At 49.8% G+C, this 121,615-nt stretch overlaps 4 protein-coding genes and 1 long non-coding RNA gene across 10 annotated transcripts; 2 read left to right on the top strand and 3 right to left on the bottom strand.

The window, feature by feature from the left end:
* Window positions 1–5,949: 5,949 nt before the first annotated feature.
* On the bottom strand, window positions 5,950–14,285 carry DYRK1B (dual specificity tyrosine phosphorylation regulated kinase 1B). 5 transcript variants are annotated; one of them, XM_047834955.1, is made up of 12 exons: window positions 13,344–13,606; window positions 11,922–12,085; window positions 10,764–10,883; window positions 10,488–10,676; window positions 10,176–10,323; window positions 9,026–9,312; window positions 8,137–8,283; window positions 7,910–8,050; window positions 7,567–7,602; window positions 7,287–7,482; window positions 6,787–6,893; window positions 5,950–6,692 (listed from the first exon to the last, which is right to left on the bottom strand). In XM_047834955.1, the coding sequence occupies exons 1-12, from the start codon at window positions 13,420–13,422 to the stop codon at window positions 6,321–6,323; spliced, it is 1,986 nt and encodes a 661-aa protein (XP_047690911.1). In that variant the 5' UTR covers window positions 13,423–13,606; the 3' UTR covers window positions 5,950–6,320. The 5 variants fall into 5 exon arrangements, with proteins under 5 accessions (XP_047690911.1, XP_047690914.1, XP_047690910.1 ...); XM_047834958.1 differs by lacking the exon at window positions 13,344–13,606 and adding an exon at window positions 14,128–14,285 and having other exon boundaries at window positions 7,287–7,602; XM_047834954.1 differs by having other exon boundaries at window positions 7,287–7,602.
* A 283-nt stretch (window positions 14,286–14,568) lies between these two features.
* FBL (fibrillarin) lies at window positions 14,569–25,450 on the bottom strand. The gene is made up of 9 exons (XM_047834959.1): window positions 25,320–25,450; window positions 19,686–19,832; window positions 19,478–19,579; window positions 19,295–19,389; window positions 17,979–18,149; window positions 17,128–17,260; window positions 15,691–15,803; window positions 14,784–14,929; window positions 14,569–14,672 (listed from the first exon to the last, which is right to left on the bottom strand). The coding sequence occupies exons 1-9, from the start codon at window positions 25,327–25,329 to the stop codon at window positions 14,648–14,650; spliced, it is 942 nt and encodes a 313-aa protein (XP_047690915.1). The 5' UTR covers window positions 25,330–25,450; the 3' UTR covers window positions 14,569–14,647.
* Window positions 25,451–29,669: 4,219 nt separating this feature from the next.
* Window positions 29,670–70,085, bottom strand: FCGBP (Fc gamma binding protein). Its single transcript, XM_047836724.1, has 20 exons — window positions 70,027–70,085; window positions 69,246–69,258; window positions 65,093–65,425; window positions 60,706–61,276; window positions 58,012–58,616; window positions 55,275–55,842; window positions 50,389–50,981; window positions 47,522–48,113; window positions 47,182–47,381; window positions 45,673–45,814; window positions 44,071–44,408; window positions 42,495–43,068; window positions 41,523–42,139; window positions 40,550–41,093; window positions 38,958–39,529; window positions 38,060–38,633; window positions 36,909–37,108; window positions 33,553–33,936; window positions 29,960–30,228; window positions 29,670–29,835 (listed from the first exon to the last, which is right to left on the bottom strand). Exons 1-20 carry the CDS (start codon window positions 70,083–70,085, stop codon window positions 29,826–29,828), a joined length of 7,758 nt encoding a protein of 2,585 aa, XP_047692680.1. The 3' UTR covers window positions 29,670–29,825.
* Window positions 40,969–46,119, top strand: LOC125153510 (uncharacterized). 2 transcript variants are annotated; one of them, XR_007147496.1, is made up of 3 exons: window positions 40,969–41,036; window positions 41,580–41,933; window positions 43,978–46,119. It is a non-coding gene; the product is annotated as an uncharacterized LOC125153510 (long non-coding RNA). The 2 variants fall into 2 exon arrangements; XR_007147495.1 differs by having other exon boundaries at window positions 41,580–41,690.
* A 30,837-nt stretch (window positions 70,086–100,922) lies between the features above and the next one.
* On the top strand, window positions 100,923–109,761 carry PSMC4 (proteasome 26S subunit, ATPase 4). The gene is made up of 11 exons (XM_047836584.1): window positions 100,923–101,041; window positions 101,823–101,921; window positions 102,058–102,244; window positions 104,098–104,244; window positions 104,333–104,442; window positions 104,539–104,632; window positions 108,448–108,615; window positions 108,699–108,775; window positions 108,919–109,087; window positions 109,284–109,339; window positions 109,517–109,761. Exons 1-11 carry the CDS (start codon window positions 101,006–101,008, stop codon window positions 109,628–109,630), a joined length of 1,257 nt encoding a protein of 418 aa, XP_047692540.1. The 5' UTR covers window positions 100,923–101,005; the 3' UTR covers window positions 109,631–109,761.
* Window positions 109,762–121,615: the final 11,854 nt, after the last annotated feature.

Genomic DNA, 121,615 nt, shown 5'->3' on the forward strand with positions numbered 1-121,615 from the left:
CAGCTGGGTTGGACACTGGACCCCAATTCAATTCTCATCTGGGGAATCTGGAATGGGGCCCAAGGGGCTGTAGGGCACTGCCCTGGAAGGTCACACAGAGTCGGGGCAAGAGTCTACTCTGGGCCAGCCTAGCTGCCTGCAGAATGCAAAGGGAGGCGGGGACCACAGGGCCCAGGGGAAAGAGGAAAGCAGAGTCACTGCCCCGTGTTCATACTTGATCCTGCCCTCACCAGGCCCCAGTCCATTTCTCTCCATCATCACCCATGACCAATCTACTGTGGGCTCTGTCTTCCAGATGTTTCCAGAGCACTGCTCACTCCTGCCCCTGCCCTGGTGCAGGCCACTGTGATCTCTCACCTAGATTACTGCATTAACTCCTCATGGGCCCCTGCTCTCCACCTCCACTCACCCTTAGCAATCTCATCCTGGGCCTTAAAACCACGAAAATGCCAGTGACTCCCACGTTTGTATCTCTAGCTCAGATCTAGCCCTGAATGCCAGACTCATACGTCCCACGTGCTCGGCCAGGGACATTTCACAGACCCGCAGTCTTTCCAGGTCTCCCCCAGGTAGTTCCTGGTACTACTTCCTCCCAAACTTAGAGCTGTTGGCTCCTCTTTCTCACACCACACCTGTACCCCAAGTCCTGTCCACTCTTCCTTCAAATTATGTCCTAAATTCGGCCACACCTCTGGCCAAACCACCACCATCTCTCAGCTGGAGAGATGCAGCCTCTGCGCTGCTTCCACCCTGGTGCCCACGCAGTGGCCAAAGGAATCCTACCAAGATGGTAGATCGCATCGCTCTTGAGCCCCAAACGCACTGCATGTCTGCCCCCCTCACTGCGAATCAAATTCAAGTCTGCCAACCAAGCTCGTATGGCCCGGACCCTCATCCCCTTCCCGTCCACTGGTTCACCCTGGTCCAGTTCACTCTTTCCTGCTCCTCCAACACATCCCCGCATACCTGGGGCCTCTGAATTTGCTCTCTAGTTGTACTTGGAACGTCCTTCCCAAAACACACGCACAGCTGGCTTCCTCCCTTTTGGCCAGGTCTCTCCTCCATTAACATTTCCACAAAACTTATTTGGGCCCCCTCCCCTCCCCCTGTTTGTCCCTCTCTACCCCTCCTCTCCTCAGCCCCACTCCCCCCAGCAATCTCCCAGGCTCTTATCCCCAACACTGATTTCCCGACCATCCACCTTCCCCAGGAGAATGGATGTTCCAACAAGGTCAGAGCTTGGGAGGACCTTGTTTACTATTATAACACCAGCACCTGAAACAGTGCTTGGAATGCAGTAGGTATTCAGTAGCTGATGAATCAAAAAATAAATGAATAAAACACTAGAATCAGTTAGGATGCTGGTTCCAAGTAACGGAAAGCCAGCTCAACTTGGCGTAAATGATAGCGAGGTTTACTGGTCTCCCTAATGACAAAGTCCAGAAGGAACCCACTTCAGGTGAAGCCTGATGCAGCACTTCAACAATATCACCAATGACCTGTCTGTCTCTCCACTAGAACTTCCAAGAAATTGGCTTCCTCCTGTGGTCCTAAGGTCACTGTCTACAATAATCTTGGCTGTATGCTTCATAGTAATTATCCCTGCCATATGGTAGGCGCTTGCTAAGTCAGACCCTGAGACGAATATTGTTATAATCTCCATTTTACAATGACAAAATTGAGCCTTGGAGAGATGAAGTCACTTACCTAAAATCATACCACTAGTAAATAGGCTAATAATGCTTGTATCGTCTTACTATCCTTTCTTTAACGATTATGAACATTTTCATGCTAACGACTAATAGCTACCACAAACTCAGCACTTACTACATGCTAGATATCTTGCCAGTACTCCATTAACTTCTCTGTGCCCTCAGTTCCTCATCTGTGTAATGGGAATAACAATTATTACCACACAGGGTGACTGTGAGGCTTACGTGAGCTAATACACAAAATGATAAGATATCAGGAAGCTTGTTTCAGTGAGCTATCGCTGAGTAACAAATCATCCCATAACACAGTGGCTTAAAATAGCAGCCATTTATTTGCTCATGATTCTGGAATTTGAGCAAAGCAGGGAGGGCAAGGTGAGTCTCCATTCTACCTGGTGTCAGCTGGGAACTTGGCTAGAACATCCAAGATGGCATCACTCTTGTCTTGCACATCAGCTAAAACAGCGGAACAGCTGGGGGCTGGCTGGGCCTCTCTCTGTACACATCTCTCTCCAGTGGAGTAGCTGGACTTCTTTGTAAAGCAGCCCAGGGCCCAAGAAAGTGAAAGCAGTACTGCGGGCCTCTTAAGGTCCCCGACCAGCACAGCAACACTTCCACTGCACTCTACTGGTTAAGACAAATCATGGGCCAGCCTAGATTAGAGGGCAGAGAGACTCCACTTCTTGATGGGAGAAACAAAGATGTGTGGCCTTCGGTAGAGGAGGCTATTTTAATCTCAGGAGAGCAGCCTTTTCACAGGTCTCACTACTTCAATCTTTAACCCCATCGTCAGTTCCCCCACATGACAGCCAGAGGGATCTTGTAACATACAGAACTGATGGCACCTCCTCTCACTGCTTAAAGTTCTTTGAGAGTCTCCATTACGCATGGGGTTAAGGACCCAACTCCTTACAGGGTCCACATTACCAGGCTTCTTGCTCCCCATCAGCCTCTGGGCTCCGACCACCACACACCCACGCCCACACACACCACACACACACACCCCTTTTAATGGAGTGCCTAATGCCTACACTTTCATCACTTCAATTCCACTTCCTAGGATCTAGATTAGGGTTCTGGCCAAGTGCTCTTATGGCACTTTCTACATTTCTTTGTAATTTCATATCTGTGTGATTAGCTGACGATTTGAACCTCTACCCCTGACATTGTGAATTCTCGGGGAACAGGGAAACTGTTTTGTTCTCTGCTGTGTTCCTGATGCTGAGCACAAAGCAGAAGCAAGATGAAATCCTTGCTGAATGTCTGAGACCTCAGAAAATTTTAAGGCAGTCCTCTGAAGTTCTGTGGAAGAGGGATGGGCAGAGTCCCTGCGATGCCGGGGTAAGGATCTACATTCTGAAATCACCCACTGACTCGTCCCTTCAATAAACTGTTACTGAGCCCCTACTATGTGCCAAGAGCTCTTCTAGATGTTAAAGATAAAATATGAAGTAGACAAAAGCCCCTGCCCTCATGAAGTTTATGGTCTGCTGTGGGTGCAGAGGAGAGACAGACAATTAACAAGATAACCTATACAGTGAGTCAAATAGTGATATGATTAATGCTACGGAACAGTTAAAGGGAAATTAATATATGAATGTTAGTAGTATAGTTCCAGAAGGGTGACCAAAGAAGTTCTCAAGGAGGAGATGATATCTGAGTAAAAACTAAAGGAGATGAAGGTGAGCCTTGACATCTGGAGAAGAGTGTTCCAGGTAAAGAGAGGAAGTGCAAAGGCCCTGAGGCTAGTGTAGCTGGAGCAGAGTGAGCAGGGTAAAAGGACCAGGTGGAGAAGTAACAGGGACAGATCATGCAGGGATCAAGGGCCTTGCAAAGGCCATGGAAAGAACACTGGCATTTGCTGTGTGAGATAGAGCCACAGGAGGGTACTGAGCAAGAGAGAAATGTGACCTGATACAGGTATTCAGTGTCACCCTGCTGCATATGAGAAAGACTGTGGGGAGCACAGAGACCACTGAGGAGGCTGCCGTGATGGTCTAGGCAGGGTATAGAGTGGACAGGACCAGGGTGACAAGAGTGGAGGTGGGAAGAAAGGATCAGGTTCTGAATACACTTTGAAGGAATTTGCTGATGGACCAGACATGAATATAAGACAATGAAGGAGGAGGCATTTACTGAGAATGTGGGAAGAACAGGTTTTGGGGAAAAGACCAGAGTTCAATTTGGTCAAGATACCTTGGTCTCCAGAGGACTACAGCTATCTTGAGAGAGGAGGTATCATGTGGGCAGTCAGCAGGTCAGGGAGAGGTTCTGGGCTGGATATTGAAATGTGGGATATACATTTCCACACTTATCCCAAATTCCTACACGACTGGATCCCGATGATGTCTCGAAGCTCATCTTGCACGTTGCTAAGTCAATGGCGCACACATGCGCGAGCACACACACAATCTTGGGCCTTCCACTTGCTAATTATGTGATCTTGGTTAAATTACTTAACCTTCTCTGTGCTCAGCATCCTTGTTTGCAAAATGGAGATCATAATAGTCTCTGCCTCCTAGAACTATCCATTAAATTTTTTTTTCTTATTAAACATCTATAATATGCCAGATACTGTTCTACCTGCTGGAGATACCCCTTTCCCGCCCCTCTCCGCCTCCCCCTTCCACGCAGCCCGTAAAGCCATACATTCTGTCAACTCAGCCTTCTGGACGTCTCTCCCACCAACATCCTTTCTCCCCTCCCAGCCAAGACTCCTGCCCTGGTTCATCCCCAACATCTCTTGCCTCGGAACGTGCCACAGCCACCACCCTGGGCTCCCAGACCCTAGTCTCGTTCCCATCAATCTATTCCTAGATGGCAGCAAACTGGGCCATGCCCCTTCCCTTCTAGAAATCCTCTCGTGGCTCCTCAATGTCTTTAGGACAAAATCCAAACTACCTAATCAGGCCAACAAAATCTTCCACGATCAAATTCATACAGAACTTTCAATTAGCTCTCCAACACCACATCACCCGCAGTTCATATTCACACAACAGGCTGTTTCTCGTCGCTGCCTGTGCGCAAACCACCGCACCACCGCCACCCCAAACATCCGGTCTTCGGGTCTCAGCTCAAACAGCTCCTCCTCCTCCTCCGGGAATGTTCCCTACCCGTGCCTCGTCTGGGGTCCCCTCAGCGTTCCACACTGCGCCCCCTCCCGAACACCCGCAGGTCCGTAACGGCGTCCACGCTTCTCTCCTACCGACCGGGGCTTCCTGTGAGCTGGGCCAGACACCGCGGCTGGTGATGCTCTGTGCGATGGGGCCGCTTCAGGCCTCAGCGCCTCCCTCCTGCTCTGTGACCGCGGACGCCTAACCTGCTCAGTCTCGGGGAGCAGCACAGTGGCCCACCTCCCGCACGCCTGACAGAACTCAACACCGGCGAACAGCCTGACCAACGCCACCCAATCACGGCTTTTTCCTTTTCTACAGCCCGCCTCAAGCATCCGGGCCCCGTCCACCTCTGACTACCGATTGGCTGCGTGAGACCGGCCCTAACTCGTGAGCGAAAAGAATTCTGGTCTTTGTAGTCCCCTGACGAAAAGCGGCAACAGGGATTGCAACGTGTAACTCCATTTCCCAGGAAGCGCCGCGCCCCAATGGCGGGAGACGGTAGGTACCTTTGAATCAGGAGGCTCCTGACTGGCCGGTTGGGAGACTTAAGTTTCCAAATTGCTATGGAAACAGACCCACTTACCTGAAACCCCGGGCATATCTTTCTGCCAGAGAATCTCAAAATGCTTTGCTCCGTCACGGTTCCAAAGGGTAAGACCAGACATGGGGGTGGGGGTGGGGTAAAGTCTGTACTTTACACTGCCTGCCTGCCATTCCCCAGATGGCATTAATAAGGCCTGCTGCAAGCATTCGGCACCTACTAGATGCCTGCCTGGCATAAGGAGCCACTCCTGTGCAGACTCTGTGGAAGCCCTGGCTTATTAGGGCAGATCCTGATGTTTCCCAGAGACAGGCCACAGCTGGGCGTGTACTCGTTCAGGGTCTGTGTTTACCACGGAAAAGACAAACATGGGCTAGGATCCTATCCAGGATCTCTTGTCTAGGATTCCGTAGCCCCAGACTTCCTGCAGCCCCGTGTCTGCGCCAATAGCCATAACTTCCCCAGGGATGCATCCCTCATGACAGAGCTTTTCTGGCACCCCCTCCCAAACACCGTTCCCCACCATGCCTCTGAGGGCCAGGTGAGGGGAGCCGAGGCCTTGCAAACTCTCAGGCAGGCATGTGAGAAAGCTCTTTACTGGGGGGTACAGCAAGGAGGAGCAAGGCCATCTCCCCCTACCTGCCCCCACCCCCTCCTAGGGCCCTAGGGTGAAGGGGGTCTCCCCCCGACACCGGACCACCACTGTCTTTGGTACAATAAATAGAAAACAAGGGGGGGGGGGGGAGAGGGGGCCAAGGGTCCAGTCCTTAGTGAGGAGGGTGCGCCTAAACCCCTCTCCTTGACCCCCTGCCCCAGGCCCCAATCAGTGCAGGCCTCACCCACCCCAGCTGGGTAGCAGCAATTCCAGTCAAGGGGAGAGATGAGGATGGGAGCCCAGGGCCCCCAGATGGGGGGTATGGCTTCAGGAGGGGCCCCAGGGAGGGGGCTGGGTCATGAGCTGGCTGCCGTGCTCTGGGGTACACCACGGAGGCCCAAGCGAGGCCCCAGAGTGGCAGGGTCATCAGGGGGTGGGAGGGGTGGACGACCTCCTGTCATCCGAGTCCGGAGGGCTGAGGCAGCCGGGTGCTGGGGGGCAGGCGCCGGGTGAGGTGGGGAGCAGTCCGGAGGGCCGCCCACCAGGCTCACATCCATCAGCTCCGGGGGTGGTGGTGAGGTTGGTGATGGGGGACGGCCAAGGCATCGGGGTTGAGGGGGTAACTGGGCCCCGGCCCCTGGCAGTGACGAGGCGGAGGCAGGGGCCTGATGTGTCTTGTGGGGCACATCACCCCCTGCCCAGGGGCGCAGCGGCTGGGAGGGTGGGACCTAAAGGAGCAGAGGAATAGTGGGTGATGGAGACCCAGGTCCTGAAGCCCAGATAACCCACTATCCACCTCCCAGGTCCCCAAGGCCCCAGTACCTGGGGGCTGTTCATCTCACAGTCAGTGATGGGGGGCCCGGGGCCCCCACAATATCGGTTGCTGTATCGGTAGGTCCGGTTGTCACTGGAGGAGCCGCTGGAGCCTCCTGGAAGTGCCAGGGGAGGAAATGAGGAGAAGCCTTAGGGTGAGGAGAGGTGGTGGCTGGGTTTTCGGGTGGCTGAGTCTGGCTGGCGACTCAGGCCCACGCCTGGGCTTTGGGATCAGAGCCTATCTGAAGGATGGGCCCAATTCTGAGATTAAGGATCAGAGCTCAGTTTTGGCTTTCAGAGTCAGAAGCAGTTTCAGAGGTGTGAGCCCAAGCGCAATTTCAGAGATCAGGTCACAGCCAGGCAGAGCTCTCTTGCCCCACCCGTTCCGGAGTCGAGGATCCCACAATTTCAAAGCTCTAGATGAAGGCCCAGTGGCAAGGTCCCCCAGGTCAGGCCAAACCCATGTTGCCCACCCTCCTGTTCTAGCCCACCTGGCACTGGGCACCCACCAGAGCTGGAGATGGAGCTGGCGGTGCTGGAGGAGGGGCAGGTATCAAGGGGTGCGGGCGAGGTGGAGGCACTGCTGCCTGCCGGGCCCGTGTTGGTGGCCTCATCAGCCGTGCGGCGGAAGAAGCCGTGCTGCAGAGCCCCCAGTGGGCTGATGCGGGCGGCGGGCTCATACTCCAGCATGCGCAGCACCAGGTCCTGGAAGCGGAGGTAGTCGGCGGGGCTGTGGCCCGGCTCCCCCGCCCGCCGGCCCCCGGGCCCGCCCGTCTGCACGCCCAGCACCTCCTGCAGCCGCCGTGTCCCGGGGCCCTGGTAATCCTGGCAGGGAGGGGGTGGGAGGGGGGGCAAGAGAGTGGCCGTCAGTGGGCAGGAGGGGCAGGGAGACACACACGGGGAAACAGAGGCACAAGAGAGAAAGTGGAAGGAGAGAAGCTAAGAAGAGTTGTGGGGTGGGTAGGAGAGACGGGGGAGGGGGGGTGGGCTGGGACGAAGGAGAGGACAGACAAGGGGGAGAGGAAGGAAGGGAAAGACACAAGGGAGAGGAAGCAGGGAGAGAGGAAGCCCCAAGTGTGAGAGAGTGAGGGGCCACCAGGGTGGGAGGAGCGGCGTGGGGCAGGGGCCGCACCTTCCTGAGTTCCTTTGTCCTTCGTAGGGTCCAGCCACCCCCAGGCAGCCGTTCAAAGTACTTGCGAGCCTTGGGTGCCTGGTCCAGCATGGGGGCTGGTGGGATGCCCAGCACCTCCACAATCCGGTTCATCTGGTCCACCTGTGGAGCAGTCAGGTGGGCAGTCAGGGTCATCAGGCCAACCAGGCCTCTGTCCCCTCCAGCACACCCCCTCCTCGGGAGCACACCTCATTGGAGCCACTGAAGAGGGGCTCTCCAGTGTGCATCTCCACCAGGATGCAGCCCAGGGACCACATATCAATGGCCAGGTCGTAGGGTGTGCCCAGAAGCACCTCAGGCGACCGATAGAAGCGGCTCTGGATGTACTGGTAGATCTGGGGGGCGGAGCAGGGAAGAAGGCAGCGGTCAGAGGTCCCAGCCTCCCCTAGTGGTGCCATGGCCATACCCAAAGCTGAGACAAGCTTCCTTTCACCAAAACCGGGACGGAGGTTCCAAACTTGGATGTTACCAGCACCCCTGCTTTCCAGGAGCCACTACCATCATCTTATTCACCAGCCTCAGAAGTCTCTGCTGACCTAGTCTCACCCTGATCTCCATCCCAAAGCCTGACCCTGGTCATCAGAGGCTGGCAGTCTGCAAGCCCAGGCCCTTCCCACCCCCGCAGTCCAGACCCTTTCCAAGCCATCTCAAATGTCTGCTCACACGAAGCTGTAAAACTAAAGCACCGGTCCCCTCTTAAGGGCACAGGGCAAACAACTTAGCAAAGCATCACTCCAAGCTCAAAGCCAACCCAACTTCACTCTGCCCACATCTGGCAGCCTCAACACTGGCCCTGCCTCCTCAGGCCTCACGCTTCGTTTCCTACTGGGAACTACATCCTGTGGCACTTTTTTACCCCCCCATCCAACCCCCCCCCCCCCCCCCCCCTTACACTGCATACCGCCAACACCTCATCCCGATACTACCCTTCAGGCACCCGCCAGGCCACTTCAGGCTGGGCCCTGCAACCCCATCCCAGCCTAGCTCCGCCCCTCGGGCTCCAGCCACTGGTGCCCCCGCCCCTGCCACACCCACGCCGCGAGCCCCGCCCCCGGGGCGGGCCGTGCCGCGCCGCACCCGCTGGCCAAGCTGGCAGGAGCTGCCGAAGTCCACGATCTTGATGGCGCTACGCTTGGGATTGCAGAGCAGGATGTTCTCGGGCTTGAGGTCGCAGTGAATGATGCTGAGCTCAGGCGTGGCCAGGAAGAGCAGCGCTGTGCAGAGCTGCTGCGCCAGCTTCCGCGTCAGGTTCAACGAGACTCCGCGGAAGTGCGTGTTGCGCAGGAGGTCGTACAGGTTGTAGGAAAGCAGCTCGAACACCAGGCACAGGTGGTTCCGAAACATGAAGTGCCGCTTCAGGTGCACTGCGGGGAAGGAGGCAGAAATGGGCCGCTGGTGAAGCGGAGCCTCAGAGAGGGCCAGTGGCAGCCGGGGACACACGGTAATAGGGAGAGAGGCCACAAGCAGATCTGTGACTCTGCCGTGTGAGCACCGGACAGATAGTGGTGTGCCCACGGGAGGCAGCTGCTGGTCAGGGTGTTTTCATTCGGTCTGTAACATGATTCACGTCAAGAAAAAGATTTTCTTGATTAAGAGAAGTTCATTTTTTTCAAGTCTCTCTCCAACTTCCTGATAAATGAAAGAGAACGTTTCTCTTTGGTGCTGATGGGTCTTTAATACCCTTCGCCATTTCCTTAATTTTGTAACGTTGTTTTAGTCTCAGTTCTGTTTATTTTTGTGGCAGAGGACACTCGCTTTCCATTTACTGTAACCATATGTATTTCAAGAAACACACTCTCTAATCTACTCTTGCTTTTTCTAAGAGGAATCAGTGTGGGAAAGAGGAAAAAGACTGACACAGACGTCAGGAGTAAAGGCCCTGGAGTCCACTGCCTGGTGACATTATAGCCCCACTGAGTACAAACTCGGTGGCCTTTGGCAAGTGATAGCGCCCGAATACTTCCTTTTCTACTCCAAGCTGTGGGCCATGATGCCCCTTCCCCCCAGGGCTGTAGTCATACTGAAACCAGTTGATTCAACGTGTGCTTGCAACAAGCCTGACCCTTGGTGAGCGCCCAATAAATTCTGGTCAGCACTATGCTGGGAATAGGTCAGAAATCATGAAGGTGGCAAGAGAATCACTGATGTCAGGGAATTACAGACCAGAGCCTGCCCTGAAGACACTAGCCCCATCCTGTACTGGGTGTATGGCTGCCCCAGGCCTCACCTATGTAGTACTTCATCTCTGTGTCGTGCTGGTTCATCAGCTCTAGCAGCCGCAGCTCAATCTGGGCCTGGTTCAGGAAGGCCTTTTTGTTCTTGATGATCTTGATGGCCACCAGCTCCTGGGTCTGATGATCATAGGCTTTCACCACCTGCCAGGGCAGGACATGTCACAAAGTGAGGAATGGGGGTGGGGGATGGGGAGGAGGGGATGGGAAGGGGGATGGGGGACAGAACAAAGCACCACTTTTCTGTGTGTCAATACCAGTGGGTGCCCACGCCCCCCAATCCCTGGGTCAGGGTGTGCGTCCCACACCTGGCCAAAGGAGCCTTTGCCAATGAGTGAGTCAATCTCGTAGCGCTCCAGCCAGCGCTCGCCACTGCGCACAATGTAGTCGTGGTTGTCATCGTCATAACCATGGTTCAGGACCTTTTTCTCCTTCTTGGTGCTCGAGTCCTGAGGTGGCGCCTGCTGGGCCCGCCGCTTCTTCTTCGCATAGTATACCTGCCCAGCCGGCCAGCAGATAAGGACTGCTGAGTGACCTGTGCTGGCAGCCAGGACCCCTCAGCACCCAGCCGGGCCCCCGCCCACCTCATTGATGTGCTTGTAGGTCTTAATGAGGTCCACGGAGAGCTTGCGCAGCGGGGCTGAGGTCGCATCCCGAAAGGCCAAGGGCAGCCTCCGTGGCAACAGCCGCACATCAGGCAATACCTGCAGGGCAGGGCGAGGGGTGGGCACTGAGGACAGGCGCGCACTTCTGACCTCCAGAGGGAGAGCTGTATGGGTGGCCGGGTCATCGTGGTTACACACGCACATAGTTACTCGGTCATCATGTGACAACCCCACTAGGATAGAAATTCCCCAAGGGCAGAGACTCTCTGGTTCTTGCTGCATTTCCGGTGCCAGGAGCAGGACCTGGCACATAGCGGACAGTCATTAGAGATTTGCCGAGTGAATGAATGGGGAACTGTTTACCCCTCACTTTCCATCCCACACCTTTACTCCTTTCCGAACCTCAGTGGGAGAGACCAGACAGAAAACATGGGCTCTGCCCTTTGCAGACCCTCCGTCCAAGAGACCCTCCATTCTGGGTGTCCCATCTTGAGGGCTCACTTCTTGGTTACCCTTGTCCCATTGAGTCTTCTCATCCCTCACCCCCAACTCTGCACCATTTTTGCCCAGTGTTTCAGGATCCAGCACCCTTGATCTTCTACTCCGTCCCACTTCAAGCTCCACATTTCAGAGCCTTAAACAGTCTCTACCCCTGAATGTCTCTACTCTGCACCCTAAGGTGCTGCTGGGTCCAGGATCCTTTGGGTTCAACCTTCACCCACTTTCACCCCACCTCCCTCCCCCATCTTTCACTCTGGAACTTTTTTCCTTAGTGAACATTTATTGAGTGTTTTCAACGTGCCAGGCACTGTTCTCAGCATTTTATGTGCATTTCATTAACTTGTTTAATTCTCACAACAACCCTGTGAGGTAGGTATCATTACTGGCTCCATTTTACAGAATTCTAGAAAACTGAAGCAGGGAGAACCTAAGTAATTTAACCACCATGTCAGGATTTGAACCCAGGCTCTCTAAACAGATTCTGCCAGCAACTCCTCTATTATTTTCCACTCCAGATGGACCCTTCATGCCCCAAGGAAACTGTTTTGGGCAACCAAACTATCTTTCACCCCCCAGACCCTTCTGTCCCCAGCCTCCCCCTACCCCAGGCAGGTAAGGAGCCAGCTGAAAGCATACCTGCGTGTGCTCCTGGGGCCCTGGGAAGCCAGAGAAGGGACCATGGCCTGGTGGGACGGCCATGGTGGGCTCAGAGGGCCGCAGGGGAGCGAGGCCTGGAGCGGGAGCCCGGCCGGGGGGCGCCTTCTCGCATCCTGCACCTCGGCTGCCACCGCCGCTGAGACCTGAGAGCAGGCAGGAGGCAGGGGAACAACATGGAACAAGGGGATGTATGGGACAGTACGAAGCAGGAAAGAGGTAGACATCAGAAAGAAGGCAGGGCACAGGGAGAGGAGAAAAAGAGCAACAGGTGGTAATGAGAAGGGACAGAGAGAAGTGGTGGGGGTGGGAGCACAGCGGAGTCCCTCAGCAGATGATTACCAAATAAATGAAGTAGGTGGCACAAAGAGGGGAACACGTGAAAGGGAATGATTGCAATCAAGGCAGGGATATAGACCGTGACAAGAAAGAACAGAAAGACACCAATAATTGGGGGGAGGAAAAGAAAAAGATAGAAACCACAGACAGTATAGAGAGTAGGATTCACTGTTCGCTTCCCATTTCTACTTATGGCCCTCCCCGACGCCCCCTCACACAAGATCTTGCCCTCCTGCAGCCTTCCCTGATCATCAGGATCTCCTCGTATCACAGCAAGGTCCCTCCACTTCAAGATCTACCCTTCCCAGTAGATCCCTCAATCCAGAGAGCTCTAGGATCCCCCCAGACCACATGAGACAACTCTGGGCCCCCTCCAAACCCACGACAGAGTCCTCTGCAGGCCCCTAAAACCACATCAGGGTCCTGGGGACCACACCAAGATTAACCTGTTCTATAGGGTTATCTCCATACAACAGAGTCCCACCCCATGGCATTCCCATCCACCAGCCCCCACCCCCCAGGGGACCCACCCCGTATCATGCCAAGACCTCTTCCCTATAACATTTCCTCCCACACCAGGGACCACTGCTCCAGGTAGTTGCTCCCGTGGCACATCGGGGCTCTTCTCTGTATTACTTCATGGTCCCCCTCAGAAGCAAGGCTCACTTTCCCTGATGGGAGCAAGGAGGCTTCTCTTCCCTCGCCCTTCTTTCCCCTACACTGGATCTTCCCCTCCTCCTCCCATCCAAGATTTCTACCAGGGCCCTTTCTCCAGTTACTCTTCTCTACACCAGGGTCAATACACAACTGTGCCAATTCCTAGAAGGCCCCCAGAACCAAATTCCCCAAATATCACATAGAGTTCTCCCCTCACAGAGTACCTGTCACACCAAAATCCTCTCCCCACAGGCCTTCTCCCATGGCACTCCCTTTCTTCTATGCCAAGCCTTGCCACTCCACGATCCCTCCTCTCTCTTGGAGCTCCCCCGCCCCTCGCCCGAGAAACCACCTCTTCCCCGGGGCCCTCCCACGGCAGGACCTTCTCTCCAAGCACCCACCCCCTACCCGGGTCAGGGCTGGCGCGGGGCCCACGGGGGGCTGGGGCGCGGTGGGGCCCCCAGTGGGGTGGGCGAGCAGCCAGCATGGCGGCGGCGGTGGCAGAGAGGAGACGGCCGCCTGTCCCGGCCCGGCCGGCCCGGCAAGCCCCGCGGCGGGGAGGGCAAGCGGGACAGGCGGCCCGGTGGGTGACAACAGCAGCAGCCGCCGCCGCCGGGGGTGGGGAGAAGAGGGAACGAGGGTCAGCCCGGGGCACGCGGGGGAAGGGGAAAGCAGGTGGACGGGGGAGGGGTGGGTTAACCCTCGCCCCGCCGGCCCCGCCCCGCGCAGCCACCCGCCCCTGGGGACCCAGGCGTCCCGCCCCCCACCCTGGAGGCCCGCCCCGGTCGGCGGAGCCCCGGCGGGCGGGGCCGGCTGAGCTGAGCTTGGCAGTCCGCACCTGCCATGGCAACAACCGTGCCATTGGCCGCTGCTGCCAAGAGCTCAACCAATCGCAGTCCAGAACAGCTGTTGCTAGGCGACGACGATGCAGCCGGAGGAGTCGAGCCCAAACAAAGGGCGGGAGCGGGGCCCCGCTACCCCCTCCCAGCCTCACTCCCAAGACTGCTCCCTCGGGCTCGGCCTCTTCCAAGAATCCGACTATGAATAGCCAGGCACGGCCTGCACCTGCCCGCCGCCCCCCTGCCCTCCTCCCTCGGCCTCGTGCTAAGTCTCGCGGCGACGCGGGCAGGGCGGGTCCGTACTGCCCCCTCCCCGCGAGCTCGTGCTACCCCACCTGTAGCCGCGTTGTTACCTGAGGGCGCGGGCAAGGGGACTCAAGCTGCTCGGGAAGCCCGAGCTCAGACCTGCCCACTGGCTGAAAGTATCCGGCGGACGCGGCGAGCCAGGGCCCCGATTACCCAGTAATGCAACCAGCAAAATGGCGACCACAACAAACCGGCCCCCACCTCCCGCCTCGGGCTCCGCCCCCACTCCCCCCGTTCGCTTCACCCACGTGACCCAAGGTAACACTCCGCGCCTGCGCGCAGCGGAGCTTACCGGTAGACGCGCGCAGTAAGCCACCAACCCCGCCCAAACGCCGAAATCCGGGTTGCGACTGCGCAAAAGGCAGCCAAGAAAGGAACATGCGCACGTGTGACCGGATGAGCTCGTCCACCCCCACCACCGCGCCAGTTGACCAAGGGAGCATGCGCTCTGTTGAATGGAGGTCGCTGAGCAATCAGCAGACGGGAGCAATGGATGAGTCTTTTAATAGAAAAACACACGTGTAACAGTAGCAACACAATCTCTCGCAATCCAGATGGCGCTGGGCTTCAGTTCTTCACCTTGGGAGGTGGCCTGTAAGAGGAAGGAGAGAGGGGGATTCAGAGCCTGTCACCATTTTCCGGCACTCCTACCAAGGGCTAACGCGCAGGGCTGTCTTGGTGGCTTCCAGGGCCCCCTGCTCACCTGTACACGCCCACCACCACAGCGTGGTCTCTTTCGTAAGGCTCTAAGGTCAACTGTTCCTGGGGCTTCATGTTCTCCTGCTGCATCTTTTTCACTTCAGAGGCAAACACCGCCTCAGCAGAGGCTGTGGAGTCAATGCAGTTGGCCTGCAGAAGAGAGAACTTGGAAGTCTGCAGCAAGGCTTTGGGCTTTTTTTTTTTTTTTCTTTTGCTCTTTAAACCACAGGTATTTGTTTTTTATTGGAAACTCAGTGAAACTCAGGTTTTGGGAGTGGAGGGAAAAGACTTCATCACAGAAATTTTCTTCAAGTTGGTTTGGATTTACAACAGAAGATTTTAACAGAGACCTATTTACCTAAAAGCTAGTGTTTAAATTTTATACCCAGGGTTGTTTTTTTGTTTTATTTTCTCTTTCTTTAACAATAGTAATGCTGAGAATACAAAAACAAATGTAACAAAAGGCCAACAAATGGTGAATCTGGCTGAGGATCTTTATTTTAAAATAAAACGTACCGAACATTTACCTAAAACTTATTTTCTACCATGCTGTACTAAACACTTCATATATATTGATAAATTTAATCCTTACAGACAACACTGAAAGAGAGATGACTAATGAAGAAACAGGTACCCAGGTTAGGTAACTTGCTCAAAGTCACAGAGCAAGCTGGAATTCAAACTCAAATGGTCAGACTCCACAATTATTCACTTGACCAGTACCTTCTATTGCCAAACCCAAAGCCTTTTCGTTTTGCAGACCTTTTTCATCATGTGCTATACGACTGGGGCAGGGATAGAGCTGGCTGGATGAGGCATCCCAGAACGGAGGCCTCCTCGTTTTGACTGACTGCTTGGCAGTTACAGAGAAGACACGACCACCCCACCTTAGATTCCACCAAGCCCCGTACCTTAATGGAAATCACAAAGTGTCCTCCATTACGAAGGAAGGTGTGGGCATTCAGGGCTACAATCCGGGTCTGGTCTGGCTGGGCCACATCGGCAAAGATCACATCCACCATTGCTAGGGAGAAAGAAGTGGCAGTTACAAATTGGATCTGTTGGATCTTCTCGGCTCCTCCCATGAGGCCTGTGCCCTGTTACCAGCAGGTTCCTGGCAGTCTCCCCTGCTTCCAGTCTCACATCCCCCCCACTGATCTCCCTCCCTCTGCAGTACCCCCAGGATGGGTCCAAGAAACCCATTCACACCATCTATTCATTCCTCTTGTAAGTCACGATTGCCACCTACTCTGTGGCCAGCCCTGGGCCGGGTGTGGGGGACACAGAGATGAGTCAGACCCAGACCTGGTCCTCGAGATGCTCCCAGGTCTTGGGATGGGGGGGTAAACAGACACTCATCAAAAAGGCAAGTAAAGGGGCGCCTGGGTGGCTCAGTCAGTTAAGTGTCCGACTTTAGCCTAGGTCATGATCTCGCAAATTCTGAGTTTGAGCCCCATGTCGGGCTCTGTGCTGACAGCCTGGAGCCTGGAGCCTGCTGCAGATTCTGTGTCTCCCTCTCTCTCTCTCTGCCCCTCCCCTGCTCATGCTGTCTTTTGAAAATAAATAAATGCTAAAAAAATTCATTTTAAAAAAAGGCAAGTAAAGGTAAGCACTTACAGGCCAGAGTCCCTGCAGGATTGTCTAAATAAATAAAATAAATAAATAAATAAATAAATAAATAAATAAATAAATAAATAAGTTGCAGGACAAAGGGTATTGTATGAATGCATGGGGGAAAAAAAACTCCAGAGAAAACCAGCGAAATGGAAAGTTTTGTGTGTGTGTGGTTTTTTTTTTTTTTTGCAAAGTATTATTTTTAAGCTGGTATGATTAGAAAAAAAAAAAAAAGAGGGTATAATGAAAACTGACTTTTTGAAATTGGAAAAAGCAGCTTTTAAATTGCTCCTATCAGTTACCTCTGAGGGTTGTTTTTTCCATCATGATTCCCAATTTTTTTTTAAAACAAAGTAATATTCACAACGGGCCCCTCTCAGCCAAGGCCACACTCAGGTTGTGCTTTCTGGGTTATGATCTCACCAGACAACGAGGAGGATGGGGGCTTTTATACATAAGCCGGGGGCAGCATGAAAAGTACCATGTTCTGGAGGGAGGCAGGAAGTATGGGGGTGCCTAGGGAGAGGCGCAGGAGATCGAAGGAGGCTGGCCCTTCAGGCCTGCCAAACACCCAAGTTCCACAACTTCAGCTGCCTCCCCCTCTCCTTCGCCCCCTTCATTCCTGCAGACTCAGGAAGCCTGCTCATTCACTCTGCTTCCACTCAGATCGGGATTCTGGCCACCTTTCCCAGGAAACCTGGAGTGGCCTGGACTCCACAATCCTGGACCCCTACCTATGAGCATGCGGTATTTGTGTGGGTGCCGAGCATCTTCAATAACAGGAATGATGTTGGTCCTCTTCTTGGCCAAGTTAATGAGGTCACGGCCAGAGCGGTGGGAGAACTCAACTGCATAGACTAGACCGTCCTACAATAAATAAAAAAATAGAAACACTGATACTGGTTCTTAGATGGAACACCCACTATGGGCCCAAACACTGCATGTGGCCACGCAAATCCCCGTATCAAAACCCTACCATTTAACAACTATTGTTATGTCCATCTTACAGACAAATAAAGTGAGAGCCAGAGACATGAAGTCACCGGCCAACAGTGATTCAATCCTGCTTTGCTCGATTCAATCCCGCTTTGCTCATCTGAGAGCCGAGTCCCTCAATATGGTCTTAAAACGAGGAAGCTAGGGCACTGAGATGAAGTCTTAACAGCTAAGAACATTTACAATGGGCCAGGCACCGTTCTGTTATTTTACAGGAATTCACTCGTTTATCTTCACAGTAACCCCATTTTCCAGAGGGATAAACGGAGGCTCAGACAGGTTAAGTTATTAACTGCTGAAAGCCACCTCACTGTTAAATGCCACACCAGAGCCCGGGGTTTTTAACCACTAAATTATACAGCTCCTTTCCCTCCAGGCTCAGAACTCAGGAGTGAGGCTGAACGAGGCTTTGGAAACCAGGCGTTCAAGCTGCTCCTTCCACCCACAGGCACTTTGAAGACGGAGGGCCTAGCCCCAAGCTACACGGTACAGGGAGGCAGCCAAGGCCACTGCCTCCAGGCTGGCAGGGGCAGCCTCTCCCTTCCTTCCACCTCACCACCAGCCTTTACTCACCCCTCCATCCACTCACCGGGCCTACGATGTCAGACACGTGGGAGACAGTGGTGCCGGACGCAGCCCCGAGGTAGAGCACCTTGGCCCCTGGCTTGATGTGGATCTGGTCCACGCCGCCCAGGATTGCTGCTGCCAGCTTGGAGCGGAAGGGGTTCCAGGCACGGTACTCGATTTTGTCATCTCCCTCCTGGGCCGGGAGAGATGGGGATGGAAGTCAGTGCTGGGCTCTTGTGCTAGACCCCACTGCCCTCAGCCCCAGGGCCCCAGGCGCTCATTCATTGTTCAAGAAATGAACACAGGTGGAAACCTGGGTGGCTCAGTCGCTTAAACATCTGACTTGGGCTCAGGTCATGCTCTTACGGTTCCTGAGTTCAAGCCCCGCATTGGGCAAGCACAAGCCCTGCTTCTCTCTCTCTCAAGAGAGAAGAGAGAGAGAAATGAACACAGGTACACATCAATGACCACAACACATGCAGGACCTGCCCACTCATGGAGGTTACTGATTCAGGTAGAAGGGGCAGGGATAGACGATCAACACAGAGATAAGATCATACGAGACAACAGCAGGACCTGTGCGATCAATCAACAACCATTCGCTGTGCCGGCACGCCCAGTGTGCCAGACTCTACGCCAGGCATCGGGGATGCACAGAGAATGAGACAAAGACCCTTGTCCTCAAGGACTAAGTATGCACAGAACTAACACATATGGTACAGGAACCAGTGACAGGTGCTAAGGTGAAAAGATCAAGCCAGGAAAGAGGACATGAAGTATGGGGTGTGGGCTAAGGAGCAGGTGAAAACGAGAAAGGGTGGCCAGGGAAGAGCCCAGGAGACATCTGCAGTAGACCCTGAGGGAGGCAGGGACCGTGCAACTCATCTGGAGAAGTGCAATCTAGGCAGCAGGAGAGGACACAGAAAGGCCCTGAGCAGGAGTGGGCCTGGCCATTAAGAAAATGGGATAACAGGGCAGAGGGTGGGCAGTGAGGACTGCTTCTGATAGACTGGGTGGTGCAAGGTGGCATTGTGAGAAAGACAAGGTGACATCCGACCAGAGACACTAGGGGTGAAAGGAACCAGCCACACACACAACCGGGGGATGAGCAAGGAGGTCCGTGTGGCTGGAAGATGCGAGGTGAGGGAGTAGGGAGGGGGAGCTGGAATGCACACAGTCCTCTGGGCCACACTGAGGACCTGGGACTTTGACCTGAAGGCCACAGGGATCGGACTCGGGTATTAAGATGACCCTCTGGCTGGCCTGCACAGGGCGCACAGTGGGGCGGGAGGGAGACCAGACGGCTGGCTACCCCATCGGCTAGGGCCCTGGTCTCACCGAAATGGAGACTCTCTTCTCTCCATAAACTGACTCTCCAGGGACCAGATTCTTGGTGACAAGCGCATCTTCCTTTCCTCGACAAATGAAGACACCTAAGTGAGGGGACCAGTGCAGGGTGAAGACTCTGGGCTGCACCCCACCACACCCCACCCTCAGCAGCTCCCCGCCTTCCTCACTCACCTTCATGCCGATGGGGTTCTACCATCACATTCTTCCCCGACTGGTTTCCTCTTTTTCCTCCCCGGCCACGACCCCGGTTGCCACCAGACTGGAACCCTCCACCTACAAGGCAGAGATGCAGTGACACAGGGACATCCCATCTCTTCCTTCCTGAGCCCCAAGCCCAGGCACTGCCTCCAGACTGCATCCCCCCTACAAGGTCACTCACCACCTCGTCCTCCTCCTCCTCGGCCACGGCCCCTGAAGCCTCCACCACGACCTCTGCCCCCACCAAAGCCTCCTCGACCTCCACCACGTCCACCACGGTCACCAAAGCCTCCTCGGCCACCGAAGCCGCCCCCACGGGGGCTGAAACCTGTAGTGGCAACAGAAACAGGAATCAGGGCAACGAAGTTTGAGATGTTATTATTCCTATATCTGGTAATTCCACTGGACGGTGTCCACAAATATCCACAGTAGCCAAAAAATCGGGCCCAACCCAGATGTCCATCGGCAGAATGGGCAAATAAAACAGGGGCACATTCATAATCAACAATGACGGGATCTACAGTTACACACAACAGATAGATTATGAAAATCTTAGGGTCATAATGTTAAGTGAAAAAGCAAGTTGAAGAAAACCACACCCAACATAGTATCTTTTATAAAGTTCAGCAACAATTAAAATTAAACAATGCCATGCCGTGTTGATATATGTGGTAATGCACGCCCCATGCCCCCTCCCCCCACCAAAATAGAGGCCAAGGGGATAAATGCAAAACTCATACAATACTGAGTATCGAAAGGGAGAAAAATTACAGGGTGCGGGTAGGGGAGATGTAGGTTACTGTTAACATCCTGCTTTTCTCCGCTGGATAGCAGATTGGCAGGATCCGTTGTATTTTCCCGTCCTTCCTTCCTTGCTCCCTCCCTCCCTTCCTTCCTTAAAGCGGGCTCTGCGCTGCCAGCAGTGAGCCCGATGCAGGGCTCGAACTCACGAACCATGGGATCACGACCTGAGCCCAAGTCAGACACTTCACCGACTAAGTCACTAGGTGCTCCTCCATTCTATTTTCAGTATTAGTCTGGAGAAGCGCAAATACCCGCCTGTGCGCATGCACCGTGGCAGCAAGGTCCCTCAGACCTTGGAAACATTTCCATGCCCTCCCTCATCTGGAAGAAAAGTGCCAACCCCCAAACAGAGGGGGACAGAGGGGAGGTCGGCATGATGTATCCTTTCTGCTATCTGACCCCCCTGCTTGCAAACTTGCATAAGTCCCTCCCAGCTCAGGGGAAAAAAAACAAAGAGAAAAACTCTTGAATTGTCCTTTATGGATGGGCGACAGTGCCTAAGCAGTGTAGAGCTTGTGGACGTCATGCAAAGTCGGGAGGAAAAAAAAAGAGATTGAGAGGCTTTATTTTCATGAGCTCAGGTCAGGGCAAACTCGTTCCCTTCACTGAGCACAAAACAACGGCAGAGGCAGACGGAATTCGGGTACTAACAGATTCAGTATTTTCCCGTGGCGGTTCCCTAAGCTCTGCCGTACTTTCAGCCAATCACACAAGTCATAAAATAATAGTGCGAAAATTAGTGATGCTTTAAAAAATAATCTCACTTGATGTAAAACTGTTCGGTAGTAAGCTTGCTAGGGTTTTGGGAAAGGCACACCACATTCACCTCTATGAAAGCTTCATGCCTCGTAATGGCGTTAAAGATGAAAATGCAGAACTTTTCAGCGCCTTTCCTGATTGAAGTGTTAAAAATGGACGGTTTCAGAACTCCCCAGACATGACTCAGAGGTGCCTACCTTTCCTCCCTCTACTCCTGCAGTCTCCTGTCCACATGGCAGCTAGCGACTGACCTTCTTCAAACTGCAAATTGGATCTCTTCATGCCCCTGCCCAAATCCCTTCAACGGTTTTCCATCCCGTTGAAAATGAAACCCAGGGGCACCTGGGTGGCTCAGTCAGTTAAGTGTCCGACTTCGGTTCAGGTCATGATCTTGCAGTTTGTGAGTTTGAGCCCAGCATCGGGCTCACTGCTGGCAGCGCAGAGCCCACTTTGGACCCCGTCTCCCTCTCTCTACCCCTCCCCCACTCTCTCAAAAATAAATAAACGAAGGAAGGAAGGAAGGAAGGAAGGAAGGAAGGAAGGAAGGGAAAAAATACAATGGACCCTGCCAATCTGCTACTCAACCGAGAAAAGCAGGATGTTAACAGTAACCTACATCAACCCCATGTCAGGCTGTGCTGACAGCTCAGAGCCTTGAGCCTGCTTCGGATTCCGTGTCTGTCTCTCTCTGCCCCTCCCCTGCTTGTGCTCTCTTTTTCTCTCAAAAGCAAAAATAAACATTGAAAAAAAAGAAAAGAAAAAAAAAAAAAAAAAAAAAGGAAAAGGAAACCCAAATTCCTTTCTCTGGTTTCCAAAGCTCCAGATCAGTGGGCCTCACCTTTGGCTAATCCCTGGGACTTAGAGTGATTCTGATTAGTTGTCCAGTGTAGGGGCCTGACCATAGGGCTTTTTAAGGTTCCTCAGGAGATTCTAAACGTGCAGCCCAAACTAAGAACCGCCGTCGCAAGGCTCCGGCCTCTGCTGACTTTTCTGACCTCACTCTTTCTATGCTGGGCCTCACGCTCTTCCTCCTCATGCTCGTCCTCCAGCTTCCGAACCTTTAACATTTGCTGTTCCCACTGCCTGGCTCCTGCAGACATTTGCTGGGCTCACCCACTTCTTCACTGCACTCGGGTCTCTGGTGAAACATTCCTTCCTCAGAAGGGTCTTTGGGCTCCCTACCTTGACCTGGCTTTCTTGTTCTTCCTGGCAATTATCATACGTGGCAGTTTTTACGTTATTACTGCCTGACTCCTGCACCAGAATCAAGGCCAAAAGGAACGGGGATGTTTTAACTGTTTCGGTCACACTGCACCCCCCAGCACCGTGCACACACTTGGCACAAAGTGTGGCGGGCTTGGTAAGCATTTAATCAACCGTCTGGTCGGCTGAAGACTCTTAAACCCCCAGGTTCTGCCTCCAGGAAAAAGCACCCCCTCTGTTCATTCAGGAAGCGGGTGATGACATGGTGACCAGAGTGCCCTGGTCCCCTCCCCTCAAGCAGTTCGTGTATCCCCTACAGGGCGATGGCCATGCCATTCATGGCCCTAGAGAGTAGGGAAGGTTCATGGGGATCTTGAAAACCTCATCTTTAAGACAGAGATACAGCTGTAACACAGTGCCCGCCTCGCAGAGCTGTAAAGAATAAGCAAATGGCTTAATATACACAAATCGCTTCTCTCAATACACAGCCTGGCACACAGGTTGAGTATTCAGTAAGGGGACAGTGAGTCCCCCTTCCTCCTACTTAGGGGAGAAACCACCAGGCCTAAGAGACTCAACCCAGGCCTGATGGAACTGAGACCTGAGAAGTGTGGGCATGGCATGGGGTGCAGGGGGCAGGAGTCTCAAAACCTAGCCTAATCCATTTCAGCTCCAGGAGCCTAGAGAAATGTACTAGGAGTACCGGTTCCTCGGGAAAACACACGTTCACACACACTTTCCCAGAAGTTTGGGGGGGGGGGGGGGAGGGTCCAACGGACCCCCAGTTTTTTTTTTTTTTTTTTTTTTTTTTCAACGTTTTTATTTATTTTTGGGACAGAGAGAGACAGAGCATGAACGGGGGAGGGGCAGAGAGAGAGGGAGACACAGAATCGGAAACAGGCTCCAGGCTCTGAGCCATCAGCCCAGAGCCCGACGCGGGGCTCGAACTCACGGACCGCGAGATCGTGACCTGGCTGAAGTCGGACGCTTAACCGACTGCGCCACCCAGGCGCCCCTTTTTTTTTTTTTTTTTTTTTTTTTTTTTTTTTTTTCAACGTTTTTATTTATTTTTGGGACAGAGAGAGACAGAGCATGAACGGGGGAGGGGCAGAGAGAGAGGGAGACACAGAATCGGAAACTAGACCCCCAGTTTAAAACCTCTCCTCTCCTCCCACAACCTTCCCCCATCTCAAAACCGGACACTCCATTCTTCCAGTTACACATGCCCAAACCCTTAGTTATCCTTGACCCCTCTCTTAGACCCACATACAAGCTGCTGGCTCCATCTTCAAAACAGATTTCCAAACTGTGACAATTTGTCAGGCTACCACCCTGGGCCACACCCCATCATCTCCTACTAGATCACGGCAACAGACTTCCCACTGATGTGCCTGCTTCCACTTCTGCTATCCTGACGTCCTTCACACACAGAAGCCAGAAGCCGATCCTTTTAAAGCTATCAGACTGCATCCCGTCCCTGCTCAAAATCCCCCAAAGGATTCTTCTCTCAATCAGACTCAAATCCTTAGTGAAGGGCCGACTCTAGACAACTTCGGCAACTTCAAATCCTAACACAATGAGGGAAGGGTTGGGAGGAAGGTGTACCGGATCACAGGGTCAGAGGTACACAGCCCAGCAGCCTCCACACCATTTCATCAGGAGATCCCCAAATGCTGAAGAGAACGGGAGCTTGGGAGGGGGCATGGATCCACAAACCCTCCCCCCTCCCACCAGATGACCCCATCTCTCCACACATGGAGTAAAGAAAAAAAAGAAAAAAAAAAAAAAAACCACGAGGAAAACCTGCACTAGGAAATACCTTCTGGGTCACAGTGGAAGATTTCCCTAAACTCTAGTGGAGCAAATTGGGGGAGGGGCACAGCCTGATTTAAGAAGATCTGAGACACCAGGGAGAGGAACCTTTGTTCCTCTTGAGAAGAAACATAAAGATAACAGTGAGAGGCAATACTATTATGTCAAGCACTGCTATTTTTCCTCAGCTTTACCGGGATGTAATTGACATACATCGTGTGAGGTTACCATGTACAACCTGTTGATCTGTACACTTAGACACTGCAAATGATTACTGCAGTATGCTAGTTTTCTCTTAACACGATCTTGCTAAATTATAACTGGGCGCCATTTTACTGATGAGATAACCGACTCAGAGAGGTAAAGCCACTTGCCCAAGGCCACACAGTAGCTTCAGAAGCAAAGAACTGAATTCAATGGACACCTTTCTGCTGTCAAAGCCAGGACTCCTCAATCTGCCACGAGGGAAGGAGGGGTGGGTTCATCAGAGTCTCGGGGAAAATCAAATGAATAAAATCACTCCTCTCCTGTGACTATCTCTCCCCCGCCACCCCACACGAATCGTATCTTGGGCTTGTGAAAGTTCTCACCGCGAATTATTCTGATCACTCAAACCCCAGGGATCCGCCCCCTCGGGAGAGTAGAGAGCGGGAAAGTGGGACAGAGAAGGCCACAAACTATCAAGCCGGGAGTCCTCATTCACCACGGCCCTCTCGGAGAAGCCAGGCTGGGGGCTAAGGGGACGATCGTTGCGGCGGTGATACGGAAGGCTAAGGGGGTTCTCCCCGGGCCCAAATCGGGACTCTCCACTTCTGAACCAAGACATTATCCCCAAATCTCAAGGCCAGAGATCCAAGACACCAGATGCCTGGATCCAGACTCTGGATCAGCACCCCCGACTGCCACCCCCTGTCCAATTCCCAAGACCCCTAATAATGGCCTCAGTAAGATGAATCTTAGTTCAGGAACCCCCATTTCAGGCCCAGGACCCTCGACTCGCGACCGTGACCTCCGAAGCCAGTCACACATCTCCAGACCAGGAACCCGACCCCCCGGCTCAGCGTCGGTCACAAGGCTGAACCAAGACCCCTCGCCACAGAAGACCGGAACTAGGATTCCCCCTCCCCACAAGAGACCGGATCCCCTGCCCCTAGGCCCCGCCCCTCCGATTCCGGTCTGGCCCCTCGATTCGTGCCGGCTCCAGTCCCAGACCCCGGACCCCACACCCGGCCTGCACCTGGCTTCATGGAGAGAACTCAGCTCGGCGGGTCAGGACTCTGCAGCGTCCCAGACTACACGAGTCTGCTTTCGCACGTGGAAAGGAACGCACGCGCGGCGACGTACGGCGTGTGACGCAGTTTCGCAGCCCCGCCCCTCGGAACCCCAGCCGGGGCCGGGGCCGGCGCGCGCGCTGTGGGCGGGGCTTCGCCAGCCTCTCAGGGCCCCGCCTTGTCGGTGGCTTAACGCGCTGCTTGTTGAGAGATCCCTTTTTTGAATGCGCTTCTTGCTTCTTCTTAACTCACCCCACCGCCAATCCCGTAATCAGAGCTCACCCCAGGCTTTGTCCTCTGTCCCTCTTCTCTATTTCCAATTAACTCCCTAAGGATCCTTCTACACCCAAAAGCCTTCCCTGATCTATATCCACCCCTAAGAACAGGGACCATACTGGGCTCCCGTTCATGCACTGGTAAAAGCATTTATGCACCAGACACTGTTCTAGGCACTGAATACAGCAATGAACAAGACATACAAATCCCCACCCTCCTGGAGTTCATCTTCTAGTGGGAGTTATTAGAAGGTAGTAAGTGCTTTGGAGAAAATAACAGAAGGGAAGGAAAATAGAACTGTGGGGGGGGGGGGGGGGTCGGTGACATTTCTTAATCAGTGGTCAAGGAATGCATCAGGTGATTTGAGCAAAGAGCTTAAAGGTGAGGAGTGAGGCATGCACCTACGTGGGGGAAAAGAATTCTAGGTAGAGAGGATTATAGGTGCAAAGGCCCTGAGGCAGGAAGGGCATGGAGGGTTGGAGACTCAGAGAGGGGTGTGATTGGGGCAGAGTTAGCAGGGAGAGTGGAAGAGGAGGAGAGCAGGGAGGTAACATGGGAAGTTGCGCTGGGCCTTCTGTGCCATGAGGAGGACTTTGCCCTTTACTTGGAGTGAGATGGAGCTATGGAAGTTTCCTGAACGGAGAAGGATGTGATCTGACAGGGGCCACCGTGCATGTGGGAAACAGTGTGGAAGTAGCCATGAGAGCAGGAAGACCAAGGAGGGGCCTAAGGCAGTGGATCAGGCAGCAGATGAGGATAGACAAGGTCAGGGTGTAGGCAGAGGAAGGAGTGAGGAGTGAGCAGAGTCTACGTAAGCGTGGGGGAATTTTGTGCTTTGTAATTTAATGATGTTAATATTCATCCCGCAAAGCCAAACAAGTGCTACTATGAGAAATTACTAAAAACCTGCAGGAGAATGCACCGGTCTGTTCCATTCATTGCTGTATCGCTCTGTGCCTAGAACTGGGCCTGGCACAGAGAAGGTCCTCAGTAAATGTTACCGAGTGAATGAAAAAACCCATGCTGTTTTGCGTTCTATGTGCTGGGTGTTCCAGCCACACAGAAGCATTTCTGAAAATCTGTTTAAATATTAAGATGGAGAATCTGCTGAGTTCATTCGGGATTTCTGGAGGCTGTGTAATAATCAGATGGCTCCAGCTGGGGATCATGTCACCTACTTCTTATGGATTTTTACTATTTCCCTTCCAATTAACAGGATCTTTTTTTTTTTTTTTAATTTTTTTTTCAACGTTTTATTTTTATTTTTGGGACAGAGAGAGACAGAGCATGAACGGGGGAGGGGCAGAGAGAGAGGGAGACACAGAATCGGAAACAGGCTCCAGGCTCCGAGCCATCAGCCCAGAGCCTGACGCGGGGCTCGAACCCACGGACCGTGAGATCGTGACCTGGCTGAAGTCGGACGCTTAACCAACTGCGCCACCCAGGCGCCCCTAACAGGATCTTTTTTTAAAGGACGAAAATACTGAGAGGACAGGGCAGATTTAGGGTTGCCAGCCCTATTTTCTGGAATCCTGGCACCATCTCCTGGCTCTGAGGCGTTTCACCTGCCAGCTTGCTCCGCAGATCTGAAATTGGCAATACCGGTGAGTAGTCAGTGGGCGCCTTCTGGTCTGGTGCCGGGGGCACAATGGTGGCTGAAAGAGTCCCAGGCCCCGCCCTCTTGGAGCAGACAGGTGCCCTGACAGTGTCAGCCCAGAGTGGTCGGGGCCAGGATGGGGACAGTACAGAACACCCGGGGATGAGAAGGGGAGAGCGCCGAGGGCTTTCCCCAGTTTTCTCCTATGCCCAACTCCCTCTGAACCTACCTTTTAGCTTCCTGCTCTGACCGCAACACAGTTCTGCCCGGAAGGCATGCCTTCCGTCCAGCCCTTCCAGGAAGGGGCTGTTTTCTTCAACTCAGCCCTCAAGCCACCAGGCCTGCAGATGGGGTGAGACCCTCCTAGTTCCTCATTGCCTAGCTCCCAGAACTCCAGAATAAACTCTCCTCTGCATCTTCCTACCGTGTCCTCTCTGCCTCCTCCCTAAGCCTCTGACTCTGAAGTCTGTGCACTCACACTGTAGCCCCGGCTCCCATTCCTGTTGCCTGTTCTCCAAAGTCACCGCGGCTCACCTCATAATTTTTGCTCCGGGCCTGCTGTCAATCAGGCTCCTCTTACCGTGATTCTTGGTGATTTCAACTGTTCTGGCCCCTCAGTGCCTTGACCTTCTCTCCTCTAGTGATCTTGTCCTCCACCCAACCCTTCCTTCCCATGCTCACACCCCAGGTGGGGTGGGGACACAGTGGTGACTGTGGCAGCCCAGAGGTCCTAGCCCAGTGGGGGAGAAAGACCCCTCCCCAGAGAGCAATGCCCCCGCCCAAACCGCAGCCCCTTCAGAATCTAGTTCCGAGCGTCTCAGTGTCTGCCCATTGCGTCAGGTCTCTCCAACTCACGCCCTCTAAAACTACTGTGCCAATGACCCTTCAGCCATCAATCCGTTAAACTAACTTCTTCCCTGTCCCTCACCCCCTTCATGATCACACCATTCCCATCGCCCAGGATGATTCCTCATCCATCCTTACTACTGCTCCGTGGCTCATATCCTCACGCTTTGTACTTGTTTCTTTTTTTTTTTTTTTTACCCAACTGAGTCTACCCTCTCTCTCCTCTGCACTTGCATCCTGGCAGCTGAATGTGGATAGAGAAAAACCCGCACTCACTCTGGCTGGTCTCACTTTGGATTCATGATGACAAACCCAAGTGGGCCCTAATACTGCCCAGCCAATCCTACCGTGTGCCCTGAATCCATTCATTCTCCCATTTTTTCTTTTTCTTTCTTTCCTTCCTTCCTTTCTTTCTTTCTTTCTTTCTTTCTTTCTTTCTTTCTTTCTTTCTTTTTCTTTTTTTAAAATATTTATTTGTTTTTGAGGGAGAGAGAGCGTGCGAGCATGACTGGGGGAGGGCAGAGAGAGAGGAAGACAGAATCCCAAGCAGGCTCCGCACTGTCAGGGCACAGCCTGACGTGGGGCTGGAATCCACAAATCGTGAGATCACGACCTGAGCCGAGATCATAGAGACCGATGCTTAACTAACTGAGCCACCCAGACGCCCCTCCCATTTTCTTATTTTCCCTATTAGTAGTATCGGCAACATGTTAATTTTTAAATGATATGTCAAAGCATAATTTATATATCATAAAATCCATAAGTATATGTATGGTTCAGTGAATTTTAGGAAATTTATGTAATTGTACAACCATCACCTGACCTAATTTCAGAATACTTCCGTCTTCCCATTTCCTACAGATGGAATCACACAATGATGGGCATTTGAGTTGTTTCCAGTTTTTGGTTATTATGAATAATGCTGCTAGGTACATTCATGTACAGATATTTGTGTGGAAATATGCTTTCTTTTTTTTTTTTTTTTTTTTTTTTGGTAAAGAGTTCTAGGAGTCAAGTGACTGAGTCCTATTGTAAGAGTATGCTTACCTTTGAAAGAAACAGACACACTTTTCCAAGGTGGACGTATTTTATTAAAAAAATGTTTTAAATGTTTTATTTTTTTGAGAGACAGAGAGAGATAGAGAGCAAATAGGGGAGGCGCAGAAAAAGAGGGAAACACAAAATCCAAAGCAGGCTCCAGGCTCCAAGCTGTCAGCACAGAGCCTGATGCGGGGCTCGAACTCACAGACCACGAGATCATGACCTGAGCTGAAGTCGGACGCTTAACTGATTGAGCCCCTCTCTTTCCCTTTTTGACCCTTCCCTCCATCCAATTGTTCATCTTCTCTTCATCCACTCTTTTAATCATCCATTTCCTCCTCTTCCCATTTCTCCACCCCTCATTCACCCATTCATGTCCCCTTCCTCCCTCCCTCCCTTCCCCCTCCTTTTCACCCATCCACCCATCCATCCATCCACCCATCCTTTCACCCCCCAATAAATATTCATTGTGTGCCAGATGCCCCAGGCATCTGACAGCTGCTGTGCAAGTCATGGAGGAGAAGGCATAAGACACACACATCAGCATGCAGTTTAGCCCAAGATATTTATTCAGTGCTTTCACAGTTGGCCTCAGTGGCTCATCAAAGGGGTAGAATAGGGTAGGGGCACACAGGGACACTGTGCACTCTCCAATTATTTCAGTCTCCAGGAGGGTCAGGTCCTGAAGTCCTCATTCCTGGTGGATGGCTGATCAGCTGTGACTGTAAAAGACAGACTCTTAGCACTTCCTCTTGCAGACTGAGCACCTACCCCGACCTTCTGCTTCCCATGAGGGCCCCAGCGCCCCTACCCCAAGCGGCCTGGCTTCCATGCTACATCCCTCACCATGCGGAGAAGTCCTGCGCTCTCCAGCTCTCCAATGTCGCCTTCTGGGAGTCATGCCCATCATTGGTCTGGTCCCCGTCAAAGTTTCCGCAGGCCCCACACAGCTTCCCAGCATGGTCACTGCTGACCATCACGGCCAGCTGCCCGTTGGTGCCAAGCCACACCTGGACCCCTGCCTTCTGCTGGACTAGCACAGAGCCATCAGGGTTCTGACGCACGGACACAGATGTTAATACCTCAGCTGGGAGAGCCACTTGGAGACCGTTGACCTGGTGGTGGTTGAGGAAAACACAGAGTGTTACCAGGATGGAGACTCCAAGCAAGACAAGAAGTTCAAGGAGCAAAAAAAGAGACACAGGTGCTGAAAGCGATGAAGATGTGGATGGATGCACTGAATGGAGAGATGTATACACAGCTAGCTGGGGATTTGGGCAGAGGTTCAAAGGACAGAGGACAGATGGACAAAGAGACGCATCAGTGGATAAATGGTCATGCACAAAGCATTCTAAGGGCAGCCAGGATGGTGGGGAGCACTTTATGCCAGACAGATAAATACATGATCAAACCCCAACATCACCCTGTTCTACTTTTCAAAATAAAAGAAGCTTTAAGCATGTCCTGTAAGTTATTGGTTCTCTAACAAAAGCAATTGCATGACTTAATTTTTCAATGCTGATGTCTAAAGACAAGTAACGACCTGTAAAGTATCACAGTTATGTGAGAAAATTCCTGTTTCTCTATCATAAGCTGTGGACTCAGTAACCTTGGTAACCCTATCTGAGTTTTTCCTTTAAATAACTGTTGTCTCTTTTCACTGAGTTAATCCTTATAAAGTTAGACTCTCTGGAAAACCTTCTTTGAAAGAAAAGTTCTTTTTTTCTAAATGTTTTGGGTCTGGGTCTTCCTCTGGCAGATGATTGGAAAGATAGGTAGATATACCTGGATGGATGGATAGGTGGATGGATGGATGGATGGATGGATGGATGGATGTGTGGATGGATGGATGTGTGGATAGATGGATGTGTGGATGGATGGATGGATGGATGGATGGATGGATGGATGTGTGGATGGATGGATGGATGGATGTGTGGATGGATAGATGGATGTGTGGATGGATGGATGGATGGATGTGTGGATGGATGGATGTGTGGATGGATAGATGGATGTGTGGATGGATGGATGGATGTGTGGATGGGTGGATGGATGCGTGGATGGGTGGATGGATGGATGGATGGGTGGGTGGATGGATGGATGGATGGGTGGATGGCTGGATGGATGTGTGGATGGATGGATGGATGTGTGTATGGATGTGTGGATGGATGGATGGATGGATGGATGGATGGATGGATGGGTGGATGGATGGATGGATGGATGGATGTGTGGATGGATGGATGGATGGATGGATGGATGGATGGGTGGATGGATGGATGGATGGATGGATGGATGTGTGGATGGATGGATGGATGGATGGATGGATGGATGTGTGGATGGATGGATGGATGTGTGGATGGATGGATGGATGGATGGATGGGTGGATGGATGGATGGATGTGTGGATGGATGGATGGATGGATGGATGGATGGATGTGTGGATGGATGGATGGATGGATGGATGGCTAGAAGATAGGAAAGAACATCTGTGTCACTTGGCACCTAGCCTGTTGTAGAGGGAACAGGGCCGAATGTATTCACAAAACCAAATTTTTCCTGGGAATCATCTGCTGGGGACAAAGTGGTGATCAAGACAGATGGGACCATTGTCCACCTGTGGATTATATTCTAGTGATGGAGAAAGGCAATAAACACAAATAATGGATAACTTCAGATATCGAGAAGTATGTTGAAGGAAGTAAGAGAGGGTAATAGCATTGAGACTGGGATGGAGAGGGAGAGCTTCTGTAGCTGGTCAGAAAAGGCCTTACTGTAGAAGGAGTACTGGAACTGAGACCTGGAGGGTGAGAGGAGTCAATGCATGCAATCTGGGCAAAGAGCCCTGTAGCAGCGGGAATAGCCAATGTGAAGTCCCAAGGCGGGAACAAGCTTGGTCTGCTGTACAAAGAGCAGAAAGGCCAGTGTGGCCAATCATTAGCATGGCTAATGAGGGAAGGAATTACAGGAAGTGGGGCTGGAGGCCACCAGGAGTCAGATCACACAAAGCCTTGTAGGCCAAGGAAGGCAGGTGGCTTGAGTTTGGAATGCTGCTCTGGGAAGCCACCGTAGAGTTCTACCCCTGATCTGATTCACATTTCTAGAGCATCTGTCTGCCATATAGAGAACTGTTTCTTGACAGAGGGGCAAGGGAAGGTCAAGGGTAGGTGTCTGTTAACCTGAATTATGGATCAGGCAGATGGCCAGAGAAAAGGAATAATTGGTCCTGATTACCCTAAAGAGAGAACTCAAGCCTCCCTGCTTCCAGCAGGGCTGAGTCTTGGACCATCTCCGTGTGTTGGTGGGAGGGCACAGACCATCCACTGAGGGAGGCGTGCATGGATCACGGCTGTATCTCTCTCCTGAATCCAGAGAACCCCAGTGGATGTCTCTGCAATCAACAAACAGGTCATGGAAATAGGGACGTGCTCCTCTAGGGACTTTAGTGTGGCCTGACATCCATGCTTGGGTCGGGGTCTCTGTCACGTGGGCCATGAATGATTAGACCATAAGTCGGCATCAGCTCTGTTTGGCCAAACAGATCCTCTCTCAGAAATTTGAAATTGGTGTCGTGAGAGCTATGGAGTTTGGTAAATGCAAGGCAGCTCTAAGTGAGAGGAAGTCAAGGGGCAGAAGGGAGGGGGCAACGGGGCTGGAGCAGACTCCTGGAGGCAAACAATGACAGGCCTGAGGGGGTCCCGAAGAGCAAGATGAAGGGCAGGTGAGGGAAGGATCAGTGGCCCAGTTTTGTCAGAGTCCAGAGCAAGTTCCCACTGAGCACCTGGAAACCATCTTGGTCCCTTGTAGCCACGGTTACCACCAGCATCTTGTTCTCATCAAAGTCGTTGGAAACAGAGCCTGGTGCTGATGGGTTCAAAGCTGGTGGGATCCCAGGCACTGTCTGAATTACTTAAATAAATGATTTCACCTTCTTAGGCCCTTGTTTATCCTCTGTGTTAAATGTCGATAATAGCAGTCCCTGTCTTGTGGGTATGTTGTGGGGAACCACAGAGAATGAAATGGATTTGGTGAATAGCAAGTCTAAAAGACAGAGGCATAAATCCAGATAATACTGCCAGGGCACCTGGATCCAGCCACTCCTGAGGCTCTCTCCCTGGATTTTCTAGTTATGTGGGCTAGTAAATTCCTTTTTGCGCAAGGCAATCTGAATTCATTTTCTGTTACTTGCGACCAATAGAGTTTCAATGAACACTATTATCAAAACTACTAATTCGCTTGAGTGTGTTTTTGCTCCTCGAGAACTCAGCCAGAACAGAGGGACTAGGTTTGAAATACCGAGACCAACACAAATTCAGAGACTAAACTGCGGAGATCTGGACAAAGAAAATGCAAGACAGATGGGCAGCCAGGACTGTGGGGACACTGCAACAGGAAGAACAAAAACCCAGGGGAGACAGTCCCCCGCCCCCTCATGCCCCGGCTTACCCACACGCCCTTCTTTGGGCTCACAGTCACGAGCCCATCCTGGAAGAAGATGTGAGCCTGGCCCACAGCTTCAACTCCGCCACGGCAAGTCTGGACATCAGCGACCACACGGTACCAGGGGATGGTTTTCTGTAGTCCCGGGCAGCGGTAAGACATGTCATAGATGCCAGGGGAGGTGGCTGCTCTGCGGAGCCCATCAAAGGTGGTGAGGTCGGAACCCACCAAGAGGGAACAGAGACCTTGGGGGACCCAGCAGTCCCGGGCCTCAGCCTGGACTTCACATATGCGGCCTGGCGGGCAGCTGGCTGCCTGGCACGTCAGGCCGGTGCTTGAGGAGCAGGAACAGCGCTTGCTGCAGTCTGAGCTCAGCAGTGAGGAGTTCACCTGTGCACAGAGAGAGGGGCCAGGTTACCGCGGTGTGATGGATCGGAACCTCCAACACAATCCTCCAGCCCTCTGGACCTACACAGAATGATTTTGCAGCAACTTACTTTAAGAGATGAAATTTACGGGGTGCCTGGGTGGCTCAGTCAGTTAAATGTCTGACTTCAGCCCAGGTCATGATCTCACAGTTCGTGAGTTCAAGCCCCACATCGGGCTCTGTGCTGACAGCTCAGAGCCTGGACCCTGCTTCAGATTCTGGGTCTCCCTCTCTCTCTGCCCCTCTCCCACTCATGCTCTCTTTCTCTCTCTCACTCAAAAAAAAACAACATTAAAAAAAAAGACAAGAGATGAAATTTACTTCCCCTTCCCCCACGAATCTGGGCTCACCTTACAACTATACTTTGGTTATTATAATGCAGCAGAAGCAATGCTTGTACCAAATTCAAGCTTGCACCTCAGGGACCTTACAGCTTTCTCTCTCTCTTTCTTGGAACCCTGCCCAGCCACCATAGGAATAAGCATGGGCTAGTCTGCTGGAGGATGAGACCCCATGGGAGAGAGACAATGATCCCAGCTGATGCCACTGTACTCCAGCTGGCTCTCAGCTGACCCACCTTCTCTATGTTCACTATCTGATGACCTCATCAGATTTCATAAAAACCAAAAGCAACGTCTGTTCCTCATTTGGACTCTGGCGCAGGGGAGCAGGTAGTCGTTGTAGAGGACATTATGAGGACAACCAGTAAAGTTCAAATACAACCTTTTAGAGTATTGAATCAGTGTTCATTTCCTGATTTGGAAGTTAATCTCATCATAACCCTGTAAATGAACTTCCGTCTTGGGGAGTGCATGCTAAAGTACTTAGGGGCGAAGGGACACTGGGTCAGCATCATACTCTCAAATGCTTCAGAAGAAATGTGCGTATAAACTTACACAGAGAGGTTGCGAAAGCAAACGTGTCAAAAGGTCAACAAGAAACTTAAACGACAGGTATCTGGGAGTGCTTTGTACGATTCTTGCAAGTTTTCTTAAGTTTGGATTCTTTAAAAATAAAAGTCTGGGTGGCTCAGTCGTTAAGCATCTGACTTTGGCTCAGGTCATGATCTCACAGTTCATGAGTTCGAGTCTCACATCGGGTGAGCTTGTGCCCCACTTCAGGTGAGCTTGAGCCCTGCTTTGGGTAAAACATGAGCCCTGGGTGAGCCAGGCTTCTCTCTCTCTCTCTCTCTCTCTCTCTCTCTCTCTCCAACTCTCTGCCCCTCCTGGGATTCTTCCTTCTCTCTCTCTCCATCCCTTGCTCACTTGCACACTCTCTCAAATAAATTAAATAAATAAATAAATAAATAAATGTCTGAAAACATTAAAAGAACAGATGTAACAAAAGAGATAAATACCATCTCTCTACGGATGGCTCCCCAGCCCAGACTTCTCTGGTGAATGCCAGACTCACGAATCCAGGAAACCTGGCACAGGCAGAGCTGTCAGGGCTGGGATGGGGGAAGCACAGGGGTAACCCAGCCTAGGGGATCAGGGAGGGCTTCCTGGAAGCAGTGAGACCTGGAGGAAGGAGAAGTTTGGCATGTCCTTCCCCAGAAGGCTTGAACTTCCAGGCCTTCTAGCGTATCTTACCGCCATTAATAAAATGGGGATGAGGGAGTATGGAATGTGGTCATTCATCTTTCCTTTATTTGGTAAATAGGCTTGTGAGGGGGCAGGGTGCCTGGTAGTTCAGAAGGTGGGTCCAGGCTGCTGGGGTGTCAATCCCAGCACCCCCTGTTGCTAACGGACAGCCTTGGGCTGACTTCTCTTTGTTGCGATAGTGCCTGGTGCATAAGATCATTAAATGAATTCGGGGCGCCTGGGGGGCTCAGTTGGTTAAGTGTCTGATTTCGGCTCACGTCATGATCTCACGGTTTGTGGGTTTGAGCCCCGCATCGGGCTCTGTGCGTGAGCGCAGAGCCTGCTTCGGATCCTCTGCCCAACCCCCCCACTGCCTCTGCCCTTCCCCTGCTTGTGCTTGCTCTCTCTGTTCTCAAAAATAAATATTAAAAAAAAAAGGATCATTCAATGAATTAATATCTGTTACAAACTTGGCGCACAGCAAGAGCTCAGAAAACATCAAGCACAAAAATTAATCAAATTTTCAACTTCTATCATGAAACGATTGCCAGCCTCACTACCTGCTGCACCATGTGTATGTTGCTGGCATTTGTACCCTATGATGAAGGTGGAGGCTGAGGCCCAGTGCCCGGCAGGGACCTTTCAGGCACAATGACACTGGATCCTCAGATACCCATGGTACATGGATGATGATTAACCCCGTATTCTAGATGAAGAAAGGCTCAGATGAGGGGACTGTAGGAGGTGGGGTAACAGCCCCCCAAATATAACAGGTCTCAATTCCTGGGACCAGTCAATGTTACCTTACGTGAAAAAAGGGGTGTTTGCAGATGTGAGAAATTAAGGATCTTGAGATGGATAGACTTCCCTGGGTTACCTGGGTGGGCCTTAAATGCAATCACATGTATCCTTATAAGAGGGAGGTTTTGTGACACACACAAGGAGGAGGGGAAATGGGACACAGAGGCAGAAATTGGGGTCAGGTGGCCACAAGACAAGAAATGCCTGCAGCCACCAAAAATGGGGGGAGGAAAGGAGTGGATTCTCTCCTGGGGCCTCTGGAGGGAGTGCTGTCCTGCCCACACCTCGATTTTGCCCCAGTGACCCTGATTTCTGACGCTGGCCTCCAGAACTGTGAGAGAGAAAATTTCCCTGGTTTGAAGCCACCAAGGTTGCTTGCGGTCCTTTGTCTCAGCAGCCTCAGGAAACTAAGACACTTTACCAGCATTGAGTCACCCCACTGGGAAATGGAGGTGGCTCCTCTGTCCCCATCCTTGAGGGTGTCGGCAGAGAAGCTCTGAGTCTCCCTCGGGCTCCTCTACCCTCCCTGCCCACCTCCAGCCCAGGCTCACCGGCAAGTAGTGGCCGTCATGGGTGCAGCCGCAGTCCTTCACGGGGACGCAGGTGCCCTGCGAGAGCAGGAAGCGGTCGTCACACTCGCAGCCCTCAAAGCAGCGGCTGGTGCAGCCCGTGAGGCCGGAGAGAGCGGCACAGGAGCCCTGGCAGGAGTGCGTGCAGGTGGAGTAGTGGCTGTGGGCAGGGCACTGGAGCGCTGCAGAGGGAGGAGAGAGGGCGGGGTCAGGCCTGTGGGTGTCGGGCCCTGCCCTTGGCATCCCACATATGGGATCTGGGCTGGCATGCTGGGGACACCAGCTATGAAGACAGTCTCATGCCCTGCCCCATGGAGCTCATATCAGTGGAAAAGACAGTCCCAGTGCAGTGTGTGATCAGGGCTGCAGGGGGAGGCGTGGACAGAAAGGTCAGGGCCGGGATGAGGCCAAAACAGGGAGTTGTGAGGACCCCCCTGGGCTCTGCCTGAGCAATCGATGGATGGTGCCGCTGTCCGGAGATGCAGACTTGGGGTCAGAGAATCAGAGGGTCAGGTTTGGGGTGAGATGCGATGTCATATGGGAACACAGCAGGTGTGAGGGACCCGAAGGACACCCAGGGGTAAGTGTCCAGGAAACCACTGGACCCCCGAGGCTGGCAGCCAGGAGAGAGGTCAGGGCCGAAGACAGTGTCCCCTGTCAGCACTGAGGACAAATCTAAGGCCACAGGGGTGGATGACGGCCCCCGATATGGGTGCTGTCCTGCGGAGAATGAAGGAGACACAGCCCTGCCCTGGGAGTTTGAAGGAAATGTACCCCCATCCTGGGGGGCCCAGGTGAGTCACAGACTCAGGCTGTATTATGTGAGCTACTGGTCTGTCTGACCACCCCTCCCAGGGCCCCACAGAAAGGGTTCAGGATGAGTCCTGAGAAAGAGCTCTGTCTGTGGTTTCAGGAGCGTGGGCCCCTGCAGGGAGCCTGAGAAAGAGTCAGCGGGGCAGGGGGGGAGCAGGGAGGCAGGGAGTGCTATGGGAGAAGCTGGGGGCGGGGGGTGTGGGAGGGACATGCTTCAAGAGTGAGGCACTGCTCCTGAGAGGCAGACAGGACAGGAGCAGGTCAGGAGGAGTCCCTGAGCCTGGTCTGGAGTCTTCCGAGGGGCCCCCCTGGACACTTACGGCAGAAGCTGTCTGTCCTCCAGGGTTTCACGGCCCCACCGGACGCCTGGCAGTCCGCCATGTAAGCGGCCAGGCTGCGGCAGAGGAAGGTGGTGTTGCCTTTGTGGACACACAGGTCGTACACGCACTGGCGGAAGTACTCAGAGGGGTTCAGCACCGCGTGGCAGCCCGCGAAAGGGCCCTGGGGGTCCCGGACCCGACCGCAGGCCTGGATGTTCTCATAGGGCGCTGTCTCCTCCGCTGAGCACACGGGGCAGCCGCCCGGCCCACAGCCCTCGCCACAGCCCTGGGAGGAGCTGGGCGCCCGCCACCCGGCTCCAAAGGCGTCCACGCTGGGGGCCACGGCGCCATTGGGCAGGACAAAGTCATCGCTCCAGTTGCCGTTGAAGTTCCCACAGAGGCCACAGAGCCGGCCATGGAAGGGGCTGGGGACAGATATGAGGACATGGGCATCGCCGTCAAAGAGAAGCCGCAGTCCCTTGGTTGTCTGCAGAACCATGTTCCGGCCCTCGGCGGTCACCCGCACACGACCTACAGCCACAGGCAGGGCCACAGCCTCGCCATCCACGGTGACCTGGGTGGAAAGGCCACGGAGGGGTCAGGGACTCACAGTACCACAAGTGAGACAGACCCCTCAGACTCCTGGCGTGGAGCTATGTCCCTCTCAGGCCCTTTGGGGTTGTACTATGTCCTTGGACTGCCCAAGGGTGGGATTGTGTCACCTTCAGACCTCCAGATCTGTGTCACCCTTAGTCCCCTTGGACTGGGGTCATATCTCCCTCAAGCCCTCAGGGTGGGCCCTGTCCCACTCAGAACCTGCCTCCCCGCCCCCCCCCTCCCCAGAGTGGGGCCACGTCCCCTTCAGACCCCCAGGGTAAGGCCACATCCGCTTACTTACCCTCGGCCCCCGTGCCAGTACCACCACCTGGCCAGCCACAGTAACCACCAGCTGTTGGGGATCTCCAGCCGCGTTCTTCTCAAGCACAATGACAAAGTCCTCGTCCCCAGGCTGTGGGCGGCAGACTTGGGCCAAGATGTAGGAGCAGGAGCTGTGCAGGTCATAGACACGCCCATCAAGGGTGACATAGTGGATGCCCCCGTTGGCCAGGCAGCGGCCACAGCCTGTAGGGTGACAGGCCTGGACACCGTCCTCCACTCGGCACTCCTCGTAGGGTCCGCAGGCCGCGCCCTGCTGGCAAGTGACTTGGCCACCCGGCCCGCACTCGCAGCGCCGCTCACACTCAGGGCCTGGGTAGAAAGACTCGCCCAGAGGGTAGTAGCGGCCCTCGTGGAGGCATCCGCACTGGCCCACAGGCACACAGGTGTCACCGCTGAGCACGAAGCCGGCATCACAGACGCAGCCCTCCCGGCAGGTGTGCACGCAGCCATCGGGCACAGAGAGGCTTGGGCAGCTCACGGGGCAGGAGTCACCGCAGAGCTTGTAGTGGCTGTGGGGAGGGCACTGGAGGGCTGTGGGGACAAAAGGGGAATGAGCCGGGAGGGCAGAGGGAGGGGCGGGGGGGGGGGGAGGGTGACAGAGTGGGAGAACCGGCCCAGGGGAATCTGCATGTTCTGCCTGAGAATATTTCATGAGCGAATCCATCCAGGGATCTGAGCAGAGTGTCTGATCCAGTACATCTAACTGGGGGATTCGGTGTGGGGACGTGGAGACCAAGTCTCTCTGACCACGTCGTGGGTCGGCCTAATCAAAAATTTCTATAGATGAAGTGAATTTGACCACCTACATCTGACCAAGATATGCGGGATTGGAACCAAACGTGTGGGTATCTTGGGGGGTGGCTCTGACCGGGCTACGGGACCAAATGTATCCCGTATCTCTGGTGTGAATACACCTGACTGTGGATGGCTGGCCTGGAGCCTCTGATGGAGTGTCTCAGAGGACAAGGTTGGTGTCAGTGCGACTCTGACCACGTATATCTGATTGGGTGAAGCTGACAGGATAAATCTGACCAAATGTGCCTGAGGGGGGAATTGCCCTGGACTCTCTGACCGTGAGCCTGTGGATATCTACCTGGGGCTCTGTCAGGGTCACGATTCTACCTGGGAGTATCTGCCCGAGTGTCTCTAACCGGAAGGGTCCCTGGCTGAGGTTATCAGACCAATTCTATCTGACCTTGTGGATTTCAGTGTTTGAAACAGTGTAGGTGCATCTGACCAGGTGTAACTCTCTAGGTCTCTCTGACGAAGGGCACCTCGCTGAATAGCTGTGACAGGGTCAACCACCCCAGTCTATCTGACTGGGATATCTGAGCACATGAATCCCAGAGAGGATCCAGCACCTAGGGTTTCTGACCAGGTGTGCCTGAGTGTCTGCCATTGCAGTATGTGACCTGGTGCATTTCCGTGGGTAAATGCCACGGTGTACTTTTGACAGGACCCACGGAGGAGAAGACTCTTGTCTAAGAGCCGTGTGAAGAGGGCAGGCGGGAAGACGCCCACTGTGTGGACCACGCATGGATCAGTACTCACGACAGAAATCCGGCCGCCTCCACTCGCCGAGCGTGGCCCCCGCGGCCTGGCAGGCTGCCACGTAGGCCTCCACGGCAGGGCAGAGGCCTCCCGGATGGCCCTGGGCTTGGCAGGCATCCAGCAAGCAGGCCTTGAAGTAGTGCTCCGGTGGCAAGAGGCGGTGGCAGGGCGCCAACGGGCCGTCGGGGGCCGAGATCACGCCGCAAGCGTCCGGGCCGCCGAAGGGCTCCTGCTGCTCGGGAGTGCACTGGGGCGGGCACGGCCCGGGCACGCACTCCCCGCAGCCCTCGGCGCCGCCCACCTGCCAGCCTGCGGGGTTCCCGCCCACAGCCTGCAGGTCGTCGGCTGGGTCCCGGTTGTAGTTCCCGCACAGGCCACAAAGGGCGCCCGCGTACGCCGCCGGCACGCGCAGGCGCACGAAGCTGTTCCCGTCGAAAGCCAGAGAGAGCCCGGGGGCGGCGGTCACCATCACGTCGGCGCCACTCAGGTAAGCGCGCAGGCGCGAGTCCAGCTGGTAGGGCAGTGCTACGAGCTCGCCGTCCACCTGTGGGTACCGGGTAGGGGTGGGGGTCGTGAACGGCGCGGGCACAGGTTCGAATTTTGACTCCACTACCTACGGGGGGTGGGGAATGGGGTGGAACCCTGAGCATGTGATCTACACTGTGTGATAATAAGGATGGGAGGAGGAGGAGGAGGAGCCTCTATAGACACGATGCCACTGCCTCCTCACAGGACCCTCTGAGGCAGGTACTATTATTAGACCCATTTTATAGTGGAATAAACTAAGGTTAAACTAAAAGAATAAACTAATTTTATTAGTTTAAATGGGGAAGACCTGCTGCTCCAAGGCCTATACTCTGAACCCCCTCCCCCCATCACGTCCCACTAACCTGTGAAAGGTAATCAGGGGAATGGCAGACCCCTAACTGTCCCAGACAACCCCAGGGCTCCTCTCTGGCCCCAGACCCCTCACCTGCAGCTGTCGGGGCCAGCGGGCACTGAGGGTCAGTCTGTGGTTGTACATGTGCAGGGTGACGCTGCGAGTGTAGCTGACGGCCTGGCTGCCCCGGTGCTCATTGACTACAGTGACCGTGAAGTTCTCGACACCCTTGGGTGGTGCAGAGCAAGGCGCACTCAGCAGGTACTCGCAGGTGCCCTGGAAGTCGAATCGGTGCCCATCCAGGGTGATGTAATGGGGGTCACCCCAGGCCTGACACTCAGCTGTGCTGACAGGGTGGCAGCCGTGCTGGCCAGAGGGCAGCAGGGCACATTCTTCACCCGGCCCACACTTGGCAGGCTTGCAGACCAATGAGCCACCCCCAGGCCCGCAGTGGCACCTCTGGGAGCAGGTGGCATCGGCCCAGAACTCACTGCCAGCTTCATGGTAGGTGCCGTTGGCCCAGCAGCCACAGCCACCGTCCAGGGGAACGCAGCGGTCAGCACTCAACACGAAGCCCGGGTCACACTGGCAGCCTTCGGCACAGGGGCCCTCACATGGCGTTGGGGTCGTGGGGGGCGCGGGGGACGGGCAGCTGGCTGGGCAGGGTGGGCCACAGAGCTCGTAGTGGCTGTTCTCGGGGCAGGACATTTCTGTAGGAGTGGATGGAGGAGTGGGAGGGAGAGAAAGAGAGAAAATGCTGTCGGGGGTGGGGTCAGAGGAAGGGGAGGAGACAGAGGCAGAGAGAGACAAAGAGGGACAGACGGAGGGACTGAGAGAAACAGCAAGAGGCACCGGCAGACAGAGAGAGGGACACAGAGGAAGACTCGAACGGAGACCAGGAGAGACGGCATGAGAAACGGGGAGACAGAGAGACAATCAAAGGGAGACACAGAGATAAGCGCCAAGAGACTGAGAGGCAAAAACAGAGAGAAACAGACACAAAGATCCAGAAAGACTGGGACCCCCTCCCCCCTCAGCGCCTGCTCTGCTCCCCCGGACACTCACCACAGCCGGCCTGCTCCCTCCAGTCCTTAATGATGATCCCGGCGGCCTGGCAGGCAGCAGCATAGGCGGCCAGGGCCTGGCAGAGGATGTCATGGGCCCCACCGCCTAGACAGACATCCAGAATGCAGCCCGTGAAGAAGCTGTCGGGAGCCACGTGGGCATGGCAGGCAGCAAAGGGGCCTCCCATGCCAGGGGCCAGGGGCCCACAGAAGCCAGGGCCCTTGTACTCCTCCAGCTGGTCCCCAGAGCACGTTGGACAGGACCCCTGACACTCATCCCAGCACAGCGGGTCCCAGCCTGGAGCTCGCCAGCTGCCGCCCCAGACCGGTATGGAGGGGGCCACGGTGCCATTCGGGAAGACCCGGTCGTTGCTGGGGTTGCGGTCCATGTTCCCGCAGAGCCCACACACAGCGCCGTGATAGCTACTAGGCAGCGTCACCTCCACTCGCCAGTCCCAGTCATAGGTGACCCGAAGCCCGAAGTCGGCTGCCAGCACCGCTTTCGACGCGCCCTGGGTCACTGAGAGCCGCCCTTCGGCCACAGAGAGAGGCAGCGCTGTCAGCACACCGTTCACCTGGGGGTTGAGGGGGGGAAGGAGGCAAACAGAGCCCACTGGAGGCGGGGAGGCTCCAGCTCTGGCCCCCTGCCTCCCTCCCTCACGGCGCCGTGGCTGGGAGCTGCCAAGGCCTTCCTCACGAGCCACGGGTGTAGGTCACTTGACATTGTGGGCGTTGCTAAAACCCTGCTCTGCTTCTTTTTCTGGGTCTCCCTGTCTCCATCTCCCTCCCTTCCTCTCTCTCTGTTGTCTCTCCCTCTCTCTACATCTACACCTATTTCTCTTTCTGGACCTCTCTTTTTCTGAGTTTCTCTCTTACTCTGTATCTCTCGTTCTCTCTGGGTCTCCCTTCCCTCTCTGTGTCTCTCTCACACGTGCACTGACTCTCTCTGCATCTCTGTGCGTGTACTCTTTCTCTTTTCTGTGCATCTCCGAGTGTCTGGACGTCTCTTCGACACACTCACCATCATTTATTGAGCGCCTACCCTGTTCCATACCTCTCTCTCTCCCTGTGAACTGCCATTAATCTCCAATTCCATTGCCATGGGCAAGAAGGGTGGCCTGTCTCCCCCCACCGCCTCCCCTCTCTCTCTCATCTCCTTGAATTTCACTCCACGTTGGAGGCTCTGGGCCTCCTCACAAACATTCATGGCCTCTCACCCGGGTCAGACCCTCAGCTGAGCACTTATCATGTGCCATTGGATCCCCCTGTCACAGGTGAGGAAACTGAGGACCACCAGGAAAAGTCATTTGCCCAACATCACACGGCTCATAGGGAGAGACTGGATTCAAGCCTAGGTCTCTAAAAAGTCTAACGCTGAAGTCCTACATCAAAACCCTTAGCAAAGGGCTAGACTCCTTTAATACCCCACAGAGAGGTGATGTTTGCGGTTGTTATTGTTGCTTTTTGCTGTCCTTTTGTTTCAGGCCTAGGTGAAGAGAGAGCCCTCAGCTCCTAACTGGCTGGCAGGACCCCTCTCCCCAACTACGGGGCTCAAGAGACCATCCTGCAGGACTTACCCGGACTTTGCCGATCTCGCCTTTGTGGATGGAGATGTTGACGCTGAGGGCAGACACGGTGACGAGCCTCACAAAGGACACAGCAGGGTTGCCCCGGTTCTCATTCTTGGTGGTGACGGTGAAGGGGGTCAGGCCCTGGGCGCTGACCCCCGGGCAGCCGGCGGCCGCCAGCACATAGTCGCAGGTGCCCTGGAAGTCGAAGTCCCAGCCATCGAAGGAGTGGTAGTGCGGGTCGCCCCACAGCCAGCACGTGGCCTCGTAGTTGGGTACACACACACCCTGCCCATCCTTCTCCTGGCACGTCTCCTGTGGCCGACAGGTCACACCGTGACACGGGTCTGGAGACAGGGAGAGAGGAACTTGTGGGGCTGCCCAGCACAGGCCGGCTGCTCCCCAGCCTCAGCCCCGGTCTGCCCCAGGGATTCTGCCCCGGGGCTTAGGGCTCCTGCAGGTGAGGACAGACACCAGGGGCTTCCCATCTGAGACCAAGCCCTGGGGGTCCCCCATGTTTGAAATCCAGGCCCTGTGGTGGACTGTGTCTAAGACCCCATCAAAGGCTCCCACATTCAAGGCCAAGGCCCTGCAGTTTGCTGTCTGAGACCCACGCCCCGAGTACCTGACTGCCAAGACCTAGACTCTAGGGTCCCTACATCAGAACCCAGCCCCAGGGGTGCCAGTATCTGTGATGCCAGCCCTGAGGGCATCCATGAGGGCATCCACAGCCCCAGAGTTTTCCATGTTCAAGACCTGGGTCCCTATTATCCTGTCCAGTGGCACCAAGGGTCTCAGTTCTGGAGGCCCCATTCTTTATCTATTTATCTATTTTTATCTATTTATCTATTTATAAGGAGTTATTCTCTGTCCTTCACCCTAAGAAACCAGTCCTGGGGGGGCATCTCTGTGACTTAGACTTAATCTGGGGGGGCCCCATGTCTGAGATTGTTTCCCTATAAATCCCGATCCTCTTCGGGGGGGGGGTCCTGTATCTAAGACCCCAGCCTTCGTGGGGTCTCTACCTGAGACCTCAGGACTATGCTTTCTGTCTCTGTCCCTGGGGGTCCTGATTTCCCCTACCTTGAAGGGGAGATGGTGTTAGAAGCCCTGAGCCTAATCCTGCATACCAGTGGTCAGTAAACTATGGCATAGCCAGCTGCCTGTTTTTATAAATACCAGAGGGTTTTATTGGAGCCTCACCCCCTCACTTACATAGCCTACGACTGATTTCATGCCACAGTGGCAGAGTTGAGTAGTTATGACCGAGACTATAAGGCCTGCAAGTTCAAATATTTACCATCTGTCCCTTTAGGGGAAAAGTTTGCCTGTCCTTGCCTTATGCCAAGGGTCTCTGACATCTGCCCTAGGGAACCTAGCCCTGAGGGTCCCCAAAGCCTGCATTTTACTGTAAGGTAGAACTCCACCTCCCAGCCTGGAGGGCCTGTGCCCCTAGCCCTGGGAATCCCAGCCCCGGGGCCCCCAGATTGGAGACCTCAATCCTTAGTCCTTTGTGCCACCCACTGTGAAAATCTAGGTTCACACCTCCCGCTGCTCCAGAGTCCCCATCCTCTATTCCCAGCCCCACGGGGCCCAGCCCCAGCCCAGCACCTTTGGTGACGCAGCTCAGGACACCTCCTGAGGGCTCGCACACCTGCCCTGGCTTGCAGCTGTGGGCCTGGCATTCTAGGCCTTTTCCAGCGTGGCACACACACTGTTGCTGGCACCTGTCGATGAGGACCACCTGGTTCGGCTGTGAGGACAGAGGACACGGCCATCAGGGTGGGAGCTGAACTGGCATCTCCAGTGTCCCGGGGACAGAGTGTCCAGAGGACATCAAGGGAACATCTTTCAGCAGAGTGGCCCCTTGTCTGTGCAACTAGGGCACCGCATGGCCTTGGGGTCCAATTCATTCATTCATTCATTCACTCACTCACTCGTTTTTCCAAAATATCCACTTAATGTCTGCTGTATGTGAGAAACGGTGTAACATGAATTAAGAGCAAAGGCCCTGGAGCAAATTGCCTGGGTCTGAAGCCTCATTCTGCTATTTCCAAATTGTATCACTGTGCAAATTTCTTAACCTTTTATGCCTCAGTTTCTTCATCTGTAAGCAGTCGATAATCATAGCACCTAACTATGGTAGTATAACTTGGTTAATAATACGTATAAGGTACAGGGGAAATGAAAAGGGAGTTCCTTTATTATTATTATTATTTTTACTTTGAGAGAGAGTGTGTGTGTGAGCAGGGGAGTGGGGCAGAGGGAAAAAGAGAGAATCTCAAGCAGGCCGCATGCTCAGCACGGAGCCTGACGCAGGGCTCGATACCACAACCCTGAGATCCTGACCGGGGCTGAAATCAAGAGTCAGATGCTCAACCAACTGAGCTACGCTGGAGCCCTGGGAATTCCTTTAAATAATCCAGATTAGAGAGGAAACAGGGATAAGAGACAAAACAAGATCAGGAAAATGTGGTTATCGCTAAAGCTGAGTGAGGGGTACATGGAGATTTACACTGTTCTCTTAACGTTTGCATGTTTGAAAATTTTCCTAATAAGTAAAAAGTTCATATGTATGTGTAATGCACATATGCTGTGGATTTGGCACTGAAAGCGGTAACCGGCATGTAGGAAGCACCATCTACCTATTTGCTTTTATCATCACTATCATTTGTTTGAGGAGAGCAGCAGAGAGGGGCCCTGCTCTCACAGAGCTCGTGGTCTTCTGAGGGAGACAGACAGACAAACACACACAGTCAAGTCAAAGAAAGAGTAACTGGGTGAGGGTTGGAGAGGGAAGCAGACGGAGTTACCTATTGTGTCACAGAGACAGTCTAGACCCGGGGAGCCAGGGGAGGGTTTAAAGTTGCAGGACCCATGGCTGTTTTGAGAAAGGTCTTCCCACTGCCATCAGGGAGGGGACCCAGAGGGAGCAAAAGTGAGGGCATGGAGGGAGCATGTGGGAGATGACAAACGGGACCATGGTGGGGCCATGATGGGGGGAGGGGACAGGGGGGAGAGACATTCAGGAGGCTGAGTGGACAGGCTGTGGAGCGATGGGCCGTGGGAGGGGGTCCAGCGTGAGGCCCTGGGCTCTGACCACAATGACCGGCTTCCTACCTCGTAGTAGATGCCGTTTTGGTAGCAGCCACATTGCTGGATGGGCACGCAGGCCTGGCCGTTACTGAGGAAGCCGGAGTCACATTGGCAGCCCTCGGCACAGCTCTCCGGGCACAGTGGGGAGGCGCTGAGTGCCGAGCAGCTCAGGGAGCAGGTATCTGCGCAGAGCTCATAATGGCTGTTGGGGGGGCACTTCATCGCTGCAAAGAGGGGGTGCTGGTCAGAGCTCCCTCCCAGGGGCTCTGAGGGAGGGGCTGCAGGGCCCAGTGTCCTGCCCCTTCTGTGCCTCAGTCTCCCCACCCTCTGCCCCTTGTTCTTCCCTTCTCTGCCCTCTACTTACGACAGAACGATTCGGTCCTCCAGGACTCAACGTGGCCTCCGGCCGCCTGGCAAGCACTCACGTAGGCATGGATGTTGCTGCAGAGAATGCTCTCATTCCCACCGCCCAAGCAGAGGTCAAAGACGCAGTCTTGCAAGGGACCCTGGGGATCGACCAGCTTGTGGCAGGCGGCCAGCGGCCCAGTGGGGCTGGTGAGGAGCCCACAGAACTTCTCCTGCTGGTACTTCTCCTGCAGCTCAGGTCTACACTCCAGGTCCGAGTTACAGTCCCCGCCGGGCTTGCAGGTGGGTGGCGGCAGGCAGGGAGAGCCTGGCACCGCCTCCTCCCATGAGTTGCCGAACTCGGTGGGGTTGCCTGCCTGTGAGCCGTCTGGCTTCCGGAAGTCATCCTTGGGGTCACCATTGTAGTCCCCACACAGGCCACACAGCTGCCGGTGGTAGTTGCCTGGGATGGTGACCCGCACGTTGTATACGAGGTCGTAGGCCACACGCAGGCCAAAGTCGGTCTCGATCACAGCATCCGAGCCGTGCTGGAAGGCACGGACCCGGCCCTGGGCCAGCGTCACGGGAAACCTCATGTCCACACTGTTCACCTGGGAGGCGGGATAGTCCACGCGTCAGGGGCACACTTTGAGAGGGCAGACCCTCGTCGAGCCCCTGCCTGACACTGGAGATCCGTGTGACCTCACCTCTCTGGGCCCTTAGTTTCCATATTTGGAAAATGGGGAGCATGGTCGAGTCTTTGTTGTGGGTGGAGTGGTGGTCTCCAAAGGATATGCCCCCCCAGAAGCCCTGAATATGACCTCATTTGGAATAAGAGTCTTTGCAGATGTACTTAGGGTCATGATCTCAGGATCATCCTGGATTAGGGTGGGCCCTACGTCCAGTGACGAGTTTCCTTATATAATGATAAGAACCAGAAGAGGAGATAGAGAGGAGAGGCCACGTGGAGATAAAGACAGGGAAGGTGGCTGTGAGCCAAGGAGCACCTGGGACCTCCAGAAGCCAGAAGAGGCAAGGAAGGATCCTCCTCTAGAGCCTTGCCAATACCTTGAATTTGGACTTCGGGCCTCCACAACAGTGAGAAAACACATTTCTGTTGTTCTAAGCCACCATACTTGTGGTCACTTGTTACAGCAGCCACAGGGGAAGCTCGTACACGTTTCGAAGGAGTAACATGCTCACCAGCTACCCCTAAATTCACCACTTACTGATCAAGAACGCAGCGATGGACTCCAGAGCCACTGGCCTGGGTTCCAACACAGCTCTGCCCTTTACTCTTTCTGTAACTTTGTGCAGGTGAGGACCCCTCGCTGGGTTTCTGCTTCCTTATCTACAGAGTGGGGTCCAGAGGGTTGCTGTGGGGATTAGATAAATTGATATTTGTACTTCACAAATTCTGGCACAGAATGGGTGTTCTGGGAGCATCTGCTACTGTGACGAGCTACGGTCGGAAGATTTTATTTTGACAAGTAAGTGGGTGCTAAGGCTTTTTGCTTTAAGCAGCAGTGGGTGGAACATTAGGCTAATGGGAAATGAACATCAGACCCCTGAGCCAAGAACCAGTGGCTTTAACCGAAGGCTGCTGGGCGCCAACAAAACCTCATAAATCCACCCCTGATTAACACGCTTGCTCATCCTTCCTTAATGCAGACATGATGAGCATCGGATTCTTTTGGAAGTATAAGGAACCAGAGAAGAAGGCAGAAGACACAATCCTGTCTGAGGCTCCTAAAAACATAGTCACCTGCCATACTTCCCAAGCAGGGACAGGGAGCAGTTAAGGACAAGTGACCTATTCTGTGCCTCAGTTTTCTCATCTGTAAAGTGGGTATAATAATAGTTTCCACCTCAAGGAGAAGCTGGGGGATTCAGTGAGATGCAAATAACACCAACCACTCATGTGTATTCACAGCCAACTATATGTCAGGTGCTATCCTAGGAGCCTGTGCTACCTCAGGGACTCGATTAAAGCATCTAACGCACGGCCAGTGCATACGGGCACCTGAAAAAGTCAGCTATTTTTCAGCATCCTCATTGTCCATACTGCATGAGCACAAGGGTCATGTGCCTGCCTTTTAGTGAGATCTCTGGGGCGGCGGGGCGGGGGGGGGGGGCAGCATGGAATCCCTCCAGCTTCCATAGGAGACCAAGTGCTTCTCAGTCAGAGAAGCATCATGGTGTGCCCAAGGTCCAGCGTGCAGTCTCCTGGCATGCTGTCCTGGATTCAAGTTGTGTCTTTGCTGGTGGACTTTGGGCCAATGATGGGACCTCCCTTCTAAAGAATAAAGCAAATCATGGTACTTCTGGCAGCAAGAATTAAATGACACCGTGGATGTGAAGTGTTCAGCGGCCAACAAAGTCAGGGATCAGCCGAGTAAAAACCGTAGCTACTGTTATTGTTGTTGTGGTGGTTGGCGAGGGGTGAGGGGGTCACCCCCAGATTGTCCTGTGTCCTTGAACCTTTCCCATCCCTGAACTTGCCCAGCCTCTGATTGCATCATGTCGCTGGCCAGGATACCAGGGAGGTGGCTAGGGCAGGAACAGAGAAGGTGCAGGGGAAGGGAAGAGGGGGTGGGAGAGATGTTCAGAGGGGACAGTCAGAGGCAGGGAGAGGAGAGACTAAGGAGCAGACAGAGGGGGAAACAGAGCCACGTGGGAGCAGGTCCCAGGTCCCCAAAGCCTTCTCGCTCCTTGGCTCCCCACTCAGGGCTCTGACCGGCACCTCCTCTCCTCGGGAACCCTGTGCCTTCCACATCCACTCCCAGATGTGAGCACTGCCCCTGGACTGAGTGCTGCCCATGTCCCACCCACCCAGCGCCCTCTATCCCAGGACCCCTCCCCTTCATGATCCGCCCCTGCTCTTACCGTGACCTTCCACTGATTTTGCTCCAGCCGTAGGGTGAAGTTAGCCACCTGGACAGTGATCACCCTGGTCACGCTGACTCTCCCATTGCCCCAGGCCACATTCTCCTGCAGGACGGCAAACGACTCCAGGCCCGGCCGGGTCCCGCAGGTCCGAGCCAGCACGTACACGCAGGTGCCCATGAAGTCGAAGCGGCGGCCGTCGAAGGTGGTGTAATGGGGGTCTCCCGATGCTTGGCAGGTGGCAGAGCCCACGGCCACGCAGCCCAGAATGCCACCGGACGGTTGGCAGGCCTCATGCGGGCCACAGGTGGAGGGCTCACAGGTCACCAGGCCGCCCTCCTGGCAGCGGCACAGGGAATCACACCCCGGGCCGGGGTGGAAGGTCTGGCCTGGCGGGTGGTAGGCGCCCTGGTATATGCAGCCACACGAGGGCAGGGGCACGCAGGACTCACCACTGAGTGCGAAGCCCTCATCGCACACACAGCCTTCGTGGCAGTCGGAGCCGCAGCCCCCAGGCACTGGGAGGTCTCCACAGGACAGCGGGCAGCCACGGGAACATGCCTCGTAGTGGCTGTGGGGCGGGCAGCTCAGAGCTGTGGGGAGAGCAGCTGTGAGCATCCAGGGTCCCTGCTCCCTGGTGACGCACACGCAGGCACACGCATGCTCCCGCACTCACACGTAAGCCAGCCAGCTGCAAGGAACCCTCTGTATAATCTATGATACGATCTTCCTGGGGGGCAGATGATATCACAATTAACCTGGTCCTGATAAATAAGATTCAACTCCAAATTAACTGTGGTTTGTGGTTATCTGTAATGTCTTCAATGACATATTTTAAACACATATATGCAGGTACAGTGTGTGTTTAATCTATGCAATGTACTCGTGAATGCAGTGGTTTTGACTTCTTCCTTCTCTAGTAGAGATATAGTAGTAGCAAATTAAAATATTTGGCCCGTGTTGTGAAGAGAAAAAGAATAATAATTCCTAGTTCTATCTCCAAACTCCAGTCACTCCAAATTATAAGACAGGTGGTTTCCTTGAAACAAAATAAAAAAAACTAAAACTGAGCCAAATAAAGCCTCTGTGTTGATATGATAGTCACTTGTGGCCATTTACGTGTAAGTTAATTAAAATTTAAAAAATAGAAGATTGGGGCAACTGGGTGGCTCAGTAAGTTGAGCGTCCTACTCTTGATTTCGGTTCAGGTCATGATCCCAGGGTGGTGGAATTGACCCCGGCATCAGGATCTCCCTGTCTGTCTGTCTGTCTGTCTCTCTCCCAAGCTTGTGCATGAGCTCTCTCTCTCTCTCTAAAATTAAAAACAAAACAAAACAAAACAAAACAAAAAACATTCAGTTCCTTGGTCACACTAGCCCCAGTTCAAGTGCTCAATACATGACTGGTGGCAACCATACAGGACAGCTCAGGGACAGAACACTTGCATCATCACCAAAGTTCTATTGGACAGCACTGTTCTAGATCTCATAACCAGCTTATAAGAGAATCAGGGAATAGAGGGACAAGTTAAATAACACTACAAAGAAGCAACTAGCCAAATTCAGAAAATAGGAAATTCTGCAGGACAAATGACTTTTTTGCCCCCAATAGATAAATGGTACAAACAAAATGGATAGAGGGACAGATATATGATAAAGCAAGTACAGTAAAATGGTCGACTATAGAATCTAGCTGGTAAGTGTATGAGTATTCACTGTAAAATTCTTTCAATCTTCCTATACATTTGAAAAACTTCATAATAATATGTAGGCAGAAAATGGAAAAGAGCTATTAGAGGATACAAATGATTTAAGAAAGGGGCGCTTGGGTGGCTCAGGCAGCTGAGTGTCTGACTTTGGTTCAGGTCATGATCTCATGGGTTCAAGCCCCACATTGGGCTCTGGCCCCCAAACCCTACTCATGCTCTGTCTCTCTCTCTCTCTCTCTCTCTCTCAAAAATAAACATTAGAAAAAAAAATTTTTTTTTAATCACGTAAGAAAAACCAACCCAGGGGCGCCTGGGTGGCGCAGTCGGTTAAGTATCCGACTTCAGCCAGGTCACGATCTCGCGGTCCATGAGTTCGAGCCCCGCGTCAGGCTCTGGGCTGATGGCTCGGAGCCTGGAGCCTGTTTCCGATTCTGTGTCTCCCTCTCTCTCTGCCCCTCCCCCGTTCATGCTCTGTCTCTCTCTGTCCCAAAAATTAAAAAAAATTAAAAAAAAAAAAAAGAAAAAGAAAAACCAACCCAATGCAGTGTGTAGATTTGGTCTGGATCCAGATTCAAATAAACTGAAAAAAAAAAAGACCCACACTTTTTTTGTTTTTATTTAGACAACTGGGGAAATTTGAACCTAGGCTGAATTTTATTTTTTATTTTTTTTATTATTTTTTTTTAAATTTTTTTTCAACGTTTATTTATTTTTGGGACAGAGAGAGATAGAGCATGAACGGGGGAGGGGCAGAGAGAGAGGGAGACACAGAATCAGAAACAGGCTCCAGGCTCTGAGCCATCAGCCCAGAGCCTGACGCGGGGCTCGAACTCACGGACCGCAAGATCGTGACCTGGCTGAAGTCGGCCGCTTAACCGACTGCGCCACCCAGGCGCCCCTTGAACCTAGGCTGAATTTTAGATGATGTTAAGGAATTAGTGTTATTTTCATTACTGGTAATAACAGCATTGTGGCATGTTTCTTAAAAAGTGCTATCTGTTGCAGATGTTTACTGAAGTATTTATGGGAAAATTCATATGTCTAGAATTTGCTTTAAAATATTTCAGCAAGTGGTGCCTGGCTGGCTCAGTTGGTAGAGCATGGGACTCTTGGTCTCAGTGTTTTAAGTTTGAACTCCACACTGAGTGTAGAGATTGCTTAAAAATAAAATCTTAGAATTTTTTTTAAATCTTCCAATCCAGGAACATGTGATGTCTTTCCATTTATTAAAAAATAAAATCTTAGAATTTTTAAAATACAAAAATAAAAATAAATAAGATATTTCAGCAAAATAAAAAAATAAAGGGAACTATTGGGTGGAAAGCTGAATCCATCTCACTAAGAGATGCCTTTCCAATACATTCTGTTTTTTATGTTTAATATTTTTATGTTTTAATATATTTATATAGACATTAATATATTAGCGTTTTATATGTTTTATTAGTTGTGTACTAATGATATTTGCAATGATAACTCATTCTTTTTTTTTTAACACTTAGAGTCTGATGGTCTTAAGAATTTCTAAAAATAATGAAATGTCATTCACATGTATATATGTTTGTGGCAGAGAAGTATGATGGGGATTGGGACAGGCTGATGACAGCCACCCCTTCTTCTTGGCTTGGCCATGGTGCTGGTTTTGACCAATGGGATAACAGCAAATGTGACGCCAAGCAGAGGCCTGAAGTGTGCTTGCCTACTGGGGCTTGTCCACTCTCGCTGTTCTTTGGAACACTGAGACCACTGTGTGAAGAAGTCTGTGCTAGCTGGCTGGAAGATAAAACCAAGTGGAGCAGGGGTAAGCCGTCCTGGATGAGGTCCCCCAAACCAACCAGGCTAACAACTGCCAGCTGTGTAAAATCAGGCCATTGTAGACCCTCCAGCCCCCATAGAACTGTCAGTAGGACTGCAGTGATAAACTATGCTGGCCCAGATTAGGAGAATAGCCCAGCCCACAGACTCATGAGAAATAATAAATATTTGTTGTAATCCACTTTTAGCTTTGGGGATGTTTGTTACACAGCAAAAACTAACCCATGCAATGATTTAAAAAGAGACTTTCTGGAGCACCTGGGTGGCTCAGTCAGTTAAGCATCTGACTTTGGCTCAGGTCATGATCTCACGGTTTGTGGGTTCAGGTCCCACATCAGGCTCTGTGCTGACAGCTCAGAGCCTGGAGCCTGCTTTGGATTCTGGGTCTCCCTCTCTCTGCCCTTCCCCTGCTCTCACTCTTTCTCTCTCTCTCCCTCAAAAGTAACATTAAAAAATAAAAAATAAAAAGAGACTTTCTGGGGCACCTGAGTGGCTCAGTTGGTTAGGCATCCAACTCTTGATTTTGGCTTAGGTTAGGATCTCATGGTTCATGAGATTGAGCCCCGTGTCGGACTCTATGCTGACAGCCCTAAGCCTGCTTAGGACTCTCTCTCTCTCTCTTTCTCCACCCACCCCCCACTCATGCACATGCACACACTCTCTCTCAAAATTAATAAGACATTTTTTTTTAAAAGAGACTTCCATGTATATAAGTATATTACATTAGGTATATTCTGCTGGAACTAAAAACCATTATTAGATGGTCACTTGGGGAGAGCAAGAATTTTTTTCCTGTTTTCTCCCCCATTATATCTTCAGTACCTGGAATATAGTAGGTGTTCAACAAATATTTGTTGAATGAATGAATGAATGAATGAATGAATATAAGTTGAAGGAGAAAAAGAAATGATGTAACATTCATGTATTTATCATGTGTATTTCAACAGATGACGTGATGTGTACCATCCAGGCAGATATTGTAAATGAGTGAAGTAGGCCAGATGGTGACCAAGGAAAACTGGAGAGGGGACCAGAACCAGGTTTCTTCAGCTACTCATCTCTGAATGACAGCTGCCATATGGGAATTAGATGCAGGGCTACCAGATATTTTTGGTCATTTTACAAATATTTACTGCAACTGTGCCTTTCTAGCTGTACGTGATCCTGGACACGTAACTAACTCTTTCTAAGCCTCTATTTCCTCATCTGTTAAATGCGTATCACCACAGTCCCCACCTCATAATACTTTTGTCAGAGTTACGTGAATTAATGATACTTATCGATCATCCTATCTATAGGTATCCTAGAGACCCCCCAATACTCTTTACAAGGCTGAGCCCCCCCAGTTGTCACTCCTGGTACTCACGGCAAAGTTCCTCACTCCTCCAGGGGTGCACGGTGGCCCCGGCAGCCTGGCATGCAGCAGCATAGGTGGCCAGTGCATCACACAATGGCCCAGACTGGCCTGGCAGCAGGCAGCGGTCATAGACGCAGTCACGCACAGTGCCCTGTGGATCCAGCTTGCTGTGGCACTCCCGGAAGGGCCCCTCAGGGTCGGCAAGGATCCCACACTCCTTCTTGCTCTGCAGCTGCTGGGCCACTAGGGAGTCCAGCTTGGGACAGTCACCCGGCTCGGTTGCCCCACAGCCTGGCCTCGTCTCCTCCTGCCAGCTGTTCCCGAAGGCCAGCGCGTTGGCAGCTTGGCCTCCACCACGCAGGGCCAGATCATCATCTGGGTTCCCGTTGAAGTTCCCGCAGAGCCCGCAAAGGGCCCCAGCATAGCTGCCGGGAACCTTGGCAATCACACGGTTGTTCCAGTTGTAGGTGACAGTCAGGCCAAAGTCTGTGCGCACAACGGCATCTTGGCCCTGGCGGAACACCTGCACCTGGCCATCTGCGGCCTGGAAGGGCAAGTACTGAAGGACGCCATCCACCTGGGTGGAGATGAAGGAGGTCCACGGGGTCAGGGTATTCATGGTTCTGTGTCCCACCCTTCACTTCACTTCACTTGGCTCCAAATACTCTCAACTCCTTGCTGTTCTCTTGAGCACGTTCTGCTTCGTTCCACCTCAGGGCCCTTGCACTTGCTATCCCTCTGGTCTGGCACACCATCTACCTCTCTTCAACCTTCAACTATCGGCTCAAATCCAAATACCTAACCCACGGCCTTCAAGAGCCTACAGGATCTGTCTCCTCATTACCTCCCTGATCTTCCTGCCTCCTACTCCCTCCCTCCGTCCCGCTCAGTATGTTCCAGGCACACTGGCTTTCTTGCTATTCCTCCACTTGTCTCAATTTGGTCCAACTTCAGGGTCTTTTTGCTTGGCCGAGAACATCACTGACCACTTCTCTCCTGGCTGCGTGTCCTGCAGCCTTCAGGATGGCGCAAATCCAAGCCCCTTCCCTACAAGGTCTCGTTTAACCTTGGCTCTGTCCACCTTTGTACCCGCATCACCTACCACATTGCGCGCTCAGCCTCCTTGCTGTCTCCCTGAACACATCAAGCGCGCTGTCACCTCATGGCCTTCGCACTTGCCTCCTCCTAGATACCCCCCCCCCCCAGTACTCTTTCCTTGGCCAACGCTACTTCATCTGTTAGGTGTTAGCTTTGATCCAAATCCCTTATGGTGGCTTAAAAGGCCCCAGGTGACCTGAGCCTCACTACTCTCCAATCTCTTCTCCAGTACTGCCCCGTTCCCCACGCCTGTGACGGCAGCCACGAAGCCATTTTGATCTCCTGAAGTCAGCAAGCTCAGCCCAGCTTCAGGGCCTTTGCTGTACCTTCTCCTTGCGACATTCCTACCCTCTTGCCCGTCCCCATTCTCCGCCTGGTTGCCTCCCCATCACCCTTTACGTCTCGGCTTAAAACAGAACCCCTCTCCCACCAGGCCCTGCTTGTTCCCACTTTTCTGACCTCATCTCCTACCACCCTCTCTGCCCTGTCTCTCCAGCCTCACTCTCCGGTGCAGGCACACTGGCTCCACACTGTTCTCCTGAGTCTTCAAAATCTGTCCAGCCTCAACCTTTGCACCTGCTGCTCCCTCCTCCTCGGAACCACCACTCTTCACTCTTCCTTGTCCTTCAGGTTTTGTTTTAAATCAAGACCTCTATCGCAGCTGTCCCCTACATCATCCCCCTGCCCCCAATCCAGCCCCACGGACCTCCAGGCTGTTCCTCTACCCCTCATGTTTGTTCCTGCCTCAGGGCCTTTGCACTCACTGTTCCTTCTACCTGGAGTACTCTTTCATCTACTTCTGTCCCTATCTGTTCCATCCCTTTCCTCAAGAGCAGCAGTAGGATGTAGTGGTTAAGAGTATGGTCTCTGGAGCCAAACAGCCTGGTTACAAATTGTGGCTCTGTGACTTATTAGCTGTGTGACCTTGAATAGATGACTTAACCTTTCCGTGCCTCAGTTTTCTCATCTAGCTATTTACAGAGTTGTTGTAGAGATTCAATGAGTTACTATATGTCAAGCATTTAACACCTAGGGGTAATGTCATATATTGGCTATTATTATTCCAGACTCAGAGAGGTGGGAACATAAATAGCAATCATCTGTTTATCCAGAAGTTTCTCTATGCCAAACACTCGGCTTTATGAGCAAAACTTCCTTTAATGCAAGGCCGTTCTGAGGACTATGACTTAAGGCCTGTAAAGGGTTTAGGGGTGTGCCTGCCACATGGAAATTTCTTTCGGTTTTCCATCCATTTCCAATTCATCCTCCTCTCCAGGGCGCAGGCCACTGTCTAAAACTGTTCAATTATTATTCACTAGAGTTGTGAATCTTACAACCCCACCTCTCGACTTTTATCTTCTTCTTCTTCTTTTTTTTTTTTTAAAGAGAAAATCACTGGTTCTTGACTTCTGCTGCGTGGTGGACACGCTGACAGAAGACAAAACTAAGACAAAACCTGGAGACAGTCATTTGGAGACACAGTCACACAGCCAAGGAGAGGCAGCACCGCCTGGCTCGGGGGCCCAGGACTTAACCACTGGCCACACGATCTTTTAACAGATCCCCAGCCCTACCGGGGGTTCAGAGCCCCACTCCTGAAGGGGGGTTTCCTGCCCGCCTCCCAACCACCCCGACCGGTGTCGCTCACCAGCACTTTCCCCGGGTACTCCCGGCGCACCGCCACCTTCACTCCGCGGGCCTCCACGCGCACGGCACGCGTGTAGCTCACGGTCTGGCTGCCCCGGTGCTCGTTTTCCACCAGCACCCGGAAGGCGGTGAGCCCCGCGGCCTGGCTGCACGAGCCGGCCAGCAGGTAGGTGCAGGTGCCCATGAAGTCGAAGCGCCGGCCGTCGAAGCTCACGTAGTGCGGGTCCCCGGAAGCCTGGCAGCTCCCGAAGCGGTCGGGGTAGCAACCCAGGAGGCCGTCCTGGACGCGGCAGCGCTCGCCCGCCGGGCAGCCCTGTGTGTCGCTGCAGCGCACCTGCTGGGTGGCGCCGTCGCAAGTGCAGCGCCGCCGGCACAGCTCATCGGCCCATATCTGTTGGCCCGGGGCGAGCGGGCGGCCCTGGAAGATGCAGCCGCACGAGGAGGCCGCTACGCAGCCGCTACCGCTGGCCACGAAGCCCGGGAGGCACACGCAGCCCTCCACGCACGGGCGCCCGGAACAGTTGGACGGCGTCGCCTCGGAGTTGCAGGTGGCCGGGCAGGCGGGGCCGCACCGCTCATAGCGGCTGTTGGGGGGACAGGACAGGGCTGCGGGGAGGGGGAGACGGAGACGGGGGAGGATGCGTCAGGCCAGCGCAAGGGTGTTGCATTGATGCACTGGCGGCTCCGTTTCCTGGCGGGGCGCCCCGCCCGAAGCGCTCTACGGGACTTCCCTCCCCACATTCTGCTCCTTCCCCAGAGCTCCGCATGGCACTTCCATCCCTCCAGGTGCTGGGACCCCAAACCTCAGAGACACAGTTGACTCCTTTCCCTCTTCATTCCCCGACAACCAATCTGTCAGGAAGTCCTGTGAGCTCCATATTCAAAAATCTATCTAGAATCTGCCCCCTTCTCTCACCACCCCCCACCCCGGTCCAGTCCCTTCCAAGCAACCTTCTGCCTGGTCTCCCCCGGGCCCCATGCTACCCCCACAGGCTGCTCCTCACAGCCAGAGGGACCCTGTGAATGCCTGTGACATCCCTCTTGATGTCAGAGCCCCCTTGTGGTGCCATCTCAGGGGGAAGGCTAGAGTCCTCCTGGTGGCCCATGAAGCTGCCCATCACCTGCGCCCATCACCTCCCTCCTCATCTCCTCTCCCTCTCCCTTTGGCTCACTCTGTCCCAGCCACAGAGGCTTCCTCACAGGTCTTCATGCTCCCACCTCAGGGCCTTTGCACTGGCTGGCTGTTTCTGATGCCTGTATTGGCCTTTCCTCCAAAGGCAGTGCAGCATGTGGTTAAGAGAAAGCTGCTGGAGTCCGGATAGCCTGGGTTCAAATCCCAGTCTTCCCTTCCTAAGCTGTGTGATTGTGGGCCAATGACTCCATTCACTCCCTGCCTCAGTTTTTCCCCATCAGTAAAATGAGATGATAATAGCACCGACCTCACAGGGTGGTGAGGGGTAAATAAGTTAACCTATGCAGAGACACCCCACAGCATCATTGTTACTCAGCTCACTCTATTGCCCTTTGCTGCTCTCAGCAATGATGTCACCTGTTCAGAAAGGCCTTCCCTGAGCACCCTCGTCATGAGCCTCCCATTTCCTCTTCTTACACGAATGCCATTTCTTTTGCTCTTTGAAGACGTTCCATAGTTTACTGCTTACTGTCTGTCTCCCCCACTGGAATATGAACTCTGAGAGCAGGGATCTGATCTGCCTCAATCCCAGAGCACAAAAGACAGGGTCTGGTCCACAGGAGATGCCCGCTCATTCAGAAATGAATGCATGGGTCAAAGAACTCACTGGTTCCTCCTCTGCACCAGGCATTGGGGAGCTCGGGAGGGCGGGCGTTTACTGGGCAGTGAGGACATATAGGAGTGACCACGACAAACCCCACATGGCCACAGTGTCTCCCCCAGACTTGCTCCTCCTCCGGAGTCTCTGTCTCAAGCCCTAGGCCTGGGTCTGGGCACCTCCCCTTCCCTGCACACTAGACTTTCTGTCTCCAGAAAAATTCCTTGGGAGCCTCCCAAGGGCAGGAATGGGTGTGTGCTGGCCCCCACTGTGCCCATTGCCAGAGGAGGGATGGGGCCACAGAGGGGCTCAGGGAATGCCCGTTGAGTAAATGAGTGAGTGAATGAATCATTAAGTGGATGGACACCCGGACTTTACCCAGAGGGCATCGGGGAGCCTCGAAAGGAATGCAAACGAAGAGATGTTCACATTTCTGCTTCGGGACTCTGAGGACTACGTCTCATGCCGGCTTCTGCACATGCCCCTCTCTCATTCCCAAACCCATTTCTTGCTCCCCCTTTATCTGCCTAGTTGAGTTCCTCCCACAGGCTTCCGATCAGGCATCCCTTCCTCTGGGAAATCCTCCTTGACCCTGCCAGGCTGAGTTGAGAAGCTTTCCTGGTCTCCCGTGCCCACCCTGGAATTCCCCCGTGCTGGCCCTGGCCACTCTGCCTGTGCCTCCCCGAGCCCAGCAGGGACCGCTTGGGACTGTCACCGGCTAGTGATGTGTCTGCCCCAACCTCGGGCTCACCGCGGGCACCGTCTGGCCATCTCAGCCATCCCTGTGTTCCTGGCATGGTCCGGCTTCAGGCTGAACCACACGAAGTGCTCAGACATTGAACAGATGCAAAGAGACCCCTGCCTTCCCACCACGTGCTCCCAGTCCGCCCCGGGGCATCACTCACGACAGTTGGCTGGTGACCTCCAGTCGCCGACAGAGATGCCGTGCTCCAGACAGGCCTGGGCGTAGGCGCTGAGGCTACGGCACAGGCTGGACCGGTCCCCGTTGAGCACACACAGGTCGTACACACACTCCTCCAGGAAGGGCCGGGGCGGCAGTGCGCTGTGGCAGGCAGCAAAGGGGCCGTCGGCCTGGGTCAGCATGCCGCAGAGCCGGTTGCCCTCGTAGTGCTGGGCCTGGCCTGGGGTGCACGAGGGACAGTTGTTTTGGCAGCCGTCGTCACACAGGTAGTCCCCGTCGTCCAGCTTCCAGCTGTTGGCGAACTCCACGGCGTCCGGCGCCTGCTCCGAGTCGGGCGTGAGGAAGTCATCGGTGGGGTCGCTGTTGTAGTTGCCACACAGTCCGCACACCTGGTCTTGGAAGCGCTCTGGCAGGCTCAGGGCCAGCTGGCAGTCCCAGTCGTAGGTGACCACCAGCCCGAAGTCCAGCTCCACCACGGCCCGTGTCCCACTCTGGTACACGCGCAGGCGACCCTCGGCCAGGGATACGGGCAGGCGCGAGCGCTGGTTGTCGATCTGTGGGGGGAGGAGTGGGTGGTCAGATCCTGTGTGGTCCGGCCCTCGCCCCTTCCACCCTCTCTCTCGCTTCCCCTAGTCCAGCTGGGATTCCTTCCTCCTGCTGCTCAGAACGGTGCCTGGTAGGATCGCAAGTGCTCGGGAAGTGAAGGCACTGCTGCATTAAATGACCATTCACTGGGCACTCCCTCTATGCCTGGTCCTGGCCGGGAGATCACTGAGACAACCCAGAGCCTGCTCTCGTGGGGCTCCCAGTCCAATGAGGGAGACAGAACTGTCACGAGATCAGAGCAACAGATCAGGGTGATCAGGGCTGGGATGGTGGACGCACAGGAGGCTGTGGGAGTCTAGAAGAAGAGCCAGACCCAATCTTGCAGGTCAGGGGAGGCAGGGACAGCTGAGCTGAGCTGAGCTGGGCTGAGCTGAGCTGAGCTGTAAAGGATCAGTGAGGGAGAGCCACGGAGACAAGGGGAAGGGGATTCCTTCGCAAATATCCTAAGCAGAGAGAGAGTCTGGCCAGGAGATGAGGAGTGTGTTTCTCGGTCCCTTGGGCCCAGTTTCCTCTTTCTGCGTGTTTCTTCTTAATTCCTTCTTCCCATATGCTTGTCTTAGTCAGGAGGATGGGGTATGAAAAAAAAAAAAAGGAATAAGAGGAAGAGGGAGACTGCAGGAGAAAGGTCCAAAGGTAAGATTAGATCTTCATTTGGTCAGTGGGTCATCAAGGCCTCCGTGAGCCCTCCTGTGTGTCTGCATCCATGGGCAGTGCTGTGGACGCAGCCGTGACTGAGACACTTACAAGCTCTCAGCCCAGGGAACCTAGTCACCTCCATTTTTCAATGATACAAGTAATATTTGTTCATTACAGAAAACTTACAAAATGCTCATGAGCAAAAATCGGGAGAGGGAAATCACTCATATTGCTGTGGACACACTTGCCTGCCAGGGTTTTTTTCTACCTTTTAATTTATGTAATTTTTTTCCTTTTAAATAATGAGGCCATGTTGAAGTCCCCATTTGATGAAGCCCTCATCTCTCCTAGCAATGTTTTGGGGACATCCTATCATGATTCTTTTCTTAAAAAAAACCCTTTTTTTTAGTTTGTTTGTTTATTTATTTATTTATTTATTTATTTACAGCACAAGTAGGGAAGGGGCAGAGAGAGGGAAAGAGAGGATTGCAAGCAGGCTCTGCATGGTCATTGTGATAACACATTGTGAGCCCGATGTGGGGTTTGATCCTATGAACTGCAAGATCATGACCTGAGCCGAGATCAAGTTGGACGCTTAACTGACTAAGCCACCCAGGTGCCCCTAATGTTTATTTTTTAATTTGTTGTTTTGGGAGAGAGAGAGAGATAGTGTGGGCAGAGGAGGGGCAGAGAGAGAAGGAGAGAGAGAATCCCAAGCAGGCTCCATGATCAGCACGGAGCCTGACTCGGGGCTTGATCTCAAGATCAAGAGATCATAACCTGAGCTGAAATCCAGAGTCAGAGGCTTCACCGACTGAGCCACGCCGGGGCTCCTATCATGATTCTATCAGGAGCTCTAAACCTCTGTCAATCACTGACCTCTGTAAGGATCTGACCAATGGAATAGGCCCTCTCTCTCTGAAAAACTGCCCAGCATGTGCACAATTCCTCACGTAAATTCAGGAATTTGAACTCCCTCTGCGCTTGTGCTCAATCCCTCTAGATCTGGAGCACACCTACTTGAATCTGCTTACTTATTCATCTCACAGAATCACCGGCACACTCGCAAAACGAGGGAGGTACCAGACTATTCAGTGCTGTGCTGTTTGCCATCGTGAAAAAAGCATCCATCCGTGGGGGGTTGAGTTGAATGAATGAGGAGGCATCCATCCAATGGAGAACCGTGCAGATGTAAAGGAGAGAGAGAGAGAGAGCGCAGAGGCTCCCTTTATGCTGATATGGAAACAGCTCTAAAAGGCACCACTCAGTGCACAGCAAAGTGCAGGACAGAGCAGATGGTACAGTGCTCTTTGCTAAGAAAGGGGAAAGGTAAGAACGTATTGTTTACATTGCTTGCATTGTCATAAAGGAACCCTAGGTGAACCCTCAGGAAATCAGTAAAACTAGCTACCTGTGGGGAGCAGGGGCAAAACAGATGAAGATGGGAATGAAAGCCAGACCTAGGGGCACCTGGGTGCCTCAGTCGGTTAAGCATCTGATGACTCGATTTCAGCTCAGGTCATGATCTCATAGTTCATGCGTTTGAGCGCCATGTAGGGCTCTGCTCTGACAGCTTGGAGCCTGCTTGGGATTCTCTCTCTCTCTCTCTCTCTCTCTCTCTCTCAAAAATAAATAAATAAACATAGAAAGAAAAGAAAGGAAGGAAGGAAGGAAGGAAGGAAGGAAGGAAGGAAGGAAAGAAGAAAGGAAGGAAGGAAGGAAGGAAGGAAGGAAGGAAGGAAGAAAGAAAGGGAGCTGGGGCACCTGGATGGTTCAGTCAGTTAAGCATCTGACTTCAGCTCAGGTCATGATCTCTCAGTCCGTGAGTTTGAGCCCGGCCTCAGGCTCTGCTTCAGATTCTGTCTCCTTCTCTCTGCCCCTCCCCCACTCACACTGTCTCTCTTTATCTCTCTCTCAAAAAGTAAATAAACATTAAAAAATTAAAAAAAAAAAAAAAGCCAGACCTTTCGCAACAAGCCCTGTTTGTTCTGAGCTACGTGAATGCTTTACCTATTAACAAAAAATTAATCGCAGCATCACGGAAGAAACTCACAAATATTGTGCAGAGCAAAAGAGGTTTTACACAAAAGTCTTCTTACCTGTGTGATTCCATTCATGTGAATTTCTTAAACACACACACGCAAGTTCTTGAACAGGCAAAACTAATCCATGGTGGGGGGAAAAATCAGAACTGTGGTTGCCTCTGGGGTGGGTTGGAATTGTTTGCAAAGGGGAATGAGAGAATGTTCCAGAATGATGAAAATATTCTGTTTGTTAATGGAGGTGTGCATTGCACATTTGTCAAAACTCCGTGACTTGAGATTTATGGATTTTATTACGTGCATATTTGGTATCAAAAGTGAACACAACAGTGTAAAAATATTGTATAAGGCAGAATGGTGAAGAGGCTAAGCATAGTGACTCAGAAGCCAGACTGCATCTGAGCCCTTGGGAAGTCTGTCATCTCCCTGGACCTCAGTTTCCTTGTCTAGAAGTGTTAATAATAATAATAATGTGGGGGGCGTCTCGGTGGCTCCAGTCGGTTGAGCGTCTGACTCTTGATTTTGGCTCAGGCCGTGATCCCAGGATGGTGGGGTAGAGCCCTGTGGTCCGGCTCGGCGCCGGGCATGGAGCCTGTTTGGGATTCTTTCTCTCCCTCTCCCTCTCTCTCTCTGCCCCTCCCCTGCTCATGCTCATGAGTGCTCTCTCTCTCACTCTCTCTCTCTCTCAAAAAAAAAAATGCCTACCCCCCACAGATCGCTGTGAGCACTCAATGCATTCATACATGGAAATCACTAAGAAACAAATCCAGGATATAATAGGTGCTCACTAAATTTAGTGTTAGTCGCTTAAGAAATTCTCCATTGTTGGACATTTTGTAGCCTTTTTTTTTTTCCTGTTGCTATTACAAGCGACATTGGCATAGATTTTTTTTTTTTTCTAAACCATATTTATGAGTATCCTTTAATTTTCTACAAGTAGAATTGCTGGACATAGGGGATTTAACACTCGGTCACAGATTTTCAAACTTCCTCCCTCCCCGTCTCCACACTCTCCGCCCCAGCCTTTGCCTCCTCCTTCTGACTGGAGGCTCACAGGTATTCAATCTGAAGCTTCTGGGTACTCACTCGGACGAAGCCAACCTCCCCGCGGACCACCGACACTGAGTGGCTGTAGGCGCGCACGGTGACCAGGCCCACATAAGAGACGCGGCGGCTGCCTCGGTGCTCGTTCTTGGCTTCCACGCTGAAAGCGGGCAGGCTCTGGTCCTCGCTGCACAGCTCCACCATGGTGTACAGGCACGTGCCCATCATGTCATAGCGACGGCCGTCGAAGGTGGTGTAGTGCGGGTCACCCTGGGCGCGGCAGGTGGCCATGGGGACCGCCACACACTGGGCCTGCCCATCCACCACCTGGCACTGCTGCTGAGGAGTGCACTGCACATCTTGGCAGGAGGGCTCCTGGGGCAGCACGGCTGGGGGCGGGGGGCGGCAGAGAAAGAGTCAGGAGTATCCTAGCAGGTGGGAACCGTGGAGCTCTCCTGCTGCGGGGAGTTTGGGCAGTGGGCCCACGACTACCCATTTTAGAAGTGGGGAAACTGAGGTCTGGAATCTTACAGGGAGAGAGGCGCCCAGGGATGACCCAACCCCATGTATTCTGATCCCCTGGTTTGACACAGCTCAGCCCAGAGGAACTGGAAGGTAGTGGAGAAGGATCATCATGGAAAGGTTAATTGGTGGGTTTTCTGTCCCCATTTCCCCCTCCCGTGCATCCCCACTCAGGTTAGAAGGCTAAGCCATCTTTATTTTTTTAATTAAAAAATTGTTTTTAATGTTTATTTTTGAGAGAAAGAGACGGAGACAGAGTGTGAGCGGGGGAGGGGCAGAGAGAACAGGAGACAATCCAAAGCAGGCTCCAGGCTCTGGGCTGTCGGCACAGAGCCTGACACAGGGCTCGAACTCACAAACTATGAGATCATGACCTGAGCGGAAGTCGGACGCTTAACCGATTGAGCCGTCCAGGTGCCCCCTAAAGAGTTGTTTTTTTTTTGTTTTTTTTTTTTTTTAAAGGAAGACAGACTGTTCATCACAACAGAAATGACTAGAGATCTGGCTGCCCATGTTAGAATCCTGGTTCCACCAATGATATGGGCGGGCACTGGTTGAGTAATTTTAAACTCTCTGTGCCTCAGGCTCCTCATTTGTAACAAGGGAGTGATAACAGTACGTTCTTCACGGGGATGTTTGGGGAGGAGGGTGTTGCCAGGCTCAAATAAGCTACAACAAAAGTAGGGGTTGGCCCCGGCGTTAACTGAGTGTTCCTTGTTATGATTAATCACCCACCCCCTCCCCATTTCTACTATTCAAGCCCAAAGTGACTCTTTAAAGTTGAGGGACTTCCATGTCCAGGGTCTGAGGGGGCATTTTTGCCAGTGCAGGGAATCCTAATGTCCAGGGTCCTAGCTTGAGGCAGGGGGTCCACACAGGAAGAAATAGCTCTTCCCTTCCTCCCTGTCTTCAAAATTTCTTGCTTTCTGTCCGCTCATAATAACTTACTAGATACCCCCTAAGAACTTTACAAATGTTGACTTATAACCCCCTCACTACAGTCCTGTGACAGTTATTACCCCTGTTTTACAGACGTGGAAACTGAGGCCCACAGAGGTGAGGTCACACGCCCAAGGTCACACAAGCAGAGGTGGGATTTGAACCTGGGAAGTCTGAGTTTAGCATGTGTGACCTCCGACACCACACTGTACTGTCTGGGGGCCGTTCCTCCATGCGCTGAGCCTAAGGTTACACGTAGGGCCGGGTCCTAAAGATTAACTATGTTAATACATGCAAGGCACCTAGAATGGTCTCTGGTATATTGAGAGGTAACTCCCCCCAACACGGTAGCCATTGTTATTATTATACTTCCAGACCTCTTGAGCTGGGGTATAAACATTCCTATAGGAAGTGGGGGAGGGGTAGTTAGCAATTGGTATAGTTGCTAAAATATCAAAATATTTCTGGGGTGCCTGGGTGGCTCAGACGGTTAAGTACCGGGCTTCTGATTTCAGCCTCAGGTCATGATCTCAGGGTTCGTGAATTTGAGCCCGGCATCGGGCTCTGTGCTGACAGTGCGGACCCTGCTTGGGATTCTCTGTCTCCCTCTCTCTCTGCCCCTCCCTTTCTTGCTCTCTATCTCTCCCCCCACCTCCCCCCACACACAGATCCCTCCCTCCAGGCACCTTGGCTCTTCCCTAGGACCCTATCTCTAAGCCCCCAGACACCATGGTGGCTTCTAAGACCCTGCTGCAGTGGTCTGGCCGGCACCAGCATCTCTTCTGACTGGTTGGGACCTTGGATCTTACTGGTCGCTAAATATTTAGCAGTTCCTGGTAGGAGAGGGAGGAGCTGGGAAGCCTTAGGGAAGGGAAGGATGGCAGAGGATGGAGGTGAGGTGGGGACAGCCCAGCGGAGCCAGGAATCCACAGGGGAGCAGGTGGGTGGGAAAAGGGAGGAGGTGAGAGAGCCCGCAAAGGGGCCCCAGGCTCATTTCCCATCACTCACTTCGACCGCAGACACCTGCTGTCCCGTAGCTGATGGCGTGGGCCAGCCCGAAGGTGAGCAGCCCAAAGTCGGTAGTGGCCTCAATTACGTGGGTCCTGTCAGTCGTGCCGAGGTCCACTTCGGCGAACGAGAACTCACTGCCTGGCACAGCTGTCCACGAGAGATCGGCCCCCAGCCCGCGCCCCTCCATGGTCAGCTCGTTAACAGCCTTCGTCCGGGCCACCACCACTGCCACGCCCTTAGTGCCTGGCATGCTCTTCACCACGTAGGCAGGGCAGTAGGCCGCCATGTCTGGGATCAAAGCCAGGTGGGGGTCATAGGTGACTCCATCCCTCACGGCACCTGTGCCAAACTGCAGGACCTGGATGCCCACATCTGCGGACAGGTAGAGGGGCAGGGATGGCCGGACCTCAAACTCGGCCACGTCACCTGCCCGGAGCCCGCGGGAGCCGGTGGTGCCCCCCTGCTGGTAGGTCAGCCTCGTGGTCTGGCTGGCCACGACGTAGACCAGATCGTAGCGGCTCTGGGAGGACAGGGTGGGCACCACGTAGCGGGTGCCCCAGGCGGACGTGGGCAGCAGCTGCTCCACCACGTGGTTGCAGTTGGTGTGTCTCTGGGCACAGCTGTGGCCAGAGAACACAGCCACGGGGCTCCTGGCCGTGATCTTTGAGCCCGACAATTCAGCTGTGCCCTGCACCTGGGCCACCTGGTAGGGCTTCAGAGTCAGGCTCAGGACACTGCCCGCTGCGTAGAACTTGCTCTGGAATGTCACTGCCCCCTCCAGCTGAACGCTGACCGAGGCTCCCGCTGCCCCAGCCACCACAGCGAACTCCTTAACATGCTTGGAGGAGACGCCGGGAGGCGTGACCACAAAATACTCGGTGCCCAGAGCGCGGACGGGCCACAGCCGCGTCAGCTCTGCCGTGTTGGGCTTAGTGTTTACGGCCTGTGCGGAGATCGCGCGGTCCGAGCGGATCACCACCGCGCTTTGGAAAGTGTTACTGCCGACCATCTCGGCTTTGGCGCTGATGTTGACCGTGACCGACCGGCCGGGCTTCACCGTGACCTTCTGGGAGGTGCCGTCTGCCTGACTGAGAACGGAGACTGAGGCAGGGCTGTCCGACAGACTGGAGAGGAGGAGTTGGAGATAGGCGCGGCTGTACCCGGGCACGTAGTTCTGTAGGAAGGCTGCGAGGAATTCCACCTCCCTGGGGTCCTGGGGGTCCACTGACGCCCCCTGGGTCAACCCTGAGGGGGAGAGAATGAGTTATGGGTCTGCTTATCCAATCCTCCCCAGCGGACAAGTAACCGTTTGCACTGTGCCTAGATACCATATTGAAATAGTGACTGGAGCATTCCACACCGCCGCCACCCGCCCCCCCCCCCCCCCCCCCCGCCTTCTCTCTTTCCTTTCTCCTTATTCACCTACCGGCCTTTCTGGCTTTGGTTTCCTAAAAGCCTGAACACTTTCAAAGGGGATCTCAAACTCCAAGGCTGATGAGGCCAGGCGAACAATGTGAATGTGGGAAACAATCTGGCTGGTGAGTGTGCAAACCAAAGCATTCATATACCAAGGAAAGCGCGGCGTTGCTACTGGTTTCAGCCTGTTATTATGATGGTTTATGGGCTTTTCTTTTCTTTTCTTTTTATGCCAGATCTTACCATTTTTTCAAGAGAAGCTGGCTCTTTGAATTTCCATGAAAAATTTTCAAATTGGTTTAAGTACTGTGGGGCTCAAACTGCCTGGATTCAGGTGCCTGTTTGATTTCTGTCTTAATAAAACTTGGGGGTGAGTAAAGGGGATAAAGGGAAGAAGATTATGGAAGTGAGGACAATGTGTCTCCTAGAAATAGAGAGGAGTGGGTGCTTTCCAACACCCCTAACTAGGAAGAGATTCTCCAGGGCTGGGAAGAGAAGGGAGAGCAGGGAGAAAGAGGGGGAGGAGATCTACAGAGTCTTGGAGAGAGGATAGGGGTTATGGAAGGACTGTCTGTTGAATAAGGAGAGCTGGAAGGATGTCCCGATGTCTCACGGGGCCAGAGAATCAGGGATAATGAAGGCTTCAAAAGTAACTCAGGCAGATGCTGACTGATTCCCATCTTTTCCCCAGTACCCTGGCTTTACCTGAGACTCTAGGTCCTGGGCATAACCCTGGGGAATCGGGCACTAAGCCCTCCAAGAATGACTTTAGTAAAAATTACCATCACCTCCGCAGAATGAGGCTCAGAGTCAAAACGTTGGTTGAGTTACAGAAAACAGAGAAAGTGGTAGTTCTCACATACTTAAATTTGGGGACCGTGTTTTTTTTTTGCTTCCTTCTGGGACAGAGAGACAATGGGCAAATTCCACATTTCTCTGTAGAACCCACGGGACCTCTCTCCATCTTAGCTAGCCTGGGGTGGCATTGGGAGATAGGCTCATGGAGGGCGTACGGATGGAGGGTGCTGACCCCGGCAGGCAGCGTGCCCCAGACCAGAACAAGGACATCGATGGGATCTCTGCCCGACTTACCCCACAGGAGGGTTGCTCCGGTCCAGAGCGTCCACCAGCTCAGCAGGGACCCCATGTCTGCAGTGAGGAAAGAGAGGGGGTCATAGGAGGCTAGTCTGGCCCCAATGGCTGGACACTGTTCTGGAGAGGACAGAAGGGCCCAGTTTCAGGACAGGGGCTACCTGGGCACCAGGAAGGCTGAGGCAGGTTGGATCCAAGGGCCAGTGTGTGTATATATAGGGGACTCAGATGTTCAGTGGATCTGGTTGGGGGTGGGGAGAGGGCAGAACAGGGCAAGGATGGGGAGTTGGGTGTCCAGTGGTCTGAGGTTGGGGTGAGGAAGCCTGGAGCCAGGGGCCAGAGTAGGGGACCTGATGTCCCACTTCTAAAGGGGACCCCAGCCTATCTCACCTGCAGGTCCCTGGAGCTGTGGGCCTAGCCCCTGGGCTGGGCTATATAGCAGAGTTTCTTGCCTCCTCGGGCCACACCCTGGGCCATCTGCCAGGAAGATGGTGTCAACTTCCTGGAGGAGGCTGGTGATCCCAGAGCCAGGTGGAATGGGGACCCTGAAGGCCTGGAAAGGGTGGAGGGCCAGCTCGGACACCTGGGTCCTGAGAGGGGTGTGAGAACAGCTGGTGGCTGTGTTCTGGGAACCGGCTGGAAACTTCAGAACTGGAAGGGTGGTGTCCCTGAGGGAAACAGCTGGGGAGCAGGGTGCTGAAGGCCTGGGTCTCCGGGGAAGGGGGGTGGGGAGTAGGGGCGGAAGGTGGTATTTGATCTTGTTTGCTGGGCCGATGGTTGGATTTCTTCCTTTCCCTCCTGCCAGGAACAAGAGCAAAGGACCTACATCCGGGTTCTGGCTGCTCCCTAGTCCCGCAAGCTGATTCCTGGGCCCCAGCCATCCACATCCTGCATCCAGGCAGTGCTTCAGGGGATGGGGACAGGTGTCTGGGGTGGGCAGGAATTTGGGCACCTGACCCAGGCTGGTGGGTACCTCCACCCCCAGGTTAGCAGGGCCTCCTAGGTACATTGTCTGCAAAATGGGAACGTCAAAACTAGCCTCACTGGGCTTATCTCCCAGACAGCACTCTGTACACTCTCGAGGACTGTAGGGTGGGAGGCAGGTTCTTCTGGTGGGGTTCCCCCTGGGAAGAGTGGGGTGGGAACTGGGGAGCTGGGAGCTGTGTGTGAAGAAGGATGGAGGTCTCTGTTTCCTGGTTCCACGCAGACACTGGGTTCTACTTCCTGGAGAATTATTTGTTTTCTGGGAGGTCGTTTTGCCCTGAGAAGGGACTGGCTGAACAGGCTTTGGGGAACTCTATGCTCCCCATCACCCCAGGATCTACCTGGGATGGGAAATGGGGGCCTACGTTGCACATGGGGAGCAGAAGAAGGGGCTGCTGAGAGGTGGTGTGGGCTTTCTGAGATGGGGTCTGTTCCTCCGGAGGAGCTGGCCATGCCCAGGTCTTGCTCCCCTCCTCCCAACATCAAGACTCATTGTTTGCTGGGGAGTCTCCCCTGGAAACAGCAGCTGCAAGGCCTGGGAGCCCTCTCGGACAACACCCCAGCAGCTGCTGCCCCCAGGACTCCTCCTCTCTTATCACCAAAGCCTGGGCCTTGGGTGGCCAGGGTGGGTGAGGGCTCTGGGATTCCCCACGAAGGGCAGGTTCCCAGAGGGAGAGATAAAGGCTTGGAGTTGAACGGCACCCAAAGTCAACCAGGAAAATGAAGTGAGTAAACAGGGGACTGGATGAGAGCCAGGGATGTCAAGAAACAGGCGGGGGGCAGGGGGCTCATGGGAGTAGGAGCTTTGAGGGGAGCAGTGCCTGGGTCCCTGTGGGGTCTGGGGGTGGGCGAGGGAGCAGAGAATTAGGGTGAGCCTTGGGGGCGACTGATGAGGGAAACAAAGACAAGAAAAATTCAGCCTGCAGCCCATTGATAGGTGTCAGAGACCCCCAGCGTATAACGGCCCCCCAGACGTTTATGGTTGCCTTAATGTCTCCGTTTTTACACTTCCCTGAAAACTAAAAGCAACCTTATTTTGACAATAGCTAAATCTTTAGGGTCCTGTGAGACCCTGCTTTCAGCATCCAGAAATTCCTTGGAGACCCATGTTATCTATACCTCCTCTCCCTCCACAAACTTGAAAGTATATAATTAGTCACTCCTCACAACCCCAGTGCAGCTCTTTCTGCCCACGGGTCCTGTCCCCGTGCTATAATGAAATCACCTTTTTGCACCAAAGATGTCTTCAAGAAGTCTTTTTTTGCCGTTGGCTCGCAAACCCCACTTCAAATTTCATCAGTGACCATGCCTCCCAATCTCCTCTAAGCCTTGAGGTCTCCCCTAGTTTGACCCCAGAGAGGAGGCTCTGCCCTTCATAGTCAGAGTCCCTTAGAAATGGGGTGGTAGTGGGGAACCTCACGATTTAATATTTTGGATTTGACACCTACTGGGACCTTCTTCTCACTTCTTTCAGGACCCAAGGGGTGTGTGTGTGTGTGCGCGTGTGTGTGTGGGTGGGTGTGTGGGTGTGTGGTACAACACAAACTGTGGTTTACTCTGTATCACGTCTATTCTCAGAACCCCCTTATCTATTCTTGGAAAACCCCTGGAGATAACTTGTGGGGACCCTTCCTTATGGTCAGAGAAACACATCCATCCCTCCCACACCCCCAATCCTCATTCAGAGCCCAAATGGGTGTTTGAATCTGAGCCTTCTGGCCTCTCCCTGTTCCAGGATTTGCAGGGGGCAGGTTTGCACGATTAAGACCTCTAGAGACCCTTGAAACCCTCTGGTTGCCTGGGCTTTACAGAAAGGGCACAGCTAGAGAGAATTTACTCTCTGCAGCTAAATTCAGATTTATTATTACGTTATTTTATTACATTAATTATTATTATAATTGCAAGATATGTCTCTTTGGTGGAACGATCCTTCCCTGTAATTCCCCTCCTTGTTCTTAGCAATTTTTTTTGCTCTGAAGTCTACTTAATTTGATTTTAATGTAGTAACTTTTGGCTTTTTAGAGTTCTTGTTTGCACAGCACATCTTTTCCCACCCTTTTTACCTGTAACCTGCCAATATTGTTATATTTCAAGTGAGTTTTTTGGGGACAGATTACAGTTGAATCATGGTTTTTAAATTCACTCTACCAATCTCTGTTTTTGATTTTGCGCAATTTGGATAACCTACATCTAAAGTAACTATTGAGGCTTGGGCTTAAGTTTCACATCTTATTATTCATTTTCCATTTGTTCCCTCTGTTTCTCATCCCTCTGGCTTTTTGCTTTTACATTCCGTAGATTACATGAGCATTTTTTTTAGAATTCCATTTTGATTTATATTCTTTATGAGTGCATTCCTTTGGACAGTTTTCTTACCATTTGATCTAGGAATTACAATATGAATATATAATGTATCACATAAGTCTAGCATCAATATTTTACCACTTGGACTGAAGTACTGAAGCTTTACTTCTATGTCTATCCATTTACCTCCTTCACTTAAAAAAATATAATTGTGTTAAGTACTTCTGCCATCTACATTGAACAGCACATCAGACGATGCCATAGTTGTCTTGTACTTGGAGAGGGGTATGGAGAAATAAGTCTCTGCCATCTTGTCTGGAACTGGAAGTCACCGCTTCTTTTTAAAGGAATGTTTATTTATTTAATTTTGAGAGAGAGGAGAGAGAGAGAGAGAGAGAGAGAGAGAGAGAGAGAGAGAATCTTAAGCAGGCTGCACACTCAGCAGGAAGCCCGACTCAATCCCATGAACCATGAGATCATGACCTGAGTCGAAATCAAGAGTCAGATGGACACTCAACTGACTGAGCCACCCAGGTGCCCCTACCAGTGTACTTTTAAAATCCATTCATTTCAATCTTAGTCCTGACTGCACATAAAATTCTTTTTGGAAGCTTTCTCTTCATAAACCTTCCACAACTTTTTCATTCAGATTTTGACTTAGGCCTTTTCTCTCCAAACAACCAGTCTCGTTTTAGGACAAAATTACTTTCCTTTTCCTCAACACAGTGTATTCCCCTTCCTTAGATCTTTCTTGTGTATCTCCTGCTTTCCTACATAGAGAGTTGCTACCCTTATTCCCACCAGTCTTAATTACATTTAGCCAAGTTTTAACTCCTAAAAACCATAGTCTCCAGTGAAAACTAAGTAGTAACCAGTTGTGAACTGTTATATCAGACTTCTTTAGATCTGAAATTTATAAATACATTTCACAATTTTATTTTATTTTATTAATGTTTATTTTTGAGAGAGGGGGGGCAGGGGCAGAGAGAGAGAGAGAGAGAGAGAGACAGACAGACAGACAGACACAGAATCTGAAGCAGGCTCCGAGCTCTGAGCTGTCACCACAGAGCCTGATGCAGGACTTGAACCCACAAACTGTGAAATTACAACCTGAGGCCAAAGTCGCATGCTTAACCAACTGAGCCACCCAGGTGCCCCAAATACATTTCACAATTTTAAAAACACGTTTTTCCATAGTTCAATTCTTTTAATAAAGTGCAAAGCATATTTACCAAAAGACCCAAGTAATCCTCAGCTTATCTGCAATAGGAAACCAAAAGCAGATAAACCTCACATTCAGTAATCAATGCTTCAGTATCTTACCTTATTTAGAAAATACTTAGATGCCCAATGAATTCAATCCAATTTGCCATCTCTAAGCAAAATTTTAAAGTTTCGGGTTACCAGAGACTTTGAAAGCTATCTTAACAATTACCCATGAAAACTTTGAGGCAGACAAAAGTAACCACCAGTTGAAATCTTCTTTTTGCTAACACGGGCTTATTTGACCTTTAGTCATCCTTGGTAGTATATAAAAGTTTTATATTAATGCTGATAACTCTAAATTTTTTTTAACGTTTATTTATTTTTGAGTCAGAGAGAGAGCATGAATGGGGAGGGTCAGAGAGAGGGAGACACAGAATCTGAAACAGGCTCCAGGCTCTGAGCTGTCAGCACAGAGCCTGACGCGGGGCTCGAACTCACAGACCGCGAGATCATGACCTGAGCCGAAGTCAGCCGCTTAACTGACTGAGCCACCCAGGTGCCCCTAATGCTGATAACTCTAAAGACATGTCTATCTTAATTAAACTAAGAAACTTAAATTAGTTTAAATACTGAATATGGGAGCACTTGGGTGGCTCAGTTGGTTGAGGGTCCAACTCCTGATTTTGGCTCAGGATGAACTCATGGCTCGTGGGTTTGAGCCCTATGTCAGGCTCCATGCTGGCAGTGCAGAGTCTGTTTGGGATTCTCTCTCTGTCACTCTCTGTCTGTCCCTCCCTTGCTCGCTCTCTCTCTCTCTCTCTCTCTCTCTCTCAAAATAAATAAATTAAATTAAATTAAAAAACCAAATATGCTCCATCTGGGTCCACTTAAAACACAACCAATTTGTTCCCCATTGTCAAATTTTTAGCTGGGTCACTAGTGGGGAAATCTGAAGTGGGTGGTGTAAGTCCGGAGGGGTGCTCTTTGCTCCTTGACAGAGAGGGTGGAAGGAGGAGACAGTGGTGCCAGGAGCCAGTTATGCAGGCCGCACCCAAGGTGGTGCAGAAACAGGAAGGAAAGGAGGAGGCAGAAGAGGTGAGCTGCTGCCAGACAGCTGGAGGTGGGCAAAAGCCCCGAAGACAGAGAGAGAGGCTCCTGGCTCTGAAGCTCATCAGTTTGGACAGATGAGCAGACGCTTGTTTTTTTCTCACCGATAAGTAGAAATGGGCAGTCCATGTAGAGCCAGAGAAGACCGGGAATTTCCCTGAAACAAAAGGAGTTTTGACAGCTGCTCCATCCTGAGGTTGACTAACCAGAGACAATTGATTACAAGTATCATAGCCATTAATCTGGGTCTGATAAGTTCTATAGCCTGTGTTTACTCCAATAACCTGGGTTAATTAGGAGGAGCCCTATTTATATAATCATCAACCAAAATGTTGGGAGGGGGGTTATTAGCCTGGTTAGTGGCCAAACACAGTCTGTAAGAGGTCCTTAGGTCAAGATCCTGATTTAGTGCCACGGAGACCTGGAAACAGGGTACCTCAGTCCATTTGCCCCATTTCCTGCAGAAGAGATCTGATAGATCCTACTGAATCTTAATGTCCCATTAATGGGCCATTTTCCCTTGTCTCCTAAGGAGTACTGACATCATGCAATGTTACAGAAGACCACTCTTTTTTTTTCCCCTGACATTTTGCAGCCTGAATTGTTTCCAGTGGGTTAAAAGGCATCCCAATTCAGAGTCCTTGGGAACTGAAGAAGATCCCATGCTCCTAGAAAAGTAGAGAGGGTCCATTACCAAGAAAATCACCCTCCCCGCCCCCTGCCAACGACTCCCAGGTGGCATCCCACACAGGATATGTCAGAGGTTCTCCTAGTGTCAAAGCCACCAAGAGATGGCCCTTGAGTGAAATCACTGTAATCACTGCCCTGCCAGCATCCACCCCCCCAACCCCACTGCTTCCCCATCATCCTGGGCTACAAATAGGTGCTGGTGATGCCAGTGGACTTCATGCCGGTGCCATGAAGGCTGTGAAGAACACGCCATTTTTAACCCATGGAAAACACTAGGAAACTTTTACAAGGGGAAATTACTCAATGTTGTAATTTAAGTAGTTAATAGGGGACATTGATGGAAAACAGTAAAGATGGAAATCCATCATGATCTAAACGACATTCCAGCACATGTAGTTTTTACAACCTACTTCCCTAGGAAAAAAATGGTCCCTGGTTAGATTTTATTTCAATCAGATACTGGTTTCAGTTGCCTTGGGGCCAGAAGCAGCTAGACCAGAGATGTGGAGCAGATCACATTAGACCAATAAGGAGGAAACGTCACATGGGAGTCTTAAGATTGGCAGCTGTCCTGGTGACCTAAGTGGCTGTCCTGTGCCCAAGAAAGACAACTTTGTATAAGGACAGGAAGAAAGAGAGGGCATCAAGTTTCTGGGTCTTATTTAACATTCTTCTCAGGGTGCTAACTTCCAGCCAAAAGGCAGGCTTTCTCCTCCTCATAGAGCAGCTGCAGGCTAGAGGAGTGCAGCCTGAGCAACCGACAAGAAAGTGTTCCAATAAGACCATACTCCTCAAAAAGCCTCTGAAATGAAAGTAAAGAAAGAGAAGAGGAATTACTTGCCAAGTTTGCACCGAGGCTCAGAGTCCAGATGAGAAGACTCAGGCCGCATGTTCAGGCACCAAAATGATGTGGTTTGCTGTTTTGGGGTTCAAAGCCGACGGCCAAGAAAGAATTCTTGAGATGTTTTTGGTGCAAAAAGGTGGTTTTATTAAAGCACAGGGACAGGACCCGTGGGCAGAAAGAGCTGCACTGAGGTTGTGAGGAACGATGGATTATATACTTCTAAGTTGGGGGTGGGAATGGATAAAGGAAGTTTCCAAGAGGATTTTCTTTCTAATTTTTAAATCTTTATTTATTTTTAAGAGAAAAAAAGAGAGAGAGAGAGAGAGAGAGCATGAGTGGGAGAGGAGCAGAGAGAGAGGGAGACACAGAATCCAAAGCAGGTTCCACGCTCTGAGCTGTCAGCACAGAGCCGGATGCAGGGCTTGAACTCATTAACTGTGAGATCATGACCTGAGCTGAAGCGGATGCTTAACTGACTGAGCCACCCAGGCACCCCTTAAGAGTATTTTCATATATTAAAGAAACCTACAGGATCCTGGAGGCCTGGCTGATGTCAAGGTAAGGTTGCTTTTTGCCTCTAGCAGCATTAAGGCAGTTAGTTGTGAACTCCTTGAGCATTGCCATACTCCTCCGGTCTTTTGTCAATGGGCTGCAAGTTGTAAGGAAATTTAATTTTATGTATATTTCTTTTGCTTTTGTTCCCCACGTCAAAATGTATCCATCTTTTCTTTCGCTGTTTCTACACTTTGCACAATTTTGCCCACTTTAAGGTTATAAAGGAATTCATCAGGTTTTGTTTTAGTTCTAGGATAGTGTCACTTAAATTTTTTTTTAACGTTTTATTTATTTTTGAGAGACAGACAGAGCCTGAATGGGGGAAGGTCAGAGAGAGAGGGAGACACAGAATCCAAAGCAGGTTCCGGGTTCTGAGCTGTCAGCACAGAGCCTGATGCAGGGCTTGAACTACTGAACCAGGAGATCATAACCTGAGCCAAAGTCAGACACTTGACTGACTGGGCCACCCGGGTGCCCCTCACTTTTAACAATTTAGATCTCTTGGCCCTTTTCAAATTTATCCCTGTGCATGTTGTGAGGAACAGATCTAATCTGAACATTTTCCGTATAGTTACCCACTTACTCTGGTACCACTTATTTAAAACATCCTTCTTGGGGCGCCTGGGTGGCTCAGTCGGTTAAGCGTCCGACTTCGGCTCAGGTCACGATCTCGCGGTCCGCGAGTTCGAGCCCCGCGTCGGGCTCTGGGCTGATGGCTCAGAGCCTGGAGCCTGTTTCCGATTCTGTGTCTCCCTCTCTCTCTGCCCCTCCCCCGTTCATGCTCTGTCTCTCTCTGTCCCAAAAATAAATAAACGTTGAAAAAAAATTAAAAAAAAAATAAATAAAACATCCTTCTTTTCTCCAGTGGTTTGAGACGCAACCTTCACCATATGCTAAATTTCTATATACATTTGGTTCTCTTCCTGAATTTTCTATCCTGTTCCTTTGGCCTATCCATGAGCCAATACTGATGAGGTTTTGGGGTGATGGTGGTGTTCAGAACTGATGGCCAAGAAAGAACTTTTGAAGACATCTTTGGTGCAAAAAGGTGATTTTATTAAAGCACGGGGACAGGACCTGTGAGCAGGAAGGAAGAGCTGCACTGCGGTGGTGAAGAGTGGCTGGTTATATACTACGGGGCTGGGGGAGATAAAGTCAAGAGGAAGTTTCTTAAAAAAGGGATTTTCCATATGCTAAGGACTCAGAGCTTACTGGAGGCCTAGCTATTGTCAAGCTAAGGTATTTTTCCCTCTAGCAAAGCATTACCATTAAGACTGTAGGGAGTTCCTGGAGATTAGGCTACTGATAATATTGTCCTCTTCTTGGAATATTACTAAGATGTTTGTGAACTGCTGGAGACTCTTATCAGTTTAACCATTTGTTTTCTGTCCTGTCTTTTATCCTTGGGCAGCCAGGAGTGCCTGAGGAGTGTCACACATATCCCACCTGGGGGAGATGTGTGTGTGCTGGCTTGTGCTTGGCCCTCAGCTTGCCTTATAGTCCCTCATTAACACCACAGTGTTATAATTACAGGAGTTTTATAATATGTTTTAATATCTGGTACAGCCGGTGGTGCTCTCTTACCATGGTCTTCTTAGAGTTTTCCTGGATGTTCTTATTTGCTTATTCTTTCAAATAAGTTTTATAACCAACCTTTTTCTAATTCTAGATCAAATGATGGCATTTGGGGGGAAGGTTGCACTACATGTATAAATCAACTTTGAAAGAATTGATATCTTTATTACAGGAGACTTCTGTCCAAAAACATTGTCCTTCCATCTGTTCATGTTTACTTTTGTGTCTTTCAGGAGTATTTATAGTTTTCCTCATAAATTTTACACTTTTCTTGTTAAGCTAATGCCCAGATATTTTATTATTATTACTAGTTGTTCTTATGACTAGGGTTTGCCTTTCTGTTCTTTCTTCTAACTGGATACTATTGAAGACCGCTGATTTCTATGTATTAATTTTAATGTCATGCTACTTAACTAAGTTCTATTTGTAGTTGCTTTTCCATTGATTCTTTTATAATCATGTTATCATCAAATAGAGGTTTTTTTCTAATTATTCTTTTTTTTTTTTAGAGAGAGAGTGTGTGTGTGAGTGGTGGAGAGGGGCAAAAGGGAGAGAGAGAGAATCTCAAGCAGGCTCCATGCTCCATGCAGAGTCCGACACAGGGCTTGATCCCACGACCCTGGGATCATGACCTGAGCTGAAATCAAGAGTCAGCACAGAGCCTGACATGGGGCTCAAACTCACGAACCGTAAGATCATGATCCGAACTGAAACCAAGAGTCGGACACTCAACCGACTGAGCCACCCAGGTGCCCCTGTTCGTTTCCAATTCTTATGTCTCTAACTGGTGTTAGAGCTCATGGCTCCAACATAAAGTTCAAGAGACTGAAGATGAAGGGCACCCCCATCAGAATACTATTCCTCTCAGTACACTGCTGATTTCAACTTCTTTCCACCTCCTTCCCCATGCTAGCTTCCACCCCACCACTGCTCTGAGTCGATGCCAGCCAAAGCTGCCAATAACCTCCTTGTAATTAAGTCCTGAGGACATTTACTGCTTTCAGAGAATAAGCACCTCTTTTTAAAATTTTCTCCATTGGCTTTTCTGGTAGCACATACTTATGTACACACACACACACACACACACACACACACACACACACACCCCGACCTGATCTCCCACCAACCCCTCCGACTGCAACTTTCAAGCTCCTTATCTTCTGTCACCTCTCATTCTCAAGCCTCTTCTTACATTCTACAATCTTCCTAAGCCTTCTCAAACTCTTTCCTGGCTTCAGAAACCACTGACTTCTGCTGACTCCTGCCCCATGATCATTCTAAATGACTTTCTGCTTTTGTTTTATTTCTTATTGTAAACAAGACATCCCTTCCCATCCATGCACATGCACAGTAAGTTACAAAAATTCGTTTATCATCACATAGTCGTTGAGATAGAAGGATTGAGTCTGCTGGTGCTAGGTCACATAAACAACAGTGATAAGGAACATGAAATGGTAACTCTTGATAACTCACATACAAGTTCAGAAGAAAACCGTGACTCTATACCAAGTGAGGACGCTGAAAATCTTAAGAGCAGACACAACTCTCCTGTGGGTTCCAGATGGTGTGTGTCACTGCCTACTTGATACTGACTGAACGTCTCAAAGTCACCTCAGACTCAGTAGATCCGGAACCTCATGGTCTCCCCCCACCTACACTGTCATTCTCTTGTTTTGAATGATTAGCACCAGTTCTACAAGTCAGAGAATAGTTTTCCCAAGAGTACTTGCTTTTTTAAATTAATACACAATAAAATTGACATGTATGGATTTATGTTACCACTACCACAGGATACAGGATAGTTCCATCATCCAAAATCCTCCCTTGTGCCATCCCCTTCAGTCACACCTTCCCTCTCCCCCTAACCCCTGGCAACCACTACTCTGTTCTATGTTCCTGTAGTTTTGCCTTTTTCAAGAATGTCTCTTTACTTTAAAGATTTTATTATATTTAAAAATGTTTATTTATTTTTAGAGAGAGTGTGAGCAGGGGAGGGGCAGAGGGCAGAGAGAGGGGGGAGAGAGAATCCCAATCAGGCTCTGCACTGTCAGCACAGAGCCTGAAGCAGGACTTGATCTCACAAACCAGGAGATCATTACCTGAGTTGAAATCAAGAGTCGGACACTTAACTGACTGAGCCACCGAGATGCCCCAGAATCCAATTCCTTTCTGTTAAGCTGGAGATTAAAAAGATTTGCAAAAACTCAAAACAATATCACTCTTTTCAAAAGATGTGTGTGTGTGTGTGTGTGTGTGTGTGTGTGTGTGTGTGTTTGTGCTTATGGTTGTCATTAAGATTGATTAAGCCTACTATATGTAATCCCTCATGGATTACAACTAAAATCTCTGGCCAGAATACATAAAGTAACTACCCAAGGACACTGAAAAGTAATTGAGAATAGGCAGATTGCAGAGGGAAGTCAAAGTTTGAAAAACAACTGACATAGTGGTAAGGTTTCTATAGGTTTTTTTCCCTCCTGTACCTCCCTACTTTAACCAGAGCATGATCCAAATCCCAGATCTGGGCAGCAGATGCAGACAGAAAAATTCTGAGAAATGCTCTCTTTCTGGTCAGACGACTGGGAAGGGTGACCTATAAACAGAAAGTATGTGGGGGCAAAGTGGAGAGCTAATGGAAAAATTAAAAGAAAACAAATTCAAATCCAAAAGAAGGCAGAAAGGAGGAAGGAGAGAACAAACAAAACAATAAAATGATAGACCTAAATCCAATGTATCAATATTACATTACATGTAAATAATCAAAGTATATACATGTATAATTAAATTTAGACTATATGCCATCTACAAGAAACTCACTTTATTTTTTATTTTTTTTATATATGAAATTTATTGTCAAATTGGTTTCCATACAACACCCAGTGCTCATCCCAAAAGGTGCCCTCCTCAATACCCATCACCCACCCTCTCCTCCCTCCCACCCCCCATCAACCCTCAGCTTGTTCTCAGTTTTTAACAGTCTCTTATGCTTTGGCTGTCTCCCACTCTAACCTTTTTTTTTTTTCCTTCCCCTCCCCCATGGGTTCCTGTTAAGTTTCTCAGGATCCACATAAGAGTGAAACCATATGGTATCTGTCTTTCTCTGTATGGCTTATTTCACTTAGCATCACACTCTCCAGTTCCATCCACGTTGCTACAAAAGGCTATATTTCATTTTTTCTCATTGCCACGTAGTACTCCATTGTGTATATAAACCACAATTTCTTTATCCATTCATCAGTTGATGGACATTTAGGCTCTTTCCATAATTTGGCTATTGTTGAGAGTGCTGCTATGAACATTGGGGTACAAGTGCCCCTATGCATCAGTACTCCTGTATCCCTTGGATAAATTCCTAGTAGTGCTATTGCTGGGTCATAGGGTAGGTCTATTTTTAATTTTCTGAGGAACCTCCACACTGCTTTCCAGAGCGGCTGCACAAGTTTGCATTCCCACCAACAGTGCAAGAGGGTTCCCATTTCTCCACATCCTCTCCAGCATCTATAGTCTCCTGATTTGTTCATTTTGGCCACTCTGACTGGCTTGAGGTGATATCTGAGTGTGGTTTTGATTTGTATTTCCCTGATAAGGAGTGACGCTGAACATCTTTTCATGTGCCTGTTGGCCATCTGGATGTCTTCTTTAGAGAAGTGTCTATTCATGTTTTCTGCCCATTTCTTCACTGGGTTATTTGTTTTTCGGGTGTGGAGTTTGGTGAGCTCTTTATAGATTTTGGATACTAGTCCTTTGTCCGATATGTCATTTGCGAATATCTTTTCCCATTCCGTTGGTTGCCTTTTAGTTTTGTTGGTTGTTTCCTTTGCTGTGCAGAAGCTTTTTATCTTCATAAGGTCCCAGTAATTCACTTTTGCTTTTAATTCCCTTGCCTTTGGGGATGTGTCGAGTAAGAGATTGCTACGGCTGAGGTCAGAGAGGTCTTTTCCTGCTTTCTCTAAGGTTTTGATGGTTTCCTGTCTCACATTCAGGTCCTTTATCCATTTTGAGTTTATTTTTGTGAATGGTGTGAGAAAGTGGTCTAGTTTCAACCTTCTGCATGTTGCTGTCCAGTTCTCCCAGCACCATTTGTTAAAGAGACTGTCTTTTTTCCATTGTATGTTCTTTCCTGCTTTGTCAAAGGTGAGTTGGCCATACGTTTGTGGGTCTAGTTCTGGGGTTTCTATTCTATTCCATTGGTCTATGTGTCTGTTTTTGTGCCAAAGAAACTCACTTTAAATAAAAAGATGCGGACAGGTTAAAAGTAAAAGGATGGAAAAAGATATACCACTCAAATACTAATCAAAATAAAGCAAGAGTCACCCTATTCATATCAGAAAAAAAGTATACTTCACAACAAGAAAAATTACCAGGATCATTATATAATGATACAAAAATAAATTCACCAAGAAAGTTTAACAACTCTAAATGTGCTTGCACCTAACAACAGAGCTTCAAAATACATCAAGCAAAAACAGAACTGAAAGAAGTAGACAAATCTATGTTTATAGTTGGCAACTTCAACACCCATCTCTCAGTAATCAATAGTAAAAATAGATAAGAAATCAGCAAAAATAGAAAAGATATAAACAATACTATTAACTAAGCTGACCTAATTGATATTTCCAAAACACTGCACCCAACAATAACAGAAAACACATTCTTTTCAAGTGCACATAGTGGGCGCCTGGGTGGCTTAGATGATTAAGTGTCCGACTTTGGCTCAGGTCATGATCTTGTGGTCTGTGAGTTTGAGCTCCGTGTCAGGCTTTGCCTGAGCCTGCTTTGGATTCTGTGTCTCCCTTTCTCTCTGCCCCTCTCCCTCTCATGCTCTGTCTCTGTCTCTGTCCCTTTCTCAAAAATAAAATAAGTATCAAGTGCACATAGAACATTTACTAGGATAGACCATATCCTGGGACACCTGGGTGGCTCAGTCAGTTAAGCATCTGGCTTTTGATTTTGGCTCAGGTCATAATCTCATGGTTCAAGAGATCGAGCCCCAAGATCCAGCCTTACATCAGGCTCTGCACTGACAGCACAGTGTCTGCTTGGGATTCTCTCTCTCCCTCTCTGTCTGCCCCTTCCCTGCTCCCACACTCTCTCAAAATAAATAAATACATTTTTAAAAAGATACATTTTATCCTGTGTTAGAAAATGAACACCTTAACAAATTTTTAAAAATTGAAATCATACAAAATATGCATATACAAGTTATGTCCTCTGGCCACAATGGAATTAAAGTAGAAATCAATAATAGAAAGATAGCTGGAATATTCCCAAATATTTGGAAATTAATCACACTCTTCTAAATAATCCATGAGTCAAAGAAGTAGTGTTAAGAGGGAATAGAAAATAAAAAATATTTTTTAATGTTAATTTATTTTTGAGAGAGAGACAGAGAACAAGCAGGGGAGGGGCAAAGAAAGAGACACCCACACAGAATCCAAAGCAGGGTCCAATCTCTGAGCTGTCAGCACAGAGCCTGATGCAGAGTTCGAATTCATGAATGGCAAAATCATGACCTGAGCTGAAGTCAGATGCTCAACCAACTGAGCCACCCAGGCACCCCGGAAAAAAAACTTTTAATTGAATCTAAAAATATCAAAATTTGTGGGAGCAATTCAAGCAGTTTTGAGAGATAAATTTATTGCAGTAAACACATACATTACAAAAGAAGCTCTCAAATCTAACAGTCTATCTTAAGATCCTAGAAAAAGAAGAGCAAATGAAACCCAGAGCACTGAAGGAAAAAATAGCAAAGAGCAGAAATCAATAAAATTGAAAAAATTGGAAAAATCAATAAAATTGAAAAAATCAATGAAACTAAAAGCGATCTCTGATAGATCAATAGAGTTGATAAACTTATAACCAGACTGACCAAGAGAAAAAGAGAGTTAACAAAATCACCTATGCTGTGAATGAAAGAGGACTATCACTACAGAACCAACATGAATTAAAAGGTAATTAGGTAATACTACAAAAGATTCAATGCCCATATTTGACAACTTCCATGAAATGTATCAATTCCTCGAAATATACCAACTACCCAAATTCACCAAAGATGAAAAAGATAACCTGAGAGGTTCTATAACTATTAAAGAAATTGAATTTATAGCTAAATATCTGCCAAAAAAAAAAATCTCCAGGCCAATGGTTTTACTGGAGAATTCCATCAAATATTCACACATTTATTCCATCAAATAAAATAACATGAATTCTGAAAAATCTCATCCAGAAAATAGAAGAGGAAGGAACACATTCCAACTAATTTTGAGACTAATATTACCTTGATACCAGAGACCAGATAAAGACATTACAAGAAAACTATAAATCAATATTCCCTAGAACACAGACACAAAAATCCTTAACAAAATATTAGTAAATTAAATCCATCAATACATAAAAATTATAGGATATAAAAAGGCCAACTGGAGTTTATTCTGGGAATACAAGATTCATTCAACATTCAAAAAGCAATCAATGAAATTCATCATATTAACAAACTAAAGAATAAACTCTGTGTGGCCATCTCAATAGGTAAAGAAAAAACATTCAACAAAATTGACTTTTAAGTCAGTAAACAAGGAATAGAAAGAAACTTCCTTAACCTGTCAAAGGGCATTTAGAAAGATAGATGATGTTAAAAGTTTGAATAGTTTCTATTTAAAATTGGGAGCAAGAGAAGAATGTTTGCTTTCAACACCCCTATTCAATATTGTACTGAGTCCGGGCTATTGCAAGCTGTCAAGAAAAGCAATAAAAGGCATACAGATTGAAAAGGGAAAAATAGGGGCTCCAGGTTGGCTTAGCTAATTAAGCATCTGACTCTTTATTTTGGCTCAGGTCATGATCTCATGGTTTGTGGGTTCGAGCCCCACATCGGGCTCTGCACTGACAGCATGGAGCCTGCTTGGGGTTCTCTGTTTCTCTCTCTCTCTGCCCTTCCTGCATATTCTCTCTCTCCATCCCTCTCTCTCTCTCTCTCTCTCTCTCTCTCTCTCTCAAAAATAAATAAAAATTTTTAAAAAGATAATAAAAATATGAACTATATAGGGATAAATCTGAAGAAAGGGGTGCAATATCTGTACACTACAAACTTAAAAAAACATTCTGGAAGACATTAAAGAATACCTAAATAAATGGAGAAATATACGGGGTTCGTAGATTGGAAAATTTAGTACAGAGATGTCAATTTCCTCCAGATGAGTCTGTGGATCCAAGATATTGTTACATATAACTTTTATAAAAATCGAAAAGCTGACTCCAAAATTCTTATAGAAATGCTAAGTACCTAGAATAGTCAAAATAACTTTGAAAAAGAAGGATAAAGTTGGAAGACTTCTACTACCAAATTTCAAGATTTGTAAACCTACAGTAATTAAGACGATGTAGTATTGGTGTCAAGATAGAAAAATAGATCAGGAGAACAGTCTACAAGTAGATCCACACCTGCACAGTCAACTGAATTTTGACAAAGTTGCGAGACAATTCAGTGGGAAAAGATCATATTTTCAACTAATGGTGCCAGAACAACAGAGTATCCATAGGCAAAAAGAGGAACTTTGAGCACTGCTTTGTACCACATACCAAAAAACCAAAACCAAAACCAAAACCAAAACCAAAACAAAACAAAACACACACACACACAACCCCACAACCTCAAAATGAATTATAGATCTAAATGTAAAACATGATATTACAAAACTTTTCGAAGAAAATCTTTGTGAATTTCCATTAGGCAAGGATTCTTTTAGATAACAACATTGACAAATGATCCATTTTTTAAAAATTGATAAAACTGGACTTAAAATCAAGAATTGCTGCTCTTCAGACATTATTAAGAGGATGAAAAGGGAAGCCGCACACTGGGAAGGTATTTGTAAATAACATCTCTGATAAAGGACTTGTGTAAGTCTTATGGACTGAATATGTTCCCCCCCACCACCAAAATTTGTAGTTGATGCCCTAACTCTCAATGTTACTGTATCTTGAGATAGGTCCTGTGAGGAGGTGATAAAGGTTTAATGAGGCCCTAAGCATGGAGTCCTAATCCTATAGAGATGGTACCCTTATTAGAAGAGGAAGACATTCCACAGCTCTCTTCCTGCATTATGTGAGGCCACAGTAAAAAGGCAGCCATCTGGGTACCTGGGTGGCTCAGGTGATTGAGGGCCCAACTCTTGATTTTGGCTCACGTCATGATCCCAGGGTCATGGGATTAAGCCCCATATTGGGCTCTGTGCTTAGCATGGAGCCTGCTTAAGATTCTCTCCTCTCTCTCTCTCTCTCTCTCTCTCTCTCTCTCTCTCTCTCGGCACTTGGGTGGCTCAGTCAGTTAGGCGTCTGACTCCTGACTTTGTTATGGAGGTCATGATCTCGTGGTTCATGAGTTCAAGCCCTGTGTTGGGCTCTGTGCTGACTACTCAGAGCCTGCTTGGGATTCTCTTTCTCCCCCTCTGCCCCTGCCCTGGTTGCATTCTCTCTCTCAAAATACATATATATATATATATATATATATATATATATATATATATATACATATATAAATTTTTTTAAACATTTATTCATTTTGGGGCACTTGGGTGGCTCAGTCGGTTAAGCGTCCGACTTCAGCTCAGGTCACGATCTCACGGGTCCGTGAGTTCGAGCCCCGCGTCGGGCTCTGGACTGACGGCTCAGAGCCTGGAGCCTGTTTCCGATTCTGTGTCTCCCTCTCTCTCTGCCCCTACCCCGTTCATGCTCTGTCTCTCTCTGTCTCAAAAATAAATAAACGTTAAAAAAAAAAATTAAAAAAAAAAATTTATTCATTTTTTTTTAAATTATTTTTTCAACGTTTATTTTATTTTTGGGACAGAGAGAGACAGAGCATGAACGGGGTAGGGGCAGAGAGAGAGGGAGACACAGAATCGGAAACTGGCTCCAGGCTCCGAGCCATCAGCCCAGAGCCTGACGTGGGGCTCGAACCCCCGGACCGCGAGATCGTGACCTGGCTGAAGTCGGACGCTTAACCGACTGTGCCACCCAGGTGCCCCTAAACATTTATTCATTTTTGAGAGACAGAGACAGAGCGTGAATGAGGAAGGGGCAGAGAGGGAGACACAGAATCCAAAGCAGGCTCCAGGCTCCCAGCTGTCAGCACAGAACCCAACGTGGGGCTCAAACCCACGGACCACAAGACCATGACCTGAGCCAAAGTTGGACGCGTAACCAACTAAGCCACCCAGGTGTCCCTAAATACATTTAAAAAAAAAAAGATTCTTTCTCTCTCTCCCTCTGCTCCTCTCCCCAACTCATGTGCGCTCTCTCTCTCCCTCTCAAAAAAAGGCAGCCATATATAAGATCTATAAGCTAGTAATACAGCCCTCACCAAGACCCAAAACAGCTAGCACGTTGATCTTGAACTTCCCAGCCTCCAGAACTGTGAGAAATAAATTGCTTCTGTATGAGCTACTCAGTCCATGATTTTGCGCAACCCAAGTCAGACACCAAAATAAATAAAGAACTGTCGAAACTCCATTAACAAGAAAAAGCAACACAATTAAAAATGGGCACAATATTTAAACAGACACCCCACCCGAGGAAATAAACGGATAGTAAATAAGCACATGAAAAAAGGCTCAGTACTATTAGTCATTAGGTAAATTCAGGTGAAAATCACATCTACTAGAATGTCTAAAATTGAGGAGCACCTGGGTGGCTCAGTCAGTTGAGCATGAGACTCGTGATTTCAGCTCAGGTCATTATCTCACGGTTGTGAGACAGAGCCCTAAATCAGGCTCTGCACTAGGTGTGGAACCAGCTTAAGAGTCTCGCTTTCCCTTTCCTTCTGCCTCTCTCCTGCTCACCCTCTCTTTCTCAGAATAAAAACAAACCAATTTTAATAAAATGTCTAAAATTGAAAGACTGATTTGAAAGTCGGGGGGGGGGGGCGCCTGGGTGGCTCAGTCGGTTGAGTGTCCAACTTCAGCTCAGGTCACGATCTCACGGTCCGTGAGTTCGAGCCCCGCGTCGGGCTCTGGGCTGTTGGCTCAGAGCCTGGAGCCTGCTTCCGATTCTGTGTCTCCCTCTCTCTCTGCCCCTCCCCCGTTCATGCTCTGTCTCTCTCTGTCTCAAAAATAAATAAACGTTAAAAAAAATTAAAAAAAAAAAAAAAGAAAGTCAGGGAGTATTTGGCGAGGATGTGGAACAATTAGAATTCTCATGCTGCTGATGGGAATGTACTATGGTACCACCACGCCGGGAGGCAGTGTGGCGGCTTTTTAAAAGGTTAAACTTACACCTACCATAGGACCCGGCCATTCCACTCCTAGGTATTTATCCAAGAGAAATAAAAGCACGTATCCAACTTGTACATGAATGTTCATAGCAACTATACTTGCCATCGCCGAAGACTATTAATCAGTAGAGTGCCCTCGGCAATGCAAGAGAACGAGCTGTGATACACACAATACCATGCATAAATCTGAGAATACTTAGGCGGAATGAAAGAGTATATACTGTAAGATCCCATTTACATAAAATTCTAAAAACTGCAAATGAATTAGAGTTTCCCGGGATAGAGGCACGGAGAGCCTGAAGGAAGAGTACAAAAGGACCCAAAATGATGTTGGAGGGCAACACACGGTTTCATTATCTTGATTCTAATGATGGTTTCTTGTGTGCATACATATACTGAAACTCACCAAATTGTATACTTTAAATATGTGCAATTTATTATATATTAATTATCCCTGTTTTTAGAAAGATACTATTTTATTTTATGTTTAATGTTTATTTTTGAGAGAGAGAGAGAGAGAGAGAGCAAGCAGGGGAGGAGCAGAGAGAGAGGGAGACACAGAATCCGAAGCAGGCTCCAGGCTCTGAGCTGTCAGCACAGAGCCCGACGTGGGGCTTGAACCCACGAACTGTGAGATCATGACCTGAGCCAAAGTTGGACACCCAAATGGCTGAGCCACTGAGATGCCCCTAGGAAGATACTATTTTAAATAGCTTGAAAAAAATGATATAGGTAAGGGCATACCTGGTTTTATTGCATCCTCTTTATTATGCTTCACAAATACTGTGTTTTTTACAAATTGAAGGTTTTGGACGACCCTGCACTGAACAAATCCATTATTGGCACCATTTTTCCAAAGCATTTGCTCACTTTGTGTTTCTGTGTCACATTTTGGTAAAGCTTGCAATATTTAAAATATTTTCATTATCATATCTGTTTCGGTGGTCTCGGATCAGGTCCTTTGATGTTACTATTATAATTGTTTGGGGTCACCGTGAACCCTGCCCACATAAGACAGAGACCTTAATTGATAGATGTGTATGGTCTGACTGCTCCACTGACCGGCTGATCCCCTGTCTGTCTCCTCTCCCCAGGCCTCCCTATTCCCTGACACAATATTGAAATTAAGCCAATTAATAACCCTACAGTGGCTTCTAAGAGTTCAAGTGAAAGGGAGAATCTCATGTCTCTCCCTTTAAATCAAAAGCTAGAAATAATCAAGCTCAGTGAGGAAGGCATGTCAAAAGCCAACATAGGGAGAAAACTCAGCTTCTTGTGCCAAAGAATTAGCCAAGTTGTAATTGCAGAGGAAAAAGTCCTTGAGAAAAATGAAAAGTGCTACTCCAGTGAACATATGAATAGTAAGAAAGCAAAACAGCCTTGTTGCTGATATGGAGAAAGTTTTAGTGGTCTGGAGAGAAGATCAAACCAGCTACAGAATTCCCTTAAGCCAAAGTCCAATCCAGAGCAAGGCCCTAACTCTCTTCAGTTTGATGAAGGTTGAGAGAGGGCAGGAAGCACAGGAGAAGAGTTTGAAGCTAGCAGAGATTGGTTCATGAGGTTTAAGGAAAGGACCCATCTCCATAGTATAAAAACGCAAGGTGAATCTGCAAGTGCTGCTATAAAACCTGTGGTAAGTTATCCAGATCTAGTTAAAATAATCACCATGAAGGTGGCCGTCATAAACAAATTTTCAATGTCGACGAAACAGCCTTATATTGGAAGAAGATGCCTTCCGAGACTTTCACGGGTAGAGAGGAAAACTCAATGCCTGACTTCAAAGGACAGGCTGACTCTCTTGTTAGGAGTAATGCAGCTGGTGACTTTAAGTTGAAGCTAGTGCTCACTGACCATTCTGAAAATGCTTTGGCCTTTAAGAATTATGCTAAACTAGTCTGCCTGTAAAAAAGCCTGAATGACAGCACATCTGTTTACAACATGGTTTACTGAATATTATAATTTTTTAAATGTTTATTTATTTTTGGGGCACCTGGGTGGCGCAGTCGGTTAGGCGTCCGACTTCAGCCAGGTCATGATCTCGCGGTCCGTGAGTTCGAGCCCCGCGTCAGGCTCTGGGCTGATGGCTCGGAGCCTGGAGCCTGTTTCTGATTCTGTGTCTCCCTCTCTCTCTGCCCCTCCCCCGTTCATGCTCTGTCTCTCTCTGTCCCAAAAATAAATTAAAAACGTTGAAAAAAAATGTTTATTTATTTTTGAGAGAGAGAGACAGAGGGACACAGAGAGATTGAGAACTTACGAACCGTGAGATCATGACCTGGGCTGAAGTCGGACGCTTAACCGACTGAACCACCCAGGCACCGCAGTTTACTGAATATCTTAAGCCCACTGTTGAGACCTACTGCTCAGAAAAAAAGATTCCTTTCAGAATATTACTGCTCACTGACAGTGCACCTGGTCACCCAATATCTCTGATGGAGATGGACAAGGAGATTCATGCTGTTTTCACGCCTGCTGACACAACGTCCATTCTGCAGCCCACAGATCGAGGAGTCATTCCAACTCTCAAGTCTTAATACTTCAGAAATGCATTTCATAAGGTGACATCTGCCATCCATAATGATGCCTCTGACGGATCTGAGTAAAGCAAACTGGAAACTTTCTGGAAAGGATTCACCATGCTAGATGCCATCAACAACATTTGTGATTCCTGGGAAGAAGCCAAAATATTTAAATAAACAGGAGTTAGAAGACATTGATTCCAACCCTCATGGATGAATTTGAGAGATCCAAGACTTCGGTGGAGGAAGTCACTGTGGATGTGGTGGAAACAGCAAGAGAACTCGGATTAGAAGGGGAGCCTGGCGATGGGACTGAATTGCTGCAATCTCCTGATGAAACTTTAATGGATGAGCAGCGACTTCTTATGATGAAGAAAGGAAGAGGTTTCTCGGGATGGAGTCTACTCCAGGTGAAGATGCTGTGAAGATTTTTGAAATGAAAACAAAGGATTTAGAATGTTACATAGACTTGGTTGATAAAGCAGTAACAGGCTTTGAGAAGAATCTTATTTATTTATTTATTTATTTATTTATTTATTTATTTATTTATTTTTATTTTTAAAATTTACATCCAAGTTAGTTAGCATATAGTGCAACAACGATTTCAGGAGTAGATTCTTTAGTGCCCCTTACCCATTTAGCCCATCCCCCCTCCCACAACCCCTCCAGGAACCCTCTGTTTGTTCTCCATATTTAAGAGTCTCTTATGTTTTGTTCCCCTCCCTGTTTTTGTATTATTTTTGCTTGCCTTCCCTTGTGTTCATCTGTTCTGTGTCTTAAAGTCCTCATATGAGTGACATCATATGATATTTGTCTTTCTCTGACTAATTTCACTTAGCATAATACCCTCCAGTTCCATCCACGTAGCTACAAATGGCAAGATTTAATTCTTTTTTTTTTTTTTAATTTTTTTTTTCAACGTTTATTTATTTTTGGGACAGAGAGAGACAGAGCATGAACGGGGAAGGGGCAGAGAGAGAGGGAGACACAGAATTGGAAACAGGCTCCAGGCTCTGAGCCATCAGCCCAGAGCCCGACGCGGGGCTCGAACTCACGGACCGCGAGATCGTGACCTGGCTGAATCGGACGCTTAACCGACTGCGCCACCCAGGCGCCCCAAGATTTAATTCTTTTTTATTGCCGTGTAATACTCCATTGTATATATACCACATCTTTTTTTTAATTTAATTTTTTTTAGTGTTTATTTATTTTTGAGATAGAGAGAGACAGAGCATGAGCAGGGAAGGGGCAAAGACAGAGACACACACAGAATCCGAAGCAGGCTCCAGGCTCTGAGCTGTCAGCACAGAGCCTGATGAGGGGCTTGAACTCACGAACCTGTGAGATCAAGACCTGAGCTGAAGTCGGACACTTAACCGACTGAGCCACTCAGATACCCTTACCACATCTTTATCCATTCATCCATCAATGGACATTTGGGCTCTTTCCATACTTTGGCTATTGTCGATAGTGCTGCTATAAACATTGGGGTGCATGTGCCCCTTCGAAACAGCATACCTGTATCCCTTGGATAAATACCTAGTCGTGCAATTGCTGGGTCATAGGGTAGTTCTATTTTTATTTTTTTGAGGAAGCTCCATACTGTTTTCCAGAGTGGCTGCACCGGCTTCATTCCCACTAACAATGCAAAATAGATCCTCTTTCTCTGCATCCTCGCCAACATCTGTTGTTTCCTGAGTTGTTAATTTGAGTCATTCTGACAGGTGTAGGGTGGTATCTCATTGTGGTTTTGATCTGTATTTCCCTGATGATGAGTGATGTGGAGGATTTTTTCATGTGTCGGTTGGCCATCTGGATGTCTTATTTGGAGAAGTGTCTATTCATATTTTTGCCCATTTCTTCACTGGATGATTTGTTTTTTGGGTGTTGAGTTTGATAAGTTCTTTATAGATTTTGTATACTAACCCTGTATCTGATACGTCCTTTGCAAATATCTTCTCCCATTCTGTTGGTTGCCTTTTAGTTTTGCTGACTGTTTCCTTCGCTGTGCAGAAACTTTTTATTTTGATGAGGTCCCAATAGTTCATTTTTGCTTTTGTTTCCCTTACCTCTGGAGACATGTTGAGCAACAAGTTGCTGCGGCCAAGATCAAAGAGGTTTTTGCCTGCTTTCTCCTCAAGGGTTTTGATGGCTTCCTGTCTTACATTTAGGTCTTTCATCCATTTTGAGTTTATTTTTGTGTCTGGTGTAAGAAAGTGGTCCAGGTTCATTCTTCTGCATGTCGCTGTCCAGTTTTCCCAGCACCATTTGCTGAAGAGACTGTGTTTTTTCCATTGGATATTCTTTCCTGCTTTGTCAAAGAAGTTTGTGGGTCCATTTCTGGGTTCTCTATGCTGTCTTATTGATCTGAGTGTCTTTTTGTGCCACTACCATACTGTCTTGGTGATTACAAGAAGCCTGTCTTTTCTAAAAAGCAGTTCTCCCGTGGGTAAAATGCTATGAAACATCATTGCATGCTACACAGTAATCATTCATGAAAGGAAGACTCAATCAATGTAGCTAACTTCACTGTTGTCTTAGTTTTCAAAATTGCCACAGCCACCCCAGCCTTCAGCAACAGCCACCCTGCTCAGTCAGCAGCCCTCGACATCAAAGCGAGACCCTCCACCAGCAAAAAGATTGTGATCCACTGAAAGCTCAGTTAATGTTTTTCAGCAAGAAAGTATTTTTGAATTATGGTATGCACATTTTTAAGACTTACTACTATTGCACACGCAATGAACTACAGTATAGTCTACACATAATTTTTTTAAGCCTGGACATTTTAAAGTTTATTTATTTATTTATTTTGAGAGAGAGAGAGAGAGAGAGAGAGAGAGTGAGAGAGAGAGAGAGAGAGAGAGAGAGAGAGAGAGAGAGAATCCCAAGCAGGCTCCACACCATCAGTGCAGAGCCCAATGCAGGGATCGAACTCATGAACCATGAGATCATGACCTGAGCCAAAGTTGGATACTTAACCAACTGAGCCACACAGGTACGCCTGTAAACATAACTTTTATATGCACTGGGAAACCAAAAATTTAATTTGATTCACATTATTGCAATATTTGCTTTATTGCAATGGTCTGGAACCAAACTTGCAATATCTCCAAAGTATACCTGTATAAATCTACCATAGCAGAATCTGTATGCTATGTGGAGACATACTATATTCATGGATGGGAATGGTGTGGTTAACATGCCAGTTCTCACCAAATCAGTCTATAAATTTAATGCAATCCAAATAAAAATCCCAGTAGTAGTTTTAGAAAAATACATATATATGGCAAGATATATGTGTAATATGTATCTGTATACAGACACACAAATAAGAATGCATATATAGAGAAAAATACAATGATAAGGCATATGTGTTAAATGGTAACATTTGGGGAATCTGGGCAAAGACTATGTACTATTCTTATAAATCTTCTGGAACTGAAATTTCAAAATAAAAAGATTTTTTAAAAGGGTTTATATTTTATCACTTTGTCATCTATGTTTTTCTTTTAGGTATTATATATTCTGTGAACATATGGTGTATTAAATATTCTATACCACCTTTTTAAAGTTTATTTATTTTGAGAGAGAGAGAGAGAGAGAGAAAGAGCAGGGGAGGGGCAGAGAGAGGGAGAGACAGAATCCCAAGCAGGCTCCGTGCCATCAACAAGGAACCTGACACAGGCTCAAACTCACAAACCCTGAGATAGTGACCTAAGCTGAGATCAAGAGTCAGATGCTTAACCAACTGAGCCACCCAGGGCCCCCTCTATACCACTTTTAAAAACTGTGTCATAGTCCATAATAGATAGATGTTAAATTTTTTTTTTTAACATTTATTCATTTTTGAGAGACAGAGAGAGACAGAGTGTGAGTGGGGGGAGGGGCAAAGAGAGAGAGGGAGACACAGAATCTGAAGCTGACAGCACAGAGCCCAGTGTGGGGCTCAAACTCACGAACCGAGAGATCATGATCTGAGCCAAAGTCGGATGCTCAACTGACTGAGCCACCCAGATGCTCCAAAATTTAAAAAGATCATTCAGTTTATTTAACAGATCAGCTATTGTTAGATATCTACATTTGCTTTTCCCGGAGAAAATTGTTTTTAATTTTTAATGTTTACTCATTTTTGAGAGAGACAGGGTGCAAGCTGGGGAGGGGCAGAGAGAGAGGCAGACACAGAATCTGAAGCAGGCTGCAGGCTCCGAGCTGTCAGCACAGTCCCTGATGCAGGGCTCAAGCTCACAAACTGTGAGACCATGACCTGAGCAGAAGTCAGATGCTTAACTGACTGAACCACCTAGGCGCCCCTGCTTTTCCCCGAATATAATCCTTATTCATCCTTGACCTCGTATTTTTGCTGCCTTCTGAATGTTTCAGACCCCTCCCTCCACTTCCACCCTGGGACTGAGTAAAGCCCTTGATTCCTGGGCCTTTGATGGCCATACTGGGCACACGATGAGCCTAGACCAGGGGTCATCTATCCATTGTATGAAGCCCACAGATGGTTTTGTTTGGCCTGTATGGTGGTTTTTTTTTTTTTTAAGTTTTAAAAAATGTTTATTTATTTATTCTGAGAGAGAGAGAGAGAACACAAGCAGGGGAGGAGCAGAGAGACAGGGAGAGAGAGAAGCTTGATGCAGGGCTCAATCTTATGAATCATAAGACATGACCTGAACCGAAATCAGGAGTCCATCGCTCAGCCGACTGAACACCCAGGCACCCCTGCATGGTGTTTCTAAGTGTTTGAATTTATCATCAACATTTAAAAATTAGAAGATTTCACTTGAAAATCTGGATTCTTGGGGCACCTGAGTGACTCAGGAGCATCTGAGTTTGGCTCAGGTCATGATCTCACAGTTTGTGGGTTCAAGCCCCACATCTGGCTCTGTGCTGACAGCTCAGAGCCTGGAGCCTGCTTTGGATTCTGCGTCTCCCTCTCTCTCTGTCCCTCCCCTGCTCACACCCTGTGTCTCTCGCGCGCACTCAAAAATAAATAAACATTAAAAAAATTTTTTTACTTAAAAAAAGAAAAGAAAATCTGGATTCTTGACTTCTCTCAAAACATCAGATCTGGTAACAATGGGCCCACATTTTGGCATGGCTATCATGGCTGGAGTTCGGCCACTCTCTGTCGATGAGGAATAGGTTCTCTGCCAGTCCAGCTGTCTTTCTTTACCTTCTGGTCTGCTGGCTCCTGTATGTACCCAGCCACATGCAGAGCTCTAAAACCCAGATCTGGAAACACCCTCACGGAACACAAGAGCTGCTCAGGACTTCTGTTAGAAGGCAGTGTAGTCTAGAGGAAGAAAGCCCTCGGCTTCAACCAGGAGGGAGAAATTTTAGTCAGCTGGGCTGATCCTGGCTCCAGTTTGCCCATTGTTAAACGATCTAGATGCGTGGTTCTTAACTAGAAGATAGGGGGAAGGATCATAACATTAAAATAAGGTAAAGGTGCATCTAGCTTGAAAAAATTCCCTAAATGATTCAGTGTCCTCCGGCTTGAGAATGACTAGCTCACTTGTTGAAGGTCATCTGCAAATCCAAATGATAACTATCACAGGAGGGTAAAAGCCCAGGTCCTGGATTTGAATACCAGCTCTACCATTTACTTCCTGCATGATCTTGGCCAACAAGTGACTTCACCTCTCTGAGCCTGGTAACTTATGTTGGGCCTGAGAGAGTAGGAAGTAAGACGACTGTTCCCATTTCAAATCCCACATAAATATGAGATTTAAATCAGATCATGTGTATAAAACACTTGAGCTTCCCCGGCAGAAGGTAAAATGTTGGTTATTTCTACTACCTGCTTTGGAAGGCTGTTGTGAGGGTTGAATGAGATAATACGGTAAAGTGCTTAGCAAAGAGCCAGGCACACAGTCAGCGTTTAGGAAATGGTTACTTACAATTATTTTCCATAAAAATGCCAAAGGGATCCATTGATTTATCCTTGCCAAAGATGGCAGAGAGATTTCAGAGATGGGTTGACAGGGTTTGGGGAATAAAAGCAAGGCTCTTACATAGTTTGAGTCTGAAATCTGGAAACTAGGAGATAGGGAACAGGAGGCAAGGAAGGAGATGATGAATCCTGTTTTAGGTGATGGATTCCAAGACTCAAGTAGAAATGGGGATGACTTTCGGGGGAGGCAGAGGTAAGGAAGACAGAACTATGAACTGTCGATGCAGAGGAAAAAAAGGAGGATCTGTTGTCCTCATTGTCTTTTTGTGTGGAAATAAAAGTGCTGGGGGGGGCATCTGGGTGGCTCAATCATTTTGTGGTAGGGTCCCCTCCCTAAAAGAGAAAAAAAAAAAAAACAAAACAAAACTCAAGGCAACTTGGCTATGCCACATGACGACATTCCTCATGACCTTGTAACATGAGACCACTTAATCAGACTGCATGTTTGTGTGTTACCATAAATGGGAAACAAACAGAAAACGTATAAAAAAAACTATGCCACGTGGCGTTCGGGGCTGAGTTCTTTGGGTACAAACCCAACTGAATAGTGCCAACAGTTGCTTCCTGGAAAGAAAAGCCTCAGTGTCACAACTCTGTGCGAGAATCCTGCCACTAGTTGAGCATCTGACTCTTGGTTTTGGCTCAGGTCATGATCTTACGGTTTGTACCATTGAGCTCCACATAGGGCTCTGCACTGACAGTGTGGAGTCTGCTTGGGATTCCCCCTCCCCCTCTGCCCCTCCCCATATGCCCAGATGTGCTCTCTCTCTCTCTCTCTCAAAATAAATAAGAAAAAAAAAAAAGTACTGGGGTCTTAAACAAGGAAGGCAGGGACCAGATCTGATTGATTTCTAATTCCCCTAGCATAGGGCTGGCATTGATCAGGAGCCACAAATTCTCTTTGTGACTTAGCGGGCGTGACTTTCCCTTGTCTGAGCCTCAGTTTCCTCACCTGTAAAATGAGGAAGAGCAAACCTACCTCTGAGGGTATTGTAAGGATTCAGAGTTTGGAACTTGCCCAGTTAAAAGGAAATGCACAAATGGTGCCTGGTGTGACAACCCACAATATACCGACCAGAATGGAAAAAAAACTCAGAGAGACAATATCAAGTGTGTGCACAAGGGATGTGAGTGTAAGTTATTGTAGCTTCACAGTGTTGACTAAAGCCAACCTCACACTTGCCCTTTGACCAGTGATTCCACTCCTTAGCATATTCCCATAAGTTTATCGAGGAAATGTACGAGAATAGTGGTAGCACCAGGATAACCCCAGGCTGGAAAATATCCAGTTTTAGGCATATCCACAGGACCGAAAGCATACAGAAGTGAAAATGAAAGAACTATTCCTATGTGCAATATGAATGTCACAAACATGATGTTAAGTAAAAAGCCAAATACACAGTACACACTGTGGGGGTTGAGACGGACAGAAGTAATCCGCACTGTTAGAACTCAGGTAAAGAATAACTTTAAGAAGGGATAGGATGGCAGAAAGAGAGCATGTGGGGGGCTCTTGGGGGTGGCTACTGTTTGGCCTCTTGATCTGAGTACTGGTTATAGGTGTGTTCACTTAGTGGAAAGTCATTGAACTGCACAGTAATGATCTGTACACTTCGCTGTATTTATATTTCAATAAAACTATTTACTTAACAAACACTGTGTGAGTGTATCCCCACTGGCCAGTGTGTATCCCCTGTCTGGGGACAGACAGATCTGAGGACTCTTGTGACCGGCAAGCAGCTTCATAGCTCTGAGCCTATTTCCTTCTCTGTAAAAGGGAACATAATGCCTGTTGAGATTCAACGAGTTGAGGCACCCAGGACTTAGGCACAGGGCCTGGCACAGGTCTGCAAGTCTCCCACGGGACTCAACTCCCGCACTGCTGCCTCATCTTCTCCAGCCCAGATGCCTGCGTCGTTTCTACCTGATTCGCTAAGGGTAATGCGGGCTTGGGGCTCCTCACCTCGCATGGGAGTAAAAAGAAACAAAGGCCAGACTTTGCGGAGGCTCGCAGTCTCCAAGCAGAATTCCCGAGGCTCACAGATAGTAACATTCCTCCAGCTCTCTCAAGGACTTCCTTTACCAAAGCTGTGTTACAATTTTGCTCGTTAGTGTCACTTTCTCTGATAGCTTTAAACACTCCCCAAGATCTGTGTGCAATTAGATCCTGAGCATATGGCCCACTGATACACAACTGAAGGGCCTCAAGACTGATGTTTTACTAGAAGGTAGTAAATAGCCTTATCTTAGCAGCAGCTAGCGCCCTGAACGCTTTACTTCCAAATTCCTTACCGACTTACTCTATCCTTAGCACCACCATCCCGCCTCAAACTGTAAAGTATTTAATCAGTCATTTCTCACAAACACAAGTGCAGCTCTTCCCGTACGGGTCCTGGCCCTGTGCTTTAAATAAAGCACCCTTCCCACTGAAAACGTCTCAAGAATTCTTTCTCCACCGTTTGCTCCCGGCCCACGTCACATCAACTCCCAGGGTGGATCCCAGTGAGGAGTCGCTCTGGGGGTCGGGGTGGAATCCTCTGGCGCAGCTCACGTTGAGACACCTAAAGGAACCCCTCTGGGGAACGCCGCCCTAAACATCTCCAGCCCCTTCACTAAATGAGATCGAGGAGACGGATTTGCGAGTTCCTTGATTGATAAAGCAATGAAGCAGCGCCGCCTACTGCCGAGAAAACCCCAGCACAGATGCCGCCCGAAATGGTGCCACCACGCGCTACTGCGCACGCGCACCGCCCCAAACCCCTGTCCCGAGAGCGCGCTGTGCAAGCCTTGGGGGCGGAGCTCAGGACGAAATCTTCCCTTCCCTCCCTCCTTTGCGGCCTAGCCAGCCGGCTCTAGCGAAGTCTTAAACTACGTTTCCCAGAATCCACTGAGGTCCTAGTCTTCCGGTAGCGTCAGCGGAAGCGGTGACTAGCTCTGGCTGGGCCGCACAGAGGCCGGCTTGGTCACTATGGAGGAGATAGGCATCTTGGTAGAGAAAGCTCAGGTCTGGTGGGGCCTGGCTCGCGGGGAGAGGGTGAGGCCGACCTGAGTGGGGTGCTGAGTGACTTCGGGAATTCCGGCCCGGGTCAGGGTGATTTGGGATCCTTCGGTGGAGAGCTCTTTGCTGCCCCGAGGCCTGGCTCGGTGACTTAATGATGTTAGGGGGCCAGTAAGGCGCAGAAAGCGCGGCTACAGGAATGAGTGACGTTAGAGGTTCCTTGGCACGGAATGATTTCGAGGACTAGCTAGGAGTGCTTAGTGACCGATGGCCTAGCGAAGCTGGGGCTGTGTCGGGGTGTGAGTGATAGATGGGACGCGGCCGTGGGCCGAATGATGTCTGAAGTTGGGCTGGGAGCTAACCGATGTTCGGAGGCTAAGTAAAATCTGTGGTTTGGGGCCTTCCTAGGGAACTGGATGATAAAAGAATGTTTGAAAGCATGGTGACATTAACAACCTATATTGAGCTAGCCATGTGACCCTAGGAACCTGTTGAGGGGGGTTGAAGAGCATTGGGAGCTGGTAAGGAGTGGTTGTGACATTTAGGCTCTAGTTGGGAGTCTGGTGCCATTGGGGGTATGTTACAAGTGGCACGTGTTAATAAAATATGTTTTTGGAGGGCTAGTTGACATAAGAGCCCTGTTAGGGGCTAGGTGACATTAGGAGCCTTTTTAGGGGGCTGAGAGGTTTGCAGGGTCTATTTAGAGGGGCTGAATGGTTCATGGTGAAGTGGGGAGGATGCTCTGTATTCTTTCTTCCTCCAACTTGAGTTTTCTCCTTTGTTCTAGGATGAGATCCCAGCACTGTCTGTGTCTCGGCCCCAGACTGGCCTTTCCTTCCTGGGGCCGGAGCCTGAGGACCTGGAGGACCTGTACAGCCGCTACAAGGTACATTCAATCCCAAGCCGGACCCTGCACAGGGTCCCAGCATCCCATACTCTTCCTCCACCCCACAACCTTCCACTGCCGCCTCACTTAGCAGGGCATGTAGCCAACCCTCCACCTTTCCCCTCTCCACTCACAGAAGCTGCAGCAAGAGTTGGAGTTCCTGGAGGTGCAGGAGGAATACATCAAGGATGAGCAGAAGAACCTGAAGAAGGAATTCCTCCATGCCCAGGAGGAGGTGAAGCGAATCCAAAGCATCCCACTGGTCATTGGGCAGTTTCTGGAGGCTGTGGACCAGAATACAGCCATTGTGGGCTCCACCACAGGTGCGTGGGTGGGTGGGCAGGGGGCCTCTCATTCACTCATCTGTTCATTCAACGTCTGTCAACTGTTTCCTGCCACGGACCGGGAATTATGCTAGGGTCTTAGAAGAGCAAACAAGGCAAGAGAGTGTAATGGTGTTTTTCAGACTCTGATATGAAGGTAGAAATATGTCTTACATTCTTTCTCTACACATACATATGCATGTATTTTGTGTGTGTGTATATGTGTGTGTACATACGTGTACAGTTGACTTTTGAACAACAGGTTTGAACTGGATGGGTCTCCTAATACGTGGAGTTTTTGGGTAAATACAGTGTAGTACTATAAATGTATTTTCTTTTCCTAATATTTTTTTTGCTAGTTTACTTTATTGTAAGAATACAGTATATAATATGTAAAACATACCAAACACGTGTTAATTGACTGCTTATGGTATTGGTCAACAGTGGGCTATTAGTAGTTAGCTTATGGGGAGTCAAAAGTTATACATGGATTTTTCAGATGCACGGGGAGTCAGTGCCCTTAACTCCTGCATGGTTCAAGAGTCAACTGTTATACATATATACACTACATACATATACTACATATACACTGAATATACTTATGTATATATACTATATATATATTATCTATGCGTATGTAATACATATATTACAGATATACTGGAAATTTCATCAAATGCTGTTTACCCTTACTATGTGCAGTATACTCTGATGTTTTCCATTCTGTTCTAGCCTGCTTTTGTTTCAAACTATGTTCTGGATATGACCCTCTCAGTTGATTTCATGACCGTTACTGGGTTGGGACCTGCCATTTGAAACCATGGGTGAAGTGGGAAGAGATTGGGCTCTGGTAGGACTCGGTAATCAGTAGCTGCTGTTATTAACATGGGCTTAGGCCCTGCCCTCATGATGGTTATTGTCTCTGTGTGTTACCCATCTTTTTCTGTTTCTGGCCTCTGCTCCTTTGGACTGAGCCATGTTCTCGTAACGGTGGGGAGAGGTGGCTGACTGGGCCTGGAATTGAACTGATGGGCTGGAGGTGAGGTGGTGAAGGGAGGGAGTCGCCCAGGATGAGGCTTGTGTGTTTGACCTGTAGGACTTGGGGGACTGTAGGGCTATTCCTGAGATGTCAACATGGGCAGAGGAGTAGGTTTGGAGGGAGACCGTGCAGGCAGTCTAGGATGTTGCAGGGAGGGGTCCAGGAGGCTGCTAGACAGCCAGGTCTGAAGGTCAGGAGAGAGACTGACACTGGACAGGGGTGTGCATCAGCACCGTAGAAGGAGAATGTGGATGGGAGAGAGGAACCCGAGGCTGGTTGAGCCGGGAGGTCTGGTGCAGAAACCTAGAAGGGTGAATCGGGCAGGGTCCAAGGGGAGGAGAAGAGATGATTGGAGATGTTCTTGAGGCTGAATGGAAGATCATAGTGACTGATGGACAATGGAGAGAAGGGGAGAAAGATCTAGGATGAGGTTTGGGACTCTGGCCGGGGACCAAGGACTGTAGGCCTCCCTGAGACAGAGACCCAGGAAGAGCAGCACAATTTGGGAGAAGATCCTGAGAACACATTGGGACACAGTGAGTGACAGACACCCTAGGGTCATGCAGGGGGAGGCATTCCAGGAGGCTGCTGGTCACCTCGGGCTGAAGCATGAGAGGGAGTCAGGGCTATAGAACGACAGGGAAGTTGTCATTGTGAACGTGGGGATGGACCGGAGGAGGCCAGTGGCCAGGAGGCCCAGGCAGGGTCTGAGTGAGAGATACCGGTGGCCTGGAGTGTACGACCGTGAGGGGTGGGGAGACGTTTTAAGGTTCTGGTACTTCTCATTTTCCCCTCTTCTTCCTGTCTCCCAAAGGCTCCAACTACTACGTGCGCATCCTGAGCACCATTGATCGGGAGCTGCTCAAGCCTAACGCCTCGGTGGCCCTGCACAAGCACAGCAATGCCCTGGTGGACGTGCTGCCTCCTGAGGCTGACAGCAGCATCATGATGCTCACCTCAGGTGTGGGGGAGGGGAGCCCAGGGCTGGGGGCGGGTCCTAAGGGACCCTGGGAGCCAGGCTGAGAGCCCCAGCTCTGCTCTCCCACCAGACCAGAAGCCAGATGTGATGTATGCAGACATCGGGGGCATGGACATCCAGAAGCAGGAGGTGCGGGAGGCTGTGGAGCTCCCACTTACACACTTCGAGCTGTATAAGCAGGTGCGGGGCTGGGAGGGGCAGGGAAGGGAGAGGCCCCACTGTATTGAGCTGGTGATGGGACTCCCTGGCTCGTCCTTCTTCGCCTCTGTGTTTCAGATCGGCATCGACCCTCCCCGAGGCGTCCTCATGTATGGCCCACCTGGCTGCGGGAAGACCATGCTGGCGAAGGCTGTGGCTCATCACACGACAGGTGAGCCTCTCAGCGCTTCTCCAGAGCCTTGACCTTCTGGGCTCTTCTGACCTTGCTCCCTGCTTTCTCATCTAACCCAGGAAGTGGCATGGTGATTAAGAACAGGGGCTGTGGGGTCAAAGCCCCTGTGTGCCTTTTACTGGCTGTGCCATCCTGGGAGGTGACTTTATATCCTCATACCTCAGTTTCCTTATCTGTAGAAGACTCTTCACAGTGTTACTGTGAGAAATGAATGAAATAATGCAGTGTTTTTCCTACAGTGGGTTGTGACCCATGAGTAATCGTGACTTCAGATTCATGGGTGTAACCAGCATTTCAAAAAATGAAACAAAACATCAGAGTCCATCCCACATAGTAAGAGCTCAGATTTGTGAAACTTGTAGTACACACACACACACACACACACACACACACACACACACACACGTGCTTGTGGTTGTTTATATACGTATTTCTTTTTTTTTTTTTTTTCAATGTTTATTTTTAAGAGAGAGCATGTGAGCAAGCAGGGGAGGAGCAGAGAGAGGGAGACAGGGGATCTGAAGCAGGCTCTGTGCTGATAGCATGGAGTCCGATGCGGGGCTTGAACTCAAACTGAGATCACGGTCTGAGCCGAATTTGGATGCTTAACGTACTGAGCCACCCAGGCGCCCCCCACCTCCCATGTATTTTTTATTGTAGGTTCCAGACAAAAACGTCCTAAAGTCACTATATTACTGTTTGTAAAGCCTAAAGATAGGGCTCGGCACATCTTAAAATCTTACCACGTGTGAACCAGAGGCTGGTAGAAGGCCGTAGTTAAGCAGTGTTTTCTGGGCCAGGCTGACTGGGTTTGCAGTCTGGCTCCCCGACAACTGCTTATGTCAGGTAGTTTATGTAACTGCTCAATAAGTTAGCCTCTCTGTGACTCCCATTTCGTATTTGTGTGGGTTATTCAGAAGATTGAATCAATATAAAGCTTCTAGAACCATACCTGGCACGTAGAGAGTGGACAGTAAATGATAGCTATTGTCACGATCACTCCTTTGCTTAGCAGTTCATTGGACCTCTGCTCTCCCGGGCCTGGAGCATGGATACAGTGATGAATCAGACATGTCCCGTGTGTTGGAGAATCTCCCAGTATGGCTGAGGAAAAAGAAAAAGAAACACTTAGAACTCAGTCATTTGGTTAACGTTTATTGAGCGCCTGGTGCGTGCCAGGAGATGTGGCAGCGAACGGAACAAAGCCTCCTTTCTTCATGGAGGTGATGCCTTAGTTGAGGGAAGTACTTGAACAGATACACAAGCGAATAGATTATATATCCCATGGTGCTGAATGCGTGCTGAGATTAAGCAGGACAAGGGGAGAGAGAGTAACAGGCTGCAGCTTTTTATGCCAGAGCTGGGGCTTGGTCAGGGAAGACTTTCTACGAGGTGACCTTTACACAAAGACCCGGAAGACCTGAGGGAGCGAATCACAGGAAGGTCCAGGGGAGGAACTGTATCAGGCTGAGGGACTATCTGGTGAGGCAGGAATAACAGGGAGGCCCCTGCAGCTGAAGCGAGTGAGGGAGGGGGCTCACAGTCGGAGGTGAGGTAGAATGGGAACAGTCTGCGGAGTAGCAAATACCCCGGAGAAGCAGGGAAGGTAGTGGGATTGCCCTAACGGGAGGGTGCGCCGGCCCTTGCTGCCCAGGCCTCTTAGGTAAGGGTTCCCAGAGAAAGCGAGGTGTAAGTGATTTGGCAGGCACACCGTTGGGAGAGGGCCTCCAAGCACAGGGAATGGTATGTGCAAAGGCCTGGGACAGGAAAGCACTTTTTAGCGTCATGAGTAGACCATGACCAAACTCCAGGAGGGCACGGGCCTTATATATTTGTGTGTTTCTGCATTTCCAGTGCCTGCCCAGTAACTGAACTGTGGTAGTTGCTCAGCGAATGTTTGTAGGAGGGCTGTGCTTGGCAGGTCTAGGAGGTGAGGCTGAGGGGATCAGAAAGGGTGTGAATATAGTTTTAGCACTACTCTCAGGGAGTTTACATGTACTGAGAGCGGGGTGGTTTTAGACAGGGTTTGATAGGAATATATGCACGCTACATCTATAATTAAAAAAAAATTTTGGGGGGGGCGCCTGGGTGGCTCAGTTGGTTGAGCAACCGACTTCGGCTCAGGTCATGATCTCACGGTTTGTGAGTTCGAGCCCCGCGTCAGGCTCTGTGCTGACAGCTCAGAGCCTGGAGCCTGCTTCGGATTCTGTGTCTCCCTCTCCCCCACTCATGCTGTCTCTCTCTGTCTCAGAAATAAATAAACATTAAAAATAATTTAAAAAAATTTTTTTTAATGTTTGTTTATTTCTGAGAGAGAGGAGATACAGAACATGAGCCGGGGAGGGGCAGGGAGAGAGGGAGACACAGAATCCAAAGCAGCCTCCAGGCTCTGAGCTGTCAGCACAGAACCTGATACAGGCTCAAACTCACAAACCGTGAGATCATGATCTGAGCCAAAGTCGGAAGCTTAACCAGCTGAGCCACTCAGGTGCCCCTAGCCAATTTTTAAGTGTATAATTCAGTGGCATTGAGAGCAGTCACTGTTATGCAGCCTCCACCAGTATCCATTTCCAGAACTTGTTCATCATCCCGAACGGAAACTCTATACCCATGAATTAATAACGCCCTGTTTCTCCACACCCCCTTGCCCCTCGAGCCCCTGGTAACCTTTGTTCTTAGTGACTATGAATTTGGCTCTCGTAGGTTATCTCATGTAAGTAGATGGATCCTACATTTGTCTTCTTAAGACTTGCTTTTTCACTTAGCGTGTTGTTTTCAGGGCTCATCATGTTGGAGCAGGTATCAAAATATCATTCATTTTTAAGGCCAAATAATATTCCATTGTGCATATATAGTGTGTTTTATTTATCTGGCCATTTATTGAGGGACATTTCTTGAGATATTTTACATTTTGTTGTACGAAGTCTTTTGAAACCTAAGACTTTTGAGTATGTCACGGTTACAGCGTGTCTCATTTTGGACCAGGCACATTTCAGTTCCCCAACAGCCGTGCATGGCCAGCATTAGAGAAGTGGTGTGATCAGGACCGCCACTTGCACGACTCCTGGTTTATGACGTAAAACACCAGGCCTGCGTTACAGACTGCGGGTCTCCCTCCTGTGTGGTGGGCGGAAGGAGGGTTCTGAAGGTTGCTCCAGGCAACACAAAGCCACATGCAATTATTAACAAATAAGTTAAATTCTAAGTCAAAAAAGGAGAGGCCCAGAACAAACCCGTCTTTAGCCACGTTGCCGCTTGATTATACCAGAATACGTGCCCCAGGTCCCTGGTTCTTTCATGATATTCAAAAGTGGGTCTTTTCCCATTCCATACGGAACTCCAAATGGAACTCTGAGCTCTTGGGGAGGCAGTACGATGCCTTAGTGTATGGACAACCTGTCTTTATTCTCTGATTTTTCCAACACTCTGGAAATCCAGATTTTTTTCTATCTTGGATTCTGTGAATGTCTCTTGCTCTCCCCTATATGGCATATTGAAGCACAGATGCATTATTATTATTTAGAATGTCCTGATTTTTAAATGTTGGGCCAGAAAATGACACATCTGTGGTAGGATTCATGATACGGGCTGCTAGGTTGCTATGGGGTGCAAGCAGGTGGCTGATCCTCCCAGTGGGATCTGAGACCCAGTCCCTGGGGCACGAGAGAGTAACCTGGCCACTTGGAGTGAATGTTCACAGGAACGGCTGTCTGCAGGGAATTCTCGGTTTCAGTAAGCGGCATGGGCCCTGTGGGAGGCCCTTCCTCATCTAACCCTCATCTTCCTGCCATCAGCTGCGTTTATCCGGGTCGTGGGCTCCGAGTTTGTACAGAAATACCTGGGCGAGGGCCCCCGCATGGTCCGGGACGTGTTCCGCCTGGCCAAGGAGAACGCACCTGCCATCATCTTCATAGATGAGATTGACGCCATTGCCACCAAGAGATTTGATGCCCAGACGGGGGGTGAGTGATGCCTAATCAGGGCCTGGGATCTTGGGCAGCCTTTTACGGGGTGCCCTGGACTGACCAAGTGGCACACTCTCCAGCTGACAGGGAGGTTCAGAGAATCCTGCTGGAGCTGCTGAATCAAATGGACGGATTTGACCAGAACGTTAACGTCAAGGTTCGGGGTTCAGGATGGGCAAGGGGAGGTGTGGTGTGGGAATCCAGGAAGAGTGGTGGCTGGCATGTAAGGGGGCAGGTATCATGACAGGAAAGAGGGTGTAGTGGGGACAGAGGTCTCAGCTGGCCTGTCCCCAATGCCAGGTGATCATGGCCACGAACAGAGCAGACACTCTGGATCCTGCCCTGCTGCGGCCAGGACGCCTTGATCGTAAAATTGAATTTCCACTCCCTGACCGCCGCCAGAAGAGATTGATTTTCTCCACTATCACCAGCAAGATGAATCTCTCTGAGGAGGTTGACTTGGAAGACTGTATCCTGCTCTAGAAGTGAGGGGATGGTCCCGGCTGGGTTGGGGACCGGATCTTCATCTCCACCTCTGCCTTCTTGTACAGGTTGGGAGACCAAGGTCCAGGGAACGGGGTGGTGACAAAGCTCAAGGGTGACTTCTGGCTCCAGGCATTCACCCCCTCGTGCAGGGAATGGTTGCCTTAACTCGCCTGTTGCAGATGTGGCCCGACCAGATAAGATTTCAGGAGCCGATATCAACTCCATCTGTCAGGAGGTGAGTGAGGGTTTCTCCCTGGATCCGGGCATGGAGTATGTGGGGACCCTTCCTCTTTGAGAATATTCTGCTGCAGTCCTCATGTACCTCAGTGCCTCCCCAGGGCTTGGGGCCCTGCCTCTTCTTCCACCATCACTAGGGTTGGGGAGTAGATTTCTAACTCTCATCCCTCAACAGAGTGGAATGTTGGCTGTCCGTGAGAACCGCTACATTGTTCTGGCTAAGGACTTCGAGAAAGCATACAAGACAGTCATCAAGAAGGATGAACAGGAGCATGAGTTTTATAAGTGACCCCTCCCCCGCCCCACCACAGGGGCTGGAGACTTCTCTCACCTCCCAGCCTCTGTCCTAAAACCTAGTGTTCCTTTTTCTTTACCTGGGATTGGTTTACTCAGTAAATATACAAGATTGAATCTGTTTAATTTCTTCCTAAAAGTTTTAACTCTTTTGGAGAAAACTGGGCCTGGAATAGGATGTTCTGTCCCCTCCTGCTCTCCTGACAGATGAGTGGGTGAGGTACATGTCCTGGGTTACAGTTTGGGAGAGAAGCAACGAATTCAAACCAAATGACTGTAGAAATTTGGGGAAAGGGGAGGGGCACCTGGGTGGCTCAGTCAGTTAAGCATCCAACTTCAGCTCAGGTCATGATCTCACAATTCATAGGTTCGAGCCCCACATCTGGCTCTGTGCTGACATTGGAGCCTGCTTCAGATTCTGGATTTCCCTCTCTCGCTGCCCCTCCCCCACTCACACTGGGTCTCTCTCAAAAATAAACAAACACTGAGGCGCCTGGGTGGCTCAGTTGCTTGAGCATCCGACTTCAGCTCAGGTCATGATCTCACAGTTCGTGGGTTCAAGCCCTACATCAGGCTCTGTGCTGACAGCTCAGAGCCTGAAGCCTGATTTGGATTCTGTGTCTCCCTCTCTCTGCCCCTCCTTTGCTTGTGCTCTCTTTCTCAAAAATAAATAAACATTAAAAATTTTTAAATAAAAAATAAACATTTAAAAATATTGGGGGAAAGGGATAGAAACTGAACCTTAGACCACAGCCCTTGGCCACAAAATAAAGCCTCTGCACACCTGCCCACCTGCATTTCCTAGAGTAGGTAGATCATTTGAGTCTTTGATGATTCCTGCCTTCCTCACACTCGGAGTATCAAGAACAGGGAAACAGCCCTGCAGAGTCCCCAAGAGCAGGGATGACGGTTGATGGGAGGAGGTTGGATGGCTGGGTTTTGTGAGTATCTCTGGCCCTACTCCATACGGTCTTACTGGAGCACAAATGTGTTTGGTTGGACCAATTCCGTCTCTTGAGGTCTCTCTCTCAACACCTCTCCCTCTGGACAGCCCTCTCTGGTGCCCCAAGCTGGGAGGGAACCCTTCTGCACTCCACTGGCGCCAGGCCTGTGGTCTGCTTGATCACAGTTCCAGTCCCAGAGCCTACGCATGGTAGACGTTCACTTAGTATTTCTTGAACAAATACATGAATGTCAGTATCTATTTGGAAGTGAGATAGGAAGAAGGAAAAATGGTAGTCACAGGTCCTTGAAGAGACGGAGGGTGATTCCTCTGTAGACCACTGCAGGTTGAGTAGGGAAGTTAACTTCTCCTCCCCAGGACCTCACTAAAATAAGAGGTGATAAGACAGTAGGATGTACATTCACAAGATCAGGAGGAGAGACGATCTGGCAGCAACACGGTTTCGGAAAGAGGCAGATAGCTGCTCGTTAACGTAGCAGACGTGAAGCGGAGCCCAGGAACAGATGCCCGCTTCAGAAGTCACAGGTGACACGTTCTGAAGGTGAGGGCTGGAAACAGGGACTACCTGAAAGGCTATAGAAATCCAAACTCATACCAAGTGCACCTAGATCCTGGAGCTGTAAATGAACGAGCTGTTTTTCCAGGCCCCGTGACCCTCCTGCAGCCTGGCTGGAGGTTTATTCCAGGAAAGGCTGGACTGCGGGTCCCCAGACTGGCAGGCCTGGAGCTCGGATGAGAGGGGGGCTGCTGTGTGGAAGACAGGAATCAGGGAGAGCCCCGGGCAGGCAGCTGAAGGATTTCTGCTGAGGAAACTGGGCAGCATGGGAGAAAAGAGAGAATGGGTTAAGACACCATAAGTTCTCATCTTTCATGCTCGGTAGCAGCTAATACCTAAAACTAATGATTTTACAAAAGCATAGAATTTAGAAATACGGAAGTAAATTTCAAAAGACAAGAGGATGGGAAGTGGCTGACTCCTGGAAGTAGGGAAATACGGGGTGAGGGTGCCATGGGCACGCTTTATACACACTTTATGCAACAATATTTAACCTTTTAAATTAGGTACTTAAAAACCGACAGGGGGGGCCTGGGTGGCTCAGTCAGTTGAGCGTCCAACTTTGGCTCAGGTCATGATCTCCCGGCTGATGAGTTTGAGCCTTGCATCAGGCTCTCTGTTGTCAGCACAGAGCCTGATTTGGATCCTCTGCCTTTCTCTCTCTCTGCCCCTCCCCCGCTGGCACGGCTGCACACTCTCAAAAAAATTAAAACATTGAAATTTTAAAAAACCAAGGGAAAAAAATGGGGATGGTACAAGGCAGGAGATAACTTGGAAGCGAGAAGGTAAGGGAGGGAAATCGCAGAAGTGACAGAACACACCCAAAACATAAGTGATAAAGGGCAAAGAAATTGGAAACAACAAAGCCAAGTGCCCCAGAAATGACAGCAAAGAAAATAACGGGGCAGGGCCGGGGCGGGGGGGGGGGGGGGGGTGCGGTGGAGGGGATACTGTCACAATCTGAACAGAGCACCCTTCTTGGGAGTCACAATTGCGGGTTCCTGCTTCCATCCCATTGGGTGGTGGTGTGACTCAAAGCATCTGCCTTAAGTTCTGTCACTCGTGGTCCTCATTAGTCCACCCAAGACCGAGGGACGGTGAGAGGAGCATGTGAAATCATGCACATCATGTGGACAGCATAAAGCGCTAGCAGGGCGAGACAGAAAACCCAAATCCTTCATGAAAGCTTCTCCTCTTGCCAGATAGTCTCTCCCTGAGTCCACGTGACAGACTGCCCTCAACAGGCCTGCAGTCTGGCAATTTGTCTTATTTTGCTGCTGTTGAGAACTGTTCGCTCAACACCCCAACACTGGCATTCTGGCGGGAGTGACCGAGGTTTCAGGGATGACGCAGATTCAGTCCCTGTGGTCAAAGACCTGGCAGTGCAGAAGGGAGGCCCATTAGGTAAATCCCAGTTATATATATATATATATTTTAACCTTTACTCAGTTTTCGAGAGACAGAGAGAGGCAGAGCATGAGTGGGGAGGGGCAGAGAGAGAGGGAGACACAGAATCCGAAGCAGCCTCTAGGCTCTGAGTGCTCAGCACAGAGCCCGATGTGGGGCTTGAACTCACGAACCACGAGATCCTGACCTGAGCTGAAGTCAGACGCCCAACTGACTGAGCCACCCAGGCGCCCCCCACCCCCAGGTTATATTTTAATAAAGGGGTCTACTTTTTCTGCTTTGAGGAAGTTGGCATTTCCTTGTGGCTTTTGAAAAATTAGGAATCTGGAAGATGATCAGGATAGGTTTGCTAATGTTCTCATTTTTACATTTCCCTGACCACCCATCCAACTTCAAGTTCCTGGAGTATCTTTGAGAAGATGTGGAGATCCCAGAAAGTGAAGACCATGTTTCTTCTTCATCCATATGATGCTTTTACAGGGCCTTTCTCCATTTCCTTCAGGTGAAATGACCCCAAATGACTAGTGAAGAGTGACCTTGGTTACCCCCACTCCTCGAGGGTCCGAGGCCTGCCGACCACAGTTCTGCATTTCAAAATTACTTTCTGCATTTTGAAAGGGAGCATAAGCCAAGACCACTGAGTAAAACCTGCCACAATAATGCCATGATTAACTGCATTTACTGCCTGTGCTGTCCAGCCAGAGACCCCTAGGAACACACCCGTAGTCGAAAATTCTGGGTTTAACACTCGTTATGAGGGAGAACACACACCATGGGGAGCTGTGTGGCGTCTTAGAAAGAGGGTGACAGAAAAGACACACCTTGGGGAGGGCTTCAGGAAGCGGGGCTTCGCTCTGGATTTGAGGCTATCAGGATACAAGAGGAATTTTATTAGGATGGGACATTAGCTGCAGTGAAGGCAGACCAGGGTGAGGCTGAAGCTGTACTGGGTGAGAAGTAGCGGCCACTCCCATTAGCTGGGAGAGGGGGTATTTGGTCTGTTTTGTGACCTGGTTTGTCTGTGCTTAGACAAAATGATGAAGTGGCCTTGTTCCATCTCTCATTATGGTCTCAGAGTGACCTTGATGTTGGTGTTCTAGGAGACTGCTTATGTGCAACAGGAGAATAATGTGGCCTAACTGTGAGCGCCGGGACAGCTTTATGCCACCGATGCCTACCTGTAATTGTCAGACGGTTCCTGGACACCAGCAGCTGCTTTTTCCATGCTCAGTTACATGCTACTGGGTCAAGAGGGGAAAAGGCTGGTTTGCTGACCAGCCTGGGTGTTCTTCCATCTTAGAAGTGGAGTTTTTTGTTTTTTATTTTTTAAGCGGGGGGTGGGGGGAGGGGTTGTGGCAGAGGGAGAGAGAGAATTTTAAGCAGGATCGTGCCCACTGTGGAGCCCAACGCGGGGCTCGATCCCATGACCCTGGCATCATGACCTGAGCTGAAATCAAGAGTCAGATGCTTGAGCCACCTAGGCACCCTAGAGTGTTTAAAGCAAGTGTTTTCCTGCACATATATCTTTTCTCTGTTCCACTTTGCAAAGACTGGGAGAAGAAAAAAATGTCAATACATGTAAATAGTTTTGTTTGTTTTTAATTGTAAAAAAATAACACAGGAGCGCCTGGGTGGCTCAGTGGGTTGAGTGTCCAACTTCACCTCAGGTCATGATCTACAGTTCATGGGTTTGAGCCCCACATCGGGCTCTGTGCTGACAGCTCAGAGCCTGGTGCCTGCTTCGGATTCTGTGTCTTCCTCTCTCTCTGCCCCTCCCCTGCTCACGCTCTGTCTCTGTTTCTCAAGAATAATTTTTTAATTTTTAAATTTAAATTTAAATTTTTAAATGTTTAGAAGTTAAAAAAAAACACAAAAAGTAGCCACAATATAAACAATATAAATACAGAACGTGACAACTTCTAAATAGAACACGTGTGTAAACACTGTCCAGATTCGGGGGGGTGGTGTTTCCGCTGAAAAAGAAATTCCCACACCACTACTCACCCACAGGCGGTGATGGCGGATTCTGTGTGCGGGTCCCCTGCAGTTACTGCAAAGGCGCGTGCGCTCTGGCTGAATACAGCAACACTTTGGACCCCTGTCCATCATTTCCAACCTGTCTACACGGCACGTGGATTCCTTGGTAATGTTTCCTTTGGGTGCTCCCCAGGGTTGGTAAACATATCTCAGATGAGATGACCGGGCAGTTACTGCTAAGGAGTTACAGATGGCTCTCGATTGTCACAGAGTACCAATGCAGCAGCATGACACGTGTCACCACAGTATGCACAAACCAGAAGCCACGTGCTGATGGCATGGATCACAGCGTGGCCAACCCAGATTACGCAAACACTGTCTTCCATGGCCGCCACAGAGCAAGAGGAGGAGGATGAAGAAGCCAGAAGGTGGTGCTCAACATCCTGATGGACTGCATCATTTTTCTGAGTCACGCTCACAAATCATCCCTAAACATTACTTGGATATTTTGCCTTATCTTTAGGATCTTAAGGTGTATATACTGTCTCATGTGATAGGACAGGAGGCCCAAGCAGAGTCGCTCGGCATGCCAACTCCTACTCGAGCAGTGACATATCAGGCCAGGCAGACGCTGGGACTCAGAGCACTTGCAAGGAACAGCAGAGTGGAACAGCCCCAGAAGTGAGCCTGGCCACCGGAGCCTGCTTCTATGTTTTCTACCTACCCATATAGAAAACTGTTAAGTTCATACTATTACGTCTAGTTAACCTAACGTCACAAGGTCCCTTCTCATTTTCTCCCTTTCCATACCTGTTACTCCCTGCTGTGACGGGGAGAGAAACTCGGCTCCAGTGCCTCTTAATGTGTTTACTCGCTTGACAGGCCCCCTGTGTGTAACAAACTCCCATCGCTGCTCCGGCCCCCTCCCTCTTGCAGATGCTTTCCTCACCCAACTTGGATTGGGTTCTGACACTCAGCACCTCCTACCTGGCCTGCACGAGTGTGCCTAACTCTCCTATTTGGGCCCTGACACCCAAAGCCAGGCAGTACTCGTATCCAGATGCCCTCTTCATCCTGCTTGGGCTTTGAAATCGCATACCCATAGTCCTCCTGTGTGGACCCCGCCTTACCCTGATCAGGTTGACACCCCATGCTGGTCCATCCCACCAACTGAACTGCCCCCTAGTAAGTTCTGTCACCCTGCACCAGGCCACCCCCTGTGTGAACACCCTCCTCACCCTGCTCGGGCTATAGATATAAGGTTGTGAAAATAACCTTAAAAATCTAAAAAAAGTAGGGGTACCAGGGTAGCTCAGTCAGTTAAGCATCCGACTTCGGCTCAGGTCATGATCTCGTAGTTTGTGAGTTCAAGACCCATGTCAGGCTGTGTGCTGACAGCCCAGAGCCTGGAGCCTGCTTCAGATTCTGTGTCTCCCTCTCTCTCTGCCCCTCCCCCGCTCGTGATCTGCCTCTCTTTCAAAAATAAATAAACATTTAAAAAAATCTTTAAAAAAAGTATAATCTTGAAGAGCTACTTTATTTGATAAACTGTGCCATAATAATTATCCTTAGATGGTTTATCAAATAAAACCTTAAAAGGTATAAACACCTAGCAGGTATCAAATAGAGAGGCTCACTGGCACTTTCCTCAGAGGTATAAGAAACTTCTGGTTAGGTAGAACAACCTTTTCTAAATAGGAGTTGGAGTGTCTCTGTGACCTATGTTCCACTAGCACAATTTCTATTCTGCAGAAACAAACATACACATCACATATATGTACAGGTGCAAAGAAAAGTTTTGCTAAAATATACCTCCCCAAAATATGATGCTGGGGCTATTTTAATTTTCTTCTTTGTAATTCCCTCATGCATATAACTGATTAACTGCAAAAAGTGAGTATTAATTCCACAATCTTAAGTATATAATAGATCTATATCCAATTAAAAAGAATTTTTAAGTCTTAGAAGCAAACAGGTTTGACATATGTGGGAATAGAAATCAGTGGGACCGTTATAAAGAGCCTACCAGTTCTTGAACATTCTTCTTCAACATGAGATCTTTATATTGCCAAGATTCTTCTTTAAGTGGACATAAATCAGGTGAAAAGCATCTGCAGACTAAATAATAAAATTTGGTCAAAGCTGACAAAGCAGCATTTGATTCTCTCTCTACTCCTCCACCGAGTAACCAACAGAAATATCGCTTTGGATATAATCCTTGTAAAATGTCTCAATCCCAAATATTAGTAAGTGAAATTTATATGAAATTTAAAATTGGAGTATTACTGTTCATCACTGAATATTACTTCACTCATATGTACTTTTTGTTGTCTTATGACAAATCTTTGTCAATATAAATCTCAATCCATTGATTCCTTGGGGAAATCCCTGCCTCTTATTACACAGATTTCCACGCTCAGCCCTCCAATTACATTCCTGCTCCCAAAAGCCTTAAAAAAGCAGATGACCATGTCATTTCTCACTCACACCAGTCAAACCGCTTCTGATATTGCCTTATTTTTTTTTTAAACACTTTTTTATTTTGGAGACAGAGAGAGACAGAGCATGAACGGGGGAGGGTCAGAAAGAGAGGGAGACACAGAATCCGAAACGGGCTCCAGGCTCTGAGCTGTCAGCACAGAGCCCGATGCGGGGCTTGAACTCACGGACCGCAAGATCATGACCTGAGCTGAAGTCGGCCGCTTAACCGACTGAGCCACCCAGGCGCCCCTTGCCTTACTTTTTAAACTGAGGTTTTGGAGGTGGAAGATGATTCCATCTAAACATTACTCTCAGTAAAGCAAAGCTTTAACCAGACCGCGGAATGGGCATTTCTTACTATTACAAAAAGTGAATGCTGAGGAATGATACGAAAGATGAGGAGAGGGGTATCTGGCGGAGGGACAGTGAGGAGAGGGACTCATCGACATGGCCCGTCGTTCACTGGGAAGGCGGGCCTAGGATGAGCCGTTGGGCAATTTGGGAAAAGAAAAGCAAACGTTACTAAAAACAAAAGCGTGTTTGTTTATAAACAAAGAGTAAACAAACTCACCTGAGCTGGACTTTCGGATGTACAACCATTTTTCCTCCTTCTTTTGGAGAATGGCAGGGCTGGGGAAGAAGGAAACCTTGAGACGCCAGGCCTTTGTTAGAGTCGTGCAGACTAAGAAAATCCCCCTGCAGAGCCACATCTGCCCTGACGTCACCCACACAACCAGATGTGAGAGGGCGGCTGCAGGTATGGGAACGCTGTGGTTCGGGAAAATGTAGCTGCACCCACAGCGCCTCCAAGTAGGGGCTCTCCCATCCTTTCTTGCACGGAGTTCGTCCCAGGCACACTTCTAGCTCTAAAAGTCCCACCCCAAGACCAGTCCTCTGCCTTCCTGCTTGGAACCTTCATCCCAGGGCTCAGTGTTTGTCCTCTTGGGGAAACGTGCCCACAGTGCTCTGTGCAGACACTCGGGGCTGCGGGGCAAGCAGCAGGGACGTGGGGCAGTAACACACACCACACAGCCGGCGTTGCCGCGCGCGCGCGCGCGCACACACACACACACACACACACACACACACACACTGCCGGTCACAATGGGTTTCACAGCCTCCTCCTCCGGTCCTCACGCGCACATGGGTGTGAGGCTCTGGACTCCACGCGCCATGGGCTCCTCACTGGGCGGCAGCTCCACGCCACGAGTCCGCCCCCCAGCCTCACCTAGAGCCGACTCCTTCCCGGACTGCCACCAACTCACCGCGGGGGCGGAACCACCGACGGCGCACCATCCCTGTCCCGGGAGCCTCCGCGACCACCGCCCCGGGGCTTCGGGACACACCTTCCCGCGGCCAGCGCGCCGGGCTCTGAATGCGCAGGCGCAAGCGCAGAACCCGCGGCCGCAGCCAAGGTCTCGCGACCCGGCGGTAAAGCCACGCGTGCTCGCGCCTAGGTCTCGGCGCTCGGGGAGCCTCGCTGCTCGCCCTGGCGCTGGGTCCCCCCAGAACGGCCGAAGGCACGACCCTACGGCCGAGCGGGTGTGAGTGGGAAACGAACTCCACCAGGCGGAATTTCGGCTGTCTCTATCTGTGAGACAGTCCTGACGGGATTATCTGAGTGTATTTTATTATTTTTTTAATGTTTATTTATTTTTGAAAGTGACAGAGCGCGCTCGAGAGAGCACGAGCGGGGGAGGGGCAGAGAGAGAGGGACAGAGGATACAGAGTTTGCTCCGCAATGACAGCAGCAAACCCCATGCGGGGCCAGAACCCATGAACTGTGAGATCATGACGAGCTAAAATCGAGTCGGTTGCTTAACCGACTGAGCCACCCAGACGCCCCAAAAGATTAATGCATTTAAAAAAAACCCCACACAATTATTAGCGTAAAAGCTAGCATAGGAATAAGTACCTGACATTAAGCTTTTGACCACTGAGGCATCGATTTCAAAAGACATCCATTCTAAATAATAGAAATATTGCCAGCTTTTTGACACAAGTACTAGCAAAACAACCAGAGAAGGGACTGGGCCGTCTTCATTCATGAAGCGCCTAGTTCCCGAAAGCCCTGAGGAACCTAGATAATTGACCATTTCGGTAACCTTGCTTCTCCCTTCCAGTTCCTTAATTCCCACCCAAGGCTTTAAATTAGCCAATAAGGAGGGGCGCCTGGGGGCTGTTGGTTAGGTGTCTGACTTCGGCTCAGCGCATGATCTCTCAGTTCGTGGGTTCGAGCCCCGCGTGGAGCTCTGTGCTGACAGCTCAGAGCCTGGAGCCTGCTTTGGATTCTGTGTCTCTCTCTCTGCCCTCCCCCGCTCAACACACACATTCTCTCTCTCTCAAAAATAAATGACCGTTGAACAAATTAAAAAAAAAATTAGCCAATAAGGAGTACATCTGTGAAACTCTAGACACCCTCCCCTCCCCTCCGTTCCTAATAAAGGCAGAGCCCCAGGTCTACACTCTCCCTATAGGTACAACCTCACTATGTGGCTTTCAGGTATGCCATGCACTACCATCTGGGATCTGTGAGTAATAACACCTGTTCTTCAACGAAGTTCTCTGATGGTTGTTGCTGAGGTATATTCTGCACTCATAAGAACCACAAGGGATGGTCCAGCCACAGCATTGGCCCCAGTAGGGGAAATGTCTGGGAGGGCTTGCTACAAGGACTATGGGCTTGGGCAAGTGTCTCAGGCATTCTCGGCCACAGCATCACTATCAATAGGCTGGGAATAACAGGACATCTAATGTTACTGTAACTTCGGTTTGTTACTCCAAGTCTTTTCTACATTAAGAAACTTTCCACATTAAAAGATTACCACCTTATACTTTGGGGCACACAGTGTATAAAGACATAATTATGTGACATCAACAACCCAAAGAGGCGGATACAGTGCTGTAAAGGGGCAGAGTTTTTATACGTTATTGAAATTAAACTGGTATAGATTAAAACTAGGATGTTAAATATAATCCCCATGGTAACTACAAAGACACTATACACAAAAGAAAATAAGAATTTAAACATTTCACTACCCCCCCCCCACAAGTCAACTAAACACAAAAGAGTAATGTAGGAAGTGAGGGGAAAAATTCATAAAGCATATATAAAGCAAATAGCACAATGATAGAAGTCTCTCCTTATCAGTAATTACTTTAAATGTAAATGGGTTAAACTCTTCCAATCAAAAGACAGTGATTGGCAGAATGGATAAAAAACACATGATCCAATTACATGAGCTCAAAATTCACAAACAGGTTGAAAGTATGGGAAAATAATATTCCATGCAAAAAGTACCAAAAGAGAGTAAGTGTGACTATACTAATATCAGACAAAATAGACTTTAAATCAAAATACCTGGAAGAGCCAAAGCAATCCTGACACAGAAGAATAAAGCTAGAGATACAACATTTCCTGATTTCAAACTATATTACAAAGCTATAGTAACCAAAACAGTAAGGTATCAGTATAAAACCAGACCCATAGATCAATGGGACAGAATTGAGAGCCCAGAAACAAACCCATACATTCATAGTCAATTAATACCTGACAACAAAGCCAAGAATACTCAATAAATAAAAGGCAGTCTCTTCAATAAAGGCTGCGGGGGAAATTGGATATTCACATGCCAAAGAATGAAAGTAGACCTCTTTCTTGTATCACTCACAATTAACTCAAAATGGATGAACGAATTAAACATTAACACCTGAAACCATAAAGCTCCGAGAAGAAAACACTGGCAAAAAGCTCTGGCAATGATTTTTTTACATATGACGCATAAAGTTCAAGTAACAAAAGCAAAAATAAATTAAGGGGGACCACATCAAACTAAAAAGCTCTTGCACAGAAAAATAAACGAGATTAAAAAAAATGAAAAGACAACTTATGGAGGAAGAATAAATTTGCAAACCACATATGGAACTCATGCAACTCAATAACGAAAAAAAATCTCCCAATAATCAAATTTAAAAATGGTCCAAGAACCTGAAGACATTTTCCCAAAGATGTTCAAATGGTCAACAGATACATGAAAAAGGTGCTCAATATCACTAATCATCAGGGAGTGATGTGAGTGCGAACAGACACACAACAGACTTCCGGGACAGCTGGCAAAATCCTAACTCACAACCTGGTGTTTCATATGTGTATATCTTAAAACAACTAATCATGCAATTCTTTGTTTTATGTGGTCTTCTGTATTCTTGTCATGCTTTGTTTAAAGAGTAAGAAATGAGGAAAACTTTCAATACAGATCAGAAGATGACCGTAAGTAGCACATACCAAAATCCCCTGCAGAACTAGTAAAGATACAGAGGCTCAGTGGGAGTCACTGTTACTAGGAGTCACAGATGATTCTGGTACTCCAGAAATTTTGAGTTACTATCCTAGACTAAAAAAGACTAAAGAGAGCTTAAAACCAAATATAATACATAATCTGGAATGCATGCTATTCAGAAGATGAACTCCCAAAAAAGGCATTTTAGAGGCCAATGAAGATAGGTAATATGGAATTATGGATAATTTCCTTAAGGGTAATTATGGTACTATGGCTATATATGAGATTGTCTTTATGTTTGGGAGATACAGACTG

The sequence above is a fragment of the Prionailurus viverrinus genome, chromosome E2 (genome assembly GCF_022837055.1).
Source record: "Prionailurus viverrinus isolate Anna chromosome E2, UM_Priviv_1.0, whole genome shotgun sequence".
NCBI lineage: Eukaryota > Metazoa > Chordata > Mammalia > Carnivora > Felidae > Prionailurus > Prionailurus viverrinus.

Excerpts from the sequence above, each read along its gene's own strand:
- DYRK1B (XM_047834954.1), bottom strand. The coding sequence starts at position 13,422 with ATGCTGGCTGCTCGCCCACCCCACTGGGGGCCCCACCGCGCCCCAGCC. Across the intron at positions 10,324-10,487 it reads GCAAAGGCTCCTTTGGCCAG|GTGGTGAAAGCCTATGATCA; the intron begins GTGTGGGACGCA and ends CTGCCCTGGCAG. Across the intron at positions 8,284-9,025 it reads CCTGCCAGCTTGGCCAGCGG|ATCTACCAGTACATCCAGAG; the intron begins GTGCGGCGCGGC and ends TCCGCCCCCCAG.
- FBL (XM_047834959.1), bottom strand. Across the intron at positions 18,150-19,294 it reads AGAAGAGAGTCTCCATTTCG|GAGGGAGATGACAAAATCGA; the intron begins GTGAGACCAGGG and ends CTCCCGGCCCAG. Across the intron at positions 14,930-15,690 it reads ACTTTGTGATTTCCATTAAG|GCCAACTGCATTGACTCCAC; the intron begins GTACGGGGCTTG and ends TCTCTTCTGCAG.
- FCGBP (XM_047836724.1), bottom strand. The coding sequence starts at position 70,085 with ATGGGGTCCCTGCTGAGCTGGTGGACGCTCTGGACCGGAGCAACCCTC. Across the intron at positions 50,982-55,274 it reads GAGGAGTGAGGAACTTTGCC|CTCTGAGCTGCCCGCCCCAC; the intron begins GTGAGTACCAGG and ends CTCTCCCCACAG. Across the intron at positions 33,937-36,908 it reads ATGACGGCCACTACTTGCCG|GTGAACTCCTCACTGCTGAG; the intron begins GTGAGCCTGGGC and ends CTCTGTGCACAG.
- PSMC4 (XM_047836584.1), top strand. The coding sequence starts at position 101,006 with ATGGAGGAGATAGGCATCTTGGTAGAGAAAGCTCAG. Across the intron at positions 104,633-108,447 it reads TGTGGCTCATCACACGACAG|CTGCGTTTATCCGGGTCGTG; the intron begins GTGAGCCTCTCA and ends TCCTGCCATCAG. Across the intron at positions 108,776-108,918 it reads ACCAGAACGTTAACGTCAAG|GTGATCATGGCCACGAACAG; the intron begins GTTCGGGGTTCA and ends CCCCAATGCCAG.